The sequence below is a fragment of the Medicago truncatula genome, chromosome 4 (assembly GCF_003473485.1).
Source record: "Medicago truncatula cultivar Jemalong A17 chromosome 4, MtrunA17r5.0-ANR, whole genome shotgun sequence".
Classification (NCBI taxonomy): Eukaryota; Viridiplantae; Streptophyta; class Magnoliopsida; order Fabales; family Fabaceae; genus Medicago; species Medicago truncatula.
The window spans coordinates 37655903-37798698 of NC_053045.1; the positions used below are offsets into that span (position 1 = coordinate 37655903).

The window sequence follows — 142796 nt, forward strand, 5'->3', positions numbered from 1 at the left end:
TGTTGGGAGGGGTATCAATTTGTGATGAATGGTACTCAGCCACAAATATGATAATATAGAGCAAATCTGTCACTTTGAATGGAATGTCTAGTATTAATTGGATTATAGGTTGGTGTCAATTGTAAAAATCTCAGCTTGTGTGATCATAAACTTGTATTTATTGGTGTTGATCTAAGCCTTGCACACTTTGTGCTTGGTTTAGTTTGTTTAATAAGTTTTGCCTTTTCAAAAAAGAAGCTAGGACTAAATTACTGATGGAAAATATGTAGGTGCAAAAGCTTGAACACAATTTTTGCAGACACCAAAAACTAAAGTTGATATATTTATAAAGTTTATAAAAACTAATGGATTATTGGCATAAGAGATGGAAGAGCCAGACATTAAGAAACACAACTCATAACGAGGACACTATCACCACTAACAGAAGGTGGGTATTATGGGAGCATATGAGACCATTAATGGATCTAACTTGTGGATTATATTATAGATAGATTAATTGATCATATTGACATTCCATCAAATCCATCTATGCAAAATATAACCGTTAGTGAATTGGATTCAAGCTCGGTTGATGATATGAATGGAACCAATTTTTTTAGGGGGGCTTAGCTCCATTTTATCATTCGATTTTTTTTTAGGGATATCATTAGAAAATATGCTAACTCATTTTATTACCATTTATTCAAAAAGTAAAAAAAAATATCATGCAATAATAATAACATGACAAAAACTTTTAAAAATTATAAAAAAAAATTAGTAATATTTCAGAAACCTAAAAGATTTAGGTGACTTTATTGGAACAAAATATGTTTAACATTACGCTTTGAGAGTTTTGATAATAACAAAGGTATTAAAAATTATCAATTGGATATGCTAATATTTGTTCAAGTGTACAAGACCATAGACAAAATTTGGAATCATTATTAGGTTCTAGAAGAACAAAAGAGAGCAAAGGAATCAACAAAAAGGAAGCTTGAAGTATCTGAAGAGAAGTGTTCCTGAAGTCAAAGTGCTCCTGAAGTGATGACGTCATCAGAAGCATCTCATCAGAAGCTGAAGATCACCAGAAGCTCTAGTTTACCAGGAGATGCAAGACTTAAAGCTCCAAAGGTTGTTCAATGGATTTAATCTTGTCTAAGCATTGCAGAAGACTGGAAGAGTGAAGCAACGACTATTTTGAAAGGATTTGAAAGCATTGGATGCTTGTTCTTTGAAGAGCGTTGACAAAGTACAATTGTACGAAGTGTACAATCATTATCTCCACTACTCAGTATGTGTCTCTGCTACAAGACAAGGATAACAGCTCTGCCTGCAACAATGTTCCTACATACATGGAATGGATTTAAAATTGATCCTTCAGAGGACAATAACCATATTAGGCAAAAGATCATTGGTGATTGATCAAAGCTTCAAACGACTCTATTTTGATGTGTTGGCAATGTGACAACGTCTCTTTTCTACACCTCTATATAAAGGAGTGAAGACTTAGAGAATGGTATGACAAAACAATAATTTAAAAGCGCCTAAACTCTGTCAAAATTGTTCTGCATCAAAAGTTCACTTAGAATTTCTTATCAAAGTTCATATCTTAGAAATTCTAGAGTCTTAAGAGTCTGTATCTGATTTGTATTGTGAACACCACTGATTGTATATCAAGTGTTCAACCTTAAACATTTTTCTTTGTAATTCTGTTTGAATTTGGAAGTCTCTTACAGATGTGCTTGAGCATTAGAAGTCTCTTGATTGTGTTCAGGAGCATAGGAAGTCTCTTGCTAGTGTTAGCAGTGAGAAGTTGTAATCATATATTACATTTTAGTGAACTCTCCTTGGAAGTGCAAGGGGGACATGACTACTTCTGGTTTGTGGAAGGAACCTGTATAATTGTTTTGTGTTGTTCTTCTTTCTCTCTCTGTTTTATCCGCTGCTATTTAGCTATGGAAATCACTTCAGAAGCAGTACTCTATTTGCTTATGATCAGTGTTTTCAGCTTAGGAGAAAACGAAGAAAAAGCTAACACTATTCAACCCACCTCTTGTGTTTTTCAGACCTTCAGACTTTTCTTTTTGGTGGTGGTCGAGGTTCGAACCTCAGACATTGCATATTTTATGCATTGTCCATACCAACTGAACTAAGCTCACAAAGAGAGATTTAGGTGACTTTAAAATAACTACGATAAAAGTCAAATATTTTTAAATATATGATAAATTAAATGAATCATGTAAAAACTCTTTATCTCCAAAAAAAAATATGTAAAAACTCTTTATAGTGACGTGTATATGAGCAAATCAAATTTGTATATGTAAAACTTTTATACATATATAATTTGATTTAATTGGATACATGCATAAGAAAAAGTTATACATTTTGTCAAAAAAACAAGAAAAAGTTATACATGATTATACAGAAATTAAATTTGTCATATTAAATCAAACTTTTTTTTAGATAAATGAAACTTTTTTGACGATTGAATTAAATCAAACTTAAATTAATAACTTTAAAATATTAATTTAAATAAATAAAATGCATGCATTGTTTTCGTAACTTGTAAGGCAAAAGACAAATTTAACCACCGACCAAATTCACAGTTCAACGACCCAAACTGCAAGAGAAGAAAGAAAGAAAAAAAACCAGAGAATTGGGATAAAAAAGAAAAGATAAATATCCAGTTTACAGTTACACTAATCGGGTCATGATCCGGCGTTGGTTGATCTGAGCCACAACCACCCTCCGTCACTCCCCATTCGGGTGAAACCGGAGAATGGATTGCGGCGTTGGATCCATCGTATGGGTTCGCCGGCGAAACGGCTCGTGGTGGCCGGGTCAAATTATCGGACCTGATGATCACTCCACTTCTCATCTCACTTCTCCTCCTCGTTCTGGAACTCCTGTTAAGCTTCTCGGCAGAGAAGACGCTAGCGTGTAACTCTCTCTCTCTCTCTCTCTCTCTCTCTCTCTCTCTCTCTCTCTCTCTCTCTCTTCAGTTGCAAACTTAACTACTCTGTTTTTCATGTATTTCTTACATTTTACTCATTAGTTAATTACGTCTTTGCAACTAAGTTAGTTAGCATAATCCGTGTGCAACTCTGTAATCTGATCATGTGTTTGGAGAGGCTAGGATCATAATCATAATTAGTTTCATTGTATATTGTAATAATCACTAATGTGTGTGTTTTAGCGTTATTAACCGTCCTTTTTAATCATATGTTGTTTGGTGGTTTATAATTTATTTTGCAGAGATTGGTACAATTTGGAGAAATCAAAGCGTGTGAAGGCATTCCGATGCGGTGAATTTGATGATTATATTGAAAAGATTGAAGCCTCCCATGAGATGCCGTTGAAGAAAAGAGAGAAATATGCCCGGCGTGAAGATGCTATTCTTCATGCTCTTGAACTTGAGAGGGAATTGGTGAAAAAGCAAGTGAAATTAGATAATGCTTATGATCAGAGAGATTGTAGACGGTCTAATTCGGTTAAAAAGGGTGTGGTGGTAGCATTGCCGGTGGAAACCGAGGGAAATGATGATGATGATGATGAAAAACATGCAAATTTGAAATCGTACAGATCTTGTGAAAATGAAATTGATGGAGGTTGTTTTCCGTTGGAGGTTGCAAGGGATGTGGAAGTAGATCTTTCTAAAGCGACTCCTCTGATGAGAGGCTTGCAGGATGTTGGACTCGAAATTGCCCCATTGAAAACGATCCTTTCATCTCCCGTGGATTCGCATGTTTCTCAGAAAATCTTAATCAACGAGGGTGTTCGGGCTCTGGCAAGTGATAGTCTTTGCACGGGAAGAACACTCCAGGCAAATGGTAAAATCTTTAGGCACAAGAAAATTAGCAGATGAGAAAATGAGTTAGCAATATTTAATAGACATAAAAAGTAACCCTATTTGATTGGTGAAAATCAGTAATATGTTTTACGGTATAATCTGAATATGCTTCTTTTTACAGGAGCTAGGCAAATGACATACCGAACAAAGAGGAGCTGTCCTTTTTATTTCCCGGCCAAGTCTAATGATTTGCTTGATTACAAAGAGAGACCAGCCCTTCTTGAGATGCCATCTCCAAACGGAGGGAAGTTCCCTTATCACGGTTCTTTGGTTGGAGAGACTGAATCAACTTTCATGGATGATGCTGAATCCGGCTCTTCAGAAACAGACTTCACTGAGTCTACTGTTTCTGATTCAGATTCTTCTGAGACAGAACCAGACATGGATGTAAAGATGGCTATACTTGCAGGTTAGGTTTCTGTCATACTTCTGCTATCCCCTTCTCAATAGTATGCACTATAAATTGGCTACAATACAACTTAAAAGATTAATAGAAAATAATACTCCTCTTGTTGATTCCAATGCTTTATTCTGCAAGTGGTTTTCATTTTGTGAATTTACTTTTCTTAAACTTTATTATGTATCCTGGCTTCTTGCTTTTAAACTTGCTGTTAGCTATTTTTGCAGCATGGTTGTATGAATATTTAATTTAATTTTTTGTGTTGGACTATTTGTTTTATTTTTCTTTTACATCATCCTTTATAGTTCTTTGAATATTACTGTAACTGCAGAAACTGGCCGGGAATTTGAAGAACATGAAAACACTAGCAGTGAGGAGCCCGATGATTTAGCAGTGACCAGCGACATGCCTCACCTCTATCCTCGTGAACTGATAACATGTCATGAAGCCGTGTCTAAATGGCAACTGAAAGGGAAAAGAAATAATCGGAATCTCATAAAGAGGTCTTATGGTGCCCCTGACGGAAAAGGTATTATATATGGAGCAGAAGGGGACTTCGAAGAAGGAAGAACTAATTTAAGTCACAAGAGTTTGCATTGCTACGAAAATGGTTTTAGTGATGCACTTTATGAGGATGATCAAATGCTTGAATTGGAAGATGAAGACTCTCTCACTCCTAGACCTGTATCAAAATTTCAAAATAAAATTCATCGTGGTACTGATTGGAATGACTTGACCTGGGATGAAAATGTTGCTTCAAAAGAATATTGGGATATGAAGGAATATAATCCAACATATGGTGATCGTTATCATGTTGGTAGGAGGATGAGGTCGATGCTGATTAACGTAGATGTCAGGGTTCAAGCAGGATATCGGAAGGAGCCTGTGCCCATTATTTCTCTCATGAGTAAGTTAGATGGGAAGGCAATAATAGGGCACCCAATCCAGGTTGAGGTCCTTAAAGATGGTTCTTCAGATACTTTCTTTTCTGCAATTGACGACTTCAGTAATGAGGGGATTGGTATTGAGGGTAGTGTGCTTCCACAAGCATGGAGGACTGCAAGGAGAACAGCAAATTTTCGTGTCCCTCGCCCCCATGTGTTTTTATCAACTGGTGCCGAAGCTCCTGTTGACTTTCCCTCATTAGATCAAGAACAAAACTTTGATTATGAAAAACTAAACACTGGAAGTTCCAGTCATAATGCAAGCCTTCAAAAGAAGAGCGGCGACAAAAAGTTCTTTGAAAATGTGCCAAAGAAGTTGAGCTTGTCATCTAACCAGAAGATTAGAACTCTGTCCTCATCATCTGCTGAACATAGTGTTAGAAATCCATTGCATGATATCAGTAGCTACCAAACAGATAGATTAATCAAACCAGAAATCTCTGGGCCCACCACAGTAGCTTGCATACCGGTCCAGCTAGTACATAGAAGATTACTTGAAAAGATTAGTAGGCCTCCATTAAAAGCCGCTAGTAATGCAGCTTTGCTTAGTACTGGTGTGGAGAGAAATTCTTAGGATACATGTACATTGTTATATGGAGAAAAAATCATCTTGGAGTGATGGCACGATTTATTGAGGATTTCTTGTTTCCAAGTGTACGGAAATCCTATTCAATTTGTTGCCTGCATTTTAAGGATTAATATGCTGTATAGTTTCCCTATTCATCCTGTACATATTGGATATAAATAAAAAATTATTATGCTACCGTGGTAAAAATTTGTCATCATAGTTATTGATTTAGTCGTAGATATTTGAATGCATACAATTTTAGAATCCATGCGACCGTTTATTCCATGTTATTATTGCTTGATACTAGGCAGAAAAATCTGCTAAGGTCTAAAAGTGTGTTTTTATGAGGGAATATTTGTAGGTAATGTAATTTTTTTTTAGAGAATTTAAATTTAATTGTTTGGATGATCATTTTGGAGAGTTTTCACAATGTTGGGAATTTTTTAAGTATTTTGTCCAAAATAATTAGAGAATGTGAAATTTAGAGTGTGTTTAGGTCAGGTAATTGAGAAATTTTGAATTTTAGACAATTCAAATGATTCAATTAAATTGCATTCACTTCTAAATATTTTTGTTTGGATGGAGTAATATAAAATTTCATTGTCATATTTTTGGGCAATGTATATAAATTTTAAACTTTTTAGGCCAAATTTGAAAATAAAAAATCGGGGTCAATTTTCAAATTTCAAAAATTTTGAAGGGTCAATTTATAATTTTTGGAGAAAAGTTGAAGGGTAAATTTATAATTTCAAAAAAGGGTCAATTTGCAATATTTTGGAAATTTTGGAAAATTTGAGGACTAAATGACAAAATTTGAAAATTTATAGGAATAGATAAATTTGAAATTCTTAACTTTTAGGTGTCATTAGAAATTCTCTAAATTCAACATGAACAAAATACTTTATAAATTTCCATCATTTTGAAAAAAATTCAAATTATCATCTAAACAATAGAATTCAACTAAAGTTAAAATTTCATATGAGACGATTGTTATAAAACTAGAACGACGAATAGTCAGTAAACGGTTAACTATAGAGATGAGAGAGAGGGAGAGATAGAAAATAATGAAGAAAAAAATTGGATTAAAAAATATTAGATTTGTTACTTACAAAAGGGAGGTAATTAAAATGGCTTAATACATCATTTAGTCCCTTAACTTATTTTTGGTTTTCACTTTGGTCCCTTAACTATAAATTGTCTCAAATTGGTCCCTTATGTCTTATGTCGTTACCTCTTTTGGTCCTCTCCGTTAATTTTTTTAATTATAATATTTTTAATACTCCCTCCGGTCCTTATTATAAGAAACATTTGACTTTTTAGGTTCATTGTGTAAATGATGTATCTAGTCTATATTTATAACAATATACATTAATTATACAATGAATTTAAAAAATTAATTGTTTCTTATAATAAGGACCGGAGGGAGTATGATTATAACCGTTTAATTGCAGGTTCGTAGTAAATTACACTGAACCACTCATATCTAATTATTTTCCTTTTCTTCTTCTCCTTCCCTATTCTTCCTCTTAATCTTCATCATCTCAACACTATGTTCATATAAAACCCAAAAAAAATTGAAGAAACAAACACAGGAAAAAAATTGATTGAATGCTTCACTAAAATCTCAAATTAATTGGATCCAATTACTTAAAAAAAATCTAAAACTGAAACGCAAAAATTCATAAAGGTAGAATTTAGGTCTCTCATTCATTTCTTCCTCCATTACAATAACACAAAAACAGTGTCGGAAAGGTCTTTGACTGGCTTAACAGTGCTTATCTATTGTTAATAGTGGAGCTTCTAGGGATTATATGAGTTGCGGCTGGTTGTTCCTTTTCACGTCCTACGCCATTTATTGTTCCCTTCCTTGCCTAATTTTGGTTGTCGTTATATTTTCATGCCTTTTGCACTTCTTGTGATCAATGAAATTTATGATGATTTTAAAAAAAAACACAAAAACACATTAACTTCCTTCTCTTCTCTCACCAATAACACACAAAAATAAAAATAAATCACCATAAAATTGAGATGGTGAAAACATACTGACACGTTAACTTCCTTTTATTCTCCCATTTCCAGTTTTCAATTCTAAATATATGCAACACAACAACACTGAATCAAAAATCAAAATCCGAATTTTCCCAGTTTCCAGTTTCCACCACCAATTGAACCCGAATTCAAATCTGAATCTGAATTCCTTCTCATGATCTTCCTTTGAAGTCTAAATCCAAATTCAAAGAAAAAAGGGTAGAAGAGAGTCAAAGAGAAAACGGGTTGAATTGGGATCTCTCTATTTTCTCTCTCGATCTGTTCTCTCCATTTTTTAAAATTCATGATAAGGAACTTAAAAATGGTTGAATCTGAATTCTTGAAGAATGAATGAATATGAATGAGAATTAAGTGTTTTTTTTTAAGGAATGATTATGGTTATTGTTCTGGGTAGTAATTTCTTTTAAGAATGTTAAGGAAAATGAAAGGAAGGTGTCTATGGTGTGGTAGTAATTTTTAAGAAAAAAATTAAAATTATGTTTTTTATTTAAAGAAAAAATTATGTTTTTTTTTTCTTTTGGATTTCTCCAAGTTTTTTTTTTTCTGGGTTTATTGAAGATTGATGAATATAATGAAGAAGATGAGCAGTTTCAAAAAAAAAAAAAAAAAAAGATGAAGAAGAAGATGAAGAAAAGTGAGAAAAAAAATTAGGTGGTAGTGGTTCACAATAAAATACAATAGACCTTACATGATCCAACAATTCTCTTTTAAAGAAAAAATCAAATGGTTAAAACTTAAAAATTTAATAAGGTTTACGGTGGACCACCTTTAAATATGGTTCGCCGTAGACATTTGATGTTAAAAACTAAAGGAGATGACCAAAAGAGGTAACGACAAAAGACATAAGGGATGAGTTTAAGACACTTTATAGGGGACCAAAGTGAAAACCAAAAATAAGTTAAGGGACCAAATAATGTATTAAGCCTAATTAAAATGCATAAAATGATAACAAATGGTAGAAAACACTTAAGTTGTTTTATCAAAAAAAGATATAATTTTATTTTTATTTTATAATAGATGGATGCGAGAATTTTTGGTGTCCTTTTGTACTAAGTAGTAGTTGATAAATGTGTCATGACAACATATATCAAAAATAAAAATACTTTAATCTTTTACAAATATAAAAACAAAAGATAATGAAGAGTCGAAATTCATAATTCTCTTTATTGAGTAATCTATAAGCATTTTATTAACGCTATGTGATTTTTAAAGTATGTTCAAATCTGATGAAAGTCCAACCCAACTATACTTTTTTCTATAAAAAAGCATAATTCTCTCATTTACATGACAAAAGCGGATTTCTTTTAAAAATGACAAAGTGCAGATTTAACCTAAAAATCATATTGTTGATGGTATCAAAGCTTATTTTTTTATGTAATTTTTTTTATAGGCCAAAAGTAAAATGACATCAAAAAGAATAGAGTTCAACTAAGTTGGCACCCTACTTTAATTTGTCGTCAATTACTCGTATATATTATTAAAAAAAGAGAAAAATTACTTAAAAACTAGGGAAACATAATTCATGATCCAGTCAACAACCCTAAAGGGAAAAACATAAAAAAGGATTGACAATGTGGATCGAACCCTAAACAATTCTAACAAACGATTATTACCAAGTGGGTTTAAAGTTTGGTGAATGAAACGATCGTCAACACGAAATCGATTCACGTACCATCAACTCCCTGCAACAAAGACAACAAACATTAACGACTCTTTCTGGTTCATATAGTTCCATGTCAATCAACAAGATATCTGGGATACATAACCACGGACAAATGCTTGAAAGTGGGGAGTGGGTTCGACCGCCAACACGGTAATTAGCGAATCCACGCGCACCAATCGTTTACTGCGATGATTAACAACAAATTAATCAGTCATTTCCAGCCCACAACATGTGGTCATACTAGCACAACCTAGGCACAAGTCTGAGCTCCAACCTTCACCAATGGCAATGAACCGATCGCCAACACGGTAGCGGATCCACCTACCAACCACTCACTGACACACTAGACAACAAGTTTGTACGGTCATTTTTAGTCTATCAATTTGAATCCTCCGTCAAATAGAGCCGCCATCCGACATAACCCACACACTCGGAAGCTGAAAGTGTGCAGATTTGAGTCGAATCACACCAACCCGTGCATACTAGCACAAGTCTGAGCTCCAACCTTCACCAATGGCAATGAACCGACCGCCAACACGGTAGCGAATCCACCTACCAACCACTCACTGACACACTAGACAACAAGTTTGTACGGTCATTTTTAGTCTATCAATTTGAATCCTCCGTCAAATAGAGCCGCCATCCGACATAACCCACACACTCGGAAGCTGAAAATGTGCAGATTTGAGTCGAATCACACCAACCCGTGCAGGTTTTGCCCAAAACGCGAGAACCAACCAACCAGATATCAGAAGATCCGTCGAAAAAAACCCACCGCCGACAAAGATATGCCAAACAAAGACATACCTCGTTTGTAACAAACATAGAACCAGCCACCACACGTCGTCGTTGTGTTTGTGTATCGAAACAGAACCGCCTTAAGTGAAAACAAAACCGGTTTAAACCAAAGCCATCGGAGAGAAGACGGAAACCACCATCACATCCGAAATCGAACGAAAACACAGCCAACAACCCGACCAACTGCCAAAAAAACCACTGGTAGATCTAGTTTGGAGGTGGTGCGGGTGGCTACATCGGCCAAAGAGAGATTGGATTGAAAGGAAAAGAGGACTGCGGGTTTGAGTGACGTGCATATTTTAGTTGTGTTCCTCATGCATAATTTTGTGGACCACATTTTAATGTTAACTAATAATTAAGTAAGATATTTGACCCACTATTGATTTTATGCTTCACAATATAATTTTAATTAATAAGTAGTAAGATACGAGTTCTATCAAATTAATTAATATAAGCAGTAAGATATGTGTTCTATCAAAAAAAGAAAAAAGTCGTAAGATATGTGACGCGCTATTGAACTTATCTTCATTATTAATTATAAATAGAAAGCTTAACAAACTTTGAATTGATGTTAAAAAAAGACTTTGAATAGATCATCATTTTGAGTAATAATTTTTCAAAGTTAGTGAAGATCTTTGGTCTATATATATATATATGCACAACCATTCCATATATCCCACAAACCCAAAGCAAGAACTAGAGCCATACATGATGAGCCCTCTGATCAGAATCGCGTTAGCAATAAACTTATTTTCTAGTTCCTATACCTTAAGAAAGCTCATCAAATACTCAACTCATCTTCATACTCTTCTCAAGTGGATATTCAACTTATTTTCCAGCTACCTATGCTATCCCTTATGCAAACTTCAAGGTTCTTATCATCATCAGCAAAGGGCAGGGCCGTCCCTGTGAAATTGGAGGCCTGGCTCTCTTATTATTAATAGGCCCCTAAAATATACAATTTTTTTAAAAGAAAAAAAGAACATAATGTTTTCTTTATTTTTAGAATAATTATAATGTTTGTTGTTACAGCTTTGCAAAAGAAGTGAATTGAATTGGAAGGAGAAGAGAAAGTATTGATGAAATATAGACCTCAAATCCATTAAAATTATGCCCAAAAGAGATAAAAGAATAATACAATTAAAAAAAATGACATTTGCCATATATGGGAGTTGAACCGCAGACAAAAAGCACTACACTACCACAGTTAACCGCTAGGCCACAACATTTAGTTTGTAAAAATTCTATGCTATGCCTATATATTAAAATTTCAATGCGTTATATATTAAAAAAAAAAATATTTTGGGCCCCAAAATTGGGGAGGCCCAGCTCTGTAGAGCTGTTTGCACCTCCCCAGGGCCGGCCCTGGCAAAGGGTATCCAGATATATGTGCCAATCCCAAGAAGAAGAAGTAGATTGTGCTGTGTGTCTCTGCACAATGAAAGAAAGGGAAGAGATTAGAGTCCTAAAGTGTGAACATGTCTTCCACAAAGATTGTTTGGATACTTGGTATAGCTTTAAATACAACAATACAACTTGTCCTCTTTGCAGAGTTTCAGTTGGTCCACTAAGAGACCTTGATGCTAAAGTTACTATACATGATGCTGATTTTCAGATACCATGGCTGCGGTGACCCTATAGCAGTTATTTTAGTTTTTACGGATTCTGTCTCAAATTATACATACGTTGTATTATAATATCAATATAAAATAATTTTGTTCTTCCTAAATAATCTTTGTCTATTGTTATCTTTTTACTACTTTTTTTAACTCAAGCATATTTTCATTCTTATCTCGATAACATCGCACCATATTTTGAGGTATTCTCTGTTTTGAACATTATAAATAAACTATCATTTATTGAATTGAGAAATGTGAACATTATATAAATTAGGGTTAAATATGTTTTTAGTCCTTATATTTTGCATCCATTTGAAGAATAGTCCCTACATTTCATTAAATGTTTTTAAAATCCTCACATTTTATCTCCGTTATCAAAATTAGTCTCTACTGTTAATTCTCTAATGGAATGTTGATGTGACAGTTAGTGGATCCAATTATTTTAGGGTTAAATATGTTTTTAGTCCCTACATTTTGCGTTAGTCCTTATTATTTTAGGGATTTTAAAAACATTTATTGAAATGTAAAGACTATTTTTTAAAGTCACGCAAAATGTAAGGACCAAAAACATATTTAACCCAAAAATAATTGGGACCCACTAACTACCACATCAACGTTCCGTTAGAGAATTAACCGCATGGACTAATTTTGATAACAGAGATAAAATGTGAGGATTTTAAAAATATTTAATGAAATATAAAAACTATTATTCAAAGGAGCGTAAAATGCAAAGACTAAAAACATATTTAATCCTATAAAATATCATTGACCTCAAAAAAACAACATGTATCATATACCATTCCCTTAAAACAAAGATATACCTAATCGCATTATTCATTTATTTTGGTACTGCCAACACAGTCATTCTTTGACTTGTATTCTCTAGAGAACTTTTCTCCCTATGCAACCTCCGGTAGGTAATACCAACATAAGTTCAATATTCATTTTCAGTTTTAAAGAAGAGCAAAAGAAAAGTAACGGCAACGGTGGTTATGAAAATTTGATTGGTGTGATTGTCATCAATGATAAATTATTTTAAATTCATAAAAGGATAATGTAGAAAAAACTTAATAAACTGTGTCACATCGGTATAAATTTGAGGGGACTACAAACTACAAAAGGAGAAAATATAAATTTCCAAAATCGAAATATAAATGAAAGTTAGATTTGCACGATCTGAAAAGTTAAAATGTTTCTTAAGCCTATACAAAAAATGTAGCAAGCGTCCTGTAAAAAAAAAGTAGCAAGTGACAATTCCAATAAATAACGAGATACACTTGCTTCTCCTAAAAAAAATTAGATACGCTTCCTTTTTTTTTTTTTTGAGGGGATATACGCTTCCCCTTATTCATAAGCCTAAATAAAATTATATTTACATACACACATTAGTAAAAACGGTATGAAAGGATGCAGCGTAGCTTTAGATTAGAATGCCCAGTTTCATCGTACTTGAAGAATGGGTAATCGTTGTGCTCAATGGTTTGCGACTTTTAATCTCTTTTTTTTTTTAAATTCTTTTGTTGTTATCAGATTGGAGTATTCACCTAATGAGCTCTATAGGTTTCATTTTTATTATGTTTCTTGGACTTGTTTTCCTAGGCATGTTTAATTAGTTGTTTAATTTGCTACTGGACCTTTGACCCTCTAATGTACCAAAAAAATGGTATGAAAGGGCATATTTAAAAAATGTATGTTTGAACGTAGCTCATTTAATAAGAACAATGCATAATATATGTAAGGTGTGCCGTTTAAACCCCAACAACCACAACAACAAAAAAATGAAAGAGTGCATAATTAAATAATATATATTTATAAAATAATTAAATAATATGTATTTTATGAGTAGGTGTTTGCCTTATTTTGATTTGATGTTGTGACTTATATGAGTATCTATCTTATATATAAATAGAGCGTAGCATTTGGATGTCATCGATGTCATTGGTACTTTTGTGTCTATCTCTCTTAACAACATATTATCTCTTATTTAAATAATTTATTTTAATTATTTATTTATCATTCTCTCTCATCTAAAATGAATCCATGTTATCAATGGCATCAAAAAATTATGGCATTCAAGCATTTTCCATAAATAGAGTATATGGTAATTCCTTCTTCAAAAATGAAAATGCAAAATATATATAGCTATAATTTTAATAAAAACAATATTTCATAAGAATTGTTCATAATAATATATACGTATTCGCACGATAAAACAAAACAGACAAACAAGTACGACTCTGTTTTTGGTCTGAACGCTGGTTTCTCATAAATAACTTGCTGACAATGGATCAATAATTCAATCAAGATTAGACCTTGAAAAATATATAAACCACATTGTACCTTGTATTATTATGAATCATGTTATTTATTAGGAGCTTTCTCAAAAACCAAAGGCTCTAGATAAAGCCGTGTTTTAGATTCTTGTACTGCCAAAAAACAAAAGATTGTTGTTGAATTGAACGTACACGTGTTAATACACCACGCCTCTTCTATACACCACATAGTACACATGTCAATTAGCAAAATATCTTTGCCTTCCCACGAGTTTGTGAATTTCAGATGAGTAAACTAGTCACTTTTCTCGAAAAAAGAGGTACATGATTTCAAGCAATCATGAATTTACAAAAAGAATTAGATATTAATACGAAAACTAAAACAATAAAAGGTAAATTAAAAATATAATTCAAAAAAAGTTACAAATATCATTTTTAAAAAAGAGTATTGATATATATACATTCATTTGAAGATAACTTTGTGTTTCTGTCTTCTTATTGGTCAAAAATAATGGAGAGAAAGGAAAAGAATATAATGTAAGTATGAAAGAGAAAATTATCTAAAAATTATCACAAAATAATAGTAGAAATATCATTTCTCTTTTTTCTATGGTCATTGTATAGTTTGGGATTTTTTTAATACCTTTAGAAATTGATCATGTAATGCTTTGTTCTATAATTTAATTCTTATCAATTATCATAATCAAGTGTACACTAAACACATGATAATATAAAATAATGTTATCATATTTCTTATTATATGTGTATTAAACATACGATATGATAAGTGTTTATTATGTTATCATTATATCTTATTATTTTTCAACTCTTTATCAAGTTAGTGTATATTCTCTCTATCATATCATGCGTGTCAAACGAGTTTTAAAAAAAAATGTTGGTTTTGCTTATAATTAAGACGTGAGAAAATATTATTTTTGGATTCTTTTAAGTTTTTGAGACTACAAATTCAAATTGTTTAACATCAGTTAAAATGATCTATCTATTAGATATCTCTGAGGTATTGATATGACATGCAAATGACCTTGTGACTTATCTAAATTGATGTCATGCTATGTAAAATCTTAATTGCAGCAGCCATGAGAACGAGGCATAGAAAGGTAAGAAGAGATAACTGCCTCCCTAAGGCTCTGTTTGGATTATCAAACAAAGTGAAAGGAAAGATTGTTGAAGGAATGAAAATGAGTGGAAAGTGAGATACATAGTTTTAAAACTCGGATCGGACCGGACGGTTCGACTGATTGAACCGTGAACCGGACCCCTAGCCGGTCCAGTCTAAATTTTGGATCGGTTATGCAATCAGCTCGATGTGAACCGGTGCAACTCGGCCGAAACCGGTGACCTGGCAATTCTATCTGAACCGGACCGATCTGAAGCAATACCAAATTTTAATTGAATATTATGTTGTAAAAAATGGCATCAGTGGAAGTTGAACTTGTGACCCTCCTATTATAGAAAATGCTTCCAACCACTTAAACACCAATTGTTTTTGTGTTTAATTTTCTTTCAACATAGTTATAATAACATATGTTTTGGGTAAACATCATTTCATATTTTCGAAATATTTACTATAAAGCAATTACCTTCAAAAAAAAAATTCCGTCTAATAAAACTTCGCATATAAATGTATATAATCTTTGTCAAAAACATGAACATATATAATTATTTCAAAAATAAAATATAAGCATATATAATTATTAAGCTCAAATATTTTGTTTAAAGCTCATAATAATTAATTATGTTTGTTGGATATTTATTTTATATTCTATGTGTTATTATTTTAGTTTTTGCAGTGACCAGTCACCGGTTTAATCCAATTTAATCTGATTAAATACCTATACAAATTTAATCTAAACACCGGGTTATCTTACCGAGTCATCCGGTTTGATCTGATTCGGCCATGCGGTTCAACCAGTGACCCAATAATTCGACCATCGACTCAGTGACCCAGTATCTATGTCGAGTCGATGACCGAGCCGAGTTTTAAAACTATGGTGAGGTGATTATTTAGTTGTTTGGTTTGAGTGATAGTATGAAGAAAGTGAAAGGAAAGATAGTTATATTTTAGTAAATTGACATTAATATCCCTACATAATAGATATAATATTTAAGTATTAATTTATATAATTTATAGATATAAATAAGTAACTTTCTCAAAAACAAGTAATTTATAAATATACTATATTATAAATTAGAATTAAAAATGGTTGATTGAAGTGACGGTTGAGAGAAGCAATAATTAATTAAAGGAAAAAAATAGCATAGAAATATGCTTCAATGCAATGTCCTTTTTGTAATTTCATCACAATGGCATGCATTCCCCATGTTTTCCTATACTTTCCGTTCACAATAGAGCGGAATCATTTTTTGTTGTGGACCCAGCTATCTGCATCCTTCCTGCCTTTTTGAGGTGGTTCCAAACCATGGAAAGAATCTCAATCCTTCTACTTTCTATCATTCTTCAATCTTTCCTTACACTTTCACTCAAAACAAACAAGCCCTAAGGGTGTGTTTGTTTCTAAGGAAAGATAGTGGAGACGAGAGAAAGATGAGGGAAAGAAACACTTTCTTTTGTTTGGGACTCACTAAAAAGGCCAAGGAAAGAAAGATTTTATTGGGGTCCACCTTAAAAAACTTTCCACGCTCAACTGGAAGAAAGTTTGAGGAAACACCAATATTAGATTGAAAAGTCCAAAATAATCCCATGTTGTTTATATTTTTTCACTTGTCTCTTTCTTTCTTTGCTTTTCTAAATTTACGGCTTGTTTAATACTTATAGCTAAGTGCACATTCTTTTTTCCATTGAAACAGTGGGGACGTGTGTGTGTGTATAGACACACACACACATACATTATGTAATTTTTCCTTAAGGGTATTTTTGTCAATTATTAAATATAGATCTTTCTTTCCTTAACCTTTCTATTTCACTTTCTTTCATACCAAACAACCAAAACAATCTCCTCACTTTCTACTCTTTTTCTTTCTTCATACAATCTTTCCTTTCTCTATCTTTCCCCTCACTTTCATTCTCCATCCAAACACGCCCTAAGGGTCTGATGAGAGGGAAAAGTGAAAGGAAAGAAAGTATGAGGAAAGAATGTTTAAGGAATGAAAGTGAGTGGAATGTGAGTGGAAAGTGATATGATTTTATGGTTGTTTGGTTGAAGTGAAAGTGAATAGAAAGTGAGAGGAAAGAAAAAAGTATATTTATAAAATGACATACATGCCCTTGATTAAAATAAAATATAATATGAAGGTGAAAGAGAAAAATGTTCTTATATAATATGAAATGTGTGTCCGTATATGTCAATAGATATACACATTTCATCCCCTAAAAAAATATATGCATTTATATTTATAATTAAATAATGTGTATATTGTTCAAAAAATAAATAAATAATGTATATATGTATATTAATATAACTATTACATCTCAAAAAAATTATATGACTATTAATATAAAATATAATTAAAAAGATCAAAACATTCATATAACATAATAATTCCGAAACAATAAGTTTGTTTAATTTAATTATATTATACTATGTAGTTGTATATCTACAGGATACACATCAACACTATAAGTCATGCTTAAAAAATGTAACATTAAAAAAGAAAACCATTAAAACTAAGGTTATATTTGACATTTCACTAAAATGATGTCTTTCCATCACTTTCTTTCCAGTTTTGTGCGGAAAAAACTATCACTACCAAAAATGATCTTTCCTAACTCGTCAGTTGTGTTCCAAACTATGGAAAGCAGATCTTTCCACAATTTTTCTTTCCCAATTATAATCTTTCAACTAAACCAAACACACCCTAAGTGCATGACAATCCAAGTAAGGAAAGGTAAGACCAATTTCAAAGTGGAGGCCCCTAACAAAATCAAGATGGTGAAGATGATACCAGATATGATAGGTGAAGCTATTAACTCTTGGCGAAATCAAGAGCTTGGAAGACAACGACATTCCACTTTGTGTAAGGTTTAATAGCAGTTTTAGTCCTCTAAAATTATCAAAGTTGCGATTTTGGCCTCAAACAAAAAAATTACAAAACCGCCCCCTAAGTTTTGCATCTGTGGCAGTTTTGGTTCCAAGGCCAATTTTGACCCAGTCTACGCTGACGTGGCACCCTAAGTGAGGTGTCACGTGTTATTTTTTTTAATCAAAAATTGGCCTTAGGGGACCAAAACTACTACAGTTGCAAAACTTAGGGGACGGGTTTGTAGTTTTTTTTCTTAGGGACCAAAATCGCAACTTCATGAAAGTTAGGAGGTGAAAACTGCTATTAAGCCTTATTTTAACGAACTTTATGCTATTTCGTTTTTTTTTTTCTCAATAATCAAAACACTATTTTCACTTGAAACATGAGTTTTTAACGACGCCTACCAATTATAAAACTTTTCATTAGTTTGTATATTTTTTCTGGTAAAAGGCTTCATACAAAGTCATAAAACTCCTTTAATAGGTTGAACACTTAAACTTTCATCAATGGGGATCGACCAAACTCCTTTAATAGGTTGACCACTACTATCTCCCTCAATATCGATCGATCATATCCCCATAATAGGTTGAAAGCTAAAATTCCCATCAACAGGAATCAACCAAACTCCCTTAATAGGTTGAGCATTACTATTTCCCTCAATATCGATCGACTATATCCCCATAATAGGTTGAACAATACAATCTCCTTCAATAGGGATCAACCAGACTCTCTTAATACGTTGAACACAAAATCCTCCTCAATAGGGATCGACCAAACTTCTTTAATAAGTGGAGCACTAAAATATCCCTCAATAGGGATCAACCATGCTCCCTTAGTAGGTTGAGCACTAAATCCCCCTCAATAGAGATCGACCATACTCCCTTAAAAAGTCGAACAATGAAGAAATCCCCCTTTGAAGGCGAACAATAACGAGCGATTCACTCTTTAGAGATAATATCTATAAGACCCCCTTGTTGAGCTGAACAACTAGCAACCACTCTTATGAGTGAATGTTCAAAAACTTCCCTTAATTAATGACACACTCTTCATGGTTAACATCAAAGATATCTGATGATGGAGGAGCGCATAACGGTTAAGACTCGACACAAAAAAACTATTTGCTCCCCTAAAATGAATATTAGGGAATAAAACATAAACGGAAGACATCGATGTAGAGATAAACTTGCCATATAGAAAGGGAAAAAAAAAAAACAAAACTAATTAGCCCGTTTGAATTCTCCAATTGATCGATCATCACCTGCTTGTGATCAACCACCTCTTTCTCCGGTGTCGTTTTCCTATCACTTTTCTCAAACTTCACACGATCCTCCTGCTCGTCCTTCGGGGTTTTCTAATTCTCCTTCAACGAGGGAAGACCAAAGCTCGTATTTATTGCCTTCTCGAAATCCTACTTGTTTAACTAAGTTATATCCTCCTTGAAATCAAAATGACAAGAGATGAAGCCCATCTTGTTAATGTGTGAATCCAACATCGGTACAAAATGCATCATCATATTTTAAAAAGAAAACATCATCATGCGGAATAACCTAGATGAATTTCAATTAGGCTTAAATAAGAAAATTTATGTTGATATGCAACTTTGATTATATCCTTGTGATTTTTTTCCCAATATGATCATGCAATTTTAAAGTACTTTTAATCTGATAATATGTCATGAATTGACTAGGCTAAATTTATGTTGACTAGATACACCTCACCAATTGCTTAATTAACTATTTTAATCATATCTCTAACTTTTTTTATTAATTTATGAAGGAAAAAAAAAGTACAATTTAAAATAGAAAATAGGGATTAGCGTTCATGAGAAGGGGAACTTGTGAATTTTTCGTATCGAAGAGTCATTCATGGGTTAAGGTTGAAGACAAATTAGGTTATTTATAAAATTGTGTATCTTAATAAAACTTTAAAAAAAATATAAATACACTTTAGACTATTTTTTGCATGAGGAATGTAACACCCACTTTTGAATACCCTTTCTAGCACTCACTCTTTTATTGGATGAAATCAATACATGTCCCACCACTTTGTGTTGGTTCTATTTCAAAGTATAGCCCGACAATGATTTAAAACAATAAGAGAGTGAATATTAGATAGAGTGTACAAATTAACCCACTCAAATTGATACCAGAGATAATCGAACATGAAAAAAAATCAATGAAAAACTCATTCAAACATTTCATCAAACACTTGATGTGCAAATTATACATAGACTCTAAAAATCATAAAAATAACACTAAAATTATAAATCATATACTCTTACTAAAATAAAAAAATTAATCATATATTATAACATAAATCATTCAACTTATGTTTAACATATTTTTTTTTGTTAAAACGTAAAATATAACAAAATTATTCAACTTATATTTACTCTTAAAATAAATCATATACTCTTACTAAAATAAAAATATATATATAAAACACCAAATTAAAATATAACCCTAAAATTTTAAGCTATAACATAAACATCATACAAACATTTTAACTAAATTAAGCAACTAATATTTACTCTAAAAATGAATTATACTATGTAAATCTACTCAAAAACAAAAATAAAATAAATCTACTCAAAAACTAAAAAATAAAAACATTTATAACAACTAAAATGTAAGTTAATAACATTATAATTACTTACTTGTGATTTTGTTGAATAAATTTGGTTGGATTTGGTTGGGTTTTTTAGAGAGATTTGGAAAGTTTTTTTGGAAGATGAGATGAATTAGAGAGCTTCTGCCAGATTTGTAGCAGAAGATCATCGGCAATTAACTACCGAGGTTTTCCTCGGCAGTTAACTGCAGCCGGTTATTGAATTCCTCAGCAGTTAACTGTCGAGGAGACAAAAGCGTATTTTACTTGTGTGCCTCAGCCTTATGAAATGTGTCAACAACAATTTTCTAGCATGATTCATTCACGAGATTGTTTAAAACTAAATATAATTCACTATATTCATAAAACATAAGGGTTAATATATGTATACCATAATATTAACGGTCTCTGATTTACACCCTTGAAAAAATTGTTTAGATTCCAACCCTGTTATTTGAAGATTCTTTAATTTTTGACCTTCATGAATTTTTACTGTACAAAATCGATCATATTGCAAGGGGTAAACTGAAATTCGCTCAAATTACAGGGTTGAAAGTATGGGCATTCGTGATGCAGCTTGATTCGGTTTTGAGCATAAAAATCAATGCAGTTCGGTTTGGTTCGTTTGAATTTTAAATCTGAACCAAAACAAACCAAACCAATGCGGCTTGTATTGGTTCGGTTGGTGCAGTTTTTTTGCGACAATACAACTTTTTTGTTTCCAACATTAAAATCAAGTTAAAAACCTAAAACACAACATATATTTTCGACAATGTTTTATATTTCATACAACATTACAATTTCATTTTGACTCAACAACATAAACCAAATTAAATGTTCAAGTGGCACATAAAAAGTAAAGAAGAAAACAAGAAAAAAAAAATATATGTCATTTTATAAAAGTTTTCATTGAGCTTCTATGAGTATTGGTTTAGATTACATATGTTTAGTGCTAGTGACCTTAACTTAGCTGGTATGGACAATGTATAATATATGCAAGTTCCGGGGTTCAAACTCCGGCCACCAAAAAAAAAAAAAAAAAGATTACATATGTTTAATGAGTGTTTTTGTTATCTTGCGGTTTGGTTCAATTTAAGATAAAAACCGCAAATTGAATCAAACTATGCGGTTGAATAAACAAATGGACCGAATACATCCAAACCAAATGCGGTTTTTTGCGGTTTTAATTTGGGTTGGTTCGGTTTGAGATTTTTCTATTGGATTAGTTCGGTTTTGAATACTCGTAGGCGAAAGTATCTTAAATTTAGAAATTTGATTCAGTGAAAGTCCAAAACTAAAGAACCTTCAAATTACGTGGTTGAATCCAAAATTAAATACTCCATCTATTTCACTTTTATCCATGACCCATCTATAAAAAATACTTCAAATTAATTTCAAAATGAAAAATGAAGATGTTATAAAAAAAAAATTGAAAAATGAAAATGGCACTCATTATAGAACAACATGGTTATTTTTTTATTATCATGTTTTATGTATGAAATTTTTACCGTCTATTATCTAAGATTAATATTTTTGGAAGAATTTATGAAACACGAAAGACGAATTCTTCCCTTTTTAATTGGATTGTCTCCATCCGCAAAAGTTATATATTCAACATCTGACATTTATTGTAAGGGGTCCAATTCCATTGTAACATTGATCAATTGTTGGGTTCAAATGGAGTATTATTATTTTTTTCTTCATAAATAGTACAAATGTAATTTCCTATTTATTTGTTTAATGAATAATGTTTAGTCAAAAAACTAAAATAATGAATGATTTTGAAAAAAACCTTTGCCGTTGAATATTATGAAAAAGTTGTCAAAACATTATAAAAAATAAATAATATAATCTTTTTTCTTGAAGGAAAATAATATAATCTTGATTTTGTCAAAGGAAAAAACTATAATCTTGATTTACATTCCTTCAAAAACAAATAACAAAATAATCTTGATATTTTTTTGGTACTGTCCGAGGTTAAAATCATGAACTTTACATATATTATATTATTTTGTCCTTACCAATTAAGATAAACAATCTTGATATACATATATTTCCACATGTCGCTAATACGAAGAGGTGTTAAATATTTAAATATTTCTCCGTGTATGCATTCATTCACGAGCTTTAAATGAATTTATTTGCCTTGAGAATTTACCAAACATATTCTAATTAAAAAATCTCACTTATTAATAATTAACTAATAAAACCATAAAATAATAATAAAATTCAAATTCAAATCAAGCTCCAACGGTCACATTTGCCTACGTGGCACCGCTTCGTGAAGGACAATCTCAGTATAAAACCCCTCACACTCTCATTCCCTCTTCACCAATTTACCCTATTCTCGTGTATCTGTCTGAATCGGCGCCTCCTAAAACCCCAAAACCAAAACACCTTGTTTTGCTTTTCGATCTCAAATCTCAGCAATGGATTTCCACACTCTCTCACGTAAAGAGCTTCAAGCACTTTCCAAGATGAACAAGATTCCTGCTAATATCACCAATGTTGCCATGGCTGATGCTCTCTCAGCTCTTCCTCATGTAATTCTTTCTCCATTTCTTGCTTTTATTTAGTTTAATCATTTTGTTTGAATTTGGAATCGTTGATATATCATTGTGCTGTTAATTTAATTTGTTCATGTTGTTTAGATTCAGAGTTTATTTTTTCAATTTGAAGTATATTAAATCGATTAGGTTTTTGATTTTAGGGTTCGATTTTTTCAATCTTGAGATGTAATTGATTCATTCTTATGCTAATAATTGTTGAAACTTGAAACTGTATTGTATTGATTCAATGTTTCATTAGATTTGGAAAATGGGAATTTTTTTTTATTTTTTAAAAGATGAATGTTTGATTTGATTGGAATTGATTGTAGGTTGAAGGATTGGATGAAATTTTGAATCAAAGGGAAGGTGGTGATATTGGTACACCGGCTGTTCAACCACGAACAGCTCGCAGAACTACGACTCAAAGGAAACCGGTGAAAGAAGCTGAAAGCACTAAGGTTTCTACAAGGGTTAACCGTGGGGGAAGAGGTGGAGTTGCTGAAGGGGAAGTTGAGCAAGAGAACTTAGATGCTAATGTTGATGCCGGTACTCCTGCTGTTGTGCCAACTAGCAGGAGAAGGGTTCCAGCTGTTTCTACTCGGAGAAAGAAGGAAGTGATTGTGATAGAAGATGAAGATGATGTTGTGAGTGAGGTGCAAGGAAAGGCAACGGATGTGGCCAAAACTCCTGCTGCAGCTCCCAGCAGTAGGACCAGAGCTGGTCGTTCTGTTCGGAACAAAACTGAGATCTCTGATGGAACTTCAGTGCAGAAAGCATACAGCACCAGAAGGTCAGTGAGATTGGTGGGGAAGAGCTTGTCGAAGATGAGTTTGGCGGACACTGAGGACATGGAATCAACCAAGAATGATGATGTTTCTGAAGAAATGAGTGTCTCCCAGAATGAAGGGGGCTCAATTGAGACTGAAAACGGTATGCTGATCTCATTATGTTTAACTATTGTGAATTATTTTTGCTCATTCGCATTTGTGTTTATGTAATGATTGATTTTAATCAACTATGAAATTGTTTATCAGCAGGGGCTAGTTCGCAGACAGAATCAAATGTGGTTTCTCAGAACACTGATGAAGTGGAAGTTTCCTCTCTAAACAAAGCCGACTGTGAAAGCCAGTCACATGATTCTGGTTCAGAAGTGAAATCAACTGATGCAGAGGATGTGTTGCAGGCTGATCCAAAAGAAGAGGGTTCAGAGAATGTCAATCATGTGGAGGTTTCACGTGAGGACTCAAGTTTAAATCTGCAAGACAGTTTTGAGACATGTGCTGATTCAAATGAAGCAGGTTTGTTTTGCAATATGCTTGTGGTTCTTATCTATTGCTATTAATTTATTAGCATTCACTGATAGTTTGTTTTTGTTTACTAATCTGAACATGATGTTGATCATTTTACAGGATCTGAGCAGCTTGAACCCGAGAAAACTAGTGATTCTGCTGAAATTGAAAATAAGGAATGCTTTGTAGCTGAGCAAGACCAAGCTATGGAGCTAGCTGCATCTGAAGAGGTTTCTGTGGAGATTGCTGCATCTGAAGAGGTTTCTGTGGAGATTGCTGACCAAACTATTGCTTCTTTGACTGTTGCTGAACCTGAAGATGCTTTTGTGGATGTTCCTAACCAAGATGTTGCTGGCTTGTCTCTTGAGGCATCTGAAGAAGCTTATAAGGAGATTGCTGACCTAGTTATTGCCCCTTTGAATGTTGTGGTACCTGATGATGCTTGTGGGGATGATCTTGACCAAGATGTTGCTGATATGTCTGTTGTGTTACCTGAAGAGTCTTCTGAAGAGATTACTCACCATGCTATTGCTCCCGAGACTGCTGTGGTGCCTAATGGAACTATAGAGACTTCTTCAGAGGAGCATCAAGTAGAAGAAGTATTTGAACCTGAACCAAAGAAGGTAGAGTGTGTATCTTCGGCTATTCTAGTTGAAAAGGATGGAACTTCTGGTGACTCTGGAGCTGAAAATGAGGTCTGCATCCAATCCTTTGAAAACGAAAAAGAAAGCAACGGAGTTGAAGATGTCATTCTACAACTCTCAATGTTGGATGTAGCTGCAAAGAAAGTAGAAGATCAGAAGGATACTTCTGAGAAACAGGAAGCTGAAGCACAAACCGAGGAACATGCAGCAGAGGACTACACTGAGTTTGTGGTTTCTGAGAAGATAAAGGGGGAACCCGTTTGCTCAGCTCATTCAGAAATCAAGGAGATTGAGTGTGGTACTGGCAATCCTACTGTGATGAAAGAAAACTCGAAAACCATCAATGTTAAGACTGCTAGTTTGCGGGTTCTCAAGAAGTTGGTGAGGAAGAAGTTAGAAGAAAAAACAAACATGGTTAATAATGATGATGTCCAAATGCAGGGAGTGGAGCAGAAAAGAACTGCACTGCAAGCACTGCCACAGAATCAGCTGGCTGAGTAATAGAAAATTTATTATTAAGTGAATTTCTGTAATGTTGGATGAAACCACTTGAAATGTGGAACTCTCTTTGGTTCTTAGATGTTGAGGTCAAAATCCAAACCTTTGGTTTGGTTGTGCTTTTTTCATTTTACTTTGCAAATTTTGATAGTGTATTGCATCATTACAATAAACTTTTGCGGCACACTTTTATGCTGGCAAGTTTTACGATGCTTATTATTAAATGAAGATTACTCATAATGAAATTATTTGAATTTTTATAAGTTGTCAAAGTTCTTAATTTATGTAAACTGCTCTGTTTGATATAATGAACCAATGTTGGTGGTGGCTAATGGTTATACAAATTACATATCCTCGAGAAGGTAGTATTTGTGTAAAGCTACGAAGCCCATATATATGGTTGCTGTTAGGAAACAATGTTGAAAATGATACTAACAAGTAGGAGTAGTAATTCTTATTGATGAGATAAAGAAATAATTAAACAGTAAAGTGAAGACACATTTTATTTATACTGTACGCTGTTTTTAATTGGATGAAGCATAAATGTTTTGTGCACTATAGCATCTCTTCCTTTGTGTTTTAACAGGCTTCTGGGAAAGTTTCTAAAGAGTATTTTGACTATGCTTTTGAGTAAGATCTGAACTGATGTATGAGCAATAAGCAAAGCTTTTGAGAAGGATTTCAATTAAGATTTTAAAAGAGATTTATAATAGTTTTTCAGTCATATTTATGAACTTCTCTAAATGTGTTCTGAACTTGAAGAAACTTCAAGGATGCATCATTGGATTGTATGATTTGAACATTATCTCACATTGAATCTTTTGAAGTCTATCAAGCTTGCCTTCAATGGTTGATGACTTATTAATTCCTTTGTCGGAATTTACTTCATGATATCCACTAACTATATTTTTTTTTTGATGAATGTTATTATGATAATTCTCCTGTGTCATTCTTTCCACTAACTATATTGTCATACTGGAGATATTTTTGACATTTTTTTGGTTGTTCATATGTGTTGGACAATATTGTAATGTTAAACTAGTTATAAACCCGTGCTTCGCACGGATTGAATAACGTATCTTGTAAAAAAAATTGTTCTAAAAGAAAAATGAGCAAATTAAAAATATTTATCAAAGCCTTACGAAGTCTTGATTCATGAAATAGTTAAAAACCCGTGTTTCGCAAGGGTTTAATATCGCGTTTTTGAAATCTTTTGTTGTACACGATAAATTAGCAAATTAAGGGAAATGGCTGCATTTTTCAAAGAAATGGCTGCCTTTTTAACATTTTAGCAAATTAAAGGAAAGAAGAGAACATAAGTATTGCACATGGATGATCAAGTTTAAGGAAAATGCAAACTTCATAAATGTGAAAAGCAAGCAAGCATACTGCACAATTCCTAGCTATATATTATAAACATCTCGCACAAACTTAATTTGCACGCTAATTAATAGATAAGCTATCATGTCTTGTTCAATTTTGAAGGCAGACATTCTTGAGCCCATGGAATGAACGAATGCAGGAAGCATGAAGCATTGTAAGCGTGTAAATGAAAAAATTGGAAATATTAGTACACTTTTGATTATAAGGGATATATTTGATGATATCACAAAGCAAATGAACTTTTTATCAATCCAAGTAATACATGAATTTGATATCACTAAAAACACTGCTAACTGTGTGTGGAAACCAATCTTTCTATAAATTCACAAATATATTATTAGTCCTTTTTTCTTATACGTTAACAAAGTAATACAATAAAGCATAGTCATAAGAAAGTATAATGTATTTAAGTCTATTTCACTGTGTCTAATTGAATCTTCACAACAGATGTTGCAGTGGAAAAACTATATAGCTGATAGTATAAATATGTTTAATTTTTTCTACCTAAATTAGATGTAACAACTGCAGTGAATGTTTTTCATCATCTTCTTAATTGTAACAGATGCAAGAACTGAAAATTGATAGCTTAAGAAGTACATAATTGAGGCGCTAAGTTTCTTGTATGCAAAGAATTTAAAAAGTTCATAAGGGAAGAATGATATTTCAAATCTCATAATTATGAGAATTGAATTCAGATGCAGGAACTCAAAATTGATAGCATATGAAGTAACAAATAGATAACATATCGAAGACTATACTTATACCAAAGATAATGATAATTTTTCCTTAATACCCAACTTGGTAGCAGAAAGTACATAAGGCAACTAATAAGAGTACATCTCACAATTTGTTGATTACTTAATCATCAAATCACTAAAGTGCTAAAAAGTACACACAACCAATAGAGTACATTTCTCAACTCAGAATAGAACCACTCTAATGCTTTGAAAACAAAAATATAAAGCGACATGATTAATATTACTAATTCTTCAAGAAATACTACTTAAATTGATAAGATGGACCATTTCCTCCAGTGCTTGCAGATGGAGGCATTTTTGTTCTCAGCACCAACATTGGAGGCGCACAATGATAATAATATTGAAATGCAGGTTGAGATTGAGAGTAGCAAAAAGCCAGTTCCATATTATGATAGCATAAGTGCAGTCAAAGAACAATGAAAGGTTGTTTCAATATGCTTCAAACAAAGATTACAGTATGTTTCAGTATGCTTCACTTGATTTGCTTAGAATCAAGTATAACAATGATGTTCAAATTAGAATCTAGAGCAGAAAGTGAGAAAAGAGTAAACAATACAATACTATAAAATATCCGACTTGTCTACTATGTACAGGTCGCTCTCCCATTTCAGAACAAATAGCTATAAGTTTGCCTCGGAATCAGCAATTTGTTGCCTAAGTTGAGCTCTAGAGCAATTTGCTTTATCTACCTTTCTTCTGTATACTTCTAGACATTCTTGTTCAAGCTCATACACCATCCTATCTTCTTCAGACTCAGACTCACCAACTTCATGCCATATTATCTAGTTCGAAAAATAAACGAAGACAAACAATAAGAATTTCTCCAAAGTATAAGTCTTGTTTTCCTCGATCAAAGTCTTCCAATGAAGATCATGAAAGCTTGTGCATTATTAATTTCATATTCAAAACCTAAAAAAAACATATTAAGAAAAGTAATTTGAGGTGTATGATTAAAAGTTGTGTTATCGAAGCATTGGTATAGACCTGCCGTTTCCTATCATCCAGCTTCACCGAACCGTCAATCCTGGAAACCTTGAAACCCTTTTCACTAAAATAATAATCCATTATATCTGGCACTTTGGTCCACTGACTGAAGATCAGAACCTGATAGCAATTAGCAAAGGCAGGTGCAGATGAGTAGCAGCTTGGCCACAAAAAGGAAGCAGAAAGGCACAAGCACAGAACTCTAAAGCATACCTTGTGATTCCGTGCAAATAGCCGCTCCAGCAATCGGTCGACCAATTGAAATTTACCACATTTTCCAATTATCTCATTCACAGGAGGATAAAAATCTATACAAAAGCAAAATATAGCTCAATTTAAGTATAACTGATAATGAAATTAGCTAAATCATCCAATCCGACATTACTTACATGAACCATCAAAGACTGATTCTAAGAGGTCAGGATGGTTACAGACTTTCCTAAGCTGAATTACCAAATTATTAAGACTCGTTGGAGAACGTCCTGCATCAAATTGGCACACAGAAGGTGCATTTTGTACGCTCTTTCTGATTTCCGATGAGGAGTGGCCTGCTGTTGTAAAAAGCCAACATAGTTTTGTGCCTTCAAATTTTATGTCATCAAGCAAACTCAATATTACATGTACATAATCAATTTTATGACCCAATTTGGTATAGAAACTACATAAATGGTGCACCAAATCTCTATAAAAGTTGGTTCAAGACAATTGAATAAGGGTTCAGTTCAATTTTTCTAAACTGTGGTAATTGTGGCACAAATAAAAACAAAACACCAGGCCAAAACAAAAAACATGCAACAACAAATAAAAACCTCAGAATCAAAACCAACACAACACACATCCATGTACTTGTTCAACTCAAGGAAAAGGATAAACATGGACTCCCACTTAAAAAATTCAGATTTAAGTGCATCAGCCATCAATCAAATTAAATATCTTATACATATCAATAAGTTACTATTTTATATGTTATCATATTATTATCCATACAATCATAGAAAACTGCGGCACTGCCTGTGAATGTCAAGAAAATAAGGCCACTGAAAACAAAATTTCAACATATTCAACTATTATGTTTGTGTTCAAAGCATTGCCTATATATAAGGGAAGATAAGCACAAGACAGCTTCCATTGACCTTAGCACAAGTTTTTAGCAACTCTATAACTCTTCAGCATGGCCACAACCTTAATTAACAAAAAAAAGTCATTCCAATAAATCTGGATGTTTTAATCTTCTGAAAACATTTCACAAATAACAAATAAAGCAAGTTTCGATTAAGCCGCATCCAATATGTCATGAGCCCAATTTTTACAACTGTGGCTGTCACCATAATTCCTAGCACTCAAGGACCATGACAAAATTGCAATAGTGAAATATTATACCAAGAATCAGGTTGAGTTAAAAATGTTGATTTCCTCCATTAAAATGGAAAAAACTCCTCAAATCAAAGGACCGATACACCCTCATGGGAGCTTTAACCGATATGAAGATTTTCAATCCCACAGATACTCACACCATCCAGGTGTCCTATTTTAAATGAGTTGTCCTAAAATTAACTGACCCTGTGTAAAACCGATACTGCTTCAAATTTTCTCAGGTTGAACAACAGACCCTAACAGAGCAAATTAACAATAGAAATTAAGAGTTACTACAGTTGAATTTAATTATTACTGAAATCACCAAGCACCACAAAATCACCAAGCACCACAATCAATCATGCTTCTTACTACCTCGCACAATCAGAAAAGGTAATTGCATAGTCACAGCAAGTGATTCAATCTGACAGACATGTTAAACATAGAACAGAATCGATGACACTGAAATTAATACAAAAAAAGGTTTCTTGAGCTTTTACTGCCTCACAAAGAACTGAACTAATGATACTATGAAATGAATACACAAAAGGTTTCTTAAGCATCAACACTTTAATTTCTTCAAAATCTATTCAAAACATTCCAATGCAGAAACCAAGGAAATACGAAAAGTTCTTATAAAAACTAAACTTTTGGAATAGTAGCTTCTTGTATAAGTTGACATTAGTTTCTGATCGCAATTTTCTCATTTAACTCCTTTGTGAACAGCGTAAAATAAGCTAATAAAACTTTTCCACAAGTGATGTATTGTATACCCATTTCAATCGAAAAGATTCATAAGATAGACTGGCAATGTTCAAAAAAGTAAAAAACCGCTACGCAACATTGAAGAATATCTAGAACCACATAAACCATAACAAAAATTAGAAAGGCAAAAAAGAAAAAGGAGACATAAACCAAGCAGACAAGAAAAAGAATCTTCACCTGTGAAAAACTTGAAAGCAGCTGGTCTACTTCTCCTGTGTAATCCAAAACACATCTTGCTTCTTATTCATGTCCAACCCCGGATCAGCAATTATAGGCCTTCCACGTTGATGACTAATAAACAACACAAGCACATCAAATAATCAATCTCCATCCCTAAAATAAAACAAAGCAACAATGATGGATAAATGAAAAGAAAACTCACTCTTTCCATCCAATGTCACTGGTATGATCGATGAAATTAAGATCCCGCGGCAAATAGCTAAATGTGTGAAGTAGATCTACTCATCCAAAACCAACAAAACAAAAACAACAGTCAATTCTCAAAGCCAAACATCATAAAAAACATACAAAATCTTAAATTTCAATGCTCAAAATAGATGAAAATGCAGAGAAATTTCATGGCACAGAAGGCAAAATCCAAAGTATATTCAGAAATGCACATGTAGCAAACAAAATCTGATTGAAGCGTTGGTTCATGACACAAAACACAATCACAAAATTCACAATCACTTACTTGAAAGACCAAAATCGAACCGTCACAGTTACATTTTATTTAGTTTTATGAGAATCCAATGGTACAACCTCTAGATATAACTGTTACGGCTTCCTACGCATTGACGAAGACGCAGGTGAACTTGGAGCGTGATTGGAGGCTCCATAAAACCATTTAGATGACGAAGTTGTTAAAGATGACAGCGAATTCGCACCTTTCATAGCTTCAATCCTTTCATTGCTTCAATCGATCTGAATCATTTTGATCACACCGAGCCTACAACAATCAACAAATTTCAACAAAAAATTAAATAAAATGAATAATAATCCAAACAATTCAAATAAGTAAACTATCAAATCAGCCACACATAGCTTAAAATTTCTTCAACTCATAAAAACCGATCCAAATTGTAATTAAAGATGAGTAAATTGCTTCTTTTTTATTCTAAGAACAACAACACAAATTTCTCTCTCACAACAAACCAAGTATTTCTTTTCACTCAAATTTTTAAAACCCTTTTCTGAATAACATATATTTTGTAAAAAAATTCTGAAAACATAATTTTCTGGAAATTTCTCTCAAATTTTTTACAAAACAGAATCAATAAACAACAACACAAAACCAAGGAATCAAAACCTCAATTAAAATCAAAAAAACCCTTTTCTGAAAACATGCAAGCAAATTTCAAACCAAAACCCACAAAATTTCTGGAAAATTAAAATATTCGACATGCAAAACACTGATTGAACAAATAACACAAAAATAATCCAATCATGATTTTCAATTGATCAAAGGAAGAGGAAGTTACCTACAATGAAGACCAAAACCAAAATTTGTGGAAGAAGGAAGAAAGATAGCAGCAGAGGAAGGACTGTTTTTTTTTTCTTTTTTGAGAGATGGAAGGAAAGATTTTTTGTTTTGAAGATGAAATGAAATGGGTTTTGTACCACTCCATATATATAGGGGGAAAGGCAGAAATTACTAATTTACGAAAATGCCCTTTCATAAGGGCAAAATGGTCAAAAAAAAAGGGACAAAGATTGTCCTATATAGTAAAGTAGATGGATAAGCTGTAGATATATACAGCATTCTCTCTCCTTCTTATTATAAGAAATAAGATATTTTTTTAGTTTCATTGAATAATAACTAAATAATATTTTAAAAGCTTATTTAGAAGTTAAAATAAGATTTGTATAGAATTAATTAAATTTAAATCATATATTGTGTTTATTAAATCACTTTTTTAACATTTATATATAATCAATTAAAGTTAAAACAAATTTTAATAATTTATTTAAGTACGTTTTGCATATATCACCCTACACTTCTAAAAATCCACATCTATATACTTATATTAAAAAGAAATGTCCCTTAAATTTACCATTTTGCCCCTATAAGGGGCAATTTGGTAATCTATTTATTGGTTAAGTTTTTTTTTTTTTAACCATGGCCTATGAATTTCCATTTTTGCCCCTAACCAATTTTTTTTAATTACTTTCTAATTTTTATATTTTTAATAACTTTTAATTATTTTCCAATTTTTATATTTTTAACTAATTTTCAATTTTTTCTCCCAAATTCAGTTGCTTCTACATTCTTTCGAAGAATTTTTTTTTATGCCGTGATTATCTAAGGTTATTATTTTACCTTAGATAAACATTAAATGTAAAAGTGTGGAGGAAAAAATTAGGTTAAAATTAGAGCTGACATTTTGCATAAATTAAATCTAGAGTTACTATTGTAAAGTCACGTGAAAAAATAGGTTAAATCTAGGGTTAATATTGCGTCACGGGTTAACATTTAGAAATAAGAGATGACATTTTGCTTAAATTAAATTTAGGGTTAATATAGTAAAGTCACAAGAAAAAATAAGGTTAAATATAAGGTTAATATTGCGTCACAGGTTAACATTTAGAAATAAGAGATGTCATTTGGCTTAAATTAAATCTAGGGTTAATAAAATTTGTTTAGTAACATTAAAGTGAAAAATTAGGAGCGATTTGTTTATTTTGATTTCCCTAACAATTAACGTTAACATTTTGATTAAATTAAACAGGGTTAATATAGTAAAATTAAGCAAAGAAGTTAGGTTACATCTATGGCAAAATTTTGCGTTCAGGTTAACTTTAAGAAATAAAATAGGTTAAGTATTGCAAGACGGGTTAACATTTATAAGTAAGATATTAAGTTAACAATAGCGAGACGGGTTAATGGTTATTCCTTTCAAAAAAACAGCATATAATTGGGAACATACTTTTATTTTACTTTAGATAAACATTAAATGCAAAAGTGTGGAGGGAAAAATTAGGTTAAAATTAGAGATGACTTTTTGCATAAATTAAATCTAGGGTTAATATAGTAAAGTTACACGAAAAAATTAGGTTAAATCTAGGGTTAATATTGCGTCATGAGTTAACGTTTATAAATGAGCTGACATTTTGCATAAATTAAATCTAGGGTTAATATAATTTGTTTAATAAAATTAAGGAGAAAAATTAGGAGCGATTTGTTATTTTGATTTCCCTAACAATTAACGTTAACATTTTGATTAAATTAAATAGGGGTAATACAATAAAATTAAGCAAAGAAGTTACGTTAAATCTAGGGTAAAATTTTGTGTTCGGGTTAACTTTAAGGAATAAGAGATTGCAATAATTGTTATTTTATTTTTTATGTAGTGTTTTAGACTCTGTGATGCAAATTTTTGGTTTACGAACTTTGATTTTCACATTTATAAAGGGTAACAATTTTCCATAATTTATAAGATTTCTCCTTCAGAACTAAATTTTAAAAAAATACGTTATTCAACCCGTGCAAAGCACGGGTTTGTAACTAGTTTAAAAAAAAAATCATACTTTCAGACAGTGTTTTCTTCCTCTTTCATAAAGGAGGTACATTTTATTCAAGAATATATCCTCAATGTACAATTAATTTAATGAGAGAGATAGTCAAGAAAGAAAATTAGTTGGACCCATAAATGTAATTCACTGATTAAACATATCTTTTTAAACTATTACTTGTGTTTATCTCTCGCATAAATGAATCCAAACGGTAAATAGAGATAAATAAATGGAAAAAACCGGAATTCATGATTTTGGGGGTAAGAATAGTTCCTCCCTCGTTAGTGATATAAAGACAACAGGCCCATAAGTGAGCCCACCCACTACTGCACAAAGCCCAACTTACACTCACACACACAGCGGACGCAGTTCCTCCGACACATCCTTCTCAAATTTCAACCAACACTCACTCTTCACTTTCTGTGATTTAATTTAGTGCGGTTGCAGAGGGATTATGATGGAGACGCAACCACAGGAAAATATGCAGCAACCACCGGTGGTTTCTTCCAGCGACGGCACCGATAATCTACAAAATGATGCGGCGGTAGCTGATGTTTCAAATCACATGTAATTTTGCGAATTCACTCAGCTTGTTTTTCTGTATGAAAATTCTTTCGAATTGAATTTTTTAATTGTCGTTTGTTTTTCAGAGACACTGTAGCAAAAGAAGAAGTAAAAAGCGATGCTTCAAGGGATGAAGTTGTAAGGATTCTACAAGCTATTGCATCCACCGGGAAGTTTTGGTGAGTGAGAGTTACTTAACTTTGTGCTTTAAGGGATTATGTTTTTGCACTAATAATATTAGAGTTTGTGCCTATGAGAATGAATTATTTTATGATGTTTTCGATCATTTAATCTCATAAAACTTCTGTGTAGTTCTTTTAGTTCCAGTTGCAGCAATACAGCTTATTTTAATTGCTTAAGGACTGCCAATTGCAAATTAACGATTTGCCAACATTTTGAATTGATGATATGTTCAATTCCTACTTGATTGGTTGCTTTCGTGAGCCTAAACTGTACATAGAACTAGAAAGTACCAAGTATTTAATTACACTGAATCACAACATTATATTGCCGATGCAGCCTCGCTGACTTGTATTGCTAGCGGATGTCAGGTTTGGTAAGGAGAGCTGACTAGATAGAGAACAGTCTAATAGTTAGAGGCATAGGGAGATTAAACAACAAACCCGTTTATTAAGAGATATTCCGTCCGGTCTCATATATATTAAGTGAAGAATCCTTGTTCAGGTTTATTGAATTACCGAGGTCTATATATTATAAACATTTTATGAGACCGGAGGGAGTAATTAGAAATAAACATTTTATCTTTGGTCTAATACAAGATAGGTTTTTGTGTAATTGATTGATCTATGCAGTTGATCCCACCTAATGAGAAAAGTCTCGGTGGTGGTTTTTGTTGTTGTTTTGTTATTTATTCCTTTCCCATTCCTCATTGAGGTTTTGATTTAATTGTCCAATCATTTTGTGTTATCATCGTAATTGCTAAATACTTATTATTCAAGAATGATCATTAACCTTAGCCTCTATCCTCCTTAGACTGATGTTGGTTGTGTCTGTTAGCTATGATGGTTAGGTATTAATAAGTGATGAATATGTGTTCTAAATTTTGAATATTATGAGGTTTCCATATGCTTGTATTTTTTCTTTTTTTTTTGAGAGAGTGCTTGTATTTATTATAATTTGCATATTAATTTTTACTAATTTTTATACTGAAGCGGCTATCATTGTATTCACTACAGTGGAGACGATTGACTTGGAGACCGATATGCACTTTAAACAATAATGTGGTCATTTTTTGTATAACAGGCATGACTGGGATAATCTGAAGAGTATGCTGTCATTTCAGCTGAAGCAGGTATGGGGAGGTAATGCTAGCATGCATTGTTCTTTATATTATGTTAATTCTTAGAGGTATGCTAGCATGCGGCGGTTTATATTTTGTCGTTCACATATTAGTTTATTGGAATTTTATTATTCATGCATCGTATTTCTCTCCATAATTTTTGTGCAGGTATTGTCCGAGTACCCTGAGGCAAAATTGACAAGTGAGCAGCAATGTGCTTCATTAGGAGAGTCCTATTCTGATCTGGTCAACAAATTGGATGAAGGTATCCCACCTTTAGTTCCACTGTTTTTTATGAGTACCATTAAATTTCATAGACATCAATTGTGCGAATTTAATATTTTTATTTCAGTATTGAAAATTATATTATAATTGTATTAGTCTTAAGTATGTGAAAAATATTGTAAAATATTTAATTACTCTTGGCAAGAGCTAATAAAATTATTTTGGGAATATCAATCTTAGAGATGTGGAATCCGTGTTTGGTACTCACTTCTCCCTTGGTGCATTTAATGGTTGTAGTCTTTGAATCAGCTCAACTTTTCATTCTGTAGCAATCACTCTCTGCTACTTGTTTTAGAGTCTTGACTGGAGCAGTTCACAGTTGAACTGGACTAACCTGCGGGTACATTTATCAAAACATTGGCCATATACCGGTGTGTAGCATTTTTACATATATACGTATATAGATCGATACTCTGATGCATATACATAAACTATTTTAAAAAAAATTGCTTAAAGAAAGCTCTAAATTAACAAATAATGTCATTTATTTTAAAATCATATTTTGAATTCTTAAAATAGTTGAACTTTTGTGTTGCCCAATATGTATGTCTAGACTGGAGATAACTGACACTTGGTGAAACCAAAGCTTTTAGAAGAGTATCCATGAGAGATAAACTTCCTGGCGATTAGCATGCGTTGTGTTGATTAAGATTATTCCATCCATTCTAGTTTTCAAATTTACTTTAAGCTATTTGATGCCATAATGAAGTAGTGACACTCATTTAGCTGATAAACAATGGTTTTGAAAAGCAATTTGCGTAGACCCAACTCAGACCCTGTTCTTTCTTAATCATTGGCCTGCAACAAATCTCTTGAATAATGATCTCCTTTAAGGGTATGCCTTGTTATTTATTGCTGAACTAAATCTTTCCCAATTAACTTTGAAATACTTTTCTGGATTCCAGCACTTACATGTTTTATTGATGGCCCACCATTTACATTGCAAAGGGTCTGTGAGGTATGTTTGCTTCTTTTATCCATTCTGCATTATTATATTCTGGGTCCAATATCCATCAAGGTTAACATGATAGTATAGAACAGTGTTGTCTGATATTTTGTATGGCACAGATTCTATTGGAGGCAAAAAACATTTATCCAAATCTTTCCAAGCTTGCTTTAGCTCTTGAAAAGGTATGCTTCATAATATAGCATGTGCACTGCTTTTCAAATTTGTTATATTTACAACAATAAAGATCCTGTATTTGTAAATGGTTAATCATGCATTTTATGGTTGGCACATGAATTATAGATAACTTGGTTAAACATTTTGCTTGACTTCTGTATGGTGTTTTTCTCTGTAGAATTTGTTAGTTACATCTACGTTGACAATTTGCACTGATCCTTATCCACAAGATCCAGTACAAGAACCAGATGACCAAGAGAAGGCAAGTGAAATGCAGCAGCAGCAATCTGATGGTGCACAAAATGGCACTGAGACTGAGCCTGAGCCTCTTGTACCAGACACAGATGAAGTTATGGTTGAGGCTGATACGAGTGATGATGTGGCCGTTGAAATGGAAACTTTTGAAGATGCTAAATCATCAGAATTAGATTCTGAGCCAAATCTTGACCAAAAAACAGATTCCGAGCAAAATATTGATCAAAAAATAGATTCCGAGCCAAATGCTAATAATGCACAAGCTTCTTGATTATTACTGTCCATATTTAAATCTATAAACCGATGAGCATAGACTCGGATATTTTCTCGCAGTGAGTTCCAAATGCTGAGAACAAAGTGTTTTGGGATCATTTGATAGTGTTTAATGCTCTGGTCTGGTAATAGTTAGAGCAAAGCATTTCATAGCAATTAGAATCAGAACAGCTTTCCTGTTTTGTATCTATTGGATGCTAATGCTTGTATTAGTGACATGAGCTTGTATAACTCGGTGTAATCTGCTTTTCATTTGTGCTCTGATGTTATATTCAAAATTAGTTCTTGAACTTCGCAATCCTTGTCGCCATGCCCTCTGCAGCAACTATGTTAGTTGCTACTATATTGGTTGGTTTTTGTGATTATTGAGGTTATCCGGTCAACTTGTAACATCTTGTACAATCATATTTGCTTTCTTGCTTAAAAATTAATGGCGGTCCCTTCCCTTGTTTATCCTAAATAGAGGCAACTGAACATCTATTCAAACTTGAAAAAAGGAATAGACTACTCAGGTGTTACAACGATTAGAGTCTGCCGACTTACGCATGTGTCGAACTTTGCAGAAAAACACGGTTTGAGAAGGGAGCAAGTAGAAATTAGTCAAACTATACGTTCCTAAAGAAAGTGATATGAAGCTACTATTAATAAATTTGTGTCTATTATCTATTCTATATATAAATAATACATTATTTTCGGGTAAATTTGTTTATAAGAATGTTATATTATTGATGACATTCAAAAAGATAAGACAAAAATTTATCATAATTGTTATATAGGTGATGATGTCATTGAAAACGATAAATAGAATTTGTTACAATATAAAAATGAAAAATATATATACCTATATTTTTAATTAAAATCAAAATAATTTTAATCAGAATTTCATAAAATTTACATGAGTGGATTGACGGATTATACATGAGTGGATTGACGGATATAGAATATTTTATTTTTGTATTGATTGATTATTGAGGGAAACATATATGATAGGTACTAATTTTAATTTATATTAGTTGTTTCTGAATGAAGAGTCTTTTGTGATCAATAATTAGATAATTAAAAGATTTGAATAGTTAGATAATTGTTGAAAGATCGGATATTTTGAATACTTCTTTTATGATATTAGTGAACTAATAAGATGATATAAATTACTACTCTAATTATATAATACTATAATTATATATAATGCTAGGATTTATCAAACTAAGAAAATCAAGAGAGAAGGAAGTAAGATGAAATGTTTAGATTTCTCAAAATGGTATCTTTACATGAATTAAATTTACCACTATTTATTATATGATTGACTTTAGACATATAATTTTAGGATAATTTAGGTTTTTATAATTTCTTATAACAATAATTAAGTAGTTGATATGAATTTAAATATGATTGTAACAGTAACAAATATAATTAATATCCAAATATGGAAACGTTTTAAGTAACAAAGAGAGAGTAATTATAGAAAAAAAGAGAGTATCGAAGGAAAGAAAGAAAAAAGAAGCAAATCTCGATGATCATATGGAGATGCTTGATTCCGTGTGCTTTTGTAGGAATTCTTCAATTACATTCGCTCAATCCTCTTCCCCTCTTCCTCAAATCTTTTCTCTTCCTCAACCCATTCCTCAATGGCCTCAAGGTTAATTCAATTTCATCATAGATAGGCATCTCAATTTTGCATTTTTGGTAACTATATAGCATTTGTTTTTTGTGCAGTTAGATTTTGTGAATTTATTACGTATCCAATTTATTTAATTATGATCCTATAACTTACAGTTTTTGGGTTACTAGTGAGTGAGATTTGTGCAATGTAAATTGATAACTCTTATGTCTCCTTTTACGCATTAATTAATACTCTCCAGCGTGTTGTAAGTATTGGGCTATCGAGTTCGATTCCTACTCAATAAAATATAGGAAAATGCTAGCAAGGGATAATTAATTACTGTCTCAATGTAACACAGGAACTTAAATTAACTAACTAGCTTTTCCTTTTGTTAATTTTTTGAAAAGAAAAATAACTTACTTCTAAACATACCTTTTCTGTCTATGTCATTACTCATTACAGGACAAGGTTTTGCCTCAGGAGTTGTAAATCTTGGTGAAATAGAAGTTTCCAAGGTCACAAGGTTTGAGTTCATTTGGAGCACTGCTATACTAAACCCGAAAAAAGCTGTTATATTCTACAAGCCTGTAGGAATACCTCACACTTTCCATATCCTTGGTCACTATTGTCAACCTAGTGACAAACCTTTACGAGGTTTTGTACTTGTCGCAAAGGAAACAAGAATTCATTTTTCCGAAACTAACGTGGAAAAGCTACCTGCTCTGAGGAATCCCCTTGATTTTGAGTTAGTTTGGAGTTCAAATGCGCCTGCCAGTCTGGAAATTTCAAGTGGGTGCGGTTACTTCTGGCTACCCGAACCTCCTGAAGGTTACAAAGCCGTTGGCTACTTAGTTACAGACAAACCTGAAAAGCCTAAGTTGGATGAAATGTGTTGTGTTCGTGCCGATCTTACTGACAAATGTGAACCTTACCATGTAAAATTTGCTGTTGCTTCTAAAATTCCAGAGTTATCATTTCAGCTATCGAGCTCGAGACCTTGTGACCGTGGCATGCTAGGGAAAGGTGTTTGTGTTGGGACTTTTCTCTGCAGTAGTGGTTTGAGCAATGGAGAAGAGAACCCTATTGCATGCTTGAAGAACTTAAATGCTGCGCTACAATCAATGCCTAATTTGCAACAAATTCATGGACTTATTAACCATTATGGCCCTACTGTTTTCTTTCACCCTGAGGAAATTTACTTGCCATCTTCTGTTGATTGGTTTTTCAGCAATGGAGCCCTTTTGTGCAGAAAGGGTATGTGTACAGGAGAGGGAATCGATGCAACTGGCTCAAATCTACCATCTGGAGGATCAAATGATGGCCAATTTTGGATAGAATTGCCGAGTGATGATCGAAGGGATTTTATCAAACGCGGGGATTTAAATAGTGCAAAGCTTTATGTTCATGTGAAGCCGGCTCTTGGTGGGACTTTTACAGACATTGCAATGTGGATATTTTGCCCTTTCAACGGACCAGCCACTTTGAAAGTTGGAATAAAAAATATACCTTTGAGCAAGATTGGAGAGCATGTTGGTGACTGGGAGCATTTCACACTTCGTATATGTAACTTTGCCGGAGAGCTCTATAGCATATACTTCTCACAACACAGTGGCGGTGAATGGATGGACACATGTGACTTGGATTATATTGATGGAAATAAAGCCATTGTTTACTCGTCAAAAAGTGGACATGCAAGTTACCCTCGTCCTGGAACGTACATCCAAGGATCTTCAAAACTAGGGCTTGGCATTAGGAACGATGCTGTTCGTAGTAATTTGTACGTGGACTCCAGTATCCATTATGAAGTTGTTGCAGCTGAATATCTAGAAAATGTTGTCGCTGAGCCTAATTGGTTGCAGTTTATGAGAAAGTGGGGTCCCAAAATTATTTATGATTCAAAAACTGAGTTGGATAAGGTTATCAATGCACTTCCGCGCATGCTTCAGTATTCAATGAGAGACTTGATTAACAAGTTACCGGTGGAGCTCTATGGCGAGGAAGGTCCTACTGGGCCAAAAGAGAAAAATAATTGGATACATGATGAGAGATGGTGAGATAGGTGTTTGGCTGATGATTTATGCACTAATGATGGAATAGTTGCAAATGTCTCACAATTGGATTGAAATGAATGAGAATTCTTACACTCACTGCTACTTTCTAGTATTCAACTTGTTTTGCAGATCCAAATTTGTTTAGCATAAGATTTTACAGCTATCATCCTTGATAAATTATGCTAGCATGGAATCATGTCAAAGATTCATATTCCTTACACCAGATAGAATTGTAAGGCCCTGCACAGTTTCTTCGGCATATACTGCAAAAGCAACTCAAGTCATTAGTCAGGTCACAGTTTGATTATTTCCTCAGCAAATTGGGCACTTGGAATTTTAATGTGCCAACTTGAGGGGGGGCATTAAGATAAATATTGATAAATATGTTTATAAAAATTGTAATCTGCATGTTTATAGATTGATAGATGAGGAAATCTCAGACATATATATCTTAGACTGATTGATAGACATTAGCTATTGTAGGAAATTTTTTAGGAGTAACATTAGAAGTATATTCTTGAGTAATTGTAGGGGGTAGAAGCTTATTCTTTTGATTTTATTCTTGTATATATATTCAGATCATATCAATGAAAAAGTTTGACAGATACATTAGCGAAAATATAATGATCGATGAAAAAAAAAATCTATACTCCTTGTGTGTCACAATAATCTTTTGACCTCATGATCTCTCTTACTCAAATATATGTTTCTTTTAAAACAGAAATATTATTTCTTCTAGGAAAACGCTAAAGAGTGCCCTTAGGGCATTGGTTAGGGGAACAAAAATAGATATATTGTGTTGAAATATGGTGAAAAATGATGAATTTAACTTTTTCAAAATTTTATAAAATGTTGTTTCCTTTGCAAAACTACTACTTTTAATTTTTTTTAACAAGTGCCTTAAACCCTTAGGGCACTTGTTATGACCGTTTCTTCTATTCATTTTCTTGTATTTTCTCATCTTCAGTTCATTTCCTATAAGATATTGAACTCGCAACTTTGATCTTTTATTTGGAATTTGTAACCTTTTAGAATTTAAACTTCCAGCATGTAAGTTTGGTTCTGTTGTACATAAATACTAAATGGAAAGCCCGTGCGTTGCACAAAGGGTTAGTAAATTATCAGCAAAATTTATCACTTTGAATGATGATATACATGTTTGTGAGCATAATTCGTCTGCCCCATTTGATTTACCAAGAAAAATAATAGTTGTAATCATATCTCACACTATTTACTTATAATCAAGCTGATTCCAATTCTTATCAAGCTTCCATAATCCATATTGGCAAAACAATGAAGATATCATGGAAACTCAATGACAATGGCCAATTATACTAGAAAAGTGAAGTAGCTGAAAAACTCAAATTTATGAAGTAGCTGAGCATTTTAGATATCAGGAGGTCAAGAAACACAAAGTTAAAATGGTGATTCACAACAATCACATTTTCTCTCAAATAACATTCATACAACTATACTAGAAAAGTGAAGGAGGACTAGGAGTGGCACCATTAGAGTATTCCAATAATTAGATTACATGACATGTTTTTCTTCTTCTTCAGAATAACAATATTAACCTCACAGCATATATGCTTCACAAATTGATATTTTAAATTATTGATACATAACAGAGAACTTTGAAATCTTTTATTTCTATGTGATCAGAGAAGCTTTGTTCTGCTACCTTTCTTCAACAAAGTTGCACATGGTGCCATTGGAGATGCTTAAACAAACTTTTCCTATGAAAAGTGATCAAAGGACATGTTTGAGTTTGAGTTTGAGTGAAATGAAATAAACAAAGAATTAAATGAAAGATATGTTTGAGCTTGAAAATAATATGAAAAGGTAACACCATATATAAGTTATTCATATATGTCTTCATAAAACATGAATTTTCTTTATTCTTTTGAAATTTGAATTTTCTGAGTAAAATGCTTCAATTCTTTAATCATCTTTTAAGTCTAAATAATTGCACACAAATAATTTTTTTAGAAACAAAATATATCAAAGTGGGTCTATAATTCTGATGTAACAGTTATTTCTAAGCTCAGGCTTAACATATTTAACATAAAAGCTATAAACAAATTGAGATCATGATGATATTACCACCAGCTAATTAACAAACGGAGCTATATATTTGTATTTTCATGGTTTAAGCAGCTAAACTTCTAACTATATATGAAGGCAGGCCACTAAGCCCCCTTTAAAATTTGAAAGGCTTCCAAGTTGATGAGGAATGGTTCCAACAAGAACATTATTATAACTAAGATCAAGGTACAACAAATGAGAGAAATTTCCAAGTTGATAAGGGATTGTAACCTCGAGACGATTCTCTGAAAGATCAAGATATTGCAACTGTGAAAGGCGAACAAGATCATTTGGATTTCTTCCGTCATCAAATGAACCTTGGAGGTCAAGGAGTCTCAACTATTGTGGAGCTGTTCTCTAAGGTTCGTTGGATGGCGGAAGAATTCCAAATGATCTTGACTTCCAAGAGAACCAAAAATATCTGGAAAAATACTGTTTGGAAACCGACTCCAACTGAGGTTCAGATACTTTAAAGGCCGCAACTCCATCAAATGAACCTTGGAGGTCAGGGAATCTCAACTGTTGTGGATCTGTCGCTGATGCAACATAAGGCATCATGGAGAGCATGTCTCCTTCTCTATGCAACATGTTTGGCATAAGCTATAGCTCCACAACAGTTGGATAAGAGAATCTCCAACAGCAACACAACAAAGATTGCTCCAACTAACTTCAGAGACACAACACTACTCATCATCTTAATCTTTGCTTTCAACTTATTATTATTATTTCTTCTCACATTCAGAAACAAGATACAAATGGCAATACTTATTAATAATGCAGTAATGCCAAATGGGAAGACTTGCTACAAAGACTCGCAAACATCGCCCAACAAAATGTGGAAAAAAGGTACATCATGATGATGCATTATTAATGAAGATTCACAACCACTTAGACTAAAAATACTTGGGTGCCTCTGGCCTTTGGTGTCATTAATGCCTTTAGTTTGTTTTAGATGATAGAGAATAATAAATGAATGATTAAAATAAATTATTTAGATAAGAGATAATGAGTGGTTAAGAGAAAGATAGGAACAAAGACACCAAAGGCCAAAGACACTCAAGCACTATACCCCACTTAGAGAAATGCTAACGAGTGTCTCTGGGAATCTGGGACACTCTTTAAAGACTTTTAATAGTAAGTTTTTACGAAGAAAATTCAATATTCTTAATCTTATGAGCAGCAGAGAAAAATATTTGATTCAAAAGCCTCAAACTTACATACTTTTCTTCTTTGGTTATTGTACTTGCAGAAAAAGTACGGTAAGGATTCTAGGGCCAAGAATCGTAGATTAGGGTTCTAAACTAGGGTTTTTAGACTGAATATCAGATCTGTTGAAAATGATCTCAAGAGGGTTATTTATAGCCTGCTAATGGGCTTTTTTCCTACGTGACTTAAGCTCTAAGAAAGCAGGGGTTTTAGTCTTTTTAGCTCATTTAGGCGGTTTGGGGCGACTTCTAGAGGTTTCTAGAAGCCGAGGTGGGCGGCGTCCTGAGGAGGACGCGCCTAGACCTCCAAAGTCCCTTCTATAGGGCGCCTAAGCCCTTCTGGAGGGCTTTTAAGCCCTTAGGAATATTATGACGGTCCAGTTATAGAATTGGAGAAATAAAGTAGAACAACATATTGCATTTCTCTAAGAGTGTGTATATTGTGGAACACAAAGAGTATATATTAAGCAAGGCTGAAATGAAATATACAAATGGTCCCTGCAAATATATGATTTGGTTGGAATTTGTTAGGTCCCTGCAAAAAAAAAAAAAAAAAAAAAACTTCTAAATATATATCCTTGCAAAAATTGTTTTTTAAAAAAGTTTGCATGCCCACTTTCTTGATTTGACCCATTTTTGCTTATGTGATTTAAATATTTATAAAAAATATGAAATTATTTAATGTAAAAATTAATTTTCTTAATTCTTGTATCTGATCAACGTGTTTATATAGGGACAGAGGTACAGCCTACACTACAGTGATCTTTTCCCAGTCAGTATAAACAAAGATAATCAATTTATCATACTTTTCTTTGTCTGCTTTTCTTATGGTCAAATATATCCTCCCATACAAAATAAGTTGAAAAAATATGTTCGTTTATTCTTTATTTTTTTTAAGTTGATAAAACTCCCTCATACAATTCATACTAAAACTTTTAGTTAAAAGCAATTGTGCAACCTGATATACAAAATATTCCAATAGAAGTAACAGCTATATTATTATGGGCAAAAGGGAAGCAATTGCAACCACACAATCTAACTGAATCATAATAACATGTTGGCGATGCCTAAAGAAAATTGTGACGAGATCGCAATGTGTTTGTCAGACTCGTTATTTTTATGAATCAATGCATCAGTCACAGCCACACAGAAATAACATTCACAAAGAGTAAGGTGGAGAATATCAAGGGAGAATGAACAACTGATCCAGCCAGTATCCAAGACCTTCTATCAGGTACCCGTGCACTTAACGTGGGGTATCAATACAGCAACAAAATTTAGTTAATCATTTGACATGTACAAACTTCTATAATTGTAGAAAGTCACATATCTTTAAATACCCTGAAAGGCAAAGTAACTGTATTCTTCATCAGCTTAACACGAAAACCAAAAGAATTTGATTACCAATCTAGACATTTTGGAACTGGTCACAGTCTGCACATTCACCAAATCCCAAGGCCAAAATACCTACAAAAGAATGAAAATATACATTATAATATAATGAAATGATATATGATAAATAGAAAGGTAACTGATGATTGAGAGATGAAGATAGTTCAAACCTGAAAAATTAGAAGGATGAAGTTCCTAGTCCTAATGAAGAGTATCCAGCAGCCTTCATCTCCTTCAGTGTTGAGGACAACCAGTCCAAACCCTCATAAAGGCCATCGCCCTTAAGTGCACAGGTGCCTTGTATGTGCCATTTTCTATTCTTTAGATCAAAGAGACCTAATCCGTCACACACTTCCCTTGGCGTCATCGCTCCTCTCTAGAAAAGAAGAGGAAAACATTTGCAGTTATAGCTAAATTAAGGCAAACTTAGGAGTAAGCTACTTAATTGAAGGAGTGATCAGCTAGCAATACAAGGATATACATAATCATACAAAAGAGCAATTGTTTTTGGACAGATAGAAGTCCCATTGATGAAATTTGACATATTGGGAACGAAAACAGTGTCAGTCATGAACCATGATCATGTGGGAAAGATTACATAAAGAATTCAAGTGGTGTACAAGTAAGAATTGAACTTGAACGTGCAATACAAAAAGTCACAGATTCCACCAAAACTCAAGTCTCACTAGTATCAAGACTTAGTGGTCAAGCATAATGATGGGAAGACAAGAAGAAAACCGTTTTTGCTTAAAAAAGTTCTTGCTTGTGTGCTTTGAAATTGAATTTCTAATTATATTATGAGGTTACAGTAACCTCCCTCAAGATTTGAAAAAAATACACGGGTTGGAATCAATGGCGGATATGACGGAAGGCCAAACATCCACCATATAAACACGCCATTGCAGCCTATGGTGTTGCCATGGCGGGCATCCCTTCACAAATTGTCTATGGTGGTTATCCAAAAATCCGCCACGCCGTTCCGCATGGCGGCGCAATGGTCCCCATTTAACAACACTGGTTGGATCGTCCTAAAATAAGTTTTCTTCCCTTTAACTTAGACAACAGAAAGAAAGCAAAAAATAAATCAATTAAAGAAGTTGCTACAAGATCAGAACTGACTCAGAATGTTCACATGGAGTGAAGGCTATTGTCAACAGCCAGCAAGTAAATAATGAATATTTTCAAATATACTTGGTTCTTGTGGTTGGTGGCCTATTGGCAGGGGAATAGAGTTTTTCTACTTAGTACCAGACTAATTACACAGATGAGTTAAAAGAAAAACAGAAAACTACAGGATGGAAAAACTGAAATAGAGAAAAAATAGATTTCTTTAGATACGCATGCACGTGCAAAAGGTGCAGGATTCTTTTTGTAACAACCAGCATTATATGAGGAAAGAAATCCTTAACCTTTGAACCATATTCCATATATTGCAACTATTTAAATGACTGACATAAAGCCTACCCCTTCAATGTTTGCACTGGTATGTGCATTAATTATGGCACATTATGCTAACTATAATAGTACTCAGCAAAAACTGACAACCAACTCACATGATTTGACTTTGACTTCATCTTTACACGTATAAGTTATAGGTCATTCAGATGGAAGAAGTAGAGCACAGATCAAGATACACATACCAGGTCTTGTTTGTTGGCAAGTACCAAGATGACACTGTTGAGCATAAACGGGTCGTTTATGATTGTCTGCAAGTAATCCATAGATCAATTCAAAGTCTGTTTGGAATAACATGTTGTGTGTGTGTGTGTGTGTTAATTTGTAAGTTTTTGGGCTTATCACCTGAAATTCTTGCTTTGCTTTCCCAATTCTCTCGCGGTCCAGACTATCAACAACATATATCTGCATAAACATGCACATATGTATCAACCTTGATACATTAACCCAATCTCCTGACTTTTCAGTCCTATAGGATATAAGAATAATTGAAGCAAAAGGAAAATTTTACAAAACCAAATGACACAAGTTGTGTTTTCAATATGAAAAACACATAAAATCACAAGAATCAATGCTTACCAAACCATCTGTGTTGTTAAAATAGTGCCTCCAGAGTGTCCTCAATTTCTCTTGGCCTCCAACATCCCAAACCGTGAAAATAACATTCTTATACTGAACTTTCTCAACGTTGAAACCTGCAATGCAGACAGACTCATATGCCTCAAAGCTCAAACAACAATGATTGTTTCCAATTATAATTTTCGTTCTGCTATACTAAAATACCATACATGTTTGTATCCATTCAATTCACACAAACCCACCACAGATATTTGCAGTACAATTACAGAGGGGAAAATCTCTGTTTCATCGCGCAAACAAAAACCAACTCCATCAAAAAAAAGTTTGGTATAACAACATCGGAATTAATGAGGGTAATAAACCAACTCCACTCACAAGCATATTCAAACCGACAAAGAAAAACAACCAAGTAGATAATTAGCAAGCATAAGCTAAAAAACACTTTAACCATAATATCCAAACACAATTTAATTAGCATTAAATAACAAGATATCTCTGATCTATTCTAAGAAATTTCAACAAAGAAACAATGAACTTAATCATTGAGTTTATGAAATAAAACCCACCAATTGTGGGAACAGTAGATAAAACTTCTCCAATGTGAAGCTTGTACAATATAGTTGTCTTTCCAGCAGCATCAAGACCAAGCATGACAACCTAAACCACACCAAATTTGAAGAATTATAATCAAAATATTGCTTTTTTTTTAATGACAAGTGTTAGTATGTTAATTGTTATGTTAGTTTTTTTTCTCCTTAATAGGACTTGAACCCTGAATCTCCAACTCCTTAACCCTTAGCTCAAACCAGTTGAGCTACCCAACCCCCCTCATAATCAAACTATTGCTGATAACAAAGAAAGCTACATTAACAAATTTCGTGTATGATTGGTTCCACTTTTAGAGGATCCAAAATTGATTTTGACAAGTTTGGTTGCTCTCGAGTAGAATTGATTATAACTTGAAGTTAAAAATTGAAGCTTTTGATTCAAGAATTGATTTTTACAATGAAGTTAATTTACCAGCTAACTTTTACATAATAATATATTCAAACATAAATCACTTTGTCTTCAACTCACTTTTAGCTTAGCCATGATCAATTTTTGGCATCCCAAACAGACATTAAAACGCACACTAATCATAGATATGAGTTAATAATGAAGCACAAAATCAGCATTTATTGTTATTATGATAAAAATTAAAACATAAAAAAAAAATAAAAAAAATTTGATTACCCGCATCTCGGTATTGCCGAAGAAGGAATCGAAGAGTTTGCGAAAAGCTTGACCCATGCGATCAGATTATTGAATTGTGAAAAGCAAAGGGAAGAGAAATTGAATTGCGTATATTTCCTTGTTCCTTCTTCCCTGTTGCGTTTCTTCTGATTCTGATTTGATTTGATTTGATTTGGAAAAACGAATGAACGAACTCTAAGCACTTTGTTTAATGCTTTTTTATACTACTAACTAACTAACTAAATTACAATATAATAATAATGGAATATTTATTTCACCTTTTTGTTTTTGAAATCCTTCCTTTTTTTTTAATATATATAGGGAGCATAGCATATCAAGTGAGCATAACATATTTATGTGAGAATGATAGGAATAAATAACAACCGTTAGATTAAAATGTGTGGTTGAGATTAAAGATAGGTTAAGTATCAAGGGATACAGGAAAACCCACACGCGTTTTTATTCCTACACGTTCTTTCTTCTTCTCCGCCTTCCACCACAGGTCCCAAACCTCCTTCCATGTTTTTGGCATCAGAACTATCAATAAAAAACATTGAAACTTAGTTTTATTTTATTTTATCGTTTTTTCACATGTTGGAGATCGTAAATCAACAAATGGCTGAACAATTTTGATAAAAAAAAATCAAATCTTAAGGAGAAGAAGTGGTGTTATTGACACCCTTATTTCCCCAATTTGATAACATTATTTTGTTCGTAAAATCCAGAACAAGGAAATTGTGAATTTAGAAATTGATATTTAGCCAAAATCTGAATCTGAAATTAAATTGGAAACCCTTGAAATTGGATCCATGGTCATGGTCCTCCAAATTACTTTAATATCAATTTATATGTATTAAGTTTAAGAAGATAGATTGCAAGAAGCAGAAAGTGAATGGAATAAATTGTTGAACAATTTTGCATATGAAAGTGGATTGGAAAAATGAGAAGGGAATGATTCATAAGATTGGATAGACTATGGAGAGACACATATTTTGTTTAAAATAGATCATTTAATCTCAGCCACACATTTTAATCTAACAGTTGTTATTTATTCCTATCATTCTCACTTGATATGCCCATATATATATATATATGTATGTGTGTATATTATTTGAGTCAAAAAATATATATATAGTACTAACATGGTTATTTGTATTTTTTTTTTTAAGGGAACACGATGATTTGTATATCTTGTCTTGTAAAAAAAATTGAAAAGCGTAATATTTGTCTTTTTTGTTTTGAAAGAAAGTTTTTTTTTTATTTTTTTATAGCATTTTATTGATAATAACCGTTTCAAAACAATTGGAGATAATAAAATGATTAACGAGACTACCTGTTACATGGTCTATCTTGCAAGAGCGTGAGCTACCACATTTGTTTATCGTTTAGTGAACTTCACCCGAGAGTTAGTAAACGAGAAGTGAAAAGAGATCTGCATATTGTGACGATGTACCCAAAGTAAGAGATGTCCTCCGTATTAAAAATGAAATGTGTCATATGTGGTTCTGGAATCAACGTTATCAAATAGTATATCACTTAACCATTGCAACACATTTCATAAACCTAAGACTTCTTCCACATCAACCGGATAAACGTCAGCGAAACGCATTCTTTGCCAACACAAAGGCACCATGTCGAACATAGATACCTATATGTTATATGTGTCCTATTTAGAGTGGTAAAGAGTGTTGCATCAATGTTGCATTTTAGGCTACCTCATGCAGGATGTTGCCATCGAACATGACCAGAAGAAACTGACACCGTAGTTGTTGAAAGTGTAGCATCACGACGTACAACATGAGAAAATTGTTGTGCATATCTTTTAGTTTCTTAGGTGGTAACCCAATAGTAGTTTTGTTTTCGAGTTTGGAATTATAAATTTATGAAAGTAGTACAAAAGGGACTTAAAGATGTTAGTTAGACCCACAAAATTTCAAAGACGAAATTTATTTCAAGGAGGTCAAATGCAATTTTCCAATACATAGAATACTCAAGAATTTTTTTTTTTTTTGTCAAGTAAACTAACCGTTAGAGCTCACACATTATAATACGGAGAAGTGGGGTGTCACGAGGATAATACTCAATTTTCTTTTTTTTTTGTGGTGGTTGGAATTTGAACCCCAAACATTACATATTTTATGCATTGCCCCAACCAACTGAGCTAAACTCACGATGACAAGAACTTCTAATAGAGAGATTAAAAATTGTCATTTTCACCCTTTAAATGATAAAATTTGGTACGAAAAGTTGTCTTGTAGTTTATGAAAAACAAAATTTTGGTTTTTGCCGTGTGGAAAAAACAATACATATCAAACAAACAAACGCACTTTGAGTTGAGAATGAAAATAAGCAAGGGGTAAAACAGTAATTGTAACATAGTTATGCAACTTGGAAAGCTCGGAAACTTCTCCTCTCTCTCTCTCTCTCTCTCTCTCACGTGAGAGTTCATTCAGACCAAGAAGATGAGAAAAGTTTGTCTTGCATGCAACAATCAAATCCACTAATTCTTCCAACTAGGTCAGTTTTCTTCTTAAGTTTCCAATTCAAACTTAGTGATTTGCTTTGACGATAATCAGAAATGGCGATTCAAATTTGGGGTTTCAGGGATTCGGTAGCAATTGGATTTGTAGTAAACTTGATGAGTTCAATTTTCCTCATTTCATTAATTCAATCATCATTTTACAATTCCCAGTAGATTTAATCATCAAAATATGGTAAATTCAATTGATAGAAGTTACAGTAAAAATAGGACCTACAATGTGACTTTTTTTCTTCACATAAGGTAGGTAAAGGTATGCACACACATGTATATACAATACATACGTATAAATGAATGAGTTTTATAGATCACTAATGTTTGTATATGTATATGTGTATAAGCTATGGTGGATTGTGTACTACTACTACAATATAGCTTGTTAAAGTATTATCTGTTTACAGGATTTTAGGCTCGTGTTAACTTGCTACTAAAATACTCAATGGATGTAGAATTTACATAATAGTTTGAAGTTCAGTTGAAGAAGCTCACTGAGATTTATTTCTCATCCCGTTTAGTTTCTTTATATTTCAGATAAGCAGGTTGGGAAAGGTAAAGGCAAAATAGTGTAGCTTTTGAAGATTATCTCTTTATGCTAATTTGTATTTTGCATATGTTATGACTTATTACTTTGTTTATGTACTTTCTAAAAGAATTGTACCTTGTACTCGTGTTAAAAAAAGTGTGTTGTAGTACCTATGATTTAACGCCTTAAATCCATCCGATCTGAACTGTTTATAGTCATGGCTCCTCTGAATCCCTTGAACGTGAAGAAACAGACACCAAATATATCATCTCCTTCTTCTCAAGATATTCTAATCCGCGAAACGCTGCGTATCAGTGCCCAATTGGCATCCTCCACACCACCCCTCCTCGATACAACCACACCATCCACCTTGAGATTCATCTGCTGCGAGGAAATCGATGGCCGTCGATGGAATTACGTGGCAGAGACCAATGCCTCCGGGCAATTCAAGAATAATTCCTTTCGCTCTCTCAGCTTACAAACCCCAAAGCCTCCTCTTGATGAAATGATGTCATTCATTACATCCTACGTTGTTCCCGAAGGTTTCCCTCACACTGTTACCCCTTCCTATGTCCCCTACATGACTTGGAGGGCTCTCAAGCACTTTTTCGGTGGAGCAATGGGTGTTTTCACTACTCAAACCCTTTTGAGTTCTGTTGGCGTCTCTAGAAACAGAGCCACTCCTGCTGCTGCTGCTGTTGCTATCAACTGGATTCTCAAGGATGGAGCTGGTCGTGTCGGAAAGATGCTTTTCGCTCGCCAAGGCAAAAAATTTGATTACGATCTCAAACAGCTCCGTTTCACCGGTGATCTTCTAATGGAGTTGGGTGCCGGGGTGGAACTGGCAACTGCTGCAATGCCACATCTTTTTCTTCCTTTGGCTTGTGCCGCTAATGTACTCAAGGTTTGGTGTCTTTTATTTGTTGTTGTTGTGATGAGCAATTCGCTTTCATGTCAGTTGTCCAGGCTAATTAGTTTATTAATGCTTTTAGAATGTTGGTGCTGTAACATCAACATCAACTAGAACACCAATTTACAAAGCCTTTGCTAAAGGAGAAAACATTGGTGATGTCACTGCTAAAGGAGAATGTGTTGGCAATATTGCAGACCTGGTATATTTATCAACTTCAACAGTTATTTTTGAATGTAGTCTTGTTAAATTTTGGTGCCATCTTTTCTTGTAACAATATTGCAGTCAGGAACTCTTTGTTTCATTAAAATATCACTTTTATTTTGAAATATTTTAGTATGTTGAAGCTTTTAAAATATTTTGAATTTAAAAATGTATGCTTTCTAGGTTTTTGGGTGTATAAACTTGATACATCTAGTTCTGAATGTATAAAGTCATCTAAAAGCAACATCCAATTAAACCTATAAAATTGTTATGATGTAAGGTAGCCAATTGAGCATTATAAACAGCTTTCAGTATATTACAGTATGACATATTGTGCTTTCTATTTGCCATTAAAACAATTTTATATTTTAGCTTGTGCTTTTCTTGTCACTAAACTAACTTATCTCCAAGTTTTTTTTTAAAGGGTCATGCTAACAAGTGCCCTAAGGGCACTTGTTAAAGACTTAAATTAGAAATGATTGATGAAATTTTTCAAGATAAATTTTCCATTTTAAACTTCTTAACAAGTGCCCTTAGGGGACTTGTTAGCATTTCCCGTTTTTAAATACCTTTAGAATCTTGTATAAAGGAATTTTGCACTGGTAACCTTGAATTTTGCTTTTCCCTCTTTTGATGAAATCAAATACTGAATCTCTTTTGCAATTTGCAGTTAGGTACTGGGTTCAGCATAATGATTGCCAAAAGTAATCCGTCTCTTATCACCACCTTTTCCCTCCTTTCATGTGGATATATCCTTAGCTCTTATAAAGAGGTTTGGTTTTATGTTTCTAATTATGATGCGTATGTTATGTAGCTGTATATCAAATCCGGTGGTTTTGACAATAATGCTTATTGTATCGATAGGTAAAATCTGTGGTTTTGCACACACTTAACTCTGCAAGATTCAGTGTGGCGGTAGATTCATTCCTCAAGACAGGTATTGTAACACTTTTGTAGTTGCACCAGCATCCCAACACAATATATAATATATCTTCCAATATATATATGTTGGAAATTCCGCCTTAATTGTGGTCCGCCCCTAGTCGCCTAAATTGCGACCTTTGGTTAGCCTTCATTGCAGCCTCCAACACCTTCATTGTGTTGACTTTGAGGGGGTGAATTTAGTCCCACATCGGATAGATAGGACTTTTGAGAAGAGTTATTAAAGAGGAGGCACTCCTCACCTTACAAGCCGGTTTTGTAAGGATGAGTTGGGCCCCAAATTTCAACAATATATATATATATATATATATATATATATATAAAGAGAGAGGGAGAGAGAGAGAGAGAGGGAGAGAGAGAGATTGGTTGTGTATCTTTTTTACATCATCAAATAGTCAATCTTTGTCGTAATTGTTGAGCGATCTGTTCTCATTTACAAAGTCATTTTAATGTCTGCAAGAACTAAAGTTCTCTGATATACTATTCTGCCATATGCTTCATTCGTATTTTAACTGAGCTAATCCATTTCAGGACAAGTTCCCACTTTGCGGGAGGGCAATTTGAATATATATATATATAAAGAGAGAGGGAGAGAGAGAGAGAGGGAGAGAGAGAGATTGGTTGTGTATCTTTTTTACATCATCAAATAGTCAATCTTTGTCGTAATTGTTGAGCGATCTGTTCTCATTTACAAAGTCATTTTAATGTCTGCAAGAACTAAAGTTCTCTGATATACTATTCTGCCATATGCTTCATTCGTATTTTAACTGAGCTAATCCATTTCAGGACAAGTTCCCACTTTGCGGGAGGGCAATTTGAATGAGGACATATTTAGTTTTCCATGGAAAGATAGACCTGTTGTCCTTGGTATTACAATGGACTGAAATAATTTTACTTGTCAACTCCACCCATTTTGTCTAAATAATTAAAACTGTTTTTTTTTTTTTTAAATGACTGTGTAGGATCAAGAATCAAGGACGCTTTCCAAAGCCCTAGTGCATATGTTGCCATAGAGCCCTTGTTTGATGTATGTCCTTTACTGAGAGCAAAATAATTTTTAACTATCCCGAATATTTATACTTTGATTGACATTTCTCTATGATACATCCTTGCGTTCTTTTAAATTGATTGCAGAAGGAGAGGTATATTGTAACATATAATCCTTCAAAATCTAAGGTCCATGCTGTCCTCAAAGATCAGGCGAAGTCAGACGACATTCTAAAAGCAGCATTCCATGTGAGATATATGACTGTCTTGCAACTTTATAGCACAGTTGGGGAGTTCTTATTTCGGAAAGTACTTAAAATAACCTTATTTTCCAGGCTCACGTGCTCTCGAATTTTATAAAGTCGTTGAATGAAAGTAAGGGCTCGTCTTGGAAGCAAGGGGATGATCTTAATTCAAGTGTGATGCTCACAGCTGCTGATCTTGAGGCTTGTATTGCTGATTCTTGTAAAGTTGTCACAAATGCTTACTGGCTTTTCAAGAATAAAGCCCATGAACAGGTAATGGAGCAAGGCTATCTTGTTTGTTCTGCATCATTAGATGTCTACACTAAAATATTTGTGGACCTGCCTTTGAATAAGTTGTTTTTTTCAAATGTAATTTTTGGAATAATGTCTTCAATTTTCTGACACTTGGATGATATTGTATTTTGTTAGTAACAGACCCCAGTTAGGAGTGCATACAAAGGAGAAATATGGATGGGCCTAGTGGTAAAATGATTAAATATGTTAAATAGAGTAATTATGATAGAATAATTATATAATAGAATTAGTGGATGTAGCCTGTAGGACCACTAGGGAAGTAGGGTAAAATAAGAGATTTAGGAAAAGATAATATGTTATAAATAATGGAATGGAAGAGAGTGAAATTATCTAGGCATTTTTTTGAGAGAATTGGGGCCTTGGGGCAGGGTGTTGCAGGCCCTTGAATATCTGTAGTAGTTGTAGACATGTAGTTATTGGGCCTCTTTTCTTAAAATGGATTGATCCGAAGAGAGGCTTCAACAGCATATATTCTGTTACTGTATATATTTATTTAATTATTCCAAATACCTACTGCATATACATGATAAATCTATTTACTTGCAGGGTTGGACAATGTCAGAATCACTTCTAAATCCTGGGCGAGCTAGGCTGTGTCAAAGTTGATAATAGATTATATTAACATATCCTCAGCTGACTGCTGTTGGATTTTGAGTGCCTAAGTTCCTGGGCCTGCTCTGTATGAGAAATGAGTCAGGCAATTTCCACTGTGTAAAGAGGAGTCACAATCCTCAAGTTGATCATGCTATCTTTGAAGCTCAAAAGCCAAGTGAACTTTCCTGTGGAGGCATGCATACATAATTTTAAACAGAATTAGTTATAAGATTGAGTTGTTAGCGTGGCGCATCACCACATAGATACCAATGTGCTTAAAGGACCCCCTCTCCCCCAAAAAAAGTTGTATTGCTATGTTGTTTCTATATTCTTCTTTTTTCTTAGTTCTTTTTGCCGCGGTGATCACTCCATTGAAGTTTTTTAGTTTCAATTTTGCATGATTTTAAAGTTGAGTAGAGTTTGTCAACTTGTTCATATATAAACAATAAAAGATCAGTGTAATATGCATGATGCATGCTAACGGTAATGCACGCTTCAGGGCATTATATTACTGATCTTTTCAATAATCTATTGATTTTAAAGTTGAGTTCGTAAAGTCGAGTTTGTAAACTTGTTCCCATAAGCTCGTAATATAAAAGCAAACAAATCCGAAGGCTTTTCCTATACTATAGCATTAGCATGGATCATACCCTCCTGAAGTATTACTATTGTCGTTTTGAATATTTTATTATCTTATCAGTAAGTTATTTGCCTCGGAGTCCAGTGGAGTGTTTTTTAAGTGCTTTTTGCTAGGGTTATTGGGGTACACCAACATGGAGATCAACTTGAAAGATTTATCACTGGTTGATTAAACGCTGGTCTTGGATGTTGAACACAGCTAGGATATGACTTGTGATATACATCTCTACCTTGTTGACCATTTTTTGATTGAGAGAACCATCGTAATGCATATGATGAAAGAAATACTTTGTATGGTAGTGAGAATAATATAGAAGTGGAACTAGGTTGCTACCATTTGAAAATCATTTTCAAATTAATCCTCAAGGTTACTTGTCCTTGAAATAATTAAGGTTACATTGTTTGTTCGGTAAAGAGGAAATACGTCAACGGGATCCGCAGGTTCTTACTCCTTTTGTTTTTGCCTTAGTCTTAACATTTTATTATTATTCTACTTAATGTCCTTGTGAGCTTAATTTAGTTGCTAGGAACAATGCATAATATATGCAATGTTCGGATTTAAACCCCGGACACCACCAAAAAAAATTCTACTTGCTAACATCATCTTTTAATTTGATTACATGAGCCCGTAAATTTTCCTTACCAAAATTCGTGGGATAATAAGTGCAGGAGGAAATAAAACCAGTGCTTAATTCTTACATCAAGGTTAGTCATATAGGACCCAGAAAAGGACTAGAAAAACAGAATTGTATTGATACTTACGTTAACTCAACTAGAGAAATTATCAATGTTACGGAGTAGTTTTAAGGAAACTTAAATGAAAAATATAGCATCTGCACTTTATTTTCTGGATCCAGTTTATAAACGATGTCTAAACTGTATCCAAAAAGTTTAGGACAGCTCGGCTATATTGATCCGTGGTAGTCAGACTCTAACTGATTGATTTAAGCTCTTCCAATTTGTACCAACTGACTTAACCAAACCATATCCATTTATAAACCACTTATGTGAATTTAGATTCATAACCAGGACCATATCTTATTATAAACCGGTCATGAAGTATGGTTATGGATAAATAACCGGTTATTTGGTTTATAAGTGAATATGGTTTAGTTTTTTAAAATATCCGGATAATTTTAAGATCTAGATTAAAAATTGGTTATCTCTCTTTCGAAATTGGTTTTTAAGATCAAATTATTCATAAAAAAATCCAAATTTTTAATAGTATTTTTCTTAATTTATGACCAAGGAATTTTAAAAGAAACAAAAAGTACTGGAGACCTTGCATGTATTAAAGCTGAACAAAAAACAAGTTATATATTGAAGCAGAAATTTCAGGTTATATGTAATGCGTGCTTTAGAGGCTCCCAGGGTAAATTTATTCAAACTCATACTTGTTCGACGCAATTACAGTGTTGTTTTGGCAGAAGGGGAAGCATATGCTATATTCATATCCTTAATTCTAGCTCTCAAATCTCTATTCAACCTTCACAACTGTTATGTTTGTACTTTGTACTATCTGATAGCATAATGAATCGCGACATTGCAAATGAGCCTGGAAAACGGGGAGCCACAATGCATGAGGGCGAGGGAGAGAGATGATTTAGTTAACAAAAAAAAAAAAAAAAGGATATGGTTTTGGATATAAACATCCAACCAAGAAACGGGATTTATAAAAGCAGATGACCGACCGCTTTTAAATAAACCGGTTAATTTTTATATGTAATATCCAGTTATTTGAATATGGTTTTGGATTTTGACGTGGTTTTATCCATATAACCAGATAGATAGCATAATTATTGAAAAAGAGTATGATTAATTGAAAAGTAGTATAATTGACAAATGCCTTTTGAACTATCAAAATGTCATTTAATTTTATTTTTTGACACAATGTCATTTAAATAGTAACATAAAATTATATAGTCAAATGACACTTGAAAAGAAAACAAGATTCGTGTTTCTCTAACCACACTCTTAACAAATTTACAGTATTGCATAAGTAGGTAGACAGTGGAAGCAGACAAAATCACTGTCTCTCTACTTAATGGACAAAGATAGGAAAATATAAGTCACTTTTCAGAATCGATTTCGGGTATGTCCATGAAAATCACTTTTGACCGCAGTAAACACAAGTTAGAATGATCTTGAACGTGAAGCCATACAAGCACTTCATAGGATTTAGTAAAAATAGATAGATGCAAAGTGGGTCTCATTTAGACTACACTAATTTTAAGACTTTTTTTTTAATAAATGTGGTATAAATAAGGGCAGCCGATGGTCAGATCAGAGAAGTATTAAATTTAGGACAATGCTAACAAGTACCCTTAGGACATTGTTTAAGCAATCAAAAGTAAATTATATTTACATATCAACAATAGCTGGTTTGATTAGATGTGCTAACTGGCTCCCCTTAATATTTTCATGTTTTCTACGATGTATAGAAACTTTGCTAGAGATTTGAAGCTAGAAAGGAAGACATTATAAATGTAAAATAATAGCATCTCTCTATTGGGAGGGATGGGGCATATATAACACTAATATTCATGAAACCATATAGTAAGTGCACTCGGTACATCAATACCCCTAAAAATCAATTGAAGGAAAAAAATACAAAATATAAAACCACAAGGGTTTTCTGCACAAACCGCCAGAAGTTAGGTCACACCTAAAGAGTCATCATCACTCCGAAGGAGTCTTCCATTTTTGTTCAATACAAAGATGACTACATGAATTCCTTAAAATGACCCAACATAATCCTCAATTAGTAAATCAATAATCTACACTCACCACATGGACAAGTCTATATCCCCCGGCTAGCTAAAACTCTGAAAATCAGGAACCATGGCCACATCAGTCCCAATATAAAATATTGGAAAAAGAGGAAAAACTAAACTTGGAGCAAAAGGCTACATATAAGTCACTGCTAATTGATTTAGAATGAAGGAGCCTGTGAAATACACCAAAATGCCCACGGTATTAATATTAACTTCTACAATGTTTAACCTACCTATGAGTCCACCATTTCATCTTGCAACTCGATTGGGGCAATCAGCCCTGGAATAGAAAGCATTCTTTGCCGTTCTCTTTCTCTCTGAGCCGCAGCCTCTTCAGCATAGAGATCTTTGTTATCCTGGAGTACAGAAGATGACAAACAAACATCAGATTTTTTTGACTGAAAAAACATTCATGTGATTAAATTTATATTCCAATATGTACTGGTCAACATTATAGAAACGCCTGTACAAACTTCTCAATTTTTTGCTTTGGTCGAAAAATATAACGTCAATTTAGCGCAAGTTGAGTAGTAATATTAAATAAATAAAGCATTACCTGAGCTGAAAATTCTTTTGACTGTATCAGAAAATCTCGTATATGGGTTTTAAATGTGGAGAGATCATTTGTAGACTCAAATAGTCCATTAACAAATTGGGTAACCTGCAAATTTCATGAAATTAGTCAGTTGTTCTAGCAAGAGGGAAATAAATGTAATCAATTTCTCTTCAATTACCTCAGCTGTTGTCATGTTCGGAAAAGAAGCACTTAGAAGCTTTATAGTATACTCAAGTACAAAAACTGCATTACTTGGGTATGACTGTGGACTTGTAGCAACATCCCAAAGGGGCTCAGTTAGCACACCAGTTTCTAGCTGAAAGGTCAAACCAATTATTTGTGCTCTTTCATGCTAAATTGAGAAACAAAAAAACAAAACAAAGAATAACTATGACACAGTACCAGACAAAACAAATGCTGAAGCACCAGGACATGTAATTTGAACCCAGGCTTATGAAAAGTATCGGTCAAAACAGCAAATATCTCATTCTCAGTTGTCAAGAAGTATGTCCGGTAGAACTGATTACAGAACTCAGAACCCTGTTGTAAATAAGACATTCAGTCAAAATATATAAAATGATATATGCAGGAGTGGAAAGAACTTTGTTATGAATGGAAAATAAAATTGATCATTAAAAGTAAGACATTAAGTGCATCAAAAGATAAGAAACCCTCAAAAACAGGAAAACCTGTATGCAGCAATCACAGTATGCTTCTTTCAAAACAAAAAGGAATTACAGTATGCAGAAAAAACCCCAAGGTTAGGAGCACAAAAACCACACCTGAAACTTCTTCAGCATCTCCAACAACAGGTTCAGGCCTGTTTCAGCAATATTCCTTTCTGTGTGCCGAAATGCCCACATGATTGAATCCATAACAAGCTTCAATTGCTGAAACAGATGACCAAAAATATCAGACACAGACTACAGAGATTGAAAAATTAGACAAGCAGATGCAGTTAACATCTCATACACAGAAAAACTGAAATACAAACAAAACCTGGCTTGACAAACAGATCAGTGCAGGAAAACAATGGGTAGCTATGGCACGGAGAAGAGAGAAGAACTTAAGCCGGTGCTCAGGGTAATCTTCAAAGTTTTTTGTAATCATCTGTGTAACAGAAAAAAGAGAAAATATAGTTCAGTTGATATTTTACCGGCTAAATACCCAATAAATATTTGTCATCGAATTATTAAAAATTACAACTTTGAAATTATGAACTCGGAATATTGACTGTAAATACACATTTCCAGTAAAAACAAAACTAATATCAAAATACATTTAATTTTACATTTTGATTTGTAAATACAAGCCTGGTATTATTTTTCAAAACTAAATATTCAAATCAAAGGGAATAGAAGATTCCGAGGTGGATATCAAACACAAGGGCTAAAACCACACAACAACAACAACAAACAAGGACATTTACAACAAAGCTGAATATCCTACACAATTACCTCTAATGTGCACTGAAAAACAGCTTCAAATATGCGAGGTACATCTTCAATCATTGTAGCTTTATATCTGGAAATAAGAGGGGGCCAGAGAAAACGAGTGAAACATATGAATATCATATAACCCTTAGGAAGTAGCATAACATAAGCATGTAGAATGCGGATGTCAAAGCAGCATATCAATCAAGGAAATAAATGAACATAAAAAAAAGAAAAAGGAAAGAGAAGCATACTTGTTTACTATTGTGGCAAAAAGGGACAAAACCTCTGATTCCCTTGCATCAGGAGCATTCCTAGCATAATCTCCCAGAACAGGATCCATCATTGGCGGCACAAATTGTTTTCCAATCTGTGGTTGATCTTCAGCCTTATCCAAGAATGTCTCGATCAATTTAAGTGTCTCCCTCTTAACCGAACTGCATCAAAAAGAATGTGTAAAAAGGGACTGAACATTAATCATATTTTCTAAAAGCAGCTATAATCTCAACTAATCTTACCGTAGAAGTTTCACATAGGATGTTTTGGATGCATAAGGCCCCCCTTCTAAAATACTTTTAGAAATAAGCTCACTGTACATTCTGTTGCAAAACAAAAGCTGATTTAGCATATGTCATACCAGAAATGAAGAATCAAATCAAACTACTTATTTTGTATTAACTGTTACTAGGATAACTCATGAAAAAACTATCTGTTAACAGAACACACCTGTACACATTCAACATGTCCAAAAAGATCATCGTGATTTGGGGCAGGAAAAATGTCCCTAAAGAAGATGCAACACTTGTATTCGTCTGCAGTTAAGAGGAATTCAAATACAAACTTAACAGCATGAAGTAACAAAACAGCAAAATAAAACAAAAGACCTGACATTGATTCTAATCATAATTATACATCGAAAACATAGAAAAACCAATAAAAAATCAGAGGCTGTTAATGAATAAAGGCCGCTTTCCCTTAGATGTTTGAACAATTAACAATGGGTACCAAGATCACACGATAGTAGTTTAAACTCCAAACAAGGAGAATGCATCCCTACTCCTTTTACATGCTTGTGACCAACTGAGTAATACAACATCAACAGATTTCTAACAACGAATGACACTGAAAATTCCTGAACAAGTCAACAATGGTAAACTTTGACCGTTCGCATAGCCAACATCAGCAACTGATTTGTCAAAAGCTCTCACTACTGAACCCCGTCAGGCCATAAAATATTAAATGAAATTTCAAAATTCAAATGGCATCTTAGCATGCAGTGCCACAAAATTACATAAAAAATCAACTATACCTGCAATATATTAAGCACAGTCCGTATTACATCTTGATCCTTCAAAAAGTCAACATTTTGATGTGCCTGGCCTATAATTTCCATCCATTTCTGCAGGAGGGAAAAAAACCAAAAGTGCAGAAATTTATTATAATACTTGGTTTCCAGAATTTTTTTTACAAAATTCAAATGCATAAAATGAAAGTGATATAGCAAATGACTTATCAAGCAAGCAAAATACCTGATTTGGAAGCTCCATCAACCGCTGAAGAAATTCATCTCTCTTCTGTGAATCAGACTCTGCTTGAATCATATGAGCAACCTACAATAATCAAAAATATAACTTACAAGAACAAATATAGGACAAACAAAAAATATATAATTCAATATGAAATATTTAATTAATGAGTTTAAGACATCTAAAAGGCATACAGATTCATAGAAGGAGTGTATCTGATGGGGTTCAAGATCTGCAATAGTGATTGGAAGGCCTGATAGAAGTTCAGATACAAATGGCTCATTTTCGCCAACCTGAAATAGCAATTGCGGAACACACATTAGTTATTTTTATATGACTTCAAAGAGGATAGGAAAAAGGAGGAAACTATGGCCCTTATTACCTGGGTGATCACAAACTTACGCTTGCACTTCTGAACTATTTTCAAAAAAGTGTCACACGCCATATCCTAAAACAAATGAAACAGGATCATATATAGATTATCAATGCAATATTACATTACTTAAAGAACCATGCAGATATTACAAGGTAAATATAGATTAGGATAGAATTCCACCAAACCATATGCTAGACTTCAGTGTTTAGTTTCATCACATATAATACCCAATTGACAGAAAAAATAATTAAAAATTACAGCAAAAAAAAAAAAAGTTGGTAGTGTAATTAATGTGTACATTTTGTGTATAACAAGTTCCCTTCTGAAGACTAATGAGGAAACTTTATCTCGGGAAATGTACATTCATTATATTGATACTTTAAAAATTGACTTTTGCTTCATTAAACTCATCAATTATTTCCTTTTGTCTTCTTAACAAGTGACCTGAGGGCACTTGTATGATCCATTACTTAAATTACACTGTGTATAGATGTAATCAATATTGACTTTTCATATTCCAAGAAAATTTGTAGTATTAATTAGGTCTATGTTTGAAAAACAAAATAAATGCATCTAGTAATTTGGAAGGGAGCTTATATTTAGAGACAATTTTTTTCAATAGGTGCTTAAATTAGGGGCGGAGGGAGTATACTAAAACAAAATAATTAGATGCTAATTCTTCAGCAGACTTAAAAGTTAGCTTATTGAGATGGTAAAATAGGCTACAGTGCTACTATGAAGAATGTGACATATCTTGTCAGAATTTCTATATAGGTAGTACTATTTAAGAAAAATAAGCCTGAACTCGGAAAGCCTTAATGAATAACAAGTCAAAGTTCAGGTTAATCATAGTCAAATTATGGAAGACAAGAAAATCAGCCCAGCTATGGAGAAAATATACAGAGCCTGTGTTTGTTATAAAATTCAATTTAACTTAGCGATAAATAATATCATTAGAAGTAATGCACAAGTTGAAAATAAGTGAGCTTCAAAGGATAAAAAATAACCTGAACTCCAGGATGTGTCTCATGCATAAACTCGAACAACTTGTTCACAACAGTTTTAAGAAACTTCCAATGAGCTCTTAAAAATCGGGGATACTGGCCAACAACATACCTATCAAGCGAAGCAACTGGATATTATATCTAAAAAATAGCAATGTGAAACAATAAAAAATATCCAATAAAAACACTTCTTACATGATATTACTTGCAATAACTGCTTTGTTATCTTTTCCCTTCGTGATTTCACATAGATTTAATAAATCACGAATTACCATAACCAAAAATCTGTTTTCCTGTCACAAATAAAGAAAGTCTAACCATAAATAAGGAAATAAAATACCAAAATTGATAAAACAATGGCATAAAGAGTTACAGAGATAGTTAAAAAATTTGATGAATCAGTTGAGAAAATGATTTACACAACACATTCATCAGTCCTAGAAAAAACAAAAACATGCCAATATGAAGCCATGCAGAGAGATTAGCAATTTATGAAAGAGTAGTTGAGACTCCAATAGAAGTCAAATTGGAGGATGCAGCTGCTAACTAGGACATTATATGACCTCCAAGGTATACTCCAATGCCGTCAAGATATCGTTGAAGTCAACACGGTTGTCCCCAAAATTTACATTAAAAAATCTTATAACAGCAGGATACCCCAATAATGGAAATACCTCAACAGATCAAAAGCTCTACATATTCCTATTAGGAAAAGAGAAACTCGGATTTCAGAGAGCATTGTTAGAGTGAAGAAGATGAAAAGATTGATTCTGTTATTATGAACTGAATGCAGTTACAATGCTGAGACATCAAGTTAGTTACAAGTGTCAGACTTGTTTGACTAGCTCTAACTAATTCTGTTTTCTATCTTTGTATAACTAGACTAGCTTATCTCTAATAATTCCTAATATTGAAAATGACCTGTGCATGTAGGGATATAAAGTCAATCAAGCAATACCATATGGTTTACAGTACCTGCTCTTCTATCATGGAACCAGATATAGATCCAATTGCCCAGCAAAGTGTATTCAAATTGTTCCAGGTCCAATCCTCACCACTGAGTTGTTTACTTAATTTCCTCAGCATCTGCAGATTACACGATTCGAGAAGATTTAATAAAGGTGCGACAAATTTATGATAGGTAGCCTTTGCATCATAACACTAAACCGAAACAACATATTCATTCATATAATATTACATTTTTAGGTTATTCAATGCAACATTAGGTCATTAACACCATATTTAAAGAAAGTTGATATTGTGGTTTCATAATTTGACAAATAATAAATCGTCTCATATTTTAAACAGTATAAACTTCCCAACAATTTTTTTTTTTTGAACAAGCCTCCCAACAATAAATTAAAAACTGATTAAAAAAACACCATATAATGTGATTGTCTTTCCAGCAAAACAAAAGGGCAGTGTTTTCTGGTTCAAATACCTGCTTTTCAGTATCATCATGGTCAAGATGTGCCAAGTAAATAAGAGTCTCCCTCATAATCTGTCAAGTAAACATTGGTATGTTGAGTCTCAAATTTATCACATTTGAATTTATTGAGAGCAAACAATAGAAGTAGAATATGCAAAAGGGAAGTAATTTTTAGAGATTTTTTCTACATAGATATGAATATCAGACACTAGAATCTAGCAGAACTCAGTTATCAATTTATAACCTTATATTGAACAAGAACATCATTGTCCTTCAAGGTTTCACGGACAATATTCCCATTTTCATCTTCAACTATGAGAACTTCTTCGGGTTTAGCCATTCGACAGATCATAAGCATTCTCAACTTTGACATGGGACCAGCATAAAGCTGCCGACGTTGGAGAAGCTGAGAACCGTGCCCATCAACCATACCAGGAAGCATTGATGATACCTGCTTATTCAATTAAGAAAAATACATCAGCATATATACTAGAAGCATACAAGAGACTCTTGAGATGAAAATTATATATATAAAACAAAGCCAATTAATTAATTGTTTGTCCAAAAATAAAGATTTTCACTTTAAGACCTACTGATCGTGGTAAAATCTGTATCTTACCATGCACTTCATAAATTTGAAAATGGATACTTCATATAACATGAAGATATGTGGTAGGAACACCACAGAACATGCTTTAAAATTGATCAAATAAACCAAAAAACAAAGATCAAGTCAAGGAAAAGCGAGTAAAATAAGCAAAACTTAGAGTCTAGGATGGTTTTGATCACAGCTAGTCACATTATTGATTTTACTAATTTAATTAGTTCCTTTCACAACCAAGTATTAATTCTTAATCCAATAATAACATGCTAAACAGATAGTGGCATTCTTGTAAACATTAAGGACAAAAGGAGCAGCATCAAAAAATGAAGCATTCTACTAAGATGCTAGGTCATATCTTGCGCGACATATGTTAAAGAGAATCGCCAATTCTTGATTTTAGCATTCAAAGAGCCATATCATAAGTTTCACAGCACCTTTCCTCAAAAAAACAAAAAAAAAAAAAAAAAAAAGAAGTTTCACAGCACCTGAAGTCCCATCAAGTTTGCAGTAGCTGCAGGATTATCCAAACTTCGATGTGGCTCAAACAGCTCCGACACCAAGGAATTCCAGTAGTCCAAACACACCTATTATTTTCAACAAACCAGATACAGTATCAATCTGGCTATTTAGAGCAGGAGAAAGTGGCACACAAATGCAGTATGCACATACCTTAAAAACCTCAGTATCGTCAACATATGAAATGCTGATAAGATATTCAAGGCCCAAAAGCAAAGTTGTTATATTCTCTTGAGTGGATTCCAGGATGCGGATGTGAACCTGCATCAGTAGAAGGCTATCAGAATACTGTTGCCAGAGAGCAGAACACCAAACAAGCAGCCCAATAATGCAGGATCTAATATTGAATGAGCCACAAGTATGATATAATCTATGCAGCTTAAAGGCACCAGCCTCGGCAATGTCACATTCTAACACAGTTCAATCATGTCAATGGATTATTATACATTCGCAAAATAAAATGAAAGACAACTTTAAAAATCTAACCTTAAAAAATGAGGTGAAGAACAGCGCCAGGTTCTGTATAAATGCCTAAACAGAGGAAAAAAAACCATGGTAAGGCAGATACTTAACAAATAATTAAGCAAATTAAGCATCTTGTTTCAGTAAAAACTTACTTGTTCTTCGCTATTGCCATGTGCATATGCCTCAGGGATATTTGTGTTAGGCGGCAGTATAGTCTACATTAAACATTACATTATCACAAAGTATGTCAAAATGCTGAAGCCAGAATAAAATGAATAAAAATAAGAAAAGAATGCAGTACATGTTACAAAAAGGGGAACAATCCAAACACACCTGCAATTGGCCCATTAATATACCATACATCTTGACATATTGCACGTCATAAAAATTCCCAAATTGAAGGGATGCCACCTGCAAACATAAGAAGTGAATATTGATATAAAAAATTTCAAGTAAATTATCAGAACTTAAAGGATGGAACATACCTCTGTTAAACATTGCAGCGTAAGATTTCGATATGCTGGAACTGGGAAAAACTTCAGGAGTGTCTCAAGCTGTGATGTCGACAAAAGTTATAAGATTTCAGTTAGTGAGTTCATCAACAACAAATTCATTTTGAGCAGAAAAATGAACCTACCAGCGGTGATTCAAATATATAACCCAAGGGAATCCATGATAAGAAGGCATGCAATGTGGATAGTGTAGCACGTATCAGCTCAGCCCTTTGGGATGCCGATAGCACATATAAGCATAACTCATGTATGAGTTGAAATTCGCTGCAAACAACCAAGTACAATTCTTAGTGAAAATATAGACACTTAGTAGAAAATAAATGTAAATAGATAACAATAGCTGAACAAAAAAATAACCATCCAAATCATGCATGATAAAGAGAGTTAGACATGAAACTATTACCAAGCTTTTGCACAATAGCTTAGGGTTTCAGAATAATCATAACAAGGGAAAGCACCAAAAGTATGTATAACAAGCCAATTAACAGAATAAACTCCAGCACATCGTTATATTTACAAGAATTCAGATTACATCTTCTGAGTCTTCTAAGGCTTTAAGTACATTACTACTGAGTCTTCTATGGCTTTAAGTACATTACTATAATGCACATATGCGTGATATCAAAGATACATACAAAGGAGTCAGAGATGTCCAGCAAAAGGAAACTAAATGGTAAAATTTAACAACAGAATTGTGAGCAAAAATATTTGCAGATCATAAACATTAAGTAATAAGTAATTAAGCCAATAAGTAGATACATGTTCAAATCATACAACCAGCATCCCCATTAGTACCTGGCGGGGATAAGGCTGTGTGCATCTACCCTACCACCCCACCTGGTGGAAGCCTGGTACAAGTGCCGCCATTTTTCAGTGATAATTCCTAGATTAGAAAATGATTTTCCTCAATGTAACTTGCCTAAAATTATTTTTTTCCTAAAATGATCGAGCAATTGCCGATCATCAATAATAGTATTTGATGTTAATTGCCCCAGTCTAACTTCGAGTCGATAAAAGCAATTACCAAATCACAACGAAAGCCATACTAATACCAACTACAATATATTTTCCAACTCGCTAGTTAAAACCAATTTCTCTAACTAGACACCTAGATATGCAGTTATCACCACTTACTAGTATTTCGATCTATAGAGCACATTTGAAGAATCAAAAGTGTACCAAAAAAATTATAGACCATCACAAATGAGGCTTTTAAGAATGCAACCTTATAAAACCATTACTGTACAACAAGTAATTAAAACTCAATCTTTCAGGAAAGAATACATAGACATTGAGCTATCAACAGCTACCTGTTCAATGATTGTTTAAGCTCTTTTATCTTCTGCTGTGTCATTTCTCCTCTTGAAAAATCAAAAACCTCTTCACTCAAAAGCTGAACAGACATTTTTTAAGTCAATCATTGACAAAAGAAACATAATCTAATATAAAATGGGATAAACTTACTTTCAATATAGCCATGCAATTCTCACAGATCGTTTCACTAGTTTTAGCAGCTGCGACAAGATCAGGAATAAAGCTTCGCCATCTTGCTGGCCACTCATGCTTCAAAATCTGCTTATAGAAAAGGTATAAAAGATCTTAAGATGGCTGAACTTGTGTATAGAAAAGGAAAACATAACAATTAATCATTGAACCAGAAGTTTCAGGACTACAAAAACACCGGAATTATCAGTCATGGTAATGTTAAGAAACTGCAGTGTTTACCTGAACTAATATAATGTTGAGCTTGTTGACATACAACCTTTCCGTTCGGAATGAGGCCTCGTTGCTAGAAAGCTATGCAAGATAAACCAACAATGAGATCCAGGATGTAGAAAAACTATGAACTTAAAGAAGAAAATCTATGTATGCCTGACTAGCACATACAACTGCTTTAACCAAATACAGCTAATACCTGAACAATAATATCAGAGATGAAATTTTTCATTCCATCTCGCTGCTCGGCAGGTAAGGCATTCCATCTATATTTAATTACGCCTTCAAGAACCTGAGTGAAACATACAAGCATAGTAAAAACATATACTAAGAAAGGCAGCTAATATAATATTCTCATAAGAAATGAAAAACTTGTTCAACAGTCGATAAGCGTTGTTTCTGAAGGCAAAGCCCCAATTGTAAGTAGGCTGCAGAGGTTAAAACTAAGTAATCCGTATAAAACAAATATGAATACATAAATAACCAAATGAGTATATTGAGTCAACGGGTCTATCCAACAAAGCGATGTGGAAAGAACATTTTTGTCGTAAGCCAGCCTCTAAAGGAAATTTCAGCAAGCAAAAACACAATAACCAAATGAGAATCGAATCAACGGATCTATCCAACAAAGAGATGTGGAAAGAACATTTTTGGCGTAAACCAGCCTCTAGAGGAAATTTCAGCAAGCAAAAACACAATAACCAAATGAGTATCGAGTCAACGGAACTATCCAACAAAGCAATGCGGAAAGAACATTTTTGTCGTAAGCCAGCCTCTAAAGGAAATTTCAGCTAGCATAAGCTATCTTTTCAAGATATCGGACAAAGCAGATTCGCGACAGATACTTCCAATCAAATCTCGCATAATTACAAACTGAAACGCCTAACGTATTTTGCTTTAAGCTTAGAGTAAGCATGTTTTCAAATATAGTGCATTACTAATTGACCAACCTAGCACGCACATCTTGATCATACAGAAAATCAATAACAGTTTTCTCTTTCGACACCGACAAAAATTACTATCGGCGTTGACTACACATGGATATAGGCTTCTGGACTGTGATTGAAGCCGTAATATTTTGTAGGTAACAGTAAATCCAATATCGGTTCAGTAAACAACAAACAAACCTGCAATGCAAAAAACTTGGTATTGAGATTTTGAGTATTCTGCAAAATATGCATGACTTGCAGCCACATATCAGGATTATTTTGCAAGTCCCGCAAAATTGAATCAGCAGCACTTCTCTGCACAGAATCAAAACACGCAAAAAAATATATTAAAATTCAAACACATAAAAAAGAGCAAACCAACCGTAAACAGCATCACATTATCTAAAACGATAACAAGTTAGTTCAATACGACAAGATTAATAATCAGTTATTATCAACAACATTGGATTTCGCGTAGATTGCAGGAGAAATAATGAAACTCGTATAATTGAATTAAGTATGATAGCTTATAATACAATGAGGTGTATGTTTGAAGAATTAAACCCTAAAATGCGTGTAATTCATTGCAGTGTTAGCGACATTGTTGAAGAGAGAGGGAGAGAATTGTAACTAACCTCTTGCTTAGATCCGGTGCCGTAGAAGGCGGCGACGGTGGCGTCTAGTAAGGGAACATCGATCGGAGAGCTCAAATCTCTGAGCTTCTCAGCGGCCATCGGAGAAGAAGAAGAAGAAGAAGAGTGATTAAACCCTAGAGCGAGAGTGGAGTGAATGAACAGTGACAAAAACCCTAGACTCGCTCGGACTGGAGATTCTAGAGAGAGAGAGAGAGATTTCGGGTAGAGAGAAGAGTTCGGGGTTTTTAGTTTTTTTTTATTTTTTTATTTAGTTAAGAATAATGGTATTTATAGGGATAAAGAATGAAGGGGACAAAGGACAGCGTGAAAATGAAGCGGAGTGAGTGAGTGAGTGAGTTTGAAAGAAGAGGGGGGAACGCTCTCGCACGGAATGAAGAAAAGGAACACGTAATGTAATTGGATTTGATTTGATTTGATTTGACGCTACTAAGCTATATATAGGACTTGTACTATGCTTGCTTGTGTTGTGTGTGTAAAGTGTTGTTGTAACTCTGACCAAACTTAAGGGATATGGACCTATAAATATAAGGTGATGATGACTAGGAAAACGGGTTCAACGGAATCCAACTTGTGGAGAGAGAGAGAGAGAGGGACACTTTGGGGGCATGTAGATCTTCTTTGAGAAGAAAATGGGTAGAAGAATTGGGTTGGTTGGTCAAGTTTGGGGAATCCTTTTCAGAGGAAAACAAAAAATATTTAAATGTTTAAAGACCATATCTTAAATTTAATAAATTATACTAACATTTTTTTTTACGAAATCATGTTATATTTTTTTCCAAATCCGACATAGTTAGCATCTTTGATCTTCGAGAATCGTTAAGGAAATCTCGATCATCTATTAAAAAGGAGAGAGATTGATTATTTAAGAAAAAAGAAATTAATTTCCTTAGCCACCTTAAGGTACTAAGATTTGAATTGGCAACGGAGCATCCATATCTTTTTGTTGCATATGTATACTTACTTTCCAAATAATAATCGAATTCTTTGAAATAGTCGTGATAATAACTCGCTCGGTGTTGTGGTGGCAAATCAATGCAATATTATATGAGAGATGTTATGTAATACTACTCAATTACGTGACTAATTTTGATGATGTACAGATCAGGTTGGTTGCACAAAAAAAAATGGTTGATAAGAAAATTTGGATAAAAAGCTCATCCAACGGATTCCGTTGAAATATTGGTTGCATTATCGATCTTTATTATAAGTATCAAACAAAAATGGCGATTAGGTAATAATGTGGTCACATAGGTTAAGTATAATGAGATATGATGAGAGGACTAAATAATACTCCCTCCGTCCCAAATTGTAAGACGTTTTGGCTTTTTCACACGTATTAAGAAATGTAATTAATATTGCGTGGGGAAGAGAAATTATGAGTTGTTTTACAAAATTATCCATAATAAATTGTATGGAAAAGATAAATGAAATAATTGAAAGAAGAAAGAGTAATTAATAATTAAGGATATAATAGGAAAAATAACATTAATATTTCATTGGTATTGTAAAGCGACATCTAATTTGGGACAAAATTTTTTTATAATTTAGGACGAAGGGAGTAGGTCTTAGATCAAATGAACGGTTACACTTTAACTTCTCTCTAAAAAATTCAGATGCATCTTCTCTCAACGGAACAATGGTAAAACCCATCCTTGTTTCTAATTGATTAAAAAACCCAGCTTTGTAGTTTTTTCAAACGAAGCTTTCTAGTTCCTGGGTTGTTATATTGTCGGACCTGGAGTTTGAAAACAAGGAGTTTTTAACTGTTATAACCAAAACGATAACAATAATTTTATAACATATTAGGATTTTTGTTGTACCCAGCTTGCTGAGATAAATTGCAGACAAGATTTATGGAGACGTCGCTTTCGCTTTGCCAGAGATGCGTAGAAGAAGAAAAAAATATTGCAATGTTAAGTGGGGATTTTAATCTTACTGTATACTTTGTTCTAACGGTAAATATTTCTTTCTCTCATCTCTCACAATATCAAGTCCTCTCTCATCTCTCACAATATCAAATGCGAGCACTAGTCATTACAAGAGATGAGAGGAGTAGATAACATCCAATGGATTTAAATCAACGATTCTAATTGACTTGAACTTTTAAAACTACACCTTACTTTATAATTTCTCTCGACCACGCACCTGTTTGACCAGTAATCTTTCTTCACGCTAATGAAAATTGAAAACAATAGTGAAGAATTCAAAGAGCCCTAAATTAAAAAAATAAAATAATGGGATTTAAGGATGGTGAAAGGGGTTTGTTTGTTCCAACATTGACATTGGACGGTGAACAAGGAACTTACGTATCTTTAATTCAATGGTTTGTATTTTTACTCATTACATGCTCAAGTCTTTGAATTATAAGAGCCTTCTCCATTCAGATGAATTTCAGAGAAATTGAAATTGAAGAATTTTGCATCAATTTTGATTGAAAGGTTGTCGACTTTATAGTTATAAATCTTTTATAAGATTGTGAATCAATTTGTATTAGGTGCATCAAATCAATTTCTGGAATTTTTTTTATTAAAAAATCAATTCAATCAATTTTTGTATTTTTTTTTTTTTATAAGAAAGGAATCGAATCAAATTTTTTACTCAAGTTTTCAGCCTTTCATTATACTTCGATTCCTTCAAAAAAATTCTGCATATTAACATTGAGAGTGAAGAAGATGTAGAGGCAGGCGATGTGTATGGAGGCCAAGAGAAGAATCACAAGCGCGTGTGTTGACAAAAATTAATTAGCGTGCCTTTTGAAAGTTGGATTAAATTCAATGGATGTTATTTACTCCTCTCATCATCTCTCATAATAATTCAAGTACTTACTTATTGAAGGACCTCAAGAAGTAATCAAACATGTCAAAAAACTTGAATCATTACATTAAAATGTTAAAACCATTCAATATACAATTGTTTGTTGAGATGATTGAGTCTACTACATATTGATAGCTAATATAACATTAAAGGGAACTTTGCAGAAGAAGGACGAATGGGCATATCATTGCCTTGTCTTGCATATATGTGAGTCGTATATGATAAGTCAAAGGCATACTATCTTATGTGCATGGAGCTCTAATCCTCGAGTATTTTCATAACTATGTCACGTGGTCACAATATTCATTGCTTTAACAGTCGGAGATTTCTTCCATGCACAATTCAACACGTGCTCACCTATTGTACCATATATAACGAGTGTTAATCGTTTGAAAATATATTTTGGGTGCCACACTTTCAAATATATGGTCGGGATTCACAAAAGAAGAAACAAACCATAGAGGAGGTGACAAACATATAAGGTGGGATGCATAATGGAAAAAGTTATCCATAATCCTTAAAATAATAGGTTAGTCTCAAAATAAAACGGATGTCACCAACAATTACTACATGTAACAACCTAGACTCGTGTTTTTAAACTACCTGATTAAACTAGCCAATTGGACCGGGAATCGGCCATTTGATATAATGGTTGAAAGACAATGGCTAGCACATGAATAATGTCAAAACATATTTTAATTTGATCAATGTTGTGTAATAAATCTCACTTAAGATTCTTTATACATCAATGAGCTTTGTTCTAAAATAAACGTCGTTTAAGATTTTTCAAACAAATAAAAAACATGCTAACAAAATAAATAAACAAGGACAACAACTTTTACAAAAAATATCTTTGTTACTTATTTAGTATAGTTTGTTATTATGAATGTAAAGCAAAGTATGATTAACAAATGTGCAAATATGGCATCATATGCACACAATCAAAAAAATCGAACCCTTGATTGGGTATGACTACGATGTTATTTTGTTTGATAATTACCGTGTTATAAACACTACCATTGATATTTAAAGAAGTAACTAAATCAATCGATCTAACAAATGTTAAAATGAGTATATTGTTGGATAATGCATTACAACATTTCTCTAAGGGTTGCAAAAAAAACTTCAATTTTTTATTAAAAAAATTTATTCAATGCGAGGACAGGGATGGGGCGGGGATATCCGAACCCTTCAGGGACGGGGATGAGGTTCAATTTCTTATCCTCATTGGGTATGGGTAAAGTAACGGGTAAGTGTATGAGAATCGGGTATGGGGACGGGGAATGTAAAACCTGTCCCCACCCTGCCCCATTGCCATGCCTGCATGTGTGGGAATTTTTAAATTCAATGTAGATGGATCCATATTCCAACAACCGACCTGTTATGGCATTAAAATGTGTGTTAGAGGAGATCAATGTCATTTTGTAATGGCAAAGACAATTTGAAGTCATATGAATCTTCAAACAGTGTTGTGTGAAGCTTGTGGGTACTATAATATGCTCCACTGGATCTTGGTAACAAGTATCACAAATGTTGTTTTTGCATTATATTGTTAAAAAAAAAGGTAGATGACATTCACTTTAGTAATAAATCAAATAGATTAGAATATAACTTTATTATAAATGATTGAATAGTTACTCTTATAAGCCACGACAATTTTCAGAAAAATATTTTATGGCACGACAACTTTTGCCGCACCATTTGAACGATTCATGAATTCTTGATTAATTTATCTCTTTCTTCAAATCTAATTTCAGCCATCTATTTCTTTCTTATTCTCCATTTAATTTAAAGGCTTAAATATGTAAAAGGTCCCTGTAAGTTCGCGCATTTTTGGTTTTCGTCCCTGCAAGTTTTTTTTTTCTAAAATGAACCCTGTATCTTCTCAACCTTTTGAAAATAGTCCTTGCCGTCAGCTTCTGTCAACAAAAACGCCATGGTGGCTAACGGAACACACGTGGCAGTTGGCACATTTGATGAGATGGCATGAGAGATGATAAGTTGTTAAAATACAGGGACTAAAATCAAAAACGTAAATTGACACAGGGATGAAATTAAAAAAACGGTTAATCTTCTTCTTCCTCTCAAATTTCAGTCTTCTTCTTCCTCTCAAACTATCCCCAATCTATCCCATACCTTGCACCCTTGAACCAAAACCCTTATCCTTCAACAATTTATTCTAATTTCATTACTCAATCGTATGTTTTGATTGTAATGTCAATTCAAAATCATTACCAAAATTTTGGTTGATATATTGGGAATTATTGCTTCCAAAATCACTTCTATAAATCAAAGGGGATTCATTCCAGGTAGAAAGATTCAAGACTGCATCTTAACTACTTCAGAAGCTATTAATTCTCTTCACAAGAAGTCTTATGGGGGAAACTTAGCCTTGAAAATTGATGTGAGAAAGGCTTTTGATACTGTTAATTGGAAATTCCTCATACATGTTCTTCATTGTTTTGGATTCAATCAGCTTTTCTGTGATTGGATTCTAAACATTCTTCATTCTGCTAAAATTTCAATCAATGTTAATGGAAAATCTGTTGGTTTCTTTAACTGCACTAAAGGAGTGAGGCAGGGGGATCCCCTCTCACCCCTCCTCTTCTGTTTGGCTGAAGAAGTTTTAAGCAGAGGATTAGCTGCTCTAGTGAAGAATAGAAAACTAACTCAAATGGCTTCCATTAGAAATTGATGAAAAGAGTTTGTGTTGTTTTAATGTGTTGATGAATAGTGGGTCTTGTTGTTGTTGACTGATGATTATTAGTTTTGTTTAAAAAAAATATGTTTGTTTTTTCTTTTCCTGGGTTTGGTGTTGATGATTTATGAATATGGTGATGAAGATGAAGAAGACAATGAGGGAAGAAGAAGAATAAGATCTTGATTTTAAATATGAAATTTTGATTTTACGTTTTTGATTTTAGTCCCTGCGGTAATTTACGTTTTTGATTTTAGTCCCTGTCTTTACACAACTAATCATCTCTCATGCCATCTCATCAAATGTGCCAACTCATAACTTGCCACCTGTGCTCCGTTAGCCACAGTGGCGTTTTTGTTGACAGAAGCTAACGGCAAGGACCATTTTCAAAAGGTTAAGAAGATACAGGGTTTATTTTAGAAAAAAAAAAACTTACAGGGACGAAAACCAAAAATGCGTGAACTTACAGGGACCTTTTACATATTTAAGCCTAATTTAAATACTAATTTAGTAGTCATTATCACTTCAACATTAAGCCTTGGTTGCTCTTGCCCTTGATAGCAGAAAAATGGATTCAGTATGTGATACACGTTGGTGAGTCCCTTGATGGTGGCTTTGTTGAATTCACGCTACATTGTTTTCAAAGGATGTCGTGTCTGCAAACTAGTTTGATACCACTCCAGGTTGTTGTGACTCGTGTCTGCAAACTATATGGAAAATTGATGGAAGTGGTGGGTGCAGAATATTTTGTAGTAACATGTAACAAAGTAAAAACAATACATATTGTGAAAAAAAAAAAAAAAGTTAATTTTTATATTTTATTTTACCTGTGTCAAAAATATAAATTGTTAAACAACATGAGGCGTGAAGATACAAGTCCTAAAGGTATTCGTGCAAATGGTGCGACAGAGGTTTTGTGCCATGTTGCACTACTCTAATTTTCAAGTTATGTTCGTTGGGTGATAAGTCGGTACTCATATTTTAGCAGGGATGTCTTTCTATTCTACTTATCTCATTGACTTTCATGTTCCTTAAATTGTATTATGATTTTGCTTGATAAACATATGAGTTAACTTTGGATTGGTTAAAAAACAACAACTATTGACTTTAAATAATTGGTTAAATTAGTGTGATTCACTCTTTAACGATCTATTGATTTGTTACCTTGGTTGGGTTGACAATAAGTCTATATTTTATAAGTATTATACATTTCCATAAACACAACTCTCTCGTTTTTTTTTTGAGAGAAGCTCTCTCGTTTTTTATTAAAACATAAGAGAATCTAAATCTTGTTAAATAATGCAAATATGAAGGAAAAAGTTATCTTTTTTTTTTCCGGTCTTAGAAAAAGTTATCTTTAAAATACAACAAAATATAGGTGAAACTAAAAATATAGATGGTGTGACATGTGATAAAAAGGCGTCACACGTGCTTAAAGAAAAAAATTATATATCCTTTTTGTATATGAAAAAATATATTGATCATGTTTGATGTGCTATATGTACTTGATATTTGGAGTAGAACCACACAGAAAAGAAAGAAAAAAATATGTTCCACATAGGCATCTTAGTTAGTGAGCCTAAACACATTAAAAGAATTTTAAGTAAGAGATTTCGGGTTTGATTTTTAAAACTAACACAATCATTAATTATTAACATTTGCCTAAAATTCAATATTACAAAAAATGAAAATATTAAATTTAACGAGAAATAACATAAAATAATACTCTGACAGAAGAGTAAAGTGGAAACACAGTTGGCATTTTATGTGGCCACATTTAATAACATGGACTTCCATATGTCATTCACATCACCCAACTCCCACATAGATTCCTCCAATCTTCACCATCTTCTATCATTTTCGTCTTCGTCCAACATGACCCAGATTCATACATTGAAGAAGAAACAATGACAATGAAAACACATCTTATTTGCTTAGTTGTGAAATTAAAACACATCTTAATTTGCTTAGTTGCGAAATTAAAACACAATTTAAGTAATAATGAGTGGATTATCTATCTTCCTTTTTTTGGATCTCAAAACAAATGCACAGGTGCAACCACCCGAGAAAGAGAAAGAGCGACAAGTGTTATTTTTTGTTCCATTGTGATCTCGACGATTATATCTAAAACGGATACTTTTTGGGGAGGAAGGAGTTGAAAATTAAGGTTTTAACATGTCCAGGTGAAGTGTTATTTTGTTGGGTCTCAAGCCAGATCTTCTAGATAAAGCTTGGTGATCGAAAAATGTTGTATAAGTTGTCAGTGAGAACTTTGATGAACAACATGTGGAGGCGAAACCCAAACTCTAGGAGAGGAAAAAAAATCACATAGCATGGGCAATTCATTATCACAAGGGAATAAAATATCAAATTATATGTTCTCGTACCGGGATTCGAACCCCGGACATCCCACTTCTCCACATATAATTGTATGAGTTCTAGCCACTAGGCTACTAGACAAAAAAAATCAAATTATATTCCTACAAAAGAATACTAATTTATATTGATTTGAACATTTTATTTAAAAAAAAAAAACTATAGCACAAAATCTCTTGCAGTTTATTTTTGAATGTAGAGGAAATATATTTCCCAGTCAAGATGCTCTAACATTACATTGGCATCGAGGAAAATATGGATATATATGATAGTCAAACATCTTTAAAATTATAATTTTTCAAAAATATACAAGTCATCGCTTCGCCTATACCCCACATTTCCCAAATGTCATTTATTTCAATTTTGTCATCTCAATAAATTAGAAAGATACTATTTACAACTAAAATAGACCCAAAACAGTGGCATAAACTCCAACAAGGTCGTTACAAATGTAATGTTGATGCATCCTTCTCATCACTTCGGAACCGTACATGTATTGACATTTGTTTGCGTGATGATGACGGTGCTTTTGTCTTGGCCAAAACCCATGAGTTTGTCTCCTGTGAGTTTTGTACACGTGGGTGAAGCACTTGGTTTACTCTATGTGATGCAATGGATGCAATATATGCATTTCTACAACGTTGATTTTGTGCTCGATTAAAAAATAACAATGGATGCTTTTCACACAAGACGGATAGATGTTACGAAATTCGGTCACGTCATCGCAACTTGCAGACATATCTTCTCAGCTTTTACAAACTCCCAAGTAGAGTTCAATCGGCGACAAGCAAATGTGATTGCTCACGCTTTAGCAAGTGAGGCCACTTTATCAATTAGTCCCACCGTCTATTTTAAAATACCTTATGGTATTGAAACTCCTCTTATTAATGATATGTGTTGTGAATCCGGTTGAAACTCACACCAATGAAAAACAAAGATGTGTGGAGCAAGAGATAGTGGTAATCAATAAACAAAATGGTTTCCAAGCAACAACAACAAAACAACCCTAGACTAGTGTAGAGCAAAACCACACAAAGAGAGAACAAAGCAAAACAAGATAAGCAAGAAAGGAAGAACAAAACACCAAGAAGATTGTTGACCCAGTTCAGCCAATATGGCCTAATCTGGGGGAGAGAGCAGCTCTCCAATCCAATATGATGAAAGTGTTACAAAGGGTTACAAGAAACAATAGCCTGCAAGCTTACACAAGAAACAAGACCTAGATTCTACCCTTTGGTGTTTCCCCACTCTCACACTATGAACCCTAAGAGAAGACACTAGAGGAAGCTTTAGATCCTTCCAACTAATGAACTCCTCACTACCCAAGGTGATTACAATGTTTTTTCCCAACCCAAGAGACACTCTCTACAAAGACACTCAACCCTTTGGTTCCCTCCTTTGTAATCCAAGTTTCTCACTCTAAGTTCTTCCAAGCTCTCCCCAAATCTGCACAAGAACACAATATATACTAGTCTTCCTCTGAAGAAATCGTGCCACGATTTGCGTCCGTACCAAGGTATGACCAGTCCTTATCAAGGATACTTAACGAGCAAGTTTCTGAATCGTGTCACGATTTCCCAAGATCGTGCCACGATTTGGCGTCCTGCAAACTAGCTCACGGCACCTCGAAATCGTGTCACGATTTCTCTGTTCTTCCAGACCACAAATTTGAAGCAAATATCAACAATATGTTATAAGCACTTTTATTTTTTTTATTTTTTTTTTAAAAACCTCATACTATGATCACAAACTCATCGCGAATGAATTATGAGCATTACATATACTTAGCGGAAAACACAGGCAGTGGAAATATGAGTAAATAGGCAATTACCCCCCTGAAGTTGTAAGTTTCATCAATTACCCCCCCTGAAATTAACAAAACTTCAATTACCCCCATGAAATTTCACAACGTTAATCAATTTACCCCATCCGTCAAATTTTTCTCTTAGTGAACATGACGTTTTGCAAATACCCCCCCTGAAGTTTTGCACTTATGTGCAAAATGTCCCCAAACTTAAAAATTTATATTATTTTTTTCTTAAAGACAAACAATTAACGATTAAATATTAAAGCTAACTATTAATTTTAGAGTTTGGAAAAACTACATGCATATATACATCAAAATAGGGAAAAATGTGTATTTTTAAAGTGACAATAATGGTTATTTCTAATAGACAAATTATTATTTTTAGGGGTTTATAGACAAATTAATAATTAGTTTTAAATTTATATATTCTCCTTCACCATTTAGTCCTTTAACTCCTCCAACTCCTTCAACAATTTGCTCAAACCATTTAAACTACACAACCCCCAATATTTTCATATGATTTGTTCTTGTTTACACACTTTATAAAAAACTTCATTCTAACTTCTTGTTTGTGCTTCAGGCAGGGACAATCATTCATCGTATACAATCTAGCTCACACCACAATGCTATCAGACCGACATATCATATATAACATATTAAGTAATATTCATGTAAAAAAGACACAAATCATCAGCAAATGAAATATGTGATCGGTATGTATAGAGGAACACTTATTGAGAAATGTCAAACACTTAGACATATATTTCTTTACCTTTCAAATTAATCCACAAATCATCCCATTATTGTCACTTTAAAAAATACATATTTTTTTCCATTTTGAAGCCTATTTTGATGTATATATGCATGTAGTTTTCCCAAATTCTAAAATTAATAGTTAGTTTTAATATTTAACTATTAATTGTTTGTTTTTAAGAAAAAATAATATAAATTTTTAAGTTTAGGGGGCATCTTGCACATAAGTGCAAAACTTCAGGGGGGTATTTGCAAAACGTCATGCTCACTAACATAAAAATTTAACGGATGGGGTAAATTGATTAACGTTGTGAAATTTCAAGGGGGTAATTGAAGTTTCGTTAATTTCAGAGGAGTAATTGACGAAACTTACAATTTCGGGGGGTAATTGCCTATTTACTCGTGGAAATATATATGCAAAGGTCAGCTACAGTTGCATCTGTCTATCGTAATGTTTTGCGAAACTTTTAAACATTTTCCTATTTAAAAGTAGGGAGTTTTGTAAACTAATTGAAAGCCGACAACCCTTGATATAAGACAATTTGAAAGTTTTGTAAAACAATTATTCCAAATATTTAAAAGTTTCAAAGGCAAATCCCGAACATTTGAAAACTCTAAAAACAATTAAATCCAAAAGTTTCTTCTTTCAAAGGTTCGATATTTCACTACTTAGTAAATTTTAGTTTTTTCAACTTGAATGATTAAAAGAATATTTTAGTATTTTTACAAGTTCCGCAATAGTAAAATGAATTGGCTTCTAGTCTAGTATTGAAATGAATTGGCTTTTTCAACTTAAACGGAACCCCAACAACACAGGTATCAACGGTCAATAAGATAATATAGGTTAGATTATAAAGAAAAATCCGAAGTTCAAATTAAAATTTAATCAAGATGGTAACAAGTTGGCACTTGGCACCAGCTCATCTAAAATACGCGATTAAAATGGGGAGCAAAAGGTAAGTCAAATTGCACAATGTATGTAAATTCTACAATAATGGCAACATGAAAAACTGACAAATCTGATAGTCAGATTGTAAGGGCTAAAATATGCTTTCTATTCCTTTTAAAATTGCATCTCTCTATCCATCTCTCTGAACACTGATATTTGATGTTTGCCTACCGTATGGTCCCATTGCCTATCGATGGAACCGTGCAAATGCCAGCTGATGTGGTCAATGGAATGTCTTTGTAGCATGCCTCTAGCTTCTCATTCGTGTGCAGATCGACTTGCAATGTCTCCCAAACTTTCTTCTTTGGATTCAAGAGTTCATCTGGATTGCCTTCATACCCCGGGAATGTGATTCTTTCTCCAACAAGAGCGGAACTGGGCGGTTCAACCAACTCAACCTAAAGGGTGCACAGCAATAGAAAGGATTAGTACTCATAATACTCTTCTTACATACTTCGGTGAGAGGAAGCACTCCAAACAATAACTTAACAAAATCAAATATAGATATAGCAGCAGGTGATGGATATGACCACACATCTGCGCCCGGCGCACGCACTGCCAATATATTGCAATAAACATGCACTCGTAGTAAGCATCTCATCTCATTATCCACATTCAGAAGCTAGGGGAAAATCTGGGAGATATATTATCAACACTATTTTTGGACAAGTTACACAAATAAATGGCAACCTAATTCTGGGCCCCACTAACCTATATGGAGCTTAACTGTAACTGGGAAACTACTTGTAATCAACCGGGAAGGGGAAGTTCAGTGATTATTATTTAACGTCTGTTAGATGAACAAGGAATGTTAAAAACTATGAAGAAAATTTTACTATCACTATTAGAGATCTTTATTGTCTTTCAGTCAACACTAACCACAAAGCAAACACACTTCACCTTTAAATCTTAAACAACTACCACAAGCAAACACACTTCACCTTTAAATCTTAAACAACTACCACATGCGGTCATACTACATCTTTACAATCATAACATTCGGCATACTACTACAGTAGTACCATGGTGTAATTTAAAATGCTAACAAGCGCGATCCAACCCCCCAGTTGTAAGGGAAAATGAATTGTGTTCTTCCTTACCTTGGTGTGATCAGCATTGGAAGCAGCAAGAACCATTGCTTGGGATTTGATGCCCCTCATGGTTGCTGGTTTTAGGTTGCAAAGAACACAGACCTTTCGATTCTGAAAAAAGTAATTAGTATTGATTAATCAACAGATAAAGCATTAGCATCACAGCTAGTAATTTAAAATAGCATGTAGACATCAGAACCAAACACAAACCTGCATTTCATCAAGTGGAATATACTTGACAAGTCCACTGACAACGGTTCTTGTCTGTTCTTCACCAACATCAATCTCTTCAACATACAGTGAATCTGCATCAGGATGCTTTTCAGCCTTCTTTATGAGACCAACTCGAATATCAAGCCTTGTGATGGTAATTTCTGGTTCAGCAGCAGCCTTGTTTTTGGTTCCACTTGATGATGCTTTTGCTGCTGTTTTTTTCTTCTCAGTTCCATCTGTTGCAAACAACAGCCCTAATCAATATAAGCAACCTTGAAAGTTCATTTATCTGTTGATAGAACTTACTTGAGTCTAAACAAGGGTCCAACCACTCTCATTTAAATTAATAGATACCAATCAAGCCTAAAGCTGTTACGCTTGCTACCAACATACACAGATAACGAAGAGTGCAATAACTTCTACATTTTACATTAACAAAAAGACCTTATTATAAACAGTTTCTTTTTCAAGTAAAGTTCAATTTAGGAAATAAAAAAGAAAAACAATGACATAATACCAACAACCGTCCAGGATTTGATATCTCAGAACTTCGGAAGATAAATAAATTCTTCAAGACTAAGCAATCAGCTTTTAACCAATAACAAACGAGAAATGCCTATGTTGGTTACTATATTAATAACAATTATAGAAGACATTAGAAAATATAATATCTAAACATGCAATGCATTGCGGTTAAAGTGGAGTACTGGAATTATAAAAGGTCCAACCGTTTGTGTCATTTAGCTTATTGTGGAATATAGCTTAGCTTATTGTGGAATATAGCCAGTTGTCACATTCTTTGAGGTGAGAGATATTATTAAAGGCAGCTACTATATTCTTAAGGAAGCAAAAGAAGGCCGTTAAAAAAAAAAATACCTTTTTCCCTTTTTTCATCAAGATATTCATGTTTTCGTGAAAATATAATGATAATACCTTATCATCTGTCTTAGTTGACGTTTTAAAACATAAACTCAGATTAGAAATGGATGCAATAAACACCTGAAACTTTAGTTTTCTTCAATTGCTCAGCAACATTTTCAGCAGCTTCGGCCTCTGCACGAACAACCCTGTCAGCTTGACTTCCTTCAAACTTCTTCCTGAAGATTTCTACTTCTTCATCTTTCTGGTATAGGATTTTGAATACATCAATGACTCAAAAGCAAAAACACAACTTCAATCCCTTTATTAATTTTCAAAGATTGTCACATACCAGCTCCCTGAACAATGGCTTTGGTGTTCCAATTTTATGACCAGCACTTAGGAGATCCCAGGGTCTTTTTACTCTATCAACGTCTCCTTTATCATCAGAAAGTGAAAGATGTGTGTCCACAGACAAATTTAGTTGCTTGAATACCTTCGTGCCAGAAAACAGAGAAGATCAAAGTCTTGGAATATAATAGGAATCAAGAATTGAAGTCATAAGAAAGAACAATTTTATTGAGAAAATAAGAAAGAATAGGAGAGAAAACTCTCCTCCAAGGGTTCCCCTTGTAGAATAAAGTCACTACTCTATTCACTGAATTTACAAAATACTCAATGATACCGTCTCTAACTCCAAAACCTCCCCTCATTAACTAACAACTTCCCTGACCAACTCCTCAACTCGTAACAAAAGCCTCCATTTTCTATATCTTAACAGAATAAGTAATCAAAATACTAACAAAACAGGAATACAAATATGTATGGAAGTTATATTACCTCAAGACTGAAAGATGGCATAAAAGGTTCCAACAAACAAGCAAGAAGATACACAATCCCGGCAGCAGTTTTCATAACAAGGGAGCAGAGAGATAGGTTTTGCTTGTAAAGACGCCAAAACTCAGTTTCCTACAAAGTTTATTGCACAAGTTAAGAAGCAAGTTACACCGCCATTTAACATCCGCAAATATGGAATGTAGCAATTCCAAAGTTACCTGCAAATATGCATTCCCCTCACCAGATATGCTCATTGCAATTTTCAATCCTTGCTTTAGTTTAACCTTTACAGTTTTGCAAAAAGAAATACTATCAGACTGTAGTAATACACATATTCAAAGTAAACAAGTGCATTCTGGTGATTACATGCTTGTTTAATTGCAGTTTATACAAATTTTGTTATAAAAAAACTTATTCAAGCAGACAACTTATCGTTGTTTTCTATCTTTTTGAACAAAAAATATGACCAGCCTAGTGTTGTTAGTTTTTTTTTCTTTCTCATTTTTTAATGTTTGTTGCCACTCACTTCCACACGGAAGCCGCCACCTCCACCTGACACTATTCACTGCCACCCTCCACACCTGATACGCTCCATTGTCCTTGCGGACAACCTCAACCTGTGGAAGCCAGTCCCTCCCACCATTGTTATGGCAATCCGCCACTTTCACCATTGCTGCTGAAAAATAAGACCCTATATCACAGTTGCAGCCTAATAACCTCCGCTGCTGCCATTGCTCGGCATCTTTCACCCTTGCCGTTTGACACCCTCCACTATCACTGTCATCTAGGACCCTCTGCTGCCATGCCACCACCACCATCATCAGCAAGAACGCTCCACTTTCTAAAACATTATCTCAACAAATTTACCACAACCTTTTTTTTATCTCAACAAATTTACCACAACCTTTTTTTTATCTCAACAATTGCATCGGCTACATGGACCAGATTAGAGCATAATGTTCTGTCTGTTTTTAAACCAACATTACCAGATTTTTTTTTTTCTGTTTTGTTATGAAAGCAAATTTTCAAATTTTGTTTAATAAAACAGATTTCAATTTTAAGAAGAAAAAAAACAGTCAAACATGTCCTACAGTGCCATGCTATTTCAAAATAGGGATTAGCTACCTTCTCCATTGACTCTATGTATTGCTCCATATATGCAGCAACTTTGTTGGCAAATTTTTTGGTTGGATCATGGGAGTCGCCACTTACATCATCAGGAACAGTGGGAATAATGGAATCATATCCTTGACCTTTACAAGACAAAGTTAGTATGTAAATAGAATGACAAGAAGCAGCAATAAAAGAAACTTCAATAAATAGAGGTAATAATGAAGAAAGGAAGAGATATAAATCTTCTGACTTCCCATACAGGACAATTGTTAATCAATTGGTCCAAGATACTCACAGTCCTCATGTATGTAATTCCTAATCATTTGTAGCAACTAGCAACTAATCAGCAGATATTTCAAGAGAAAAATTACCAAAGAGCTAAACCAACCTGCAGGTTTGGCAATAAAACTCAAAACTCGGTTGACAAAGTTTCCCAAGTTATTCAGAAGCTCAGTATTTAATTTTGCTTGCAAGTCAGACCATGTAAAAAGTGTATCTGATACCTACAAATGCATATCACATTCAATGTACTCAATAGAGGGAGAGAAAATATAACATTTTAATGCTTCAAGACAAATTTAAATCAGTGTTAATATGTTCAAAATAGAATTACCTCAGGCCTATTTGTTAGCAAGTAATATCTCCATACTTCAACCGGAATATTAGTATCTTTTGCATCATTACCAAATACCCCGATGCCTTTACTCTTCGAAAACTTCCCTAGAAATCATTTAAGTAACATTTTGTTACATTGAAATTGTCAAATGACAAACATTACCATTTATTGAATGTTGGGCACTTTTGATTTCTGAAAACAACTGTTGTCATTTTCTATTACAAAACAGCCGCATTGTTTTCACTTTGTCCCATTTTCCAATATTTCTATAGAAATTAGTGCGGATAAAAAAAGTTGTTTTAACTGTCTCTTATGCAAGTCTTTGAAAACATGAAAAAGGTGAAAACAAGATGGAGATTTTTGTTATAAAAGCAAACCTTTAAGCATTTCACACATTACAGATTTCAAACCTTTTCGTTCACATATAAACCACTGTCAAATGTATTACTAACCTGCTTCATAATTCAGGTATTCGGTGACACTGATAGTCTTCATTAAAGTCCAATTTTGACCGGTTCCAAGTAGAGTAGATGGAAACATTACCTGAAGAATAAATTCCATCATTTTCCAAAGAACTAATTACTTGACAACCATAAAACACAATCCACTTTATTGAGAATCTAAAGCTAGTTCTAGTTGCTTTTGTTTTAATAAAACTTCACCGAGCAAATAGCTGCTACACCAAGATTCCCAACACTGAAGAGATCCATTACATAATGGCAATGCAAAAGGTGTCACAAACTCAGTACTTAGAAGCCAGGGCATAGGATGAACACCTGTTGATCAGGATGAACACCTATTTGGGAAAGCTTTTTTCCAGGGGAAATAATTATATCTAAGCTGCTCAAAACAGCTAATACAGACATTTAACAACGTGACAAGCAGGAAAAGCTTCCCAAGTAAATAAACTTCAACGGTTTCAATTTGACACAATTGAAATATTAAGAATCCCACATTGAGTGTGATATAGCCTGAAAATGTGATATAATTAAGGGCTATCTCTCACCTTAAAAGTTTATTTTGTGTTGATTTAGTACCCCCTGTACTTGTCTTCACCTATTATTTATAAATTAATTGTTTGATGTCAAAAGAAAAAGACCCAACCGAAATTCTAAAAGATGAAGCACGGAGTATAATGCCAGCGTTGTTGAACATTTATAACAGAGAGTTCAATATTTTTTAGGAATCAAAATATTTGGCTGTTTAGGTGGAGATCATGTCAAATTTGTTATCACAAGTTTTGAACCCACAATGGACTTACACAACTCTTTGATATCATTCTAAAATTTCAGTTGGCATAACTTAACCCTACAAAACCGGGTTGTAAAGTGAGGTTTGACCCCCACATATAACTATTAATTAAGGCCATTCCACTATCCAATATTGAACTCTAAACATTAACAAAGGCTGCAGCGAAATAAACAGCATGATAACTTCACAATTGGTGACAGCAATTTGACAGAGTAGAATGATTGTGGTAATGAAATAAAATGCAACAGTGGCTGAGGAAGGTAGCATGCTAAGAAACTGGCTGGTATAGTGGCAGAACCCAATATAATAGAAAACAATACAAAACATAGTTGAACAGTAATCACACATCCTTTGACAGCAATTTGACAGAGTAGAATGATTGTGGTAATGAAATAAGAGTTGCATGCTGCAATATAGGGGAGTGAACGGAGAGGTTATTAGCATATTAGAAATAAAGTGCATGGACGATATTGAATAACTGGAAACCGCTGATCGGTAATGGTGGAAAACACTACAAACGACTGGAAGTACTGCGTACAATCATTGGACTTGAGCTCATGATGGTGTACAAGATGAACAGAAACTTGTTTTAAACATGAATTATGATATAAATGAATGGAGGTTTTGAACTTTCTGAAGCCAAATATGTCAGTGAAATGACAAAAATATAAATAAATTGAGCAGGAAAAGTCAGAAAATGGTTGCAAAATGTGATTTTAACTTTAACCTCCATGATGCAACAACGACGCAATTATCAAAATATTTATGTAAAAAAAGTAAGAAAATGGGGTTTTAACCTCCGAAATACAACAGCAACATAAAATCTGCTAATGGATGCAATTTTGGTGTCTGACTGATAACCAAGTACAGAACTGGGTCATAAAATTGTTTCAAAAAACAAACTGAAAACAACATCAGAATTTTTTAACGCAGCCAGAGAATCACTGTTCAATGAAGTAAATGATAGCAAATCAGATATTGATATGTGCAATCACAAACAACATTAGAGAACATAAAAGAAAATCAAATAAGATAATGACTTACAGTATGGAATGGCACATTGTCCTTTCCCATAAACTGAAACAACTCCACATTCTCAGGGTTTTTCCACCATTTCTCCCAATCACGTGTGTAGCCTGCCGTGATTGATATATATCCAATCGGAGCATCAAACCAAACATAGAACACCTTCCAATTTAAAGAATGTAGTTTAAAATTAGTGAATGAAAAACAACCGACATTTTGAAAGACCCAAAGGGAAAACTTACCTTGTCACTGTATTTTTCATGTGGAACAGGAACCCCCCACTTCAGATCTCTGGTAATGCAACGTTTTTTTAATCCCATTTTGAACCATGAATTTGTTGTTTGAATAGCATTCTGACTCCATGATCCCACCACAGACATCTCATTGATGTATTTTTGCAACTTATCTTCCAAAAGAGGGAGCTCAAGAAATAAGTGGTCCGTATCACAAATACGAGGACTATTTCGACAAACCTGTTACATATGCCAAAACATGTCGCCTTAAAACCTCTGTAGACTTCCAAACAACTATAGAATTGTACTAGAATATGAAAAGTAAACAAACATGTCTACTTCACAAAATTTGATTAAATCTTCATCTTCTTATCTTATATATAAAGTAAATGAATTAATTAAATATATATAAAGTAAATGAATTAATTAAATATATATAAAGTAAGGGCATTTTAGTAATTAAGTTTTGCATTATTTTTTAAATATGTTATGAATTGTGTATCAATTGTTCCATTAGTAATTGTGTTGTGTATTAACTTTTTTGTGCTATAAATTATTTTTGACTTGTGCTATAAAGCATGAGAAATGGACGAACATCGAATTTGTTTTAGTTTTCATGTGTTTCGTTGATCTTAGTAAATAAAAAATAAAGGAATAATTATTATTTCATTGTGAAACGTGTCTAATTGCAACCAACTTCTTTATTTTGTTTAAACAACGTAACAGGTAGTATTGTTGCTGCAAAAAAAAAAAAGGTTTATGATTGTTGTTTAAATTTAGTTTGCAGATTTCCAATTGTATTTGGGTATTTCATTTTAGGTACTAGGTAAGGTATCATTGTAATTTTGATATTTGTTTGAAGGAAATATCCTTTGTATATCTTTTTTTCTCCACCAATATTATGTAACTTTTCCAAGTTGCCAAGTTGCAATTGTTTTTTTTTTTGTCAAGTAGTTTAGTGGCTAGAGCTCAAACAATTAAATTGTGGAGAAGTGGAGTGCCCGGGGTTCGAACCCCGGCCCCTGCATATAATATGCAATATCCCTACCAATTGAGCTAAGCTCACGAAGATGCCAAGTTGCAATTGTTATTCTTTAATTTTGGTATCATAAAAATCAATATCAACTGCAAATATAAAGCATAAACCACTCATCGATACAATTTACTTAATTGCATGTTTTAGCTTCATAATGTCATAAACTTTAAGACGAAAATACTCAACAATAAGAAATAAAAAAAAGGGTTAAATATGTTTTTGATCCCTATAAATATGTCAACTTTTCGTTTTAGTCCCTCTAAAATTTTCCTTCAATATTTAGTCCCTATAAAATTTTCAATCACTAATTTTGGTCCCTAATTTTAATTTAATTTTTGTATTTTTTGATGAAATTATGCAGAAATGTGTAAAATATTCTAAAAAAATTTCCTTTAGAAAATTAGAATTTTTTAACAAAACACAAATTAAATATGAATTTTTAACCGTAAAAAATATAAAAATTCATATTAAATTCATGTTTCGTTAAAAAAATTTGAATTTTTTTTGGAGTGATTCTTATAATATTTTGAATTTTTCTGGAAAGTTTTATTAAATAATATGAATTCTACATATGAGTTTACTTTAAAGGAGAGACCAAAAGTGAAGATTGAAAATTTTATAGGGACTAAAAATTGAAGAAAAATTTTAGAGGGACTAAAACGAAAAGTTGATATATTTATAGGGACCAAAAACATATTTAACCCTAAAAAAAAAAAGTGAAGATAAATATAAGAACATAAATGTGATTTCAATAAAAAAAAATATTGTAAATAAATATAAGAATTTAAACGAACTTTCAAGTATTGTAAATAATATTATTAAATAATTAATAGCTAATAAAAAAAAGTATAGACATTGAAAGTGCAATCAAGAATATATATATAATAAGTGATAGAGAATTGAACGATCAAAGAATGGAGAAATAAATGAAGTTTAAATTTACTTTTGTTGAGTATACGCAATTTTAAAAACTAATAATTTATAAATTTATATAATATCAATATCAAATCATATATATTCCGTATATTTTACTATAAATTTGATATAAATTTTTGCTAGAATAATATTGAATTAATTATTGGTTTTTATTTAAATTTGCATGTTTCAAATAAAATTTATCCTTTAAAATAATAAAAAATATAAGTAGTAAAGAGTAACATGAAACTCAAAGCAACTAAAAATTTCAACAAAAGTAATATGTGGGAAGAGAGTACAATGAAACTGAAAGCCCAATGAAAAGGGAAAACAAAACATCAAGGAACAGATAGTACAATGAAATTCAAAGCAACTAATAGGTGGGAAGGGGGGTTTTGGAGGGTAAGGGAGAGCTTATTTTTCTTTTTAAAATTAAGCAAACTATAATGTTTCTAAAATGATTGAAGTGTGATTGAATTTTTATATGAGTATTTTTCCAATTTTTTTAATTTCCAAAAATATATAGACCTATCCCCTTGGAGATTTTTGGTGAGCCTGCCCCAAAAATATATCAGAACTTTTTAAAAATGAGTGGATGAGTTTGGAGATTTTTAAAACACCTCTAAAGCCCTCCTCCAAATTAGGACCTTCTCCCCTCTCCTCCAAAGTCCTTTGATCCCTCCCTACCCTCATAACTTCCAAACATAGCCTAAGTTCATCCAAAAAAATTACACATACGGCACACAAATGCTTCCAGGGATTTGAATGATGCAGTTAGTTAAGTAATAAAGCCAGAATTTAGGGAAGGGGAGTTTACTACCTTGCACTTGGGAATCTTCAATTCTGTCGGATTTAGAAGGTTGCCACAGTTCTCACACTGATCCCCTCTGGCAGAATCATACTCACACCCTGGAATTGGGCAGGTACCCTCCACAAGTCGATCGGCTAAGAACCTTTTGCATGTATCGCAGTAAAGCTGAAATTTTATACACGTTTAAGCAAAGCATAAAGACCTTTCCAAAAAACTTCATGCATGAAACAACTGAAATTTTCAATTAACTTGGAGAGCACAATAACCGATAAAATATTTAAATACACTTCATCAAGATAAACAAAAGACAAGTGAACACCTGCTGTAATGTGTCCTCAGAGAGCCAATTATTTTCGTGTACTTTTTTGAAAATTGCTTGGCACACTTCAGTTTGCTCAGGGGAAGAAGTACGTCCAAATTCATCAAAGCTTATATTGAACCAATCGTAGACTTCCTTGTGAATAGCATGGTATCTATAAACACAGACATAGAAAATATCATCAAACAAATTCTGCTCAAGGAACGACCCAGTGCCAAACAGGTGTAATAATATCCTTGGGTCAAAAAAACACCGAACTACAAGAAATGGAAATATCTCATATTAGGAGCTGCTTACTTTGTGAAAAACATTTTAGACTTTCATTTTTTATAATATGCTTTCATTTTAAATTGCTAAAAAGAAAATGAGAGACTTCTAAAGTGAATCGCTGTGATAAAGAGAAGATAAAATACTAACCATAGATGATGCATTTTTGGAAAATAGAGAGAATAGTTCTTTCGACATTTTCATTGTTTTCAGAAATATAGGACAATTGTTAACTTGCTAATAAGATACTAACTATAGATGATGCATTTTAACTTGCTAATAAGAAAATGAGACTTTTGAATCGCTGTAATAAAGATAAAATACCAACTATAGATGATGCATTTTTGGAACATAGAGAGAATAGTTCTTTCGACATTTTCCTTGTTTTCAGAAATATAAGACAATTGTTAACTTTGACGGTCTCTTTTCTCCTTATTGACAAGTAAAAGTAAGGCCCTGTTTGGAACGACAGTTTCTTTGCAGCTTATAAAATAAGCACTTATCATGATAAATAACTTATGTATAAGCAAGCTTGATAAGTTATTTGTAAAGCGGAAGATAAAATAATGTTAAGTTGTTTTTTGTGTATGCTATAAACTGTTTTCATAAGCTGTCTTTGAGAACTGGTGAAAATAAGCTAAAAAAACTTATGAAAAAATGACATAAGCTATTTTCATAAGTTCTCCTAAACAGTCTCACAAAACTCTAGTCAGTAAATAAACTCAAATAAGTCATTCCAAACAGGGTCTAAAACTAATACAAATTTCAGAAATGAAAATAGAAACTAATTGGACCCTTAACAACTCTAGTCCACATCAATTCATGCCAACATAAAAACATACACATCATGAAATATAGGCTTGCAACAATTGGAGCCTTTTGACCGGTTAAAGTTAGGGTCTAGTGAAACAATATTGTTACATTGCCAATGCATTGAGCCGATAAACATAACAAAATAAACACGATAACTTCAAAAATTAGATAAAATGAATGAATGAATACTTGTCACAAATCTCTTTGGGAGAACAATTCTCTTCCAATGCTTTAGTCTCCGTTGCAGTCCCATACTCATCGGTACCACAGATGTAAATCGCATTGTAACCCCTAAGACGACAGTATCGAGCAAACACATCAGCACTCAACACACCTGATCGCATAATCAAACAAATACACGTGAATTTCTAAACAACGAGCACAGAAATTAACGAAATAATAATTGAATCGAAGAAATAGATTAACAAATTCAATGTGCAAGTGAAAGAGAAAAAGCAATTACATCCAATGATGTTGCCGAGATGAGGGACGTTGTTGACGTAGGGCAACGCGCTTGTGATGAGCACGTTGCGCTTTCCTTCAACGGGAAGCTTCGGCGCTTTCCGATCTTCCGTCATTTTGGTGAGAGTGATTGAATCTAGTTTCGGTCGCCGGCGAGATGAAGAGGCTCCGCCGAGAGAGGGTAGAAAAGAGAGAATGTGAGCGAGGGTATGAATGAGGGTGTATGAGTATAGCTTTTGTTTAGACACGCAGCCGCAACGCACTTGGGTAAGATTAGGGTACACAACTTTGCAATGCAATGCAATGCAACACTGTTTTGTTTGCGTTGAAGTTATTTTTTTGTTTGTGAGTTTTGCGTTTAAGTTTTATTTTTATTTTGGCTTAATTGCACTTTGCCCTCGGTGTTTCAAGAAGTTGTGATTTTGGTCCCTAAACTAATTAAAATACAAAACAGCTCCCTATATATTGGATGTTTGACAGTATTGGCCCCATAACTAATTAAAATACAAAAGAGCCCCCTATGTATTGGATTTTTGGCAGTTTTGACCCCCTAGACCAATTTTGACTCGGTCAATGCTGACGTGACACTTTAAAGCAGTCACGTGTGCATTGTTTTGATTAAAAAATTAAAAAAAAACCATATGAATTAAAGAATTAAATAAATTAAAAAAAACAACAAATAATTAAAAAAAATAAAAAAGAAAGAAAAAAAATGAAGGAAATCATGTTCCAAAAACTGATTCTCCATCTTCTTCCTCTCATCTCTCTCTAAAACACTGATTTTCTCTCTCCAAAACACTTTGTTCCAAAATCTTGAAGCTTTATCACCACCGTAGATTTGTTCTGATTGAATCTCTCTCGTTTTTGAATTGTTACCAGAAACACGAGGAAGTAAAGTGGCATTCTAATTTTTCAAACACGGGTAAACTAGTTGTAGCATTCAGGAATAGAGTTGATGAGGAAATATAAATATAAACTATCATTATACTTTTAATAATGCAAACAGTATGTGATTGTTCTGATTTTTTTTGGGAGATCATCAAATTGATAATACAGGGAGTTCTTATTCATGCATTCAAGGTAACATGTAGGAGTTATTGTGTCTCGGATGAGGAGTTTTAGAACATTTTTTAACTGATTCAAAAATTGATTCAAGAATAGATATTCATACTATTAAAGATTATTCAGATATTCTTGCATTATTCATGTTGACGCTGATAATATTGCATTTATAACTGCAAATTAACAAATAACTGAGCAGTTTATAATAAATATACATATAGGAAACGATAGAGTAAGGGAGGAAAAAAAGAATTTATATAATAAATATATCAGGCTATTGGATTGTTAGGGAACAATGGATATGTAATTCTTATTCAAGTTATGTATAAGCAACATGCAACCAATATAACTGCCTTGTTTTGCGCCATTTATATATGTCAAAGTGCATGTGATATGCTCTTTTTTCTTTTGATAAAAACGAAACATTCATTTCGTTCAATAGAACATTATTTCATTATCGTGCTTGCATTGAGCTAGTCATCCTTTTTCCACTTTTTCAATGCTTCTGTCAGTGGAGCAAGTTCTTGAATCAGTGTTTTAGAGAGAGATGAGAGGAAGAAGAGCTATGATCAGATTTTGGAACACAATTTCCTTCATTCTTTTTCTTTCTTTTTCTTTCTTTTTTATTTTTTTTAATTATTTGTTGATTTTTTTCATTTATTTAATTCTTTAATTTATACGTGGTTTTTTTGATTTATTTTTAATTAAAACAATGCACACGTGGCGGCTTTGAAGTGCTATACGTCAGCGTTGACCGAGTCAAAATTGGTTTAGGGGGCCAAAACTGCCAAAGATTCAATACATAGGGGGCTATTTTGTATTTTAATCAGTTAGGTGGCCAAAACTGCCAAAGATCCAATATATAGGGGGCTGTTTTGTATTTTAATTAGTTAGGGATCCAAAATCACAGCTTCTTAAAACATAGGGGGCCAAAAGTGCAATTAAGCCAAAATAAAAATAAAACTTAAACGCAAAACTTACAAACAAAAAAATAACTTCAACGCAAAATAGTGTTGCATTGCATTGCAAAGTTGTGTGCCCTAATCTTCTCACATTCTCATATTGTTTAATTTTTTTAAACAATACGTTTACGATATCCGCTACTTAGACCCTTTTAACAATTTTGTAAGTGTAATTGGTTGTGAGAAAAAAGAATAGGAGAGAAAGATGTGAGAAACAAAGTGTGAAAATTATAAAAAAGTTGATGTAACATTTGATATATAAGAGAATGTGAGAAGCAATAGTGAATAGAGGAATGATGTATTTTTTAAGGTGACAATTAGGGTATCCATGGAAGAATGGTGGGTAATTTACCCCAACCAATATACATTAGCCACATAAGCACATTTTTAAGTGGTATCCGTAAACTATCTCGACCCCACCAATAAATTGCTCATTTTCATTGGTTGGTGGGTAAATTACCCACCATTCTTCAAAGGTAATCTAGAAAAAACCATTTTTTAAATGAACAAATGTCCTGTTTCTAGTTACCCTATTTTGTAAAGAACAAGGATAAACATGAAAAATAAAAAGTATAAAGAACACTTTTTTATTCACAAAAGAAAGAGATTTCAGAGGACACCTTCTCACCCATCCCTCACTCTAGTCTCTCCCTTTTAGAGCATCTTCTTCATTCTTAAATGAAGGTTATTTTAGTTAATAAAGACCCAAATTGTTAGGCACCTTTAACGGAGGATGAAAAAAGAGATTAACAGATGTATAAACTCTCTCTCATCTCTTATATACAAACACCACTGTTAAAAATAAAATGAGATACTATTTTTTTAAGGAAAAAATAAGATCGTTATGAATTGACAAATAAAATATTTTTAAAATGATGTAAAATTATTATTTAGGCTTTTTTTTTTGACATAATTTATTAAGACTAATTTAGTATTGTTTTTAGAGAAATCGAATTAACATGATCACATGTTTATTATACACCTGCATCATGAGTGTCTGATTAAAACACTTATTTTAGTTTATTTTTATCATTTATATTTAGTTGTGTGATATAACCTTAACGTCTTAGTATAATCACGATAAATTTCACAGTGAAGCTACGAACAACAACTTCTCAAAATCACGACAAAGACCTCATGGCGTGCGATGGCGAAGGCAAGATGCCGAATCAAACACCCTAATCGTTGATGGTTTAACCAAACAAGTGAGCAAGATAATTTTTTCTTCTCTCTTTAAACCCATACAAGCAGTGCTTACTTTGCACTAAATCCAACGTGGCAAAAAATGGTTGGATACTCACACATCATACGTATTATATTATTTTGTATGTAATAAATGGACTGACTTTGTATTAAGGTCGAAAAACATGGAAATCGACGGAAGCTAGAACCCCAACCGAACCGGAGCTGCCCAAGTTGCCACCCACCACCGTTGGTATCTCCGTTCCATTCTCCTCCAAAATTTGGTACCCATTTACCAATTTCATTCAAAGTTTTCATCTCTCTTTTCAATTTCTCATTTTATTCAACAATCATAGAATATTTTCTTCTTTCTACTCGCTTCCCAACCATTGAACGCATATTGCTGAAAATTTTGTGCTCGATTTCTAATTTTTATTTTCTCCATTATTGTTGTTGTTTAAGAATAATTTATGGCAATTTCATTTTTTGGGGTTTTCGGGTGTTCATGTTGTTATATCCAATTTTCAAACGAACGTGTAAGACTTGGGTCTTCTTTGGATAAACAACTTAATAAACCAGTTATACCATAAGCACTTTTTATCATATAAGCAGAGACTATTTCTTTAACAAAAATAAATTAAGGTGAAATTGTTTTCATATAAGCTGTAAGTTGTTTTCATAAGCTACCTTGAAGAGCTTATGAAAATAAGCTTGAAGAGCTTATGAAAATAAGCTTAAAAAGCTTATGACATGTCATAAGCTTTTCTAAACAATCTCACAAGTGTTTATGCCAGCATGTAAGCTCAAATAAGTGTATGCTTGGTTATGCGATAAGCAAATTTGATTGAGGGAATTGATTGTGTAAAATTGATTATGGATAAAAGTGAGTTGAATATAAAGTGATTTATCTTTGGATGTATTTGTGTAAAAGTGGATTCGACAATAACTTTAAGCCTAAAATCAATTGCAGAAGTGAAAAGCTACAAATTCTAGCTTCAAGTAGAATCAATTCTACAAGCAAAATCAATTCTCTTTTAAATCATCCAAACATGATAAAATCAATTCTACAATCTCTAGAATCACTTTTGAGTTTCTACCCTCCAAAATCGAAACTAAACATATGCCAAGTCTATCTAAACTTTCTCTCATCATAAATGTATGTTATGGGTTGTTTTGCAATTGGGTTTTCACAGGTTGATTCAAATGGTTTCTGTGGTTTTTTGTAGAGCAAAATGATGCGGTTGCAGACGTATGCAGGTCTTAGTTTAATTGCCACTTTGGCTATTACATATCATGCATTTAACAGCAGAAGCCAGTTTTATCCGGCAATGGTTTATTTAGCAACTTCCAAGATCAGTTTAGTGCTTCTTCTCAACATGGCTCTAGTCATCATGTGTGTTTTGTGGCAGTTAACTAAAAAGGTGTTTCTTGGTTCTCTTCGGGAGGCCGAGGTTGAGAGGCTTAATGAGCAAGCATGGAGGGAGGTTATGGAAATCCTCTTTGCAATTACTATCTTTAGACAGGATTTCTCTATTACATTCCTTGCCATGGTTACGGCACTCTTGTTAATCAAGGCCTTGCATTGGTTGGCTCAGAAGAGAGTAGAGTACATAGAGACTACACCTTCCGTGTCTGTGTTGTCTCAAGTTCGAATCGTATCTTTTTTGGGGTTCCTTCTTCTTCTTGATGGAGCGTTTTTGTACAGTTCAGTGAAGCATTTACTTGCAACCAAGCAGGCTTCGGTTTCGATCTTCTTTTCTTTTGAGTAAGACCTACTTCTTCCTTTTTTCCCTTCTCAAATAGTTTGTGACATTGTTAATTTTACTATGGAAAATTCTCTACATGATTTCTGGACGGATAGTAATGCTTTACTTTTAATTCTGTTCTGCTACAAATGAAACTAGTACATGTTAATATATTAAAAACTCCATAGTTGAAAGTTATACGCAGAAAGTTGAACTTATACACAGTTTCACATGTATATGCTGTCTGATTTGATGCTTTCTGTGGTATCCATAAGTTAATCATTTTTGTCAATTTATAACAATTCTCTTTATAATGTTATAGGAGGTTTGGTTTTAATATAGTTTACCCTTCGCTGTTGTTTTGATATAAATACATGTTTCTATCCCAGGTACATGATACTAGCAACAACAACAGTATCCATTTTTGTAAAATATATTTTCTATGTCAGTGACATGCTTATGGAGGGGCAATGGGAAAAGAAACCGGTCTTCACGTTTTACTTGGAACTTGTTAGGGACTTGCTTCACTTGTCTATGTATATGTGCTTCTTTCTGGCAATCTTCATGTAAGTGATCACTTGTGTCTCTGTGTATAATTCCCTCGCATGATTTAAACTTCATAGCAGTATGTGCATCGTGCACTATAGAATCCATAGTATATGTTGTTGTTTATTTTGTAAGCATTTCAAAAGGTTTCAAAGAGACCAAGTGCCACATTGCTCAGGGTAAAGAGCATTTTGGAGGTTTATAAGCCAAATAGTGTTAATGTCCAAATTTACATGTTTTCAATGACTCATTGAAAGACTTGGTCCCAAATTTTTTGCTAGTAGCCCAGTATGCTTGCGTTGTATGAATATTGACAACATATACACATAGGACAGAAATGAAGTTCCCTTAGTACAGCAGGACTAATCAGATTATTTAAGGTCTGAATTGAAAAATAACATATTGGATTCTACATATTGATTTTTGGTTCAAATTTCTAAAAGTTACACGTTGAAGGTAAGTTCATGGTTGCATTTAAAAAGCTAGTGGCATGCTTTTATGGGTGGTTAGAATCATTTTAGATTTTAATATTCTCTGAATTTTAGACCAAATGCAAGAAACATGTAAGGTTTAGTGTTATTTATTCATGGCTAATAGGAATGATACCCTTGAAGATAGGAAAAGAGAATCAGTTCTGTAGGAGCTTCTAATATAATTAGCAGATTATCGTGATAATCTAACTGTCTTTTTTTATTTATTAGACATTATACCTGGCTTTGATACGTCTGCTTTACTCTCAAATATTTTCAACATGATAAGTTTATATTTTCATACTTTTTATGCATCTTTTAGTAATACTTCTCTTTTTGAGATGTAAGGGAATCATTTGGTTTACCTGTTTTTTATGCTTTTTTTCTCTATCAATCTGATTAAGTATTCCAGCCTTACGGCTATTGTCTTTACCTTCTGACTTTAATTTGATTTATCAGAAACTATGGTGTTCCTTTGCACTTAATAAGGGAGCTATACGAGACATTTAGGAACTTCAAAGTTCGTATTTCAGATTATCTACGTTATCGTAAGATCACTTCTAACATGAATGATCGGTTTCCAGATGCAACCCCTGAAGAGCTTAATTCGTGAGTTCTAAGATTAGTATTGCACCTATACCTATTATTTTTGTTTTATGCATTTGAATCAATATTTTTATATATGTCTATGCAGAAATGACTTAACCTGTATCATCTGTCGTGAAGAGATGACTACTGCAAAGAAACTTATATGCGGTCATCTTTTTCATGTTCATTGCCTCCGATCATGGCTAGAGCGGCAGCATACTTGCCCTACCTGCAGAGCACTGGTTGTCCCATCAGAAAATGGACCAACTGCTACTGGGGGACAACAAAGACCACAGTCAGATGCTAATCGACAAGGTAATCACATGATCAACAACTACTTTAGGTAAACATTATTCATTAACATAAAAAACATGACAAACTATATTATTTCCAGGATACGGTGCTTTAGAATAAAAAATGAAGAAATGTAGTTGGAAGTATGATCCTGACAAACTATTGCACTTCGTATATGCGGTGCACCTTTCCAAACAGTGGCCTGCTATTTTATAAATCATCTTAATTTCAACCCTATAACAAAAAAATTATGAGCTCTTTGTTTTACCACTTGCAAAAAGTTCCCGTCATTTTTTTTTATTCATAATTTCATGTGAAGTACGTAAAAATACTCGTTGCTTAACTTCTGTGTTGAGACTCTGAGAGTCTCACATTGGGATGTGTTAGACCTGAAAAAGTGTTTATAAGTGAGAGCAACATCCCTTACCTTACAAGTTGATTTTGTAGGATTTAGTTAGGCTAAATCCAAATTATTAGATGATATCAGAGCCTATCCTAGAATCCTTAGGCTACCCGTAGTCACTTGGCTCACACTCAAGATGTCTAGTCTTGGTTGTGATGGGGGTGTGTTGAGAGTCTCATATTGAATGTGATATGACTTGAAAAAGTATTCATGAGCTGTGGACATCTCTAACCTTACGAGCTGGTTTTGTGGAGTTGAGTTAGGTCTAACCAAATTCTAAAATATTCGTACTTCTTTTGGGGTTCATTCACACAACTTATGTGTTTAAATTTTTTTGAAAGGGGAAATTTGATTACTTTAATCTGGAATATCACCCAGAGCTAGCGAGAACAAGGCTTGGTTATACTTATTATATTTAAGTATTTTATTATTTTAATACTAACCTCGAAAGAGAACAGGGGAAGGCACTGGAAGCTCAGCTCAAACTGAGGTTGGCGATGGGGTGGCTCGTGATAATTTGAGTCGGCATCAAGCAAGACTTCAAGCTGCAGCAGCTGCAGCTTCAATATACGAGAAGTCTTATGTTTACCCTTCTCCAACTTTTGCATGGTAAGCAATCTATCCTATGCCAATATGCCTCTTTTCTATAGTTGCTGAAAAACTCAATTTCATGCGTCTCTCTCATCTTATAAAAAATGGAAAAGGTGGGTTCAAAGTGGATTGTACTGAATGTAAGATGAGATTGCTAAGCAAAACTCTTAAATTAATAACGGCGACGCGTCTTCTGTTTTTGCTTGAAAACAAATAAGAAAAGCCTCCTTCTGATTACTGCTCGAGGAGGAAAGTAGATAGAGTGAGTTTATGTAGAATGAGGCTTATTACTTTTAGAGTCTGGATTTAAGTTGTAGGATGGGATATGTTTCTCTGCAGTGAAATGTTTGGTTTATTCGATTGTTGTTCCTAAATTAAGATTGTTTCCTTTCTATTTAAATGTTAAATCATGAAAACAACCTAACTCTACTTTTTGACGCTTTCTCATGGGAAGAATTAATGAACTGAATCATAAGCTTTGTATAGTAAAGATGATACAAGAGCTATTCCTTGAATCTAAGATGATATTTGTTCACGAGGTGTCAGCTAGTGATAGGAGTTTGACCTTGTAACTTCAAGAAACAAAGTTTAAATTCCCTCGGAAACAGTTGTAAATGGTCATTAATGTCACTTTGATAATAACAACTAATAAAATATCTTTAATCTAATACTGTTGTCTAATTTCTCAAACTTACAGTTATCCCCCGATTCATAGATCAGTGGTTCAATCATCTAATAATGCTGAGCTTGATGGAGAACAAGTTTCCAGTGAGCAAGCACAAAAGCAGTTTGTGATCCCCGGTGGACCAATGAATGCGTCCTCTTCTCCAGTGCAAAGCTTCTACGTTCCACCATCTCAAACACATGCAGCCCACATGACTTATGGAGAGGGATCCCAGCTGGGAGCTCAAACAAAACTCCAGAACGAGGTACAATTGCATTCTTTGTGGCCGTTTACTTTCTAACATCATTTTCTATTTTCACTTTCAATTTTTATTTTGTATATAGGTAGCTGGAATGACATTTGGTTATGGTTTTATCTTTTAGTTGTGATATAGAGAAGATAGTAGCTAACTAGAGAGAATGCATTTCTAGAAATACCGAAAACAATGCTTTCAAAGTTTGCCGAATTCTAAATATTCAATCTATTTTCAAATGCATTTTCAAAATCTTAATACTTCTCTAATGTTTATTTTGTTAGTAAAAATGAAAACAGAAAACAATAGAAGTAAATGGCCCCACTGTTTTTAAATAAGGGACATATTCTAATATCTTTATAACAAATTTAATTACAAGGTTTTTATTTTCTAAGCATGCTTTTATTCGTTCATGTCATGTTGGGGTTTGATCAGACCAATTACTTTAGACATTGGTGAAACCAAGATCAACTTCTGTTACCACTACCATTGTTCATCTTTACTCTTTAGCAGCATCAAATCTTGTAACCAATTTACATATGATCGACGTCTTCTGAGAATTAACTCCTCGTGATATATCTTTTCCTACAGAAAACAAATGTTGACAAAAGTGTAGGTGAGGACACGTCGTCAGTATCAGATAGCAGAGGCAAACACATGGCTGCCTCTTCATCTGTATCTGTATCAGGTCATGATGAGAGCCCTTGACAGCAAAGCATAATGTTTTTACTTACTTATTGCTATACCATGCAGCAACTGCCTAATGTATATTTACATGAAATGATAGAGTATGATAGATTATGATTATCCGTAACATGTGAAACCATGTAACTTTTTTTGACGGAACCATGTAACTTAATTCTGCCTAAATGTATGCAGCAATTTTTTAATAATTCTTTGGCCAACGCAAGGAATTTACAGGACATTTTAGATAATGCATACTTAAGTTTTTTTTTTTTTAATTTGTTTGTCATAATTTTAAAGTCATTGCAAACACTACTTTATCCATTATATTGTCAATTTTGCAATAAATTGAAAATCGTGTCAACACAATTACAATAATCTCTACATGTCTTGTACGTTACAATCAAAGTATAAATTGAAAATCGTGTCAACACAACACAATTTTGCCATATGAATTGGCCTGTACATTATCAATTTCTGAAATCACGAATACTCAATTTGTCTAAAAAGTTTTTATTTTGATTTACGATATAAGCACACGCTTTAGAACATTTTTTTTTTGGTCTAGCGCATTAGATTTTAAAAAGGACAACAATGATCTTACAAATTTTCAGCTCTCTATTTATTTGGTTTTCAGTTCTCTATTTATCTTGTCAAAAAAATAGATATCATGTCAGTATTTTTCTCTCTCTCAAAAAAAAATGTCAGTATTTTTCTCACGTTGCAAAGTTGGATAATAGTTTTTTAGTTTAAGATTTAAAAAAAAAGCTATATGTCCCCGTGAGCATAGCTCAGTTGGCAGGGACATACACTGTAATATGTAGGGGCTGGGGTTCGAACCCCGGACACCCCACTTATTCACCTTGAAAAATGTGGACTACATGACCAAAATAATAAAAAATAAGCTAATTTTTGTTTGTCAAAATTACTTTAATATTTTTCTCTCATCTACTGACATAATTAAAATTACTATTTTTTATTAAAAATAATTTCTCTCTCAAATAATAGCCCAATGACTATATACTTACTTACCCTTTAAGGGTGCGTTTGATTTGCTAAAAAAATGAAGGACATGACAGAACAACTCTAGTTGTCCAGTGTTTGATTTGTAAAACTGTTTCAGGTACAGGACAAACTGGAGACAAGGGACAGAACAAAAACTCATATTTTTGTCCCTCACCAAACCACAACACAGCTTTTTGTCCCACGTACAAGTTGTCTAAAATACCAAAATAGCATTTTGTCCCTCAAAAATCGTATAAAACAAAAAATTATTCAATGCCATAAAAAATTTGTCATGTGCTGTTCTGCCTTGTGTTGTACTGTTCTATCTTATACTGTTCTGTTCAGTACTTATTGTTTTGCAAATCAAACACACCCTAAAAGTGAATAAGTAAGAAATTCGAGGTTAAAACTCCGTCTCCTGGACATTGCAATGCATTGTCCTATCAATTGAAACACTTTCAACTTATTTTGAATATTGAATAATTTGATGAACTGGTTAGAATAAATAAATTATATCAATTATTTTATCAAAGTTACTTTTTATTAATTACAAAAACTTAGAATCAACTTTTACACTCTTTTTTTTTTGTATATAAAAATTAGTTTTCTAAAACTTAGTTTGTGCCTTTTTTCTTTAGATCATTTTTTTTTGGAATAATTCTTTTGGATCAACTTGGTATGTACCATTTTTTCTGGTTAAAACTTGGTATGTACCATTGAGAAATCATTCATAAAAACTAGAATAAGCTAGTAGAGTAAATAGAAAGTAAAAACATAGTTAAGTCGAGCATAAAAAAAATAAAATAGTTAAGTCATTACTTACGCTAAAACAAAAAGAAACGGGTGTATATATAAAAGTAAGAAGTAATAATAGTAATATTTAGAATTAGGGCTCAACGTGTTATTAAAATCAAAAGCCCAGTAGAAAAGCCTATAAATGGAAAACACGCGTTATATCTAAAATAATTCAAAAAATAGAAACATGAAAATCAATACCGTTCCGATCCAAAGGTTTCGTTGGAATCGTTGCCGGATTCGTTGGAATCGTTCCGATTCTTCAAGAAAGCGACGAAACACGCTCTGTTCTGTCCCTTTCATTTTCAACGGTACATTTCTAACTTTATCTTGATTTTTAGATTTTGATTCTTGAATATTCATAAACCCTATATTCTTGCTTATTCAACCACCTTCAATTTTCTGCTTTTAACAACAACAGCCCTGTACGATTTAACAAACCCCATTAATGTGTGAAAAACTCTGCAAGATCATTCTTTTTCACAATATTTGAGCCTAAATGTTGAAACTGTTAGGTTTCCTTGAGGACTTCAAAAAATTCATAATGTAGAGTTGGATGATATCTTTTATGACATGAATTTAATTCTTTACTGTGATCGCCTCTATGAGTTGAAATCAATTTTGGTAATTTGAAAAGGATGATACAATCTTAGGTAATGGATGGAATGGATGGAACGATGCATATTACTTTTTGCTCCTTAAATTTTGTAAATGATGCCTTGGTGATTTTACAATCTTGAGCAAAAAGTAAGATGAGATTGCTAAGCAAAACTCTTAAATTAATAAAGGCGACGCGTCTTCTGTTTTTGCTTGAAAACAAATAAGAAAAGCCTCCTTCTGATTACTGCTCGAGGAGGAAAGTAGATAGAGTGGGTTTATGTAGAATGAGGCTTATTACTTTTAGAGTCTGGATTTAAGTTGTAGGATAGGATATGTTTCTCTGCAGTGAAATGTTTGGTTTATTCGATTGTTGTTCCTAAATTAAGATTGTTTCCTTTCTATTTAAATTTAAATCATGAAAACAACCTAACTCTACTTTTTGACGCTTTCTCATGGGAAGAATTAATGAACTGAATCATAAGCTTTGTATAGTAAAGATGATACAAGAGCTATTCCTTGAATCTAAGATGATATTTGTTCACGAGGTGTCAGCTAGTGATAGGAGTTTGACCTTGTAACTTCAAGAAACAAAGTTTAAATTCCCTCGGAAACAGTTGTAAATGGTCATTAATGTCACTTTGATAATAACAACTAATAAAATATCTTTAATCTAATACTGTTGTCTAATTTCTCAAACTTACAGTTATCCCCCGATTCATAGATCAGTGGTTCAATCATCTAATAATGCTGAGCTTGATGGAGAACAAGTTTCCAGTGAGCAAGCACAAAAGCAGTTTGTGATCCCCGGTGGACCAATGAATGCGTCCTCTTCTCCAGTGCAAAGCTTCTACGTTCCACCATCTCAAACACATGCAGCCCACATGACTTATGGAGAGGGATCCCAGCTGGGAGCTCAAACAAAACTCCAGAACGAGGTACAATTGCATTCTTTGTGGCCGTTTACTTTCTAACATCATTTTCTATTTTCACTTTCAATTTTTATTTTGTATATAGGTAGCTGGAATGACATTTGGTTACGGTTTTATCTTTTAGTTGTGATATAGAGAAGATAGTAGCTAACTAGAGAGAATGCATTTCTAGAAATACCGAAAACAATGCTTTCAAAGTTTGCCGAATTCTAAATATTCAATCTATTTTCAAATGCATTTTCAAAATCTTAATACTTCTCTAATGTTTATTTTGTTAGTAAAAATGAAAACAGAAAACAATAGAAGTAAATGGCCCCACTGTTTTTAAATAAGGGACATATTCTAATATCTTTATAACAAATTTAATTACAAGGTTTTTATTTTCTAAGCATGCTTTTATTCGTTCATGTCATGTTGGGGTTTGATCAGACCAATTACTTTAGACATTGGTGAAACCAAGGTCAACTTCCGAGCCTGAGTTTTGAAATTATTACAATGTCTTGATCGATGACCCGAAAAGAATTGACCGATATTATTTGTTCCATTAAATTTTGTAAATGTTGGGATGTCGGTGATTTTACAATCTTGAGTGCAATTCTAGACTAGAATTGTCACTCAGATAAGATATATGAGCCTGAGTTTTGAAATTATTATTATGCCTTGATCGATGACCCGAAAAGAATTGACGGATATTATTTGTTCCATTAAATTTTTTAAATGTTGGGATGCCTCGGTGATTTTACAATCTTGAGTGCAATTCTAGACTAGAATTGTCGCTCAGATATGATATATGAGCCTGAGTTTTGAAATTATTACGATGCCTTAATCGATGACCCAAAAAGAATTGACGGATATTATTTGTTCCATTAAATTTTGTAAATGTTGGGATGCCTCGGTGATTTTACAATCTTGAGTGCAATTCTAGACTAAAATTGTTGCTCAGATATGATATATGAGCCTGAGTTTTGAAATTATTACGATGCCTTGATCGATGACCCGAAAAGAATTGACGGATATTATTTGTTCCATTAAATTTTGTAAATGTTGGGATGCCTCGGTGATTTTACAATCTTGAGTGCAATTCTAGACTAAAATTGTCACTCAGATATGATATATGAGCCTGAGTTTTGAAATTATTATGATGCCTTGATCGATGACCCGAAAAGTATTGACATATATTATTTGTTCCATTAAATTTTGTAAATGTTGGGATGCCTCGGTGATTTTACATTCTTGAGTGCAATTCTAGACTAGAATTGTCACTTAGATATGATATATGAGCCTGAATTTTGAAATTTTTACGATGCCTTGATCGATGACCCGAAAAGAATTGACGGATATTATTTGTTCCATTAAATTTTGTTGGGATGCCTCGGTGATTTTACAATCTTCAGTGCAATTCTAGACTAGAATTGTCACTCAGATATGATATATGAGCCTGAGTTTTGAAATTATTATGATGCCTTGATCGATGACCCGAAAAGAATTGACGGATATTATTTGTTCCATTAAATTTTGTAAATGTTGGGATGCCTCGGTGATTTTACAATCTTGAGCGCAATTCTAGATTAGAATTGTGACTCATATATGATATATGAGCCTGAGTTTTGAAATTATTACGATGCCTTGATCGATGACCCGAAAAGAATTGACGGATATTATTTGTTCCATTAAAATTTGTAAATGGTGGGATGCCTCGGTGATTTTACAATCTTGAGCGCAATTCTAGATTAGAATTGTGACTCATATATGATATATGAGCCTGAGTTTTGAAATTATTACGATGCCTTGATCGATGACCCGAAAAGAATTGACGGATATTATTTGTTCCATTAAATTTTGTAAATGTTGGGTTGAGTGCAATTCTAGACTAGAATTGTCACTTAGATATGATATCTGAGCATAAGTTTAGAAATTATTACGATGCTTCGATGATTCGAAAAGAATTGACGGATATAATTTGTCCCATTAAATTTTGTAAATGTTGGGATGCCTTGGTGATTTTACGATCTTGAATGCAATTCTAGACTAGAATTGTCACTCAGATATGATATATGAGCATGAATTTTGAAATTATTAAATAATCTTGATCGTTGACCCGATAAGAATTGACGGATATTATCTGTTCCATTAAATTTTGTAAATGTTTGGATGCCTTGGTGATTTTACAATCTTGAGTGCAATTCTAGACTAGAATTGTCACTCAGATATGATATATGAGCCAAAGTTTTGAAATTATTACGATGCCTTGATGGATGACCCGAAAAGATTTGACGGATATTATTTGTTCCATTAAATTTTGTAAATGTTGGGATGCCTCGATGATTTTACTATCTTGAGCGCAATTCTAGACTAGAATTGTCACTCAGATATAATACATGAGCCTGAGTTTTGATATTATTACGATGCCTTGATCGATGACCCAAAAAGAATTGACGGATATTATTTGTTCCATTAAATTTTGTAAATGTTGGGTTGAGTGCAATTCTAGACTAGAATTGACACTCAGATATGATATCTGAGCATGGGTTTTGAAATTATTATGATGCTTCGATGACTCGAAAAGAATCGACGGATATAATTTGTCCCATTAAATTTTGTAAATGTTGGGATGCCTGGGTGATTTTACGATCTTGAATGCAATTCTAGACTAGAATTGTCACTCAGATATGATATATGAGCATGAATTTTGAAATTATTAGAAAGTCTTGATCGATGACCCGAAAAGAATTGACGGATATTATCTGTTCCATTAAATTTTGTAAATGTTTAGATGCCTTGGTGATTTTACAATCTTGGTTGCAATTTTAGACTAGAATTGTCGCTCAGATATGATATATGAGCCTGACTTTTGAAATTATTACGATGCCTTGATCGATGACCCGAAAAGATTTGACGGATATTATTTGTTTCATTAAATTTTGTAAATGTTGGGATGCCTCGGTGATTTTACAATCTTGACTGCAATTCTAGACTAGAAATGTCAGTCAGATATGATATATGATTCTAAGTTTTGAAATTTTTACGATGTCTTGATCGATGACCCGAAAAGAATTGACGGATATTATTTGTTCCATTAAATTTTGTAAATGTTGGGATGCCTCGGCGATTTTACAATCTTGAGTGCAATTCTAGACTAGAATTGTCACTCAGATAAGATATATGAGCCTGAGTATTGAAATTATTGAAATTATTACGATGCCTTGATCGATGACCCGAAAAGAATTGACGGATATTATTTGTTCCATTAAATTTTGTAAATGTTGGGATGCCTCGGTGATTTTACAATCTTGAGTGCAATTCTAGATTAGAATTATGACTCAGATATGATATATGATCCTGAGTTTTGAAATTATTACGTTGAGGGATGACCCGAAAAGAATTGACGGATATTATTTGTTCCATTAAATTTTGTAAATGTTGGGATGCCTCGGTGATTTTAAAATCTTGAGTGCAATTCTAGACTAGAATTGTCACTCAGATATGATATATGAGCCTGAGTTTTGAAATTATTACGATGCCTTGATCAATGACCCGAAAAGAATTGACCGATATTATTTGTTCCATTAAATTTTGTAAATGTTGAGTTGAGTGCAATTCTAGACTAGAATTGTCACCCAGATATGATATTTGAGCATGAGTTTTGTAATTATTATGATGCCTCGATGACTCGAAAAGAATTGACGGATATAATATGTCCCATTAAATTTTGTAAATGTTGTGATGCCTTGGTGATTTTACGATCTTGAATGCAATTCTAGACTAGAATTGTCACTCAGATATGATATATGAGCCTGAATTTTGAAATTATTAGAAAGTCTTGATCGATGACCCGAAAAGAATTTATGGATATTATCTGTTCCATTAAATTTTGTAAATGTTTGGATGCCTTGGTGATTTTACAATCTTGAGTGCAATTCTAGACTAGAATTGTCACTCATATATCATAAATGAGCCTGAGTTTTGAAATTATTACGATGCTTTGATCGATGACCCGAAAAGAATTGACGGATATTATTTGTTCCATTAAATTTTGTAAATGTGCCTCGGTGATTTTACAATCTTGAGTGCAATTCTAGACTAGAATTGTCCGTCAGATATGATATATGGGCCTAAGTTTTAAAATTATTACGATGCCTTGATCGATGACCGAAAAGAATTGACGGATATTATTTGTTCCATTAAATTTTGTAAATGTTTGGATGCCTCGGTGATTTTACAATTGCAATTCTAGACTAGAATTGTCACTCAGATATGATATATGAGCCTGAGTTTTGAAATTATTACGATGCCTTGATGGATGAACCGAAAAGAATCGACGGATATTATTTGTTCCATTAAATTTTGTAAATGTTGGGATGCCTTGGTGATTTTACCATCTTGAGTGCGATTCTAGACTAGAATTGTCACTCAGATATGATATCTGAGCCTTAGTTTTGAAATTATATGATGCCTCGATGACTCGAAAAGAATTGACGGATATAATTTGTCCAATTAAATTTTGTAAATGTTGGGATGCCTTGGTGATTTTACGATCTTGAGTGCAATTCTAGACTTGAATTGTCACTCAGATATGATATATGAGCCTGAATTTTGAAATTATTATGATGCCTCGATGACCCGAAAAGAATTGACGGATATTATTTGTTCAATAAATTTTGTAAATGTTGGGATGCCTCAGTGATTTTAAAGAAATCTACATTTTGTAAGTGTTGGGATGCCTCAGTGATTTTACGATCTTGAGTTTAATTTTAGACTATGAATTGTCACTTAAATATATGAGCCTGAGTTTTGAAATTATTATGATGCCATTTGTCCCATTAAATTTTGTAAATGTTGGGATGCCTCGGTGATTTTAAAGGAAACTATTTTCTAAATGTTGAGATGTCTCAGTGATTATATATGATCTTGAGTGCAATTCTAGACACTATGAATTGTCACTCAAATATGATATTTGAGCCTGAGTTCTGAAATTATTATAATGCCTCAATGACCTGAAAGGAATTGATCGATATTATTTGTCCGATAAATATTGCAAGTGTTTGGATGCCTCGATGACCCATATGATATTTGAGCCTGAGTTTTGAAATGATGCCTCGATGACCCGAAATGAATTGATGGATATTATTTGTCCCATAAGTGTTACAAGATGCCTAGATGACCCTGAAGCAAACATTTTTGAACAAGCCTGAAGCAAACATTATGAACACTTTACCGATAATATAAAGGTTGGATGATGCCTTAAATGTGAAATTGTTATGAATTTTTATTCATTCATAATGCCTCTATGACCCGAAAAGAATTAATGGATATGATTTGTTTCATAGATGTTGCAAGTGTTTGGATGCCGTCATCATAATGCCTCTATGACCCGAAAAGAATTAATGGATATGATTTGTTTCATAAATGTTGCAAGTGTTTGGATGCCTCAATGACCCTAAAGGAAATATTTTGAACACTTCACTCATAGTGTAAAAATCAATGACCCTAATATCAATCTTTATTCATAATATAAGGGATGGATTCGTCGTGCTTTTATAACCCTGAATGCAATTCTAGACTATCGATTGCCACTACGAGATGAAATGTTAGATGCCTTGATGATCCTAAATGAATCAATGGATATTATATGTTCCATAAATGTTGCAGGTGTGTGGATGCCTCGATGACCCTAAAGGAAACATTACAAATACTTCACTCACAATGTAAAAGTTGTATGATGCCTTAAATGTGATATTGTTATGAATTTTTATTCGTAATATAATGGATGGATCCATTGTGTGCTTTTATGACCCTGAATGCAATTCTAAATTGTAAATTGCCACATTGAGATGGAATATAGGATGCCTCGATGACCCGAAAAGAATATGAATCATGAATATTATTTGTTCAATGAATTTTGAGATGGGATGCCTCATTTGACCCTAAAAGGAACATCATGAACACTGCAATCATAATTTAAAGTTTGATGATGTCTTACATGCGAGCGATATTGATATGAATTTGTATTCATAATATAAAGCTTTGTATTGCATGTCTGTTTCCATGGTAGAATCACACCAAACACATCTGTGCTGAAGTTTCATTTTGTAGCTTCTCAGAAAATGTGGCATTGGGACGTGCACCCGGTTGTGGAAAAGTCAACCCAAACATATTAGTATTCGTTGTGTTTTTATGGCATCGAGTTCACTTTTAGACTGTGATTTGTCATTGCGTGCTATATGGGATGCCTCATTACTTCTCTGCATTCCTCTTCAGAGGTTATTATGTGTTTAAATTGTTCGGTCCTTTCATCTTCTTTAAAACATGCAATTTAAAAAATTTGTAGTTTCACCTTCAATGGTAACATTTATACCTCTCTTGCTTTTCATGTTTTAATTCTTGAATTTTTTAATAGTGGAATTGGTAGTACCAGAATGATTCAGCAAACTTTGCTTTTGTATGGAGACCCTTTTGGTACTGATGTTTTGAAAGACAATTTGTTTGTTAGTCAAGGTAATGAAATTTCCACAAATCCTTTTGGTTTTATAATATTTGGTGCATGTTGTTAGGCTAACTATTTTCACAAGAACTTTCAATCTTCTGCTTTATACAAATGTAGACAAACCCTTCATATATGAGCCTAAATTTTGAAATGTTTAGGGTGCCTTGACAACCCTAAAGGAATTAGAAATTTTTTGTGTCTGGGAGATGAAATATGAGACTTAATTTTGTAAGTGTTGGGATGTATCGATGACCCTATACAAAACTTCAGTCACACTTAACTCATAATGTGAAGGCTAGATAATGCCTTAAATGTGATATTGGTGTGGATTTTTATTCATTACGTAAGGGATGGTACCTGTTGCACTTTTATGACTCAATAAAATTCTAAGACTGTTCTTTTTGAGCCTACAAGTCGGATTGAGAGTTGTTAAGTTTATGCAAAATGTGGTATAGGCATCTCAAAGTTTACGTATATAAAAGAAATTGAGATACATTTCAATGGAAGAAAGTAATATATTGAGTTAATTCTCTATTAAAGGGGGGGGGGGGGGGGGGGGGGGGGGGGGTTTATTCAAGAAATGTTGGATTAGTTTATGCAAGGAAATAAAGGGATTTTGGATAAAGATATAATATGAAGTTCATGGGTTGAAGTGTAATAAACATTTAGCTTAAATTTGTTTGGTTATTGAATAAATTGATATTAAAGCTTGTAGAATGAATGTATTTATTGATGATTAGCAGAGGAGGATCTCATGTACGCCGTGAATAATAGTGAGGCAACAGGATTTGAGACTATAATTCGATAGTTTTGTATATGTTTTGATATCGACAGAAGTCTTAGCAAAGTCTAGTTTTAGAAAAATAAGTTTGGAAAACTTCAAGGTGGAAGTTAAAGAATTCAAACTTGTAATTTACTAGCTCTTGATATCTATTCATTGTGTTGAGTGTTGGGTTAGATATTGAAAACTTCATAGACATTTGGAATACAAATGTTAATTTTCTATCATGCTTTTATTACCCTTAATAAAATTCAATTTGAAACTAAACTCGGGATGGCTGCACTTTTATGAACTCAGATGCAATTAAGGAATGTAAACCCTCTAAGGTTGAGGGACTCTAAACAAGAGCAATATATTGTATATAGATGCATATTAGTTATATGTGAACTTGAGAATTGGAACCCAGTCCAAATGGAAAAGAGATCATGAAAAGAGCTTGCATGTTAGGACACAATATGATAAGGTGTTTAATTAGAATATTCCTATAATCACCTTCTCATATTGGGTCCCAACACTTCAGCTATAAAGTCATGCAGTGTTAATTTGTCAATTTCATTGTGTTTTAATATACATGGAGTAGTGTGCCTGTGGATTCCATCAGAATTAGTGACTGCCCTTGGCCCTTACCTTTAACTTTATGATAGGAATGATACATAAGGATGAAATAACTGATTTATCAATAGTAAATGTGTAGAAACTTTTGTTGATGTAATTATTTTATGATAAAATGTGATATGCGGAAGCTCTTTGAAAAAACAGTAAATTTAACTTTTGAGTTTAAATACTTTGGTTGTTAACTTGAGATCTATATTTTTGGCTAATGCACCCATTATGTACTAGGTTCAGTAAGCTGTAATGCACATATTTGAATTAAAAAGTGTTTCAAAAGCTCAGATATGTGGTGGCTCACACGTGTAAAATCTTCACAATCTTAGATTTTGCTGCAGTGGGTGGTATTCATCTTGGTTGATTATTTTTGCAAGAATCATTATGCGATGGTTTAATTCTACTACTCTCTAACCATATTTTGTATTCCTTGCTCACACATGTATACAAAATCAAGAGGAAGAAACTGAATAAACAGACTTAAGGGACCGAACTTTGAACTGAAGTATAAATATGCACAAAGTTAAAAAGAAAAGATTTAAGGATCCCATGCTATTAAATTTGGTTTTATATATGTACTTTGGTATCTGAGATGTTGTTTGCATGCTACATAGTGGGGTTTGTGCATGACTTCATTTTCTGTTTGAAAGGACTAAATTCAAATATGATGGATAACAGGGGAATTTCATGAGTATTGAGATTCACATGCTTTGTTTTTGTGTTTCAAAGATTTTGTTCTGCTCTGCAAACTATGTTGGAATGTGATAATTTTGGCTAGAAAAAAATTGTGGCTTAGGTATGAGAATGGCTACAAAAGTCAATATTACTATGCTTGGAAACCTAGCGTGGGAACCACAAACTACTTACTGTCAGGTGAAAGATTTCAAGTTCCATAGTTTGGAACTTTGTTACTAAGGCCAAGATTATTCTCAGAGATTCCGGTAGGAGCTAGTGATCTTTGATTTTGGTATAATGATTGGATAAAGTTTATCCCTCTTAGTTGCCAAGTTCCATTGTTGACATGATGTTGAAGTTCATGGTCAAAGATTTGATTGAAGATAATGTGCTCTCTCTGCAGTCCTTGCTCCCAATTTTTCATCTAATGCTATAAAAGATGAGCAAAATGGTATGCAACTATATTTGAATTCTAAAGTCACTGATGTTGTCATTTGGCTGGAAAATGTTAATGGAGCCTACACAAATGAAGCTAAATTCTAATTTTGAAAATGGTACACAAATAAGGCTATAAATGAAGCTTGAAATGCCAAAATTTCTCATTTGGTTAGCATGCCATGATGATGTCCCCACTTGTAGTCTCTGTCAAATTTGCCAGAGGAAGGGAATCATTTCCTTTGCGCAAACGGTTATTGTATTGTTAATTTGTTATCATCTGTATTGATATTTTTCCCGTTTGATCTAAATTTATCAAATAGCTTCCCGTTTGATGAGGCATTATGGTAGGTAACCATGGGAAATTGTTATTTCAAAATGCAGATTGCAAATGGATACAAACCTTTGCAATACGACTTCATTTTGTCCTCTAAATATCACGATTGTATCGCTTTAGTCCCGTTTTTTTTTTAAAGATAAATGAGAAAAGGACATCATCCGATTATTTTCTTTTTTATATTTTATCAACTTATGTGTGTGTATGTCTAACCACATTTTATTTGTGTTTTGTGTTTTTGATCAAGCAAGTATTTCTTCCTATACTCATTTCTTCCTATACTCCCTTGACATTAATATTACCTCCTAAAATTGCACAATGTTAATCAATTTATCCAATCCGTCAAATTCTTCTGTTAGTCAGCATGACATTTTGCAAATACCCCCGAAATTGAAAATTTATATTTTTTTTCTTCTTATGCTTGACTCAAAATATTAAAGACAAACTTCATAGCTAATTTGAACAATAACACAAATAAACTTCATAGCAGTCATAACAACAACAAACTATATTCATTAAACATCGGTGTTATAAGTTCAAATCCTACAACCACAGAACAAAGGACACACAGACACAGTGTTGTAACACACCACACCAAACTGAGACATAATCAGAGGAACTTTCCCAACTGATAAGAAGCAAAACAGAGTACAACACAGAGAGAAAAAAAAACCTACTTAAAAACGGTGACAAGGTTGATACGTATGTACGTCTAGCAAATGGGGAATGGAGAGCCACATGCGTCAGCAACCTTGATGGCATTGGGAGAGCTAACAAGTTTCTTAAGGTTAGGATCTTTCAAATATTGGCAAAGGAAGGCTTTTGTTCCTTCAGTTTACTGCAACAAATTGCAGAAGGAGGGTTGGATGAAGTGATAACACTTGCACATGCACTTAGTTGTAATGCGTTGCATGTTTATTCCCATTGATAACTTTGTCTTTGCAAGGAGTACAACAACCATAATGCACAATGTTAAACATGAAATCTTCATTTTCAAAAAGAGAAAAAAGGACAATTCAAAAAACAAGAAAATAAATTTTCATGTTCGGGGGCATTTTGCACATAAGTGTAAAACTTTAGGGGGTATTTGCAAAACATCATGTTGACTAACAGAAGAATTTGACGGATGGGGTAAATTGATTAACGTTGTGCAATTTCAGGTGATAATTGAAGTTTTGTTAACGTCGGGGGTAATTGACGAAACTTACAATTTCAGGGGTTAATTGCCTATTTGCTTTTTCAATGTATTTGTCAGTCAAAAAAACTCATGTGAATTTTTTTAAGGGTGTGTTTGGATTGATGGTTTAGGAGGGGAAGAGAGAGGATAGTTTACTTTTATTTTTTAAATTACAGACTATATAACATGTTTTTCTTAAATCAAGTGTGATTGAAGTATTATATGATCGTTTATTATGTTTAACATGTTAATTTTTTAAAAAACATTTCATAGTGTCCGTAATTTAAAAATGAAAACTGAACCCTCCCATTTTTCTCCTAAACTCTCCATCCAAACACATCCTAAAAGTCATCTCACTTATATATTATTGTTCAAGATTAACTTTGTAATTCAATGTGAAACTATTTTAAGTTTTAACTCACGCTTGCTACATAACACATACACATTTTGATTCAAGTTAGAAATCAAACAATTTAATTTTGACACATTTTAACATTGAAATCTATTGTTCAACTCACTTTTACTGTTCAAGCACAAACCATTTTATCTTCGAGCAGGGCCGTCGTTGTAAAATTCGAGGCCCGGCACTCTTTGAAAAATTAGGTCCCTAAAAAAATATAATGTTTTTATAAAAGAGAAAAAAACTATAATGTTATTTTTATTTTATTTTTTTAAAAAATAATTATAATGTTTGTTGTTAGAAGTTTGCGATTTTATATAACAAAGATTATTCTTTTATTTACAAATATGTAGTTGAACTGAATTAGAAGAAAGAGAAAGAGAGTATTGGGGACATATACATATAGACATCAAATCCATTAAAAACAGATCCACAAAAGACTGTATCATGCAAGAAGAAAAAATAAAATTAGAAAAATGAACTAATGCTGCCCGTGAGTGAAATAACAACCACTAAGCTTAACACCTCTGTTTTTAACCACGGGGCTGCACCATCTTTATTATCTAATAAGTTGTTTCGAATAAGTTGTTTTATAGTTGGCATAGTGAGTCATATATATATAATGAGCTGGTTTAGATCAATCCTAATCGGATAATTATGAATTTTTTAGATTCTATAAAATCCGGTTGGTAAGACAATTAAAGTAAAGAACAACTAAAAGACAATTAAAAAGCTAAAATAGCAAATCCTGTATTTATGGGTAATACCTTTCAGGAATACTTTTTAATTTCTTACTCATGAGTAATCCTTTTGAGTATATAATATAATGCTTTGAGTATATAATATAATACTTTTGAGTAATACTTTTTTGAAAAGGGTTTTTTGAGTAATCATTTATTATTCATGAATACTGCTTTTAAGTAAAAATAAAAAGTATAGTAGTATAATTACTATACTTACTATACTTTTTATTGATTATTGATTTTTATTCATTAAGTAAGAAAAACAATATTTTTTTATTTTCAACTTCCATTTTTCGGTCTTTAAAAAATGGTGATTTAAAAAATGTTTCTTTTTCCATTCTTTTTCCATTATCATTATATAAATAGTAGAATACTAATAAGAAGAACATAAAGACTATAATATATCGGAAAAAATTATCATCATCAGGCTCATCATCACGATTAAAAAAAGACTCAATAATTAATCCCTTCAAAAATTGAAAAAGCTTCCAAAGCCTCCAAAGTAAAATCATTCGAGAAACCGAATTATGATTATTAAGATACCTCTTAATTAACCACTTAATTAAGTCCAAAAGCTTCAAAAGCAATAGCAATAGAGAAGAAGAAGGCGGCAACGGCGGCGTAACAAATAGTTTACTCATATGATTGACTCCATGGGTTTTTCTTTCTTTCTTTGGAGTGAGAACGTATTGAGTTAACTAATGTCATTATTTGTCATATAATGACATTAGTTAACTCGTTTTTTTTGGATTTAACTAATGTCATTATTTGTCATATAATGACATTAGTTAACTCCTTTTGGATTTAAGCTGCGACCGTATCAACAATTCCGTGGGCTTCAGCTTCTTCCGCTGACATAAAAAGATCCCGCTCCATGTCTCTGTATATCTGCCAGGAAGCTTTGCCTGTTCTTTGTGCATAAATATTTGTAATAGTTTTTCGCATTTTCAGTAATTCCTCCGCTTCCAGCATACATTCTCCTACTTGTCCCTCATACAAAGAAGTAGCAAGTTGATGGATCATTACCCTGAGCTGAGAGTCTAACAGAATAGGAGTTTTTCCTAATCTTGGAGGGCATATAAAAAAGAAATTCAATTTAAAGCCGTACAGGCATCTCTTTTATATAGCATACGGCTCGGTATACAATGCTATTTATATATATTAATAGCTTCTTTGCATTATAAAATAAATAAAAAAATATTTTGGACCCTAAAATTGGGGAGGCCCAACTCTATAGAACTGTTTGCACATCCTTAAAGACGGCCCTGTCTTCGAGTCATTCTCAATCATAATCAATTTTTATCAAAACAAAATCAAACATAAACTGCAATATATTTTCAATCGTCATTTTACTTTATTCGTAATATAATTAGCGATACATTGAAATTGAATATAATTGTTATTATAATTTCGTTGAGTACTATTGAGACGTGTCTAGATGCTTATCCATATGGTTGTTTCCTCCAACTACCGTAATCCTTGTCAAACTCACAAATCCAAACCAATTGCCCTTTTTTTATTACTCTAATAATTAATAATAAATAAGTAAAGACTCCAATTTAATTTTCTACCTAAAAAAAAAAAGACTCCAATTTAATTTAATTTTTATTATATATTGCCATTGCCATATTTTCATCAACCAACAGCTTCAAACTTCAAAGCAGAAATGGCGTCTGATCCCGAACAACCCCCACTTTCCTCTTTCTCACAGGTTCTCTTTTACATTCTTTGTTCTAGAACAACTTGTTTAACATGTATCCTCAATTTGAGTTTCATATATATTGTAGCATGTGCAGTTTTTGAATTGGTTGGTTTCTGAGAAAGAAAAAAAAAAAAAAAACTGGAATTAAACTGTTGAAATTATGAAAGCTAAAAAAGGGGTTGAACTTTGGCTTGAAAGCAGTAATGGGTAATCTTAAAAATATGAACTTGTTGCAGCTATAATGAGCTCAATCAAATCAAGTTTAATTGCTTCATTTGGGGTTTAGTTGGCAATTGCATATACTGAATTTCCATTTTATGTTGAGAGTGTTCGCTGGAATAACATAATTCAAATTATCAATTTTTTTGCACGCCTGTTTATCAATGAAATCAGAGAATTATGTGTGTTTAGCTTTTAGCGCCAACGCTTCTGATTAAAGATTTGTCGTTTGTCCGACACTGAGACATGTAGTTACATTACATCAGAAAACCTGGAAAAACTATAAGAGAATTTATTAAGGAAAATCTATAAATTAATGAGCTGGATTGAAATATGATATATGATTGAAAATTATGGCGTCGTTTGATCCATGTAGCTGACCTCACTCAGTGAGATAAGACTTTGCTGTTGTATTTTGTGTCTATATGTCGGTATGTCTGTTTATGTGCTTCATATTTATTTGTTTGGTTTTGGTCTTTGCTCTTTTGGGGAAAAATTGAAACTAGAATAAGCTGAATGATCGCTAGTAGGTAGACAATATCATTCATGCATAAAGAGACTCAAGTTGTTTTAGTGCTAACTAAACTAGTTTGTTGTTATCTTTTAATATTTATTCGCTTTTATAACATTTTGAAATGCATTGATTTTCATTAGGAAGGAAAGTCATCCACTGAGGTTAGAAGTGAAAGGGAGCCTCTGCTTAATGGAATTCATGTCCCTCAAGACTATTCCCTCTCTGCTGCAATTCTTCCGTGAGTGTTATTACCTTTTGACTTCTTTTGTGTTACTTTTTTATTCGTTGCTTGCAAAATTTATCATCCATATCTATTTCTGTTAAAACAAATATATACAATAGATGTTAGCTGCATAAAGAATCAACTTTCAGCTTGAATTAGCTATGGTAGAGGACTATAACTTCTGTAAGTGGTGCCTTTCTGAGGACTTTAATTTCTCGGTGTGGTGTTATGTTGATCATGTTTTCTGGGCGGAGAAATGTGTTAATCATGAAGGATATTGGATGGCTGATGTGCATTGCATTGTCATCGCGGGAAGGAATCAATCGCTCTTTGTTTTTACATCACCTATTCATATCTCTTGGTCTCTGTTTGATTAATGGAAAATTATTCCGTGGAAATATCTAACTAGTTGTAAAGACTAAGATAATAGGCTTTTTCAAGAAATCACTTGGTGCCAGATGCCATATGCCACCTTCAGCTTTTAGCTATCCTGTTGCAACTTAATATCTTATCAAAATGATAAAAGTAGCTTGTGTCGCATGTTGTTGCTGTGGCAAGTGTGAGATGAGTTAGAAGTCTCACATTGCTTGATAAAGTGGAGGTTGAGCACTTGACAACTGAGAGGACCCATAAACCCAATGCCTTAAGGTTTTGTGTTAAGATATGGTGTCCAACTCACTTGTGTGGTTGCTCTTGGCCCAATGTGGATGATCCCCCGGGCTCCCCCCATGACCCAACAGCTGTATGTTGATAAAATATTTATCTTGTAAATTTTTTCATTCTCTTAGATTTCTTCCTTTTCTTTCTGCTTGAAATTGATGAAACAATTTAACAACCAAACAGAAGAAAATTGGCATCATTTCATGTTCAGTATCCACCCTTGAATTTTTGATAGCAAGTCTTTAATTAACTGTGCGATACTCACTTCTTTAGAAAGAAAATATGTGATACTCTTTCCTGGTGAAAAGACGATGAAATATAAAATAGGAGCTCTGCTTGTAGACTTACCTAAAACATGTTTAAAAAATCTCAGATTTCTCTTCCCAGCTTTTGGTGGTCTACTATTTGGATATGATATTGGTGCCACATCTAGTGCAACAATTTCCATTCAGGTAAACCATTCTACTCTACTTTTGGTACCGCTTCAATATTTTCATTTGGTGGTGTAGCACCTGTAATAATTTCCAGAACTTTAAAGATTCCGATTTTTCTGCTGTACTGTTGCTAGTTACATTTTGAATGCCAGAAGTATGATCTCATAGTATATCAGCTTTTCCATGCTTTATTTGTAAGGTGTTCCATATACATCAATATAATATGACCATGATCATTAGTTGTATTAATTCATGCATTGCATTGCATCACCTGAATCCATGTCAGAGGCACCCAGTAACGTTATTTCAGTCTTAACAGTTACATGATCTCTTTGTTGAGTTTTTACGGTTTCTATATTGGTAAGACACTTTTTCCCCCATTAGAAGTTGTGGGTAGATATCCAAGTGTAAAAGCAGTACAACAGGTCATCTTGGAACATATGATGGAGAAAAGGGATATGAATCCAGTTTTTGTTATGAATGATTTGTTGGGAAACACAACAAATTTCGCTCTCTATGTAATTTCCAGTATCCTGTATTTTCTTATTTGCCATCTCTTATTGGTGTCATTCTTTTTGCCTTTCTCTCTTTATTTTCTTGTTGCTCATTTTAATCAACACAAAAATGGACATTTGTTCTGGTATTTCCCAACAAATAGTATATGAGCTTGGCCTATGGAACCATAGCAATAAGTGATGGAACTTGGAAATGGAAATTTGAGAAATGAGAGTTGTGAATTTGCGATAGAGAGAATAACAAGAGTTTCTATTATTTATCAATCCAGAATTAAAGAGTTAACCTTTTCTCGAAGGTTTTTCCCTTTACGCCAGAACTTATTTATTTCTCAAAAATAATCGCCCTATGTACATTTTGTTGTATGTCCTTTTCTCCTAACTAATCCCTCAAAACCCCTCCTAACTACTTGTTGTCTTGTAGTGTGCATTCTCCATATTCTCTTATCCCTCTCATTATTTCATCCACGACTTCACTAACAGTGCAGTCTTTTTCATTGCGTGATAAAACTGGCTAATGATTGCCTTGTATTTATTGAAGTAAAATGTACAGTGCATTCATATTAGTAGTATAATACATAGAAATGTAGATTTTTATGCTGAGGCCTTTTTTGGTCACTTTGACTGATTATAATGTAACACTAAACAGTTTCTTTCAAAGCTGTTATTTTGTTGTATGTTTAGTGGTTTGCTCGTGTACTTATAATTTCCCTTATTTGCAGTCATCATCACTAAGTGGAATAACTTGGTATGACTTAGACGCTGTTGAAATTGGACTTCTTGTAAGTTTAAATTAAATTCTTGGTTTGTTCTTTACTTGGTCATATCGTCTTTTTGTCATTCTTATGAATCATTTGTTAATTGTTGCAATTGTATGTTGATCTTGAATATGAGTTCACACATTGATGCTTGATGTCTTTTGCAGACTAGTGGATCATTATATGGTGCCTTAATAGGCTCTGTGTTGGCCTTCAATATTGCTGATTTCTTAGGTAATTTTGCATTTTTATTAGTTATCATTTTAGATTAATCCTTCCCAGGTGAAGCTGACACGACAAATTTTATTTTAAGGGAGAAGAAGAGAGCTGCTTGTGGCTGCATTGATGTATCTTGTTGGAGCCCTCATAACAGCATTCGCTCCTAATTTTCCTTTATTGGTAATTGGGAGATTGGTATTTGGCATAGGAATTGGACTGGTATGCTTTTTTCTATGCTGGACTCTTAGTCTTATTGGAATAGGCAACAAACCATGAAGTTATTATATGGAAACTGCTGCTGGGAGATCATCTGAGATATTTTATGCGCTCAAGATATAAGAATTAGTATAATATGAAATATTTTCTAGATATTCCAACAATTAAGAAGAAACGTTTATTGCTTCATGTGTAAAACAGCAGTTGTAGTATATTTTACAAGAAGTACATATAGTCCTTTGTATTTGTACTTACACATTGTCAACGGTCTAGACAATAAAAATCATTCCACTGAAACTTTATATCTACGTTGCATGGATACGGGTACAGTACCGGTACCGGGTACAATATATATTTTTGTTTTTGAAGAAGCAAAATAGGGTATGATATTTTTATAAAAACTTAGGTACGAGTACATTAATAATATACAAAGAAATGTATTTCATAAGTATTAATTTTAACAAAAGAATATACAAGTGTATTTCATAATTTATTACACCCCAAATCAAAATAGACGTAGGAAATAATCAAGAAAATTAAGACAGAAAGAGGATATAAACGTAACAGGAGTCTGATACGGGTACAACATGAGTTTTGGAGAACCCGTATTTCAGAGCTTTTTGCCAAACTCTAAGATTTAATGTGATATGACATGCGTGCTTGTAGGCTCCGTTAATGTTGCAATCGAGAATAGTTTCAACAATTTTTTTGGAAAAATGAGTTATTCTGCATGTATAGGTATTGTTAGTTAATGAATATGTGTAGAGAGAAGATTTAAATAATGTGGTGTATATTTTATGTGTTCATTCCATCTCTTTTAGGCAATGCATGCTGCTCCAATGTATATTGCAGAGACAGCTCCAACGCCAATACGTGGACAACTAGTCTCTTTGAAAGAGTTCTTTATAGTAATCGGAATTGTTGTAAGTTCTCGAACTTTTCCGGTTGAACCTTGAATTTTCATGTCTGTTCTATAAATGCAGAAAAGCAATCAAATTTTTAGTTTTTCCTTCTACTCCTTCATGTAAAGCTTCTTCAATGATAATCTTCTATTATCAAATTACCTTCTGTTCTGAGCTTCTAGGTGTTACTAAAAATGGTCATATGTTGCGTATGTGTGCAGGCCGGGTATGGACTAGGTAGCTTGTTGGTAGACACTGTTGCTGGGTGGCGGTATATGTTTGGAATTAGTAGTCCTGTTGCAGTAATAATGGGATTTGGAATGTGGTGGCTTCCAGCTTCTCCAAGGTGGATACTTTTACGTGCTATACAGAAAAAGGGGGATCTTCAGACTTTGAAAGACACTGCAATTCGTAGTTTGTGCCAGCTTCAAGGTCGTACATTTCATGATTCTGCTCCTCAGCAAGTAGATGAGATTATGGCAGAGTTTTCTTATTTAGGTGAAGAAAATGATGTTACCTTAGGGGAAATGTTTCGTGGAAAATGTCGGAAGGCCCTTGTGATAAGTGCAGGATTGGTCTTGTTTCAACAGGTATTGTAATTGCTCAAGTGAAATAGTGATAATTATAGAGTTTCCAACACTTCAGTATATTTAATACTATAAGATACAAACTGTGACAGATCACGGGCCAACCAAGTGTTCTCTACTACGCTGCATCAATCCTACAGGTGTTATGTTAATTTTAATCAAGGAATAGTATAGCAAATTCGTGTTATCAATTACATATCACCATGGAATTTAATAACACTATTATTATCCAATTAAATTTGGTAGAGTGCAGGATTCTCCTTAGCAGCTGATGCTACCCGGGTCTCTATTCTCCTTGGTGTATTTAAGGTAGATTTCATATTTTATCATATTCTTAATAATTAACATGTGAATTCATGTTATAATATAGTTGTACTATCATAGTTTTGTCAGTTTCGTTAACATCACATGTATGTCAAGGTTTTCTATTATGCACAAAATTAGATTTCACTATGAAGGAATTCTTCAGGGGTGGTTTAGCTTGCCAAGTTATAAATTTAGCTTGCCTTGTTAATAATGCAGCAAGTTATTTAATTTTCCATCTACATGATGTGATCATATCAACGATATTTCCTTCTGTTTTTGTTGTAGTTGATTATGACTGGAGTGGCTGTTGTCGTTGTTGACAGACTTGGAAGGAGACCTTTACTACTTGGAGGAGTTTCAGGAATAGTAAGTTCCTTTCTATCTCCTTTCTAGTTCGTGAGAAAGAAACATTTTTAGTTAGTTCTGTATGCTGCTTCAACTTAGATAATTATAGGAATAATGCGACATGAAAATTTCCAGTTGTCGATGAAGTTCAAAGTATAAGAACATGTGGTTATTGTGTTGCAGGTAATCTCATTATTCTTACTGGGTTCATATTACATATTCTTGGATAATGCAGCAGTTCTTGCTGTAGTCGGTTTGCTGCTCTATGTTGGTTGTTATCAGGTGAATAAGCTTTTTTCTTTTCTTTTTCCATTCATGTCATGATTTATATTATCTGATATGTTGTTTTCACCTAGATAAGGAATTTCATTTTTTTCCACTTTTTATCATAATTCCTACATCTATGCTTACACCATTTAGTGATTTTATTTTTCAGATTTCCTTTGGTCCGATGGGTTGGCTTATGATAGCAGAGATTTTTCCCTTACGCCTAAGAGGCAAAGGACTTAGTATAGCAGTTCTCGTCAATTTTGCGGCAAATGCCCTGGTTACATTTGCCTTTTCCCCACTGAAGGTAATGAAATTGTGAAAAGGAAACCATATATTTTAAAAATCTATCATCTTCAATCACATGATTTTGATCTTACAACATTATACATAAGAACACTTTCTCCGTCAAATACATTGGCAATACTTGTTCATTTGAATTGGTATTCAATTGAATGTATTGAACATCATTTTAAACTTGCTTTTCTGTGAATCCGTTGACTTCATTGAAATTGTTTATCTGACAATGTTTTTACCCCTCTACTTTACAGGATTTACTGGGAGCAGGAATTTTGTTTTACATATTTTCTGCAATAGCTGTGGCATCTCTTGTATTCATATACTTCATTGTACCAGAAACCAAGGGGCTTACACTAGAGGAAATTGAGGCAAAATGCCTGTAATCACCTTGTTACCTCTAAATATTTGTTTATAGTACTCCTTTTGTAACCTGTATTGAATCAAATGTATCTGTAATGCACATGTTATATATAATTATAAACATTAAGTAATAATGAATTTAGGTTACTTGTTTACTACGGGATTGGATCATGGATCACTGTATCAGAAACAATTGTTCTGCCTCAATTCTCTGCATTTCATTCAGGTTTCAGCTCTTCCTGTCTTTTTTTTTTTTTGGTGTATAACCGACAAAACGGTTAAAACCACAAATCAAGTACAAACGAAGCTCAGAGGGATAAGCCCATATTTTACACCCTCAATACAAATAAACTTGGAAAGGGAATATAAAATAAAATATACGTTGAAGCTACCTTTTTTTTTTTTTTTGTGGTGTCCAAGGTTCGAACCCCATACCTTGCATATATTATGCATTGTCCTTATCAACTGATCTAAATTCATGGGCACTGAAGCTACCATTTCTAATAAAACATTCATATTTTTTAGGATTTGGATTCTCTATTGCAGCATCCTCTAAAACTCAAAGATTCACTTATTATACACTACTTGAAATAACATTTGCTGCAAACCATTAAAATTCTACTAAAACACACTTGAATCTTGGATGAATAATAGTGTATGCTAGTTTAAATAAAAGGTTTAATTGCATTTTTGTTTCTTCAATCAGAAACTAAATAAATCAATTTGAGCCATATAAAAATCAAAAGAGAAGCATTTTAGTATTTTCCATCACTATTTAAGTCTCCTTTATTGTAATGATCATCACATTCTATCAATATAGAATTTATTTTCATTGAGCATTTTCTTTCTTTCATGGCTTTATCATATTCCTAACCAATATAATTAGGAACTGTATAATCCAGGATTTTTAGATTCCTGTTGGCTGAATCGGTGGTCATGGAAGTGGCCAAGACCTATTTAACTAGAAAGTGAAAATGCTTACTGTTCTTTCTATGTAGGGTAGATGTACATGCAAAGTGGGATGATATATGAATGAATGAAACCTGTCTCCCAACTTTAACAGCTGCCACATAGGATTCAGACTCTTTTGTCTCCTCTCTTTCCCTTGTAAAATTCAACTTTTTTACCGTCTTTAAGAAAAAAGCAGTTCTATGGTACACAGATTAAAGTGTTGTGCTGTGCTAAAATGTTGTTGGAAAATAGTGTGAAGAAAAATCTAGTGTTGAAAGAGCATGTTAAGAATATGTTCTTCACTTAATCTAATCATTGAATTCAACTTTCCCATGATAAGAAATGATTAACCTTTCCCATATGAAATGCCACCAAATGATAAATGTTAAAACTTTTTTTGGAGTATACTGGAACACTATTTTACTTATGCAGCATGAAATTAATATTTATAAAATGTTACATAAAAAAAATGAAAGGGTCTACACATTTTACTCTCTAATTTATAAGTGTAGTTAAACTTTCCACCCAATTAATTAAATTGAGCACTGAACAACTATAGTTTTAAGAGATAAACTGTATTTGTCAAAAATTTAAACAAATCACTCTATTTCACTCCTCGTTTCCTCACCAAAGACTATGCAAGGGGTTACTTAATTTCTGGTAGCAATCATTTATATATAATTTGTTCTATAAATCTTTAACAAAAAAATAAAATAAAAATTACGGGTCATTTAATCATAATTAAAAAGGGTAAAAATAAAGCCCCCTAGGTAGAAAGTCTAGAAATAGAATTGCAAAGTGCAAAGTAGAAGCCAATATTTTGGTCTTGGGGCCAGTCTGTCTGTGCCATCCTACAAATACAGACAATAGTCCCTACAGTTGAGAATAGATGAATCTTTTCCGTGTAGAAGCACTTCTTTCTTCATTTGTCTCAACAACAACAAACCATTGCCTATATTTCATGACATCTATTTGTGTCTTTCCTTTCTTTTAATTAAGACACCCATGTTTTGATTTGACTGCCCATGGTATGACCGGTAAATCATGAAATAAGAAACGTTTTTGAGGAGGCTAAATAAAGACACATTATGTCTGGTACGTGTAGCTCAATTTGGTACGTGTAGCTCAATTGGTAACTACTATAAACATTATTTGTAGGGGATCGGGATTTGAACCCTCAATTCCCCACTTTTTCACACATGTCAGAATTGAGTTTAACATAATTGATTTATGTTTGGATAAAATAATGCAAAATGATTAAACCGAATGAATGTTTTTTGGATAGTTTTGATTAAAACTGTTTTTTAACGTATAATTATCTAAATGGGTATTATTGGAGAAAGGGTGGGAGAAATATTGTAATTAAAGAGGATGATGATGGAAATTAATAGTAGTTTAATGTAGAATTGGTTTCAGTTGATTCAAAAACTATGAATTGTAGCTTCAAGGAGAACTCCTTTTAGAGGATGGAAGCAATTATGAAAAGTCAAACCAAACATGATGGTAAACCTAGTTTTCATGGTGAAGGAGGACTATAAGCGTTTTTGGCTTTCTAAAAGCCAAACCAAACAAACACTTACTTAAGTGTGTTGAATATAAAGTGTTTTTTATTTGAATACATAACTCTAAAAGTGAATTGAAAAATAAATTTGAGTGTAAAAATCACGACTTAAGTCAAAAGTTATAAATCAACCATAATTTCAAGTTAAAATCAATTATATTAAAAACATCTAAACATACTTAAAATCAATTTTGGCATCACCAAACATATACTTTAATCAAAACAAAACAATTCATCCTAGTGTGAGGTCGCATTTTGCAGCAGCAATATCAATTCTCTTGGTTCAATATTAGCATTGGATTGAATGAGGAATTATCAAGACCATGATGACACAAGGTTTCAAATGATCTTAAGTTGTTCATTGACAAAGTGATGATATTTAAAATAAAAAATGATAAATTCTGGTTCACAAATCATTAGCATTCTATCATAAAAGGCACTTGAGTTGCACTTATTCCAATTTCCAAGTGGGGCAATGCCATGCTAGATGAGGTATGGTGGTGTTGTATCTGTGTGAATTTTGAGTTATGAACTGCCATTTAAAGTGGGGAATAGGACACAAAACTCAAACCTCACAAAGTGTAGTCTACATTTATGGGTCCCTTCAGCCAAATCAAGTTCAAAGAAAACGTCCTACTCAATTGAATTGTCATAGTCACTCACTCAAGACCAGAAACCAACCACCAGTGCCACTCTTTTATGGCCAATTGTTTAACAAACACTCAAAAGAGATCAATTCATCATCTTTCACCATCTCTGCTATGTTATTGACATGAAGACAAGCAACTTGATTGAAGCACTATGAAAGAGACACACAACAAAGCCACTGATATGATATCATATGGCCCATTTATTTGACCAGCACTAGTTGTATGTAAGAAAAGCCAGCAAAACTTTCATAAACAAAAAGAGACAAACTTTATTCAGATGGTGTGTGAAATGAAACAAAAATTAAATCTAGTAGTAAATTTTTTCACTCAATTGACTGTGCATGGACAATATAATAGGTTGGCAGAACAGAGTATGTCATCAGTCATCACTCCACTAGTTTCCATGCAATAACTCACTGTGTTTTACGTCATTTACCGATCACAGAAGCACATAGTGGAAAAAAGATCTTCAATACTCAATCAAGTGCTACATAGAAGACTGTGTGACCCATTATTCTGACACTTTCCTCAATCACACTTTGTGCAGCTAAAAATAAATAAATTATTGTCCATACAATGTCAAGTTGGGAAGAAACTGAATTTAGATTGGATGAAAATGAATCTATTTTGCATAGACAAATGCTAAGAGTGCACATCTCTGCAACTTGCAGATGCTGAGAAAAAATTATAACCCCTGACTGAGTCAGAAAGTTAAGATAAAAAAACCTTTTCATATTTGTACGAATTCAATCATGTACAAGAAAATCAGTCAAAGAGTAAAGTGAAGTGAAATAACCTTTTTGATATTTAGACAAATTTAAACCCATACAAATCAAATTTACAGAGTTACAAGATTAGGAGCAACACTGCAATAGCAAAGAAAGCATTTCCCTTCCCATTTTACAAGTCCATAATCTTAATCGCCGCTTTGCCTAATACCATTGCAACATTAACACGCTACCCAAAAAAAAAAAAAAGGAAAATTAATTGGAAGCAATGTAAAGGAAAAGGGTGTGTGGAACTAAGACCAAACTGCTAAAAATACAACCCAAATGATAATTAATTTAATTAATCATCCCAAAAATCTTGTATTGCAGAGTTGATTGCTGATACCAAACAAATCCAATCTGCATAGCTTCTTCACCAAGCAAAACATCATGAATTGAAGAACTTCACTAGCATGATTCATCAACAGCTTATAGACAATTAGTTGTTCCACACCAGAGAAAAAAAACCAGGTGGAAGAAACCCTTTTCCCAATTTGAGCCAATATCATCAAATCAACGCCAAGAAGAAACAGTCAATAGAGGAACATCTTTCCAAGCCAGAGACAAAAAAGCAGGTTGAGATTCAACAAGAGAATACAAAGAACTATAACTATAATTCCACAACAATATCTTAGCTTGACTAATTGCATAATGACTCAAACCCACTGATTCAAAACCACAGTTTTCCATCAAAACCTTCCACTGTTCTTTATCCTCCATCCTCTCCCTCACACCAATCACACCATCAATTCTCCTACCAAGCAAAAGACTCTCCACTTGAAACCTCTCGGGTGAATCCAACGCCATATTCGGCTCCAAACTCTCAAAAAAAGCAGCAAAATAATTAAAAGCAGTTTCAAATCTTTCAACAAAACCAACCCGAGTAGTCAAACTAGCTTCATATTCACCTAAAGTAACAATCTTAGGATTCAATGATTTCGCCAAACGAAGCGCTTTTTCAACTGAATTCGTGTTCTCATCCAAAAGATTATACAACTGAAGCATGAAATTAACAGCTAAAGCCTCGTCTGGTTGAATACAAAAGCTTGATTCATCAAGAAGCTCGATAGGTGTAAGAATCGGTGTAAATTCGAAATTTAACCCTAGAAGTTTTGCAAACTCAGATAAACGATTACCGGTAGCTGAAATCGATGAAACTGGTGAAGTGCCTAAAGCCATAGCAGGTATACCAGAAATTCTTACACTATTAGGTTTACCAGAAGAACGAGTTGCAAATGCTTGTAACAATGCAGCCCATTGAATCCCTTGAACAATTCCAAAATCAACTATATGAATGTTGTTGGATCCTTCTGTTGCTTCGAGAATCGCTTGATTTGCTGTTAAATGTGCGAACTTTGAATATGGGCATGCATCGTTTAGAGCTTTGTAAGAGAGTGTTAACTCTTCCCATGTAGTAGAAGAAGAATTTGAAGAAGCTATTGAAGATTGTGCGGTGATTTTGTTGGTTAAAGCTTGTGAGAAATAGAAGGAAACTCGTTGATTAGGGTTTCCGTTTTGTGAAATTGATTTGTTAAGATGGGTTAGGGTTTCAATGGCTTGATTTGGTTTTTGGGTTTCGATTAAAGAAGCGATTTCTGTTAGGGTTTTTAGAAGTGGGTTTGTGGAAGATGAAAACGACGATGTCGTTTCGGTGGTGGTGTTGTCGTTTTTTCGTTGTGGAGTGGGTGGTTGGGTTGGGATTTGAAGCGGTGCAGTGGCGGGTAGGAGAAGATCCGGTTGTGGAGAGAGCCGGGTCGGGCAGGATGAAAACGGGTTGAGATGGAAATCGGAGTGGCTGTCGGCGGCGGACATTAAGGTATCCATCCAGTCGTCGGAGTCGAAATCGGAGAAACGGAAGGTGGTGGAGTGAGGGTCGAGTGGTGAAGGGAAATTGAAAGCGGGATCGGTGTTTTCAGGACCCGACCCGACTTGAAATGGGTCGGTGAAATCGGTAGGTGGAAAAGACAAAGGTGGCAGTGATGTAGAAGAGGATACTGGAATGTTGTTGTTGTGCCATGGATGTAGTGAGACAGAGAGAGGATTTGTGATACCTAGGATGTTTTGGTGATGATGATGATGTTGATGTTGTTGTTGTTCATGTTGTTCTTGTTGTTGTTTTTGGTTGATGACTTGTTGAGCTATTGCCATCAGGTTTCCACTGTCAGCGCACATGTAAGCCATTCCCACCACCTGCAAATTCAAAAATTCAGTTATATTCAAGAACTAAAAAAAAAAATATCATTTGAGTTGAAGTTTAATTAGATATATGTGAGAGAGAGGAACCTGTTGTGTGTAAGATATATGGTGATTGATGATGGTGTAATAGATTGGTTTGGGTGTGGATGTGTAAAAGTGTGAGTGTGAATGTGAAGTAGAAAAGAGTGAGGAAGGTGAGAGAGTGGGTTTTGATTGATTGAACCGTTGAAGTGTGTGATTTGGAGTGGAGAGAAGAGAGGCAAAGGCAACACTCACTCACTCGGGAGGGAGAACCTAGAACATTGAACGACTATAAAATGAAAATGTCTTTTAAAATGGGACCATCCTCGTGCTCTTGGTCCCACACCCACTCTCTTATATTATTATTTTTATTTTTTAAGGGAATTAGCTTATATTGCAGCAATGATAACTGAACACATAAATTTGGACACAATACAGACACTATGGGCAGTTTAGACATTTCAGATATAAAAGCAGGGGCATTTTTGTAAAAACAACACACTCCATCTTCTTCCTCTCTTCTCTGCGTCCTTCCCTCTATATTCTTCCACCATCTTTTGCTTCATCACCACGACCGCCCTCTCTCACCACCGCCATCCTCATTAGTGATCACCACCACCGCGTTGTCCCTTCCATTTGTTCGGATCTAGAACTCGCGGCGTTGACGGCGTTGACGACCTCCTCTTCTCACTCCGCCGCCGGAGATCTGTTCACCACCATCATCCTCATCAATAACGAACCTCGCCGTCCCTTTGATCCGTCCAATTCTGGAGACGTCGCGCCGCCGACGATCTCCTCACTTCTCCCTTATCCGACGACGATCTTCTTTGTCTCGGGTCTGACTCTAATCTTACGGTGTGGTTCCGTGAGTGGTCGCCGGAGAGAGATTTATGGTGAGATAGAGTTGTAGAGGAGAGAAGAGTAACGGAGAAGAGGGAGGGAAGAGAGAATTGAACACTGAGTTGCAGAAGTGGAGAAAGGAAGAGGGAAAGGAAAAAAATAAAAAAGAGTGCAAAAATAAGTATAGTTATACGGTGTTGATTTTGTGTTTAATTTTTTGTGTCACTTTATCATTTTTGGCTTATATTGTCCGTTATTTAGTATTCATGCATTCTCCACTATCATAAATCTAAAGTGGAATTGTCATCGTGAGCTTAGCTCGAATATATTGAATTGGAAGTGGTGAAAGTAATATTAATTAGAGTTATAAAAAGGAAAAAAAATAATAATATTGTATTGAAAAGTGAAATGACTCCGTTATTTTTTGACACTTTTTTGTGTGCAAAAGATTCGGTTGTTATGGGACGAAGAGAGTACCAAATTCATTGAAAAATCAAGCCGCATAATAAGACCTACCTGAGATTTCAAATAAAAAAAATATACAAGACCGACCTGAGTTTGATTGTTTGATGAAATAATTTTTTTTGAAACGGTTTACTTATTTTTTAACCAAATTCCAAACAAATTAAGGTCTTTTTATTTGAAAACTAGAGAGTTAACATCAAAAAATATAAGACGATACATCAAAGAATAAATACGAGCTAACTAAAGATGGATTACCATCACTAAAGCGTGAGGGGTCCTATTTGCTTGCATTCGACTAAGCTTGACATGAGAGTTTTAAAAAGATTAATTACATTCAAACAAAATGCTTCCAAATTCGGTAATGTCATTGTTGTCTCGTTGAAAACAATCCACCGCTTAGACAAAATCGATATTCTTCAATTGGAGATCAGACACCCACAATATAGCATCATATAGACACAATGCTTCCTCAACTTCCATCGAACACAATTCAAAGAGCCAAAGAGTCTTTACAAGCATAAAACAACCATTTTTATCACGAATACACATTGCAATCCCAATTTTGTTTCGGGGGGAGAAAACAGATATCTATATTACATTTGTACCTGCCCTGGGCCGGTTTCGTCCATCTATGAACAACATCCCTATTTGGTTACTCCTAAACTGTTTTACCCATGATGGGACAACACTCGACCCCTTGTCTTTGTTGGCTAACCTCCAGTATTCTAACATTTGGTATGCGCATTCAAAAATCTAAGAACTTGTCTCATCGACATGTTGCCAAAGTTTCAAATTTCTGCTCTTCCATATACTCCACAAAACAGTTGCAAATCGCTCAGTTTGGGATACATGAAAGTGTTGCAACAACACAAATATCACAACCTCTATATTATGGTTTTGTTGAAACGCATGACTTTATCATCCCACATATTAGCATCTTACCAAACATGTATCACATGTGGAAATTCAAATAAAATGCAAATGCTAACTTCGTAAGCATCGTCGCATCCGCACAATTCACTGACACGAAATGCTTATACTGCTCAGTCTAGCTCTTGTAAGAAATCAACCCCTACAAACTCTCCCAAAGGTTCTTGACGTTATGAGGGACTTTGAGTCACCAAATATCACACCACTGCCTTATCACTACAAATGGGATGTATGTGCAATACTCTTCATACATAATTTATAAACATGACAAACAAAATAGTGACCATCGTTTACGGTTGTCCACACCATTGACTAATTTGTTACTTGTTGGAATAACTGAGTACTTACAATTAACTTGGTTGGATATGGGTCGAACAATCGACTTATAAGATGTGAGTCATAAGTTTTACTCGAATTATCAATTAAATTATCAACCATGACATATTGGAAGTGTGCACTGATCGGACTTGATGGAGATATATATATACTCATGTCATTCACCAACCATGGCTCGCCAATAAGAGTAATAGTAGAACCATTACCGATGCACCAACGTGCACCACTTCTCACCATATTTTTGGCACTGAAAATGCTTCGTCATACATAGCTCGGGTTATGGTCAATTCTCGAACCAAGATAATTGCTATTTGGGAAGTATCTTGCTTTAAAGAGTTGTGACACAAGACTATGCTTATCCGTTTGTAATTTTCACCCTTGCTTACGAAGCATGGCTATATTAAAATATTTGAGATCCTTGAATCCCATACCACCATGGTTTTTGTGTATCGTTAGTTTATCCCACGACATCCAGTGCATGCCCATGTTTAGCAACCTACCATGTCCGTACCAGAATCCATTCAACATTTTTTCAGTCGCATCAATAAGGGAAGTTGGTAGGATAAAAATGCTCATAACATAGGACAATGCAAATTAAAGAACTTAGTTTATCATCACTTCTTGCCCAACCTTAAATAAACATTTTCTACTCAAAAAAATATTTTTTTTGGCCAAATTATGCCTTTTATATAGTGGAAGGTTTCTTGCTCTTTCCCACCACATATGGCAAGTTATGATATTTTCTCGTACCCATCGCTTCTCGACTCCAAGAATGTTTGTAATAGTTTGTCATACGATATGCTCCACATTGCTACCATAAAAGAATCTCAAACTTAAGGAGACTAATAGTCTACCCGAACACCAACTCATAAGTCATCAAAATATGTTTCATCATTTGCACCTCTTTTTCATTAGCCCTGAAAAATTAAAAGCAATCATCCGAAAAAAGGAGATGAAAAACAACTGGGGCATTATGGCAAATGCTAACACCATGAATATCTCTACGACCCTCTGCTTTAAGGAGTATGGCCTATAAGCCTTCAACACATAAAATAAATAGACACGGAGATAAATGATCCCCTTGACGCAACCTTGTTTCAGGAATAATAGGACCTATCAGCTTGTTATTTAGCATCACAAAGCAATCAACTCATTTAACACACATCCTTATCCATCTTACCCATTGTGGTGAGAATCTCGTCTTCAACATAACTTCCTTCAAGTAAAGCCATCTAAAACGGTTGTATACCTTACTTATATCTAGCTTCAGCGCCACATTACCATCATTCACTTTTCTTCTTCACTTTCATATGATGCACAACCTAAAAAATGTGGATGAAAATTTTTTCGAAGACTAAAAATCGAAGAAATTTTTTAAAAGGATTAAAATGAAAAGTTAATTTTTTTATAGGGACAAAAAACGTACTTAACTCTTAATTTTATTGTCATTATTTCTAAAACCAAGTTTCTGGTTTATTATGCCTTGACAACATTTTTTTTAAGAGATAGAAAACAATATATATTAACGATCCTCTCTTTAAAAGACAAGATGTGCCTTAAAAGGATTAAAAAGTATCAATAATACAAGTAAGCAAAGAAACTAACTATCACAAGTGAAGCTATACGCCCTCAAAAAGCTACTCCAACCCTAGTTCTTTGTTGCAAAATATTTAAACATTTAGCTCTTTTTAAATAATTCAGATACAAGTCGATCAAATTAATTAAAACAGTGAGCAAATATCATTTATGAGTATATGACCGCCACCAAATTACAAAGCTTCATAAAAAATATAACGGGACATCGTTCTAAATTATGAATGATGTGACATATATGAATGTTTGTGGTGTAGTTTAAATTGATTTTGTTATTAAAAATTATTGGGTCGTGTTAAGTTGTGTTTTAAAAACATATGTTAAGGAATCTAAAATGAATAAATTTGCATTGGAAAACATGATAATTTAACTTTTAAGAAGTTGATTGGATAATTTTTGATACATATATTTTATACTAATAAGTTTCTTAACACGTGCCTTTGAGAGAACAAGTGAGCATTTGCCAAAATTATTTGAACAAAATATAAATTACATATCGAACCTATTATGAGAGGATTGGCGCAACGACTGCAGCAGTGAAGGGAGGCGGACGCAATGTGGAAGCAACGGAAATGGAAAAGCGGCGATGAATGATATTTTGACATGACAGAATAAATATCCAACCGTTGATATCACTATCATCACTCTCACGCCACAGTCATCATTCAACATTCATCGTTTACGTTTACCATTTCCTTCTTCTGCGTGTGTAATCCACCACTACACTTTTACTAATCCCACGTCAACCTTCAGTCAACTTCCCTATGCTCATTTTTTCATAATTTTCATCATTTCTTGCAATATACCACTTAGGGAGGTTGGGGTTCAAACCCGAACCTTAATATATTATGTAGTGTCCGTATCAACTAAGTTAAATTCATGATGATTTCTTGCAATATAGTGGTATACTATACTACTATCACCGTCAAAAAATAAATAAAATTCTTTGTGATATTTTTTCTCTATACATAATATGTTATACTACTATCACCATCCAAAAAATAAATAAAAATCTATATGATATTTTTTCTCTGTACATAATTTTTGTTTAAAATTTATATTAGATATGCTTTTGATTTTTTTGAATGTATTATATTAATATTACTAATCTGTTTAAACTTGTAAGAAACGCTGTAAATTCATAAAATAAAATAAAATAAAAATCATTACCAAACCATTGTATATTTGTGTCATACAGATAGGAGCTCATATTCATATATTTAAACTAACAATTTAACATGGTCAATTATATAATAAGTTAAGGGTGGCATTTAGCTTGGACCTGTGTAAGCATTGGTCCATAATGAACCAATATTTATAACCATTGGATTATATGTATGCACAATAACATAATGCACCTCACACGTCTAATTATTTCCTTTATTTTTTCTAAACTATTTTCCTACCTTTTTTTTTTTTTTTTATGTAATTTCAACATTCAATCTTCAATTGTTTTCAATAAAAACTCATCGTTTTCGATCAATATTTAGAATTTAATAATTTAACATATCTTTTATATTATAATATTAAATTAATATTTACTCAAAAAAATTTATTTTCATTTACTTAAACATAGCAACGAGAAAGTTTGTTTTATAAAAAATACTAATGAACCGTTAGAGAATGTATTATTTATTATTATTGCTATTATTTTTTTTGAACAAGTTATTACTGCTATTATTAGTCTTTTGGAAAGGATAATATGACTATTCTAAAAAAACAATAAAAAAATAAATAATTGATAATGGTAACTAAATTAAACTTTCCAGGTAACATTAACATGTATTTTTTTCTTTCAAAAAAATAAAAATAACACGTACCCTTTCTCCTATTTGTAAAAAAAAAATATATTCTCCTTAAAAAAAAATTGTACGTTTTTGTAAAAATAAAATCAAATAATAATATGCAACTGTCCAACATTTACTGTAAAAAAAAGTGTAAACACCAACAAAAAAGGTTACTGTAACAAATTTGTCAAGAAAAAAAATTACCATAACAATATGTAATATTTTAAATTAAAATAATTATAAAGGGTAAAAATGAATTTTTTATAAAATGATAAAGGAAGATGGGTTAGATTGAGTGTTTATAGATCATGATAAAATTTTGGGGTTCATCTAATTTAACCGTTGAAAAAATTGGTCCATCATAAACCAATATTCTCATGGGTTCATTTTACAAGGAACCTAAGTTAACATATTTTTTTTTAGCAAAAAAGAATTAAACGTCCCTTTCCAAGTCAATGGCAGGATGATTAGACAAGAAATCAAAACCAACCTTACTTTGCTTATCTTAAAAACATCATAGGCCCACCAAATTTACCCGTAACTATCCACACTTACCCCTCTAGTTAATGAAGGTCCTCTCTTTCTAAAAAAAACAACCCTTTTTGACTTTTAAATTATAGTCCTTTATTTATATTTTCTTAAATGCGAAAAAAAAGAAATTTGATCTCCTATTCTGAAGTTGTTTTTTCGATGTGACTTATTCATTAACGATATCACAAAGCTTATATGTCCACATTGAAAAAAATGAAATTGAAGGACCAAAATTCTAGTTTTTAAAATGGGTTCATACGTTTTTTTTCTAAAAAATATAGGGGGACCAAAAGTGCATTCAAGATTTCTTTTATACTTGAGCATTTATAAATTGACTCTTATGCATCTCTCAAGTGAGAAATAATAACAATCAAGACTTATTCCACTAAATATGGTCAACTATTTGAATCAAATTACGCTATAATATTTTATCATAAATCAATAAATCATATTTTAATCTAACTCATTAATCTGTTGATAATTTTAAATAATTTTTCTTATTGTTTTTCTAGGTCTTTCTCCACCTCCAGTGATCTCACTATCCTCAATTTGATCTATTATTCTTACTACATACTCCTTTCGTCCCGTAATAGATGATCCATTTGAAAATGTGCAATTTTGATCTAACTTACTTTGACCATATTTTTCTACTAATATACAAAGATAAGTAATTTCATATTAGATGTCATTAGATTCGTCTCGATGAGTATTTTCAAAATATCAAATTTTCATAATTTTTTCTAATATATTATTCAAGATATTTAAGCTCAAAATTATGCATTGGTATGCGTAATAGGGTCAACTGTGTCATGTATTATGGGACGGAGAGAGTAATTTACGGAAAACACTTGGGTGACAATGGGGTGCCAATGTCATGGGACCTTGGCCAACCACAATGTCACAAGTGTACAAAAAGATAAAAAAATCATTGCAAATGAGAGAGAAGAAAACCATGATTTTTTTGTCTTTTTGTACACTTGTGACATTGTGGCTGACCAACATCGCATGACATTGGCACCCCCAACGTCATCCAAGTGCTACCCATAATTTACATGTCTTCTCTTTACATGTTAAAACTCCATAAGACTAGTTTCCATCATCTTTTCTGTTATAAGTTTTACCCAAACCATATCTATAATATTGTCATTTTCAATCATATCATGTCTAGTCTTACGACACATCCAATTCAACATCTCCATCTCCACTATACTTATTTTATATCGTGTTGGTTCTTCATAACTCAAACACTTAATTCCATACAATATTGTTAGGCTTACAACTGTCCGATAAAAATTTTCTTTCAGCTTAAATGGTACTTTCGTATTACATAAAACATCCAAGGATCGTCTCCACTTCAACCTCTTAATTTGAATTTGGTGATTTACACCTATTTATATTTCTTAATCGTTTTGTATCATGGATCCAAAGTATTTAGACCGTGTAACTTGTAGTATATGATCTCCAACTCTAACATCTAAGTTAATACTTCACCTTTGCTAAAATTACATTCAATATAATATGTCTAACTTTTACTTAGACGGAAGTCATACACTTATAAGACTTGTCTTCAAGTCTCCAACATCTTATTCAATTCATCCATCAACTCTACAATAGAACCATATCATTTACAAAAGGATACGTCTCGGTTCTAGCTCATGGATATATACATTTGGTAAGTACATTCAAAACTAAA

The 142796-nt window shown here is 33.3% G+C and overlaps 12 protein-coding genes and 1 long non-coding RNA gene across 29 annotated transcripts; 8 read left to right on the plus strand and 5 right to left on the minus strand.

Moving 5' to 3' along the window:
• The first annotated feature begins 2559 nt into the window (after nucleotides 1–2559).
• LOC11442870 (uncharacterized protein At1g51745) lies at nucleotides 2560–5958 on the plus strand. Of its 2 annotated transcripts, XM_039833521.1 has the most exons (5): nucleotides 2572–2655; nucleotides 2687–2919; nucleotides 3235–3809; nucleotides 3951–4238; nucleotides 4561–5958. In XM_039833521.1, the coding sequence occupies exons 2-5, from the start codon at nucleotides 2759–2761 to the stop codon at nucleotides 5745–5747; spliced, it is 2211 nt and encodes a 736-aa protein (XP_039689455.1). In that variant the 5' UTR covers nucleotides 2572–2655; nucleotides 2687–2758; the 3' UTR covers nucleotides 5748–5958. The 2 variants fall into 2 exon arrangements, with proteins under 2 accessions (XP_003607394.2, XP_039689455.1); XM_003607346.4 differs by having other exon boundaries at nucleotides 2560–2919.
• Nucleotides 5959–23082: 17124 nt separating this feature from the next.
• On the plus strand, nucleotides 23083–25995 carry LOC11445468 (uncharacterized). 3 transcript variants are annotated; one of them, XM_039833604.1, is made up of 5 exons: nucleotides 23083–23295; nucleotides 23631–24231; nucleotides 24336–24599; nucleotides 24711–24832; nucleotides 24863–25995. In XM_039833604.1, the coding sequence occupies exons 1-5, from the start codon at nucleotides 23182–23184 to the stop codon at nucleotides 25733–25735; spliced, it is 1974 nt and encodes a 657-aa protein (XP_039689538.1). In that variant the 5' UTR covers nucleotides 23083–23181; the 3' UTR covers nucleotides 25736–25995. The 3 variants fall into 3 exon arrangements, with proteins under 3 accessions (XP_039689538.1, XP_024638221.1, XP_003607398.1); XM_024782453.2 differs by having other exon boundaries at nucleotides 24711–25995; XM_003607350.4 differs by having other exon boundaries at nucleotides 24339–24599; nucleotides 24711–25995.
• Nucleotides 25996–27873: 1878 nt separating this feature from the next.
• LOC11444441 (ATP-dependent DNA helicase DDM1) lies at nucleotides 27874–32578 on the minus strand. Of its 5 annotated transcripts, none has more exons than XM_024780329.2 (8): nucleotides 32457–32578; nucleotides 31670–31924; nucleotides 31358–31433; nucleotides 31153–31266; nucleotides 29247–29405; nucleotides 29071–29165; nucleotides 28858–28977; nucleotides 27874–28655 (listed from the first exon to the last, which is right to left on the minus strand). In XM_024780329.2, the coding sequence occupies exons 4-8, from the start codon at nucleotides 31205–31207 to the stop codon at nucleotides 28494–28496; spliced, it is 591 nt and encodes a 196-aa protein (XP_024636097.1). In that variant the 5' UTR covers nucleotides 31208–31266; nucleotides 31358–31433; nucleotides 31670–31924; nucleotides 32457–32578; the 3' UTR covers nucleotides 27874–28493. The 5 variants fall into 5 exon arrangements, with proteins under 5 accessions (XP_024636097.1, XP_013456616.2, XP_024636093.1 ...); XM_013601162.3 differs by having other exon boundaries at nucleotides 29247–29408; XM_024780325.2 differs by having other exon boundaries at nucleotides 29247–29438.
• A 2280-nt stretch (nucleotides 32579–34858) lies between these two features.
• On the plus strand, nucleotides 34859–38586 carry LOC11441662 (serine/threonine-protein phosphatase 4 regulatory subunit 2-A). The gene is made up of 7 exons (XM_003607352.4): nucleotides 34859–35055; nucleotides 35139–35231; nucleotides 36316–36364; nucleotides 36521–36617; nucleotides 37543–37595; nucleotides 37706–37768; nucleotides 37939–38586. The coding sequence occupies exons 1-7, from the start codon at nucleotides 34943–34945 to the stop codon at nucleotides 38284–38286; spliced, it is 816 nt and encodes a 271-aa protein (XP_003607400.2). The 5' UTR covers nucleotides 34859–34942; the 3' UTR covers nucleotides 38287–38586.
• A 1141-nt stretch (nucleotides 38587–39727) lies between these two features.
• On the plus strand, nucleotides 39728–42544 carry LOC11441225 (uncharacterized). The gene is made up of 2 exons (XM_003607353.4): nucleotides 39728–39924; nucleotides 40351–42544. The coding sequence occupies exons 1-2, from the start codon at nucleotides 39807–39809 to the stop codon at nucleotides 41940–41942; spliced, it is 1710 nt and encodes a 569-aa protein (XP_003607401.2). The 5' UTR covers nucleotides 39728–39806; the 3' UTR covers nucleotides 41943–42544.
• A 3658-nt stretch (nucleotides 42545–46202) lies between these two features.
• On the minus strand, nucleotides 46203–50093 carry LOC11437745 (ADP-ribosylation factor). The gene is made up of 7 exons (XM_003607355.4): nucleotides 49889–50093; nucleotides 49222–49312; nucleotides 48656–48771; nucleotides 48422–48481; nucleotides 48262–48327; nucleotides 46792–46997; nucleotides 46203–46696 (listed from the first exon to the last, which is right to left on the minus strand). The coding sequence occupies exons 1-6, from the start codon at nucleotides 49943–49945 to the stop codon at nucleotides 46800–46802; spliced, it is 588 nt and encodes a 195-aa protein (XP_003607403.1). The 5' UTR covers nucleotides 49946–50093; the 3' UTR covers nucleotides 46203–46696; nucleotides 46792–46799.
• A 2147-nt stretch (nucleotides 50094–52240) lies between these two features.
• Nucleotides 52241–57703, plus strand: LOC11439242 (protein root UVB sensitive 6). 7 transcript variants are annotated; one of them, XM_039833164.1, is made up of 12 exons: nucleotides 52241–52405; nucleotides 52493–52602; nucleotides 52959–52976; nucleotides 53166–53854; nucleotides 53943–54062; nucleotides 54735–54836; nucleotides 54929–55001; nucleotides 55793–55873; nucleotides 55969–56033; nucleotides 56141–56242; nucleotides 56329–56511; nucleotides 57100–57703. In XM_039833164.1, the coding sequence occupies exons 4-12, from the start codon at nucleotides 53168–53170 to the stop codon at nucleotides 57157–57159; spliced, it is 1473 nt and encodes a 490-aa protein (XP_039689098.1). In that variant the 5' UTR covers nucleotides 52241–52405; nucleotides 52493–52602; nucleotides 52959–52976; nucleotides 53166–53167; the 3' UTR covers nucleotides 57160–57703. The 7 variants fall into 7 exon arrangements, with proteins under 7 accessions (XP_039689098.1, XP_039689097.1, XP_024637797.1 ...); XM_039833163.1 differs by having other exon boundaries at nucleotides 52959–53854; XM_024782029.2 differs by lacking the exon at nucleotides 52493–52602 and having other exon boundaries at nucleotides 52245–52405.
• Nucleotides 57704–60271: 2568 nt separating this feature from the next.
• LOC11437746 (protein EXPORTIN 1A) lies at nucleotides 60272–72722 on the minus strand. 2 transcript variants are annotated; one of them, XM_003607357.4, is made up of 33 exons: nucleotides 72262–72722; nucleotides 71825–71941; nucleotides 70897–70989; nucleotides 70707–70778; nucleotides 70446–70553; nucleotides 70292–70374; nucleotides 69107–69245; nucleotides 68955–69023; nucleotides 68803–68880; nucleotides 68622–68684; nucleotides 68491–68535; nucleotides 68158–68265; nucleotides 67974–68072; nucleotides 67129–67335; nucleotides 66897–66956; nucleotides 66431–66541; nucleotides 65651–65748; nucleotides 65459–65567; nucleotides 64458–64523; nucleotides 64270–64368; nucleotides 64079–64159; nucleotides 63859–63948; nucleotides 63276–63361; nucleotides 63068–63148; nucleotides 62804–62986; nucleotides 62574–62640; nucleotides 62116–62226; nucleotides 61899–62006; nucleotides 61519–61656; nucleotides 61295–61432; nucleotides 61117–61221; nucleotides 60794–60916; nucleotides 60272–60611 (listed from the first exon to the last, which is right to left on the minus strand). In XM_003607357.4, the coding sequence occupies exons 1-32, from the start codon at nucleotides 72358–72360 to the stop codon at nucleotides 60794–60796; spliced, it is 3234 nt and encodes a 1077-aa protein (XP_003607405.2). In that variant the 5' UTR covers nucleotides 72361–72722; the 3' UTR covers nucleotides 60272–60611. The 2 variants fall into 2 exon arrangements, with proteins under 2 accessions (XP_003607405.2, XP_024637721.1); XM_024781953.2 differs by lacking the exons at nucleotides 64458–64523; nucleotides 65459–65567; nucleotides 65651–65748 and having other exon boundaries at nucleotides 72262–72720.
• Nucleotides 72723–83583: 10861 nt separating this feature from the next.
• Nucleotides 83584–95840, minus strand: LOC11441226 (probable methionine--tRNA ligase). Its single transcript, XM_003607360.4, has 17 exons — nucleotides 95542–95840; nucleotides 95268–95412; nucleotides 93999–94152; nucleotides 93689–93844; nucleotides 90927–91157; nucleotides 90703–90846; nucleotides 88860–88950; nucleotides 88405–88511; nucleotides 88180–88294; nucleotides 87804–87931; nucleotides 86897–86962; nucleotides 86682–86810; nucleotides 86194–86337; nucleotides 85983–86106; nucleotides 84981–85219; nucleotides 84780–84881; nucleotides 83584–84077 (listed from the first exon to the last, which is right to left on the minus strand). The coding sequence occupies exons 1-17, from the start codon at nucleotides 95654–95656 to the stop codon at nucleotides 83847–83849; spliced, it is 2421 nt and encodes an 806-aa protein (XP_003607408.1). The 5' UTR covers nucleotides 95657–95840; the 3' UTR covers nucleotides 83584–83846.
• A 3033-nt stretch (nucleotides 95841–98873) lies between these two features.
• LOC11441665 (ERAD-associated E3 ubiquitin-protein ligase HRD1A) lies at nucleotides 98874–105233 on the plus strand. Of its 2 annotated transcripts, none has more exons than XM_003607370.4 (8): nucleotides 98874–99030; nucleotides 99973–100511; nucleotides 100881–101057; nucleotides 101967–102116; nucleotides 102202–102410; nucleotides 103251–103401; nucleotides 104081–104312; nucleotides 104892–105233. In XM_003607370.4, the coding sequence occupies exons 2-8, from the start codon at nucleotides 99979–99981 to the stop codon at nucleotides 105006–105008; spliced, it is 1569 nt and encodes a 522-aa protein (XP_003607418.2). In that variant the 5' UTR covers nucleotides 98874–99030; nucleotides 99973–99978; the 3' UTR covers nucleotides 105009–105233. The 2 variants fall into 2 exon arrangements, with proteins under 2 accessions (XP_003607418.2, XP_039689220.1); XM_039833286.1 differs by having other exon boundaries at nucleotides 98886–98999.
• A 1715-nt stretch (nucleotides 105234–106948) lies between these two features.
• On the plus strand, nucleotides 106949–108319 carry LOC25492885 (uncharacterized). The gene is made up of 2 exons (XR_003011097.2): nucleotides 106949–107095; nucleotides 108088–108319. It is a non-coding gene; the product is annotated as an uncharacterized lncRNA (long non-coding RNA).
• A 13186-nt stretch (nucleotides 108320–121505) lies between these two features.
• Nucleotides 121506–128700, plus strand: LOC11446664 (D-xylose-proton symporter-like 2). Its single transcript, XM_003607364.3, has 14 exons — nucleotides 121506–121662; nucleotides 122527–122624; nucleotides 123643–123721; nucleotides 124938–124997; nucleotides 125141–125207; nucleotides 125287–125411; nucleotides 126230–126331; nucleotides 126532–126900; nucleotides 126990–127037; nucleotides 127144–127206; nucleotides 127489–127569; nucleotides 127732–127830; nucleotides 127985–128122; nucleotides 128367–128700. Exons 1-14 carry the CDS (start codon nucleotides 121618–121620, stop codon nucleotides 128496–128498), a joined length of 1506 nt encoding a protein of 501 aa, XP_003607412.1. The 5' UTR covers nucleotides 121506–121617; the 3' UTR covers nucleotides 128499–128700.
• Nucleotides 128701–132419: 3719 nt separating this feature from the next.
• On the minus strand, nucleotides 132420–134907 carry LOC11446666 (SCARECROW-LIKE protein 7). 2 transcript variants are annotated; one of them, XM_039833408.1, is made up of 2 exons: nucleotides 134705–134907; nucleotides 132420–134598 (listed from the first exon to the last, which is right to left on the minus strand). In XM_039833408.1, the coding sequence occupies exon 2, from the start codon at nucleotides 134583–134585 to the stop codon at nucleotides 132918–132920; it is 1668 nt and encodes a 555-aa protein (XP_039689342.1). In that variant the 5' UTR covers nucleotides 134586–134598; nucleotides 134705–134907; the 3' UTR covers nucleotides 132420–132917. The 2 variants fall into 2 exon arrangements, with proteins under 2 accessions (XP_039689342.1, XP_003607414.2); XM_003607366.4 differs by having other exon boundaries at nucleotides 132420–134594; nucleotides 134688–134907.
• Nucleotides 134908–142796: the final 7889 nt, after the last annotated feature.

Excerpts from the sequence above, each read along its gene's own strand:
- LOC11442870 (XM_003607346.4), top strand. The coding sequence starts at position 2,759 with ATGGATTGCGGCGTTGGATCCATCGTATGGGTTCGCCGGCGAAACGGC. Across the intron at positions 2,920-3,234 it reads GGCAGAGAAGACGCTAGCGT|AGATTGGTACAATTTGGAGA; the intron begins GTAACTCTCTCT and ends TTTATTTTGCAG. Across the intron at positions 3,810-3,950 it reads AAGAACACTCCAGGCAAATG|GAGCTAGGCAAATGACATAC; the intron begins GTAAAATCTTTA and ends TTCTTTTTACAG.
- LOC11445468 (XM_024782453.2), top strand. The coding sequence starts at position 23,182 with ATGGATTTCCACACTCTCTCACGTAAAGAGCTTCAAGCACTTTCCAAG. Across the intron at positions 23,296-23,630 it reads CTCTCTCAGCTCTTCCTCAT|GTTGAAGGATTGGATGAAAT; the intron begins GTAATTCTTTCT and ends AATTGATTGTAG. Across the intron at positions 24,232-24,335 it reads CTCAATTGAGACTGAAAACG|CAGGGGCTAGTTCGCAGACA; the intron begins GTATGCTGATCT and ends ATTGTTTATCAG.
- LOC11444441 (XM_024780325.2), bottom strand. The coding sequence starts at position 31,207 with ATGTGTTTTGGATTACACAGGAGAAGTAGACCAGCTGCTTTCAAGTTT. Across the intron at positions 29,166-29,246 it reads ATCAGTCTTTGATGGTTCAT|ATTTTTATCCTCCTGTGAAT; the intron begins GTAAGTAATGTC and ends GCTTTTGTATAG. Across the intron at positions 28,656-28,857 it reads TGGATGATAGGAAACGGCAG|ATAATATGGCATGAAGTTGG; the intron begins GTCTATACCAAT and ends TTTTCGAACTAG.
- LOC11441662 (XM_003607352.4), top strand. The coding sequence starts at position 34,943 with ATGATGGAGACGCAACCACAGGAAAATATGCAGCAACCACCGGTGGTT. Across the intron at positions 37,596-37,705 it reads CATTGCAAAGGGTCTGTGAG|ATTCTATTGGAGGCAAAAAA; the intron begins GTATGTTTGCTT and ends TGTATGGCACAG. Across the intron at positions 37,769-37,938 it reads TTGCTTTAGCTCTTGAAAAG|AATTTGTTAGTTACATCTAC; the intron begins GTATGCTTCATA and ends TTTTCTCTGTAG.
- LOC11441225 (XM_003607353.4), top strand. The coding sequence starts at position 39,807 with ATGGAGATGCTTGATTCCGTGTGCTTTTGTAGGAATTCTTCAATTACA. Across the intron at positions 39,925-40,350 it reads CATTCCTCAATGGCCTCAAG|GACAAGGTTTTGCCTCAGGA; the intron begins GTTAATTCAATT and ends TACTCATTACAG.
- LOC11437745 (XM_003607355.4), bottom strand. The coding sequence starts at position 49,945 with ATGGGTCAAGCTTTTCGCAAACTCTTCGATTCCTTCTTCGGCAATACC. Across the intron at positions 48,482-48,655 it reads TTAACAACACAGATGGTTTG|ATATATGTTGTTGATAGTCT; the intron begins GTAAGCATTGAT and ends ATGTTTATGCAG. Across the intron at positions 48,328-48,421 it reads AAGCAAAGCAAGAATTTCAG|ACAATCATAAACGACCCGTT; the intron begins GTGATAAGCCCA and ends GATTACTTGCAG.
- LOC11439242 (XM_039833163.1), top strand. The coding sequence starts at position 53,168 with ATGGCTCCTCTGAATCCCTTGAACGTGAAGAAACAGACACCAAATATA. Across the intron at positions 54,063-54,734 it reads TTGGCAATATTGCAGACCTG|TTAGGTACTGGGTTCAGCAT; the intron begins GTATATTTATCA and ends TGCAATTTGCAG. Across the intron at positions 56,512-57,099 it reads AGAATAAAGCCCATGAACAG|GGTTGGACAATGTCAGAATC; the intron begins GTAATGGAGCAA and ends ATTTACTTGCAG.
- LOC11437746 (XM_003607357.4), bottom strand. The coding sequence starts at position 72,360 with ATGGCCGCTGAGAAGCTCAGAGATTTGAGCTCTCCGATCGATGTTCCC. Across the intron at positions 69,246-70,291 it reads CTTAAACAATCATTGAACAG|CGAATTTCAACTCATACATG; the intron begins GTAGCTGTTGAT and ends GGTTGTTTGCAG. Across the intron at positions 63,949-64,078 it reads TGATGGAGCTTCCAAATCAG|AAATGGATGGAAATTATAGG; the intron begins GTATTTTGCTTG and ends TCCCTCCTGCAG.
- LOC11441226 (XM_003607360.4), bottom strand. The coding sequence starts at position 95,656 with ATGACGGAAGATCGGAAAGCGCCGAAGCTTCCCGTTGAAGGAAAGCGC. Across the intron at positions 88,951-90,702 it reads ACAATGTGCCATTCCATACT|GTAATGTTTCCATCTACTCT; the intron begins GTAAGTCATTAT and ends TTTATTCTTCAG. Across the intron at positions 86,338-86,681 it reads TGCCATCTTTCAGTCTTGAG|GTATTCAAGCAACTAAATTT; the intron begins GTAATATAACTT and ends TCTGGCACGAAG.
- LOC11441665 (XM_003607370.4), top strand. The coding sequence starts at position 99,979 with ATGATGCGGTTGCAGACGTATGCAGGTCTTAGTTTAATTGCCACTTTG. Across the intron at positions 102,117-102,201 it reads ACCCCTGAAGAGCTTAATTC|AAATGACTTAACCTGTATCA; the intron begins GTGAGTTCTAAG and ends ATGTCTATGCAG. Across the intron at positions 103,402-104,080 it reads CCTTCTCCAACTTTTGCATG|TTATCCCCCGATTCATAGAT; the intron begins GTAAGCAATCTA and ends TCAAACTTACAG.
- LOC11446664 (XM_003607364.3), top strand. The coding sequence starts at position 121,618 with ATGGCGTCTGATCCCGAACAACCCCCACTTTCCTCTTTCTCACAG. Across the intron at positions 127,207-127,488 it reads TTCTCCTTGGTGTATTTAAG|TTGATTATGACTGGAGTGGC; the intron begins GTAGATTTCATA and ends TTTTTGTTGTAG. Across the intron at positions 127,831-127,984 it reads TCTATGTTGGTTGTTATCAG|ATTTCCTTTGGTCCGATGGG; the intron begins GTGAATAAGCTT and ends TTTATTTTTCAG.
- LOC11446666 (XM_039833408.1), bottom strand. The coding sequence starts at position 134,585 with ATGGCTTACATGTGCGCTGACAGTGGAAACCTGATGGCAATAGCTCAA.